This window comes from Lemur catta, chromosome 6, assembly GCF_020740605.2.
Source record: "Lemur catta isolate mLemCat1 chromosome 6, mLemCat1.pri, whole genome shotgun sequence".
Classification (NCBI taxonomy): Eukaryota; Metazoa; Chordata; class Mammalia; order Primates; family Lemuridae; genus Lemur; species Lemur catta.
The window spans coordinates 100118419-100259732 of NC_059133.1; the positions used below are offsets into that span (position 1 = coordinate 100118419).

General features: G+C 54.8%; 1 protein-coding gene and 1 pseudogene across 2 annotated transcripts; both read right to left on the reverse strand.

Moving 5' to 3' along the window:
* Positions 1–3211: 3211 nt before the first annotated feature.
* Positions 3212–121324, reverse strand: IQSEC3 (IQ motif and Sec7 domain ArfGEF 3). 2 transcript variants are annotated; one of them, XM_045554696.1, is made up of 15 exons: positions 120864–121324; positions 90325–90402; positions 70443–70716; positions 52652–53353; positions 52272–52618; positions 50598–50759; positions 36400–36522; positions 35797–35963; positions 17806–17945; positions 16461–16586; positions 14608–14707; positions 14283–14444; positions 11361–11450; positions 9503–9552; positions 3212–6530 (listed from the first exon to the last, which is right to left on the reverse strand). In XM_045554696.1, the coding sequence occupies exons 1-15, from the start codon at positions 121322–121324 to the stop codon at positions 6099–6101; spliced, it is 3414 nt and encodes a 1137-aa protein (XP_045410652.1). In that variant the 3' UTR covers positions 3212–6098. The 2 variants fall into 2 exon arrangements, with proteins under 2 accessions (XP_045410652.1, XP_045410653.1); XM_045554697.1 differs by lacking the exons at positions 3212–6530; positions 70443–70716; positions 90325–90402; positions 120864–121324 and adding an exon at positions 9175–9420 and having other exon boundaries at positions 52652–53347.
* A 15756-nt stretch (positions 121325–137080) lies between these two features.
* LOC123640720 lies at positions 137081–137336 on the reverse strand (annotated as a pseudogene).
* Positions 137337–141314: the final 3978 nt, after the last annotated feature.

The window sequence follows — 141314 nt, forward strand, 5'->3', positions numbered from 1 at the left end:
TTTTTGTAACTTCTTAAGTTAAATAGTCCCTTTATCCATAAGAGAATGACGAACCCGTGAGCCTGCCCGCAGGTCAGACGATGGCATTCTGCAGCTCCCTGTGAGGCAGGACGGGCCAGGCGGGCAGGATGGTGTCTAGCTGACGTCTGGGAGGGCAGCTGGGCTGGGGAAGGGAGGGCGGGGCAGGTCTGTCTGGGAAGTTGGCCTTCCCGGTAGTCAGTCCCCACAGTTTTCCCAGAGCCAGCCTTGCGGTCACAGTCCTTAGGGTTGTGGGGGCAGGAAACACTGAGGGGCTGCTAGGCCTGGCTGGTGGCTTAGGCTGCTGGGTTCTCCAGGGAGACAGCCCCCTAACCCGCAGGGGGGCGGAGGGAGGGCGGAGGTGAGGGAAGCATTCCCATCTCTCCTCCCTACCTTTTGGGCTCCGGCTCCCTCATCCTCCAGCCTCATCCAGAATGGAGTTTTCCCATGTGACCAGTTCTGGACCTGCCCCCGCCCCCGCCATTCCTGCTCCCCCACATAATCTCCCTGACTCCAGCTAGGGCCTGGGGTCTGTGTCCCGGCCTGGCTGGCTTCCTGGGGAGGGAAGGGGAGTGGATAAGGACTCGGCGGTTGGCGGGTGCTGGAGTCCTGGAGGAAGGCAGCCTTGAGCGTCCGCGGGGCAGAGCCCTGGGGAGCTAAGGAACAAGAGCCCCCAGAGCCGTGGGCACCAGAAGGGTTGGGTGGGCCACACCTCTCCAGCCGCCCCCTCCTGCTCCGAACTGCCTCCCCTCGAGCACCCACCATCCCGCAAGGCGGCTCGTGCCGGCCCCGCCGCAAGTTCATCTCGCCCTGGTGTCAGCAGACATCGATGTTTGGTCACGCGCGGAGAGAGGGGCCAGTGGCCAGGTAGGGTGGCGATGGGGGAGGCGTGCCAGGGCCCGCTGCCACGCGGGGCCAGCCTGCCCGGGGAGGGCCAGTCTCGCGGCGCCCCTGTGGCGCTCACGCTGAGTGTGGGGCTGTCGGCCATGGAGCCCGCTCCACCGTGATTTTACCGCGGCAAACCCGAGTCCGCGAGGTCTGGGCGGCAGCGGAGGCGGAGGCCTCCCGCCAGAGTCGGGTCACACCAGCACCTCCTGCTCTGGCAGTGGCGGCCTCGGGTCAGAGCAGCTCAGCCTCGCTGCCGCTGCTGCTGCTTTCTGGGCCCTGCTGCCGGCCTGGGCCCCTGGGGGGCTGCCACAGCCCCCCGTCTGCGTGGCGGCAGCCCCCGGCGGCCCCCCTTCCACACACTTCCCAGGGGCTGTGCCCACGGCGACCGTTTGTCCTGGATTTTCTCAATAAAGGTGGTTTTTACATCAATTTTTACACTTTATTAAGATTTGCTTTTCATGTAAGTAAATTCCTGTATCAGGAAACAGCCCTTTGGCAGGCCCTCCTGGCCCCTGCCTCAAGGTGTGGCCATCCCACACTGTAGTGGTGGCCTCCGAACTGTTCCCCTGCCCTCTGGCCTGACCTTGACCTTGCTGAGTTTTCCTCTTGGAGAGGCCTCCTTGAATGCTCCCGGCAGGACAGGCTTTCTCCACCGTGCCTGGTGTGTGCCCGCCTTCTGTGTGAGCACAGTCCGTTGCTTGCTCATTTCTGATGGCCCCTGTGAACCTGCAGGCAGGAGCTGGGCCCGCCCTGCACACGGCTCTGTGCCCGCAGCTGGAGGAGGGCCTGGTGCTCTTCATCCACCTGGTTTGTTGATTCACCTGGTTCCCAGCGCGGGCATTGCGCTCAGCCCGAGACCAGTAAACTCCGGACCCCCCCTGGAAGCATTCTATGTCAGTGACTGATGAGTCTGAGCCCCTCCATCTGCCAAGGGCCATTGCAAGGTGACACGCACTGTCCCTGCCTCTCCATCCCAATGGCAGATGGCACCAGAGGGGCCCGGGATACCTTCCTCTCTCGCTGGAGCGAGGGGCACTCCTCCCAGATGGCCGCGGGGCCCAGAAGACTTGGAGAATGGTGCCGCTGCCCCAGGTCCTGCCTGCTGGCCGCAGGCCCTCTCCCAGGCCTGGGCTGAGCCGGTCCCCTAGGATGCTCTCAAGGGGCCGAGCCTCAGCTGCCTGGGTCAGAGAATTCCCAGGATGGGACAGGTCATAGTTGGCCTGTGCCTCCTTCTGGAATTTCCCGTTTCCTGGGAAGAGGGTGAGGTCATGTTCGCTTTCAGTTTAGCAGGGGACAGAGGAGCCCAGCCAGGGAAGGAGCTGTCTGGATTTCTGGACATTGGAGTTCTGGTCACCAGGAGCGCCAGGGGTCCCGGGAGTCTTGGCCAGCTTGGTCCTGCCCCTGCTCCCAGGACGTGGTGCCTCTGAGGCCCCAGTGCTGCTGGAAGGCTCCCTGCTCCCTCCCCTGCCAGGCCCGCCCAGGAGCTGAGCTGAGTGTCACACCTGGCCGTGGACATTCGCCCAAGCCCTCCTGGCTTGTGCCCGTCCTCATCGCCACCCTCCCTCGGCTGCTGCACCTCCTTTGCAGGATCCTGGCTTCCCTCTCCGCTGCCGGCAGGGGCCCTGCCCACTGCAGGGCTCAGCAGTGCTGGCCACAGCGCTCTCTGCGGCTCTGGGCACTGTCCCAGCCCTTTCCCTGAGCCTGGGCCGCGCCCTTTCAGGGAGAGTACACCTGGCGACAGGCCCTGCCATTAGAAGGGAAAACCAGCGAGGCAAATGGTCACACTGGGCAGTGGGACGGCTCCCTGCCCCCAACTGCCCCTCGCTCCCCGCTGCAGAGAGCACTGGGCCAGAGGCGGCCGGGTCTCCGTCTCGCTCCCTGGACGCACAGTGGCTGTGGGGGCGTCTCCTCCCTCCAGAGCTGTGTGTGTGTGAGAGTGTGTGTGTGTGTGTGTGTGTGTGTGCACATGCGTGCGCGTGTGTGTTGGCGTGGGGGGTCAGGCCTGTGTGCGCACCATTTCCTGGCCCTGCTCCCCAGCCCTGCCCAGGGGCCCCCATCAGTCAGCTCCCCTTCCCACACCCAAGGCCCTTGTTGTCAGACGCCGAGTGCATGTCCCGGAGTGAAGGGGCGCTGCTGTGGCCAAGGGGAGCGGCCTGCACCCCCAGCTGCCCCAGGCCTTGCTCTGTAGCTTCGAGGGCGGGGGCCTCCGTGTGCCTCCTGCCTCAGGCCCTCCCCAATCAGAGGCTCTGACTCAGGGGGGCCCTCCCGCTGGGAGAACAAGAGAAATTGAACCAACACAGTTTGCTCAAGTGACATATTTCAATATAATCTCTAAAACTCTATGAATTGAACAGATAAAATACCTCTGGGCTATTTTGTTACAAAATATCTGCCATTTGGATTAGTTGCTGGGTGCAGCCACCCTGCCTTTCCCTGGAGAGGCTTCTCCCCAAGGGGGTGAAGGGTGGGGAGGGTGCAGCAGGAAGGCGTGTACAGCAGCGCACGGGGCTGGGGACACGGGCGGCACAGACCCCGGGAGGACAGCCGGGGCGGGGTGGGGGCCCAGGCCCCACGAACGTGTGTGGGTTCACGGTGCCCTTGGAGACAGGCCGGCAGGGGGCTTCCAGGACACGCTGCGGCAGGGCCTCGCTTCGGGTCTGGGGAAGCTAGTTTCATCCGCCACTCCTGAGTCTGGAGTTGCAGCCACATGGATAAGATTGGGAGAGGGCCCAGGTCCCTAAAGGCAGGCCCAGAAACTCGATGGTGTGGGCCATCTTGGGGTGGCAGGGTCAGGGGCTGAGTCAGCGCTCCACCGCCGCCTGGCCTTGGGAAAGCAGGGGGCCTCCCACCCACCCTCTGAGAGGCAGCAGGAGGCTCTCCCAGGTGTCTGAGGGCCGGGCTCTGGGAGGGGACAGAGCTGGGTCCCCACCTTGGCGGGCGGGCTGATCAGGGGCAGGGGTGTTGCGGAGGCTGGGTGCCCGCTTCCCCTGATGGCAAGGAGGGCCAGATGTGTCCTGTCCTGGCCCTCAGGGGTTAAGAGCCCCTCCCAGCCCAGGACTGGCTCCACAGTCTGCCCACCGGCTGTCTGCTTCCTGCAACAGGACCCCCCCGTGCTGCGAGTGAGTGAGCCACGGGCAGTCAGCGCCCCAGCCCGGCTGAGCCTCTGCCCTGGGGAGTGGGGGCTGAGGGCCCGCGGTCCAGGTGCCGGGCCTGGGGCCTCTGCTGGCCCCAGTGTGTAAAGCAGGGGCTGCCACGGAGGCGGGAGGGAAGGCCCAGGGCTGCTGTGCCCCCAGCCGCGGGGAGGACGGCACTTTGTAAGCTGGAAGTGCCACATGAGCAGGTGGCAGGGGTCCCGTCTGGTGGGACAGGGCTGGCTGGGACAGTCCCAGGCACCCCGGCCCACACCCCATAAATATAGTTAGCCACACTCACACTCACGTTCTCCCGTCCCTCACACTCCTGCCTCCTGTTCATAACCTTCTATTTTCAGCTCCCTCATTCAGGGTTCATCCCTTCCGTCCCCACGACCGCGCTTCCTCCCGAGGCCCTGGCGCCTCCTGCCTGGGCCTCCACTTTGGGGCCATCCCTGCCCTGGGCACGGGCGCCAGGGCGCCTGAGTCTGTGTGCCCGTCTGTCGGCCGCTGCACTCCCACAGGCTCTGGCTGGAGCTTCCCCGTTACAGAGAAGATGCGGAGGGGCCAGGGTGACAAGGACAGGCAGAGCAGACGGGCTGGGGAGCCACAGGGGTGACGGCAAACCGGCCGCAAGTTGCGGAAACCAGCTGACAAAGATGCCAGAGATAGACTCACTGGGTGGCATCACAGTGACATCCGGGTGACCACACACACACACGGGAAACTGGGCCACCTGCACCCTCCGAGAGCAGGGCGTGATCCACGCGTCCTCCTGGCCGGGTCCTGCAGGCTCCCCGGAGACCTGGCCAGGCCCCCCCCCCCCGCCGCCTCTCGGGAGGCTGTGACCGTGGGCTCCGGGGCGGGGGTCTGCAGGAAGGACAGCACAGCCCTCGCACAGGCCTGGGGGCTGGGCCCGAGCGCGGCTGCCTCTCTCCCGGCTGCGGAGGGACCCTTCCCCAGGCCTGGGCTCTGTGCGGCCAGCTGTCCCCGCCTGCTCGGTCCTGGGAGGTCAGGAGGCCTGCTTGGCTCTCCTTGGCAATTGTGAGGCTCCAGGGACTCTTTCAGTCACCCCTGCTGGAGGGGGCTCCGGCACCTTCCAGGAGGGGGAAGCATTAAAGGCTGAGGGGCGCAGGGGAAAGGCAAGCGCCCCTGGAGCCCCTTTTCTCTCAGCCCACTCTGCACCCAAGTCCCTCCTGCGGGGCACAGAGCGGGCGTCTTGCCAGAGCGAGCCCTGCCTCCAGCCAGAGCCCATCTCTGCCGGGCAAGTGGCTGCGTCTCCCTGTTTCTGCTGCCACAGTGGAGGAAGTTAACCCAGTCCTGCCCTGTTTACGTGCACGTGCCCATGCGCACCTGGCGTTGGCTGGGTGCTATTTGGGGCTGGGGAACTAAGAAATTCTTTAAAAAGGTACATTTTGCAGACGTAAGACCCCGTGTTTCCTCGGCCCTGTTGACCTGGCCCAGGGGGAGCTGAGCGTGCTCCCTCCCCTCCTCCCTTTCCCGACCTTTCCTGGGGTCCGGGCAGCTCTTGAGAAAGCAGGAGGCCCTGGGGGGAGGGGAAGGACAGCCCACGTCCTGGAGAGCAGGGAGCAGCCTCCGGACACCACTGGGCTTGGGCGTGCGGGGGCAGCAGAGAAAGCCCCCCAGGGAGCCCGAGCTAACCCTCCTCCACTCAGCGTGGCACAGACCACCACCCTGGGCTGTGAGCCCCCGCCTCTCGCTCCTGGCCTGGCCTGAGGCCTCTGGGCACCAACAGGCTCAAAGCCGCAGTTCAGCTCTGGTTCTTCAGGCCACGGCCCCACGGGGGACAGCGGGGGGGCAGAGGAAGAGGCGGCCGCCTGGTCTGGCTGTGCAGGGCCCAGGGGAGTGAGGTGGTGTCTCCAGATTGGGGAGCGGGTGCTCAACTGAGGTGGGGGACGGTGGGACAAAGCAAACCCAGGTGCCAGGGAGTGGGGTTCTCTTTCCAAAACTATGGCGATCAGTGACCAGGAATGTATTGTGCCAGCGGGTGGGAGCGGCAGGGGCGGCCAGGCCCCCGTGGCAGCCCGGTTGGGGCGGAGGCTACACCAGGCTCCTGGAGCCGCTGGAGCAGCGGCGCCGGTGCAGCAGGGACCCTGGGGGGCAGAACTGGTGAGGGTGGTTGTAGGGCGGCGGGGGCGGGGGCAGCGGAGGCTGGTGGACAACCTTGACCGGGGAGCCCAGGCCGCCCCGGGGGGTGGAGCCGCCGGGCTCGGAGGAGGACGAGGTGTAGCAGGACAGAGCCTGGCTCAGCAGGGGCTCCATGCGGGCCAAGCAGGGCTTGTCCAGGACAATGACCTTCACAATTTGCTGGCACTGCACCAGGGTGCCCGGGGGTGTGGGCGGCGGCGGCAGCGGTGGGGGCTGCTCTCTCGGGGGGCTAGGCTGCAGGTCTGGCGATGGTGCCGGCGCTCCGCTCTCGGCCCCCAGCCCGGGCTTGCGCTGGGACGTTTGAAGCCTGTTGTGAATTGACACCTAGTTTAGAAACAGCCAGAGAAGCATGAAATGTTACAAGACTAATTCCCAGCTGCCAGGAGGGCTACGCTGAGCCTCCCTTGGCCCCCCTCCTGCTCTCTGCCCCCACTCGGTCTCTCTCCCCAGAGGAACCGGGGATCTGAGCCTGGCTGTCCCCAGGAGGGAGCGTGAGCAGAGACACTGCCGTGTGCTGCCCCTGCCCACGAGCAGTGCCGTCCCCCAGCCTCAGTGTCCCCCTCTGTGAGGTGGGCTCCGCTGGGTGGCTCTGGGCCTCGCAGACTCCCCCCACCTCCTTCTGCACCAACCTCTGGGCCTGCAGTGCAGGGCCAGCCGTCTCGGCCCTCCCGCCTCCCTGGAGCGTGTGCAGCCCGGGAGGGCAAGGCACAGGGACAGAGTCCGGCACGTGCGGGCCATGCAAGCCTCACTTTGTTAAAGAAGAGCCTCCTCGTCACTACTGACATCACGAGGGTGCCCAAACCCCAGGATGCCAAGGACCCCTGCAGGGGTGATCTGCACCTGCCCCGTCCCCGGGACTCCCCGAGGCCACGGCCCTGCGGTGGGGAGCAGCCCAGACGGCCAAGGGCAGAGTCAGGGCCGGGCCCGGTCAGACTGGCCCGGGTGCTGGAGGCAGCCCTCTGAGAAGGGCTCTGATCCGTCCCCCCACACTCGAGAGCCTCCTCCCTCAGGCCATGGAGGTCACTGTCACCATGCCTGGCAGGGGAGGTGGAGGAGATGGGCAGAAGGAGGCCAGAGGATTCTGGAAGGAGAAGGACTTAATTCCACCCCAAGCTCCCCAGGCTGTAACTAGGGCACACCTGGGCCCAACACCTGGGCCCTTCGGGCGTGACTGGGACTCTGCTTCTCTCTGGGGATGCTTCCTACCGGGCCACCGTCCCTCCCTGGGCACCACCACCGAAGGCTGGCTGCTCAGAGCACACAGGGGAAACCGAGGCTGGAAGGGGGTGCCTTATCCCGGGCCTTGACCAGGCTGGCCCAGCCCAAAATGATCCTGGAGCCCTAATCCCGTTTGGCGGCTACAGGAACAGTTTCAGAGACCCCTTCCTGGATCTGTGCACACCCAGGGGGCCGCTTTCCTTCCAGGGCTCCCGGGCCCTTGCCTGCCCCTCAGTAGTCACAAGGCCCCGCCCCCACGCTCGGCATGTTGCAGGCTTTGGTTTCTAGGCCCGAGATCCCCCCGGACAGACGAAGGAGCCCCTGAGCCCCTCACTGTCCTGCCAAGACACAGGGCGGCCAGAGCGTGGCCGGGGCCGCCGCCCCTTGCGGAGCGCTCTGGTCCTCGCGGGCAGAAGGCCTCTCTGTTGCCACTGCTGCGGGAGGCGCGGGCTCCTTCCTCCCCAGGACTTGCTCCCCAGGAGGAAGGCGGCCTGAGATGGCCGGGGCGGGCTTGTGTCCCCTGCCTCCCTCCCCTGGGCTTCACAGCTGTCCTGTGCAGAGCCCTGAGCCTTCTTCCTCCTCCTCCCTGCGGCTCCCACCGCAGCCACAGCTCTGGGCGGCACCTGGCACCCGCTTCCCTGCCCGCTCTGGGCGGCCTGCACCCCTGCCCCACCCCAGAGGGGTCCTTGATCTTTAATGGTCGGTCAGTGAAAAGCAGGAAGTGACAGCAAAACGCCCTCTCATTCTGACCTCCTCACCTCCCTGCTCATGAAAGAGAGAAAGAAGGGGGCTGGGGCGGGTGGAGCGTGAGCGGCAGGTAAGGACGGCTCAGGGAGACGGAGAAGCGCCTGCCAGAGGGCTCGCCAGGCGATGGCAGAGGGCGGCAGAGAGGGCTCGGGTCCAGCTGCGAGGCCAGGGCGGCGAGGCTGCCCTCTGTGCAGGAGAGCGGAGCTAGCTGGGGTGGCGGCCGCGCCCACGGCCACACGCCCGGCGGGGCAGGAGGGAGCACAGTCCCGGCAGCTCAGGCTGAGGCAGGGCGGGCAGCGCAGGGCGTGCGGGGGGGATGGAATACCCACCCTGGGGGCTTCTCGGCTGCGGGGCAGGAAGCTCCTGGGAGTGAGGTGCCTCCTCCAGACACGGGCGTGTGGGGTGGGGCCGTGGGACGGGCAGAAGGAACTGAGCTCCCTGGGGTGTCCTGCCTTCCCAGAGCTCAGTGCCACGGGCTCCTCCCTCAGACACCTAAGTGGGGGCTCCTCCAGCTCGAAGTGGTTGCAGGGGGTTGGGGACGGAGGTGTCTGTGGGCGCAGCTGGTGGCCGCCCCGCTTGGGGGAAAGGTGTGGGGTGGGCTCGGTGGGGTGCGGGGGATGGGGCAGGGCTGGGGCCACTGCATGCTCCTCCCACAGGTGGCACTTTCTTTGGGAGCTTGGCAGGGGCCGGCCGCTGCTGCTCCCTGTGCCCTGGGCCCCCTCCCCGCAGCTGGAGGGTCTTCACATTGGTCAGCTCGTCCCGCGAGAACCCCTAAGGCAGCCCCCCTTCCCTGCCTTGCTGTGTCCTGCGCCGTCCCGGCCGTGGCCACCTTTCCAGACGGACCGGCCGTTCCCCTCCCACGCGCCCCCACCCTCCAATCTCCGGCCTCCGCTGTCCGAGAGGGCAGGGTCTGCCCCAAAGTGACCCCTTGGGGCCTGGACTTAGGGGCCACTCTCTGGAGGGAGCTCCGGCTCCCCATGGAGGGCGGGGAAGGATGCTGGCTTCTGGGGAGCAGGCGGCAGTTTGCCGGGAAGCGGACCTGGGGGTCCTGGGGGTCAGGGGCTCCAGCTCCACCTGTGAGGCTGGGAGCCGGCCGTGGAGGGGCGGTGGGCTGGGGAATGGGGAGAAGGTGCTCGTGGCTTAGCTAGGCGCTGGAACAGTGGCATTACCCATGCTAGCAGTGACTTTTAATTGTATCTCTTGCAATTGGTAAAATGGTGAGTCGGGCTGGGGAGGCATTGATTAACACCTGAGAAGAGAAACAACAGAGACGGTGAGAAGAGGGACAGTCGCAAGGAACCACTCACCTGGGCGACCAGGCCTCCACTCACCTCCACCGCGCTCTCCGCCGGCTGCTCCCCGAGCACAGCTCCGCCCTTGGCTTTGAACACAAAGAGCACAGGGCTGTTCCCCACCGGCGACACGGACCCTCCCCCAGCACCCCTGCAGTCAGAGGAGCAGGCACGAGACCCAGACAGGGCCCTGGGCCTGGAAGGCAGGGCCCAGTTTTGCCACTTGGGTGTGTGACCCTGGGCAAGATGCCGCGTCTCTCTGGGCCTCCACAGACCGGGAGGTCTCTGCCACTCTGTCTGCTGCTGCCACTGTCCGGGCTGAGTCACCCACAGTCCGAGCCTCCCCAGCGTGGGCCATGCAGGTGGCTGGCGTACGGGGCAGGCATGGTCTGCCGCACCAGGTCGGGCCCCTTGTTCCCACCCTGAGGCCCCGCTGCGGGGGGAGGACCCCGGGGGCCAGGCCTGCACAGCACTCCCCACAGTGCTGGCACCAGGGCGGCCATGGCCCTGTAATTACTGCTAGGCCTTCTGGCTGGCCTGGGACCCTGTGGCCCCCCAGGACAGCTTCAGGATGCTTTTTGGCTGAGTCGCCCCTGGCTTCCACCCCCGCCCCTGGCAGGGGTCCCTGTGATTTCCCAACCCGCTGGGGGTGCCAGTTCCCCTAGCTGGGCTCACTGCTTTCTGCGCAGGAGGGAGGTGCGCCGTTGTCCGGGAATGAGGCGCCTCCCTGCCTGGCCAGGGCTGCAGCTTCCACGAGAGAGGCGGGTGGGCACGTGGGTGCAGGGTGGGGTGGCAGGGAATAAGTGGCCCTGAGGACTGGCTCTAGGTCTGGACAGCTGTGAAAATGAGCGGTGGCCCTGCCTGCGGCTGTGCGGAAACCAAGGGCCGACTGAGAGCTGGTGCAGAGACGCGGGCGCACACGGCAGGCCAGACCCGCACGCAGAAGGTTCCGCGACAGCGAGAACCTCCTCCTAGCAGAAGGGCCCCATGTCCGGCTTGGAAAATGAATCGCATGTCTTCGCTGTCCCAAGTCAGGCGTGAGGGCCACCCACAGAGGGCTGTGGCCACACGGGGCCACGGGGGCTCCTCAGCCCAGACCGGGTGTTGCTGTGACCCGGCTGTGGGCGTGCGGGCAGCGGGCCCTCGGGAGCCCTGCGCGGGAGAGGAACCACCGGGTCAGCAGGCCGCGGGTCCGGGTGGTTTGCTGGGTCCCGCTGGGATGGGGTTTAACTCTCATGCCTGCTCTCCTCCTCTTTATCTGGGGCTGCTTCCTGTGACCCCTGCAGGGGAGTAAGGTCAGGCAGGACGTAGAAGGAGGGGTGTCGGGCAGGAGGAAGCAGGTCTAGCGCACGTGGCCGAAGGAGATACCAAGTTCGAAGCTGACTTGATTCGGCTGGAGTGAACAGTTCAACTTCGAGAAACTGAGTGTGGGGTTCTGTCTCGATTTTGGACTGAGCTGGCCTGGCCTGGGGTTAGAGAGTGCTGCCAGCTTGTCAGCAAAAGGACTGCATGGGGCAGAGCCGGAGTTCCAGACTCTTCTGGCCACCCTGCCTTCTCACCGGGCTCCCGGCTGGGGAGTTTTTCTCGTGGGGTTTCTCCTGACCACCCTTTGATCACCCCAGTGAACCAGCAGTGTCAGAGAGCTGGCTGCAGGGGAGGGGCCGGGACGGCAGGCCTCTGGCCCAACTCCCGCAGGGCAGACGGCGACACTTCACAGGGACTCGCAGCTCTGGTGCAGTTTGCAAAATGGACCCGTTTCTCTCCCACCTGCCGCCTCACGCCCACGCCCACAGCCCCTGAGGTCAGAGAGCACGGCTGGCACCCTCAGCGGAGACGGTGCCTCTCCCACCCACACGCCCCAGGATGCGCCCAGGCCTCAGGCCAGGCCGACGCTCACCTGTAGGCGATCCTTGCTTTGACTGCGGGTCCACCTGGGCTCCGGGCTTGAAGGACAGCGTCTTTGTCCCCTGCTGTTTCTCCAGCTCCCCTAAGGGGTGGAGAAACCCATGAAGGAGAGAAGCCCTAAGCCCGGCCAGGGGCAGGTGAGGGAAGAAACGAGGAGAGAGCAGGAAGGGGAGGAAGGGGAGGCGGGCAGGGCCTCCCCTACACACTAGGAAACAGGGACTAGGGACTGGCCACAACCGACAGCAGGTGAAACGCCCCAGAGCTGCAGTCTGTCCACCTGTGCGTGAGACGGTAAGACCCGCTCGCAGGTGAGAGAGGCGGCAGGAGAGGCGGGTACAGGGCAGGCTGACTGTCCGGGTTTGAATCCTGGCTCAACACTCTCTAGCTGTGTTGTTTTAGGTAACTCCCCTAACCTCTCTGGGCCTCACCTGATGGGACACGTGTGCCCACTTGGGGATGACACGAGGAGGTGCCCGTCCAGCACTTGGAGCCAGGCCTGGCTGTGGCAGTGCCCAGTATGTCTCAGCTCCCGTCACAAGGCTCTCAGCACCGCAGACCTCAGTGACAGCTGGTGACATCCTGCCCACCCACCCTGCACCTGGCAGGACTGAGCCTGCCTCCGCCGCTGGGCCTCTGCAGGGTGCTCAGAGGTCTCCCAAGGAGGAAATTCCACGTGCCCAAGGACCTGGCACCTGCGTGGCCAGGATGTCTGTCTCAGCACTGAGCTTTAACTCCTCTCTGCACTGGAAACCTGTTCCTTCTTGTTCTCCTCGGTGGCGCTTCAGAACTGCCAGCGCCATCCTCGGGGGTCCGACAGTCATTATTAAATCACTTCTCTGGCCTCTCTTCCCGGAGACACGATTCAAGTTCCTTTTATCAAAGCTACTCTCCCGGGTTCCACTGTCTGTCTTTCTGGCTGTCTGGAACCCAGGGCCCTTGAACTGCACACCTCCAAACCAGAACCGTTTGTCCTGCTCACCTGGGTCACACCAGCAGTCATGCCAAACATGTGTGCTGAACTGGGAGTTGTTTTTCTCCCCCAGGGGGGTCTCTTGGCTTTAGAGAAATTAGCGCCATGATTACAAGCATGGGTCTGGGGCACCTGGGTGCAAATCTTGTGTTATCACTGCCTGTGTGAACCTGGACCACTTCCTGAAGCTCTGCTACCCTCGGTTTCCTCATTTGTAAAATGAGGATAATAATGCCCACTCGTGGAAAGTTGTGAGAATCAACAGGCTCAGCACTAAGCCCAGTGCCTGCATGAAAAAGTGCTCAGTAAATGGAAGCTGGGACTATTTTTTGTTCTCTTTTTTTCTGACTTCTTTCCCTTCCTTCTTTCTGGCCAGCCCTCCATCTGTCCTCAGCTGTCCCCTCCTTTTCTCTGCATCTGAAGACTGGGAGCCGAGCGTGGGCCTTTTCTCTGCTCCCCTGCCACCCATCCACCCCTTGGCCTCACGGACTCTGCCGATGCCCAGTCCTGTGCTGCCCCGGGGCCGGGGGAGGAGCCTCTGCCCGCAGGGCTGCGCCAGGTAACCTGCTGTGGCTGCACAGTGCTGGGCAGGGCCACCTGGGACATTCTGACACCAAGAGAAGTGAAGCCATTTCAAGGTGCTTCCTTGAGAATGTTCCAGAACAATAGCCGAGGTGGCCTCTCTGGACATCCAGTCCAGCCCTTGAAAATAGTCTGTTTGTTAAACTGCTGAAGTGAAATGAGCCAACAGCCCGGGAAAGGGAGTCCACGTGCACCTCTCCCCACCGAGCGGCTGCTGGAGCCACACGCCTTGTCTGCGGAGCTCTGCTTAACCCTGATTCAGATTGTTTTCTTCGGAAATTATAGACAGACCCTCTGCTCTCACTCTCAGAAGTTCATGAACCTTGGAATCAGATTTAAATGCAAACGACAGCTCCTTCACTTCTGATATGCATGACCTGGACACACTACTTACCTTCTGAGCCTCATCTGCAGGCTGGGGACAAACACCTTCCTGGCAGCATCACTGTGGGGACTGGCGGAATATAAAAAAACTGCCTAGCACATAGTAGGTGCTTCAGAAATGATGATTAAAAACTATCACCCTGTCACATTGGTCCCCTGAGTAGACCTGAAGTCTGTTTTTGATTTTCTGTTTCAGTTTCTGAATCCATTCGTATTTAGTTTTCCCTTACAATCTACCTGAAGGCACTGCAGTGCTTCGCAGTAAAGGCTTGCAGAGGGGCGTGCTTGGAGGCCGTCGCTGCTCTTCTCTGACCCAGAGAGCAGCTGGGGAGCCAGCTGGACACATGGGGAGCCCCGCGCACTCTCCGACATTCCTGGATTGGAACAATCTAGAATCTAGGCATTCCTTAGAGGAACACATAGACAACTGCAAGATGAAGGAGAGTGAGCACACAAGCCTGGGCTCTGCCAAAAGCCAACGTTATAAAGAATAAAGTGGAGGGATGAGTCCAGGTTAGAGAGGATTAAAGAAGTGAGACTAACCAGATGCAACACGTGGACCTGGACTGGATCTGGGGAGGTGACGAGAGACAGTGTGGTGGGAAGAAAGGCCCGAGCGCGAGGCCCTCACGGGCTGCATGCCTGCCTGGCCAGCTCACCTGGCGTCCTGGGCAGACGCAGCAGAGTTCCCTGTTCCCAGGGGCCCACCTGCAGCCCCCGGTGCCCAGCGAGATGCGCACACGCGTCGCGAGAAGGTGAGAAGCAGTGCGCTCATACTGGCCCTTGTGACTGACAGCCCAGGACGGTGCGGAGGGGTCAAGAGATGGGAGGGGCCCGAGTCGGGCAAGGGCAGGACAGGGCGGCTCCCAGGTGTCAGGGGCGTGTCTGTCTGCAGGCTGCCCCTGCCCCTGGCAGACCAGAGCCTACCCACGCACCCCTGCCGACTGCCTGGGACAGCCTGGCACCCCGCGTCCTTACACTCTATCCGGATCTGCTCCAGCTCCGTCACCTCGGCGATGGACTCCTTCAGGTCCTCCACGAACTTCTGCATCTCGTCCGAGCCCAGGGCACAGAAATGCAGCACCTGCTTCCTCTCAGAGCCCGAGAGCGGGACTGCCAGCGTGACGCCGTGGGAGTAATCTGGAAGCCAGACCCCAGGCCCCGGTGGGCGTGAGCAGCAGCGGCTGAGGGCTGGGGCCAGCCAGCGGGGGGACGGGGTCTGTGCGGCGCTTGCCTCCACCCTGCAGCCAGCCCTTCTCCCCCCACCCCCACCCCGGGCGTCCACCCGCTCTCAGAGACTCACACTCGTTCTCAAAGAGGTGGAACTGCGCGCCCAGAAGGCCGACCGCCTTGCAGAAGGTGTACGTGGAGGAGCTCTTCTTCTTCGGGCAGAGTTTGAGAATCTGGCCAAGGAAGGGAGAGTGACATCCACCGATGGGTGTACACACAGGTAAACATGCGTGTGCACGAACATCCAGGGAGATGCATGAACACATGCGTGAACACACACAGATACACATGTACACACGTGCACTCTTAAGTGCATGCATACACACAGATCTACATGTAGATACGCACGCACACGTACGTACACACACTATGTCAAAATATCTTTCTTCACTGCACAGAACCCTCCAGTGGTTCTCTGCGCGTGGGGACGCCGACCCACACCCTGCCCTGCCCGGGGGGCCTTTCCCACCACTCTCCCTGCAGCTTTCTGCACGGTTGGGCTGGATCACTCTCACTGCTTGGGTCTTAACTCAAATGCTGCCTCCTTAGAGATGCCTTCCTGGGCCACTCTGCCTAAAAATAAACAAAATAAACCCCAAACCGCCCCCTCCACCCCAGTCACCCTCTACCACCCTGTTTACTGTCTTCACAGCAGCTTCTCGCTCTGTTAGGTTGTCTGTTTGTTTCCTTAATTATTTTCTCTCTCTCTCCACTGCCCAAATGGAAGCTCACTTTGATACAGTCAGCACCACCTGTGCGCCGGGCTCTGGGGGCACGGAGACCACAGAGCCCGCCCTGCGGGTGGGGCAGGAGTGGGGGTGGGAGTCAGGGATCAGCCAGCCGAGCCTGACACCAAAGCACAAAGTGCAGAAAGGGAAATGTAAGGGAATTTCGGAATCTCTGAGTGCTCTGGAGAAAAAGGAGGCGGGTAAGGAAGAGAAAGTGAGTGGCAGACCTCGTGGCCAGGTGGGCAGGAGGGCCTCCCCAGGAGGTGGCCCCCGCGGTGACACCTGGAGGCAGAGGCGGGGGCGGAGCGGCTCTGGAGGAGTTTTCCAAGCAGCGGCAGCGGCGAGGCCTGGCCTGGCCGGCAGGGGCGGCTGGCGGAGCCCGAGGAGGCTGCAGGGAGGCAGGTCGGGGACCTGGGCCTGGCGGGTCTGGACTGTGGCACTGCGCGGGAGCGGGGTAGGTTCTGGACAGGGAGGCCACGTGGCCTGCTGTGCCCTCTGGAAGGATTGCCACTGCCGCTGCTTGGTGGCGGGTGGGCCTCGGGAGCCGGCAGACCTGTGTGGGGCTGATGCGTGGGCCAGGCCTGTCCCTGGAGGCAGGACCAGAATGCAGTGGGGCGGTGGCCGTTAGGCTTGGGATCACTTTAGAGAGCGTGCCCGCGTGGCTCACGGATGGAGAGGAAAAGTCCGGGGAAGACGCATCTGCTCAAACCCTGCTCTGCACTGTCTCCCGGCACCGAGAACAATGCCTGGCACAGTCAACGTGATAAATATGTGTTGAATGGATTCCTGTTTTCAAAGAGCAGAGGACAAGCAGCCCACAGACGTGTGTTTGCACACACCCGCACTCGTGCACACCCACGCACCCCGGCCCTCCCAGGCCCAGGGACGGCGCCTGCCCCACCCAGCCCATCCCTGCCAGGATGGAGTGTCGCCGAGCCCTCCTGCCCTGGGTTTCCTGTGCGTGGAGAGGCAGACGGGCAGGGAGCGGGCTCCTTTCCACCTTGATTGCGTAGCTGTGAGCAGACCATTTGGCGTCTCTGCCTCTTGACGTGTAAAGTAGGAATTACCGTACCTGCCCGGGCTTCCCCATGCCCACGCTGTGAAGGCGCTAGGACAAGCTGCATCGTCCTACGCAGGCAGCCCCTGTGGGAAACCCCAGACGCCACCCTGCCCTGCCGGGTCCCGGGTGGGCGCTCACCACCAGCAGGTCGTTGAAGAGGAAGACCTCCCGCTGGTGCGCCGCCTGCTTCTGCGGCCTGTTCAGGTCTGTCACCTCGAAGAGCCGGCTGCAGCAGACCAGGCGGCGGTGGGGCACGGACAGCACCTGGACACAGGACGGCACGCGGCACCCAGCTGGAGGAACCCCAGGGACCACGGACCCCCACCCCACAGCGCCCGTTCTGCAGGGAGAAGGGAGGGGGCTCTGGTTCTACTGCAGGGCCTGAACTTGACCCTAAACCTCCTCTCTCCTCATCCGGGACTCTTTCCCTTCCTCGGGCCAGTTGAGGAGCACGGCCACAGGACAGGGGGTGCATGACGCTGGAGTCAGCGAGGAGTGGGTGGGTGCGGAGGGACACTGGCAAGAGCTCTCAGATCGTTCCGTCCAGCCACTGTCGACCTTCTGCCCTCTATGACCTCGAGGGTGTCCCCACGTCCTGAGCTGTGGCCTGCAGCTCTGACGCCTCCACCCTCTCCCTGCTGCACACCCAGATACAAGTGTGCAAGCGTGAGGGGCTCACAGGGACACCTTGCGTCTACCCCAGCGCGTAAGACAAGCCAGTCACTTGCAGGCCAGACGGGCACTCCGGCCTCAGCAGGGGGGGCTCTAGGGCAGGAAAGGCCAGCCCCGCACGGTCTGGGTGGAGGCGGCCCCGCGCAGAGCCTCAGAGGGGTCCCCAACTCTCCCCAACTGCGTCTTCCCTGAGCCAGCAGTGGCGGCAGGAGGAACTGGACGCTTCTCTGCGTCCTTTATGTTCACAGTACAAAGTGCCTCTGCTGACACAGCAGTGTGGTGACCTACAGAGAACGCTCGCTTTAAAAATCACTGCACGCGTGGGGTGCGTCGCCACCAACGGGCACCCCAGTGGTTTGAGGCAGCACAGCCCAGAGCCCACTGCAGTCCACTTCCTGCCTTCTGTCCATCAGGACCACCCAGGATGCCCGGTGTGCCCCCATCCTAGGAAGGGCATCCCCAGCCTCCCCGCTGGCCACCCAGATGCTTCGACCCTAGACAGCTGGGCGGTCCTTCTTGACATCTCACCTCAGTCTCTCCTGCTGCAGCATCTGGTGGCCAGAGGCAATGAGGAAATTAGGCAATGGACAAAAGAGGATGCCGCGCCTGACACACAGTAGGCACTCAGTAACCAGTCAGCCAAAGAACAGCAGGAAGAGTTCAAAGGCTTTCGAAAGGGAAGGAGGAGAAAGGGAGGAGCTACCAGGAGGAAAGGCAGCAGACGGGAGGGGACGGGGATGCGTGAGGCTCAGCAACCGGGGAGGCAGCCGGCCCCTTGTGTGGCAAGTGCTGCTCTGCGGTGGGCACTTACTGTCTTCATGCCCACGATGGACTTCTCCACCTTGGTGACGTACGTGACGTGGTCCTCGTTGGACTTGAGCTCCTTCTGCTGTACCCTCTCGTAGATGCCTACCACCAGCTCCCTGGGGATGTCGGCGCCATCGTCCACACCTACCAACGTGGGCCGGGCGGGGCAGGTGGGAGGGAGGCTGTCAGAGCCCTGGAGCCAGAGAGGAAGCCCCTACCACACTGGGGCCTCTAGAGGTGGCCTTGATTTTGCCACGTCCTTGTTCCAGACCCTTCAATGCTGACCCCATACACATTAAATCAAGGGCAAGCTCCTTAGCCAGGCACCCAGACTACCACAGTACGGCCCCAGCACACATCTGCAGCCTCGTCTCTTGATGTTCCCTAACCAGACCTCTTCTTTCTTCTCCCAGGACGCGTTCCTGATTGTCAAATACAGCCTGCATGTTCCTGCTAAGTATCAACAGCTTTGCTTCTGCGGTTCCACTGTCTTCCGTGTGTTTGTTCTAGCCCCTCCCCCACCCCCATCACGAGAGTCTCCATGACATTCTGTCCTGTTCTCTGCTGAACCTCCTCCTCCTGGGCCCTCTCTGCCCTCCGGTGGGGAGCCCGGTGCTAAGGGATTGGTCCTAGAAGGGGTGGCAGATCCCTCCCTAATGAGGACATGGGGACAGGCAGACCCCCGTGGTCATGTGGATGGTGAGACCCTCACCCTATCTCCTGCTGTGTGGTGATGATAAAGCTCTGGCGACAGACAAGTCCTGGGAGGAAATATAATAACATGCAAACAAATTTCTTTTGGAGGTAGAAACAGAGGTGATAAAAAATGTCTTCTTTCTACTTTGTCCAACTCTTTCTTTAATGACTATATGCTTCTTTTATAAGAGGGAAAAATGAAAAATAAAACAACTTTAGCAAATGTCCTCAAAGAGTGTTCCCAGCTCCTGGGAGGACATCATGTCTTCTAGGAGCAGCTCCCTGCCTCGCCCCGGCTTCTTCACATCTGCTCTTGGTTTTTAAAGTTGCACAAATGAGCCATGCAGCCCGGGGTGCTGAGGGGGCAAACAGGCGGCAGGCAAGGAAGGGCGGGAGAAAGACCAAATCCACGGCGGCCCCCAGTTCCAGGCAGTGGGCCGCACGCTTCTGCTGCATCTGCAGACTGGGGAGAAAGGAACAAACCCACAAAGACAAGCGGGGCGGGGCAATGAACGGGACCCGCGACCTGGAAAGTGGACGAATGAGTGGACGGACTAGCAAGGCTGAGAAAGCTGAAACCGGAGCCAGCAGGGAGGCGCGGAGCCACGGGCACCACAGAGCCACCAAGGGGCTTGGCACTGGTGGCAACAGCAACCCTGGAAGTGGAGGTGAAGGTGGGCTGGAGACAGGAAAGCAGGTCGAAAATCAGTTAAAAAATGGTTACACTTCTCTGTCCCTCTTCACTCCAGTAGAAGACTGGGGGCTCATCTTCTAGAACCCTGGGCTGGGGGACCCCAAGACCAGCCAAGGGTAGGAGTCTGTGCTGAAAACAGGGGGATGAAGTTGATGTCTCTGTATTAAGAGACTCCTCAACCCTGTTTCTCACAAAGATCTCAGGACTCTGGCAGCCAGAATCACGCCCCCTGGGCGGCCGACTGGACATTTATCTTCTGGGTGATCAACCAGCACAGGAGAAAATATCAGAAGATGCTGTAGTCGGGGTCTCCCAATAAAGCAGTGCAACTAAATCACCCTCCAGGAAAGCCCACCAGTCAGCAGCCCCCACCCATGCTCACAGTTTTTAAGCAGTTTTTTAGCAGCTCATCTTTTTTTCTTTTTGAGACAAGAGTCTTGCTCTGTCGCCCAGGCTAGAGTGTGGTGGCTTCATCACAGCTCACTGCAGCCTTGAACTCCTGGGCTCAAGCATCCTCCTGCCTCAGCCTCCTGATTAACTGGGGCTACAAGCGTGTACCACCAAGCCTGGGTAATTTTTCTTATTTTTAGTAGAGACGGGTCTTGCTCTTGCTCAGGCTGGTCATGAACTCCTGGCCTCAATTGATCCTCCTGCCTCGGCCTCCCAGAGTGTTAGGATTGCAGGCATGAGCCACTGCGCCTTGCCTCACTCTTAAGTATGAATTGACAACCAAATTTTATTAATTATACTTGGAAAGTGTATAACATAAAAGAGAAAGAAACATGGGTAAAAACAAGAACCCAGAAGAAATAGAGGCAAGCAGGGAGAAACCAGAGCAAACAAACAAAACATATTAATATCTTCAAAGAGATAGGAAAAGATATTGCATCTACAAAACAAGAATAAAATGGTATAAAAGAGAAATATTTAGAGGACAAAAGAGAGCTATTGAAATTGAAAAATATGAGAGCAAGAATGAAAAACTTGGTAGGAGGCTTGAAAGATAATGCCATGGACCCCTTCCAGAAAGCTGAGCAAGAAAGCAAAGCGGCATATGGAAAACTGCCAGAGTTAAGGAGAGCGGAAATGGCGGGGTGCAGGTGGCCTGGCTCTGTTCCCAGAGAGGGAGGGGAAGAACTCGGAAGCCACACGCCAGTAGACCACTGTCCCCAAGGGCAGCGCTGGGGAGCTGCAGAGAAACAGTGTGGGACACACAAAGCAGGAAAAAGAAAAAGGTGACTGGGAGATGGGGTCGCCAATCTGGAGCCGGCGAGAGGAACAAGAGCGCAGCGACCCGCAGGAGGACCCGGCTCCCGCCGACCCCCGCATGCATCGGCCAGGGACGTGCGTGAAGTCGGGGCAGAGTCGCGGCGCGACAGCGGGCGCCGTGGAGAGGGGACAATAGCGGGAAACATCTCGAACTCCCCGCGCTCTGTGCTGGGACTGCACGTCGCCTGCGGTCAGCGGGGCCGGAGCAGAGGCGAGCGCCGGGGGCTCTGGCCCTGGCAGCCGGACGGTCCGGCGGCTCGGGCGGGGCAGAAAGAGCACGACCTTTCGCGCGACAGGCGTGAGACTGCGGGACTGTGACACGCAGGAGACCGCGCTGTCCTGTCGATTCAGCCCTCGGAACTTGCCTGCCAAGCCCCAGCAGTCGCCCCCGAGCCGGCTCTCTGCGGGCGGGCGGCCGCCGACTTGGGGGTCCGCGGCTCGGACGCGGCGGCGCCCCTGCCCGGCCCCGGGGACCTCGGCGCCAGCGCGGTGGGCTTCGCCCCGGAGGCGCGGGCAGCGGGAAAAGCCGCTTGCTCCTCCGCGACCTGTCGTCCCTGCCAGCTGGGCCCGTGCGGGTGGGCGAACTCGAGTGCCCCCCACGGCTAGCTCCCCAGCGGAGGGAGACCCCATCAGAGGGGCCCAGAGGCTTGGGCGCTCGGTGGTCGGGCGACAATTCTCCCCTTGCCCGGCGACTTTCGCGCTGGGCACAGTGGGCTCCACCCTTGGAGGTGCGGAGAGGCGAGAGGCCGCTTGCTCTGTGCGCCTGGCACGAGGCTGCGGGACCTGGGTGCTGTACGTGACTGACAGCGCATTGACCCGCCCGCCCCAGCGGCTTAGGTCATCTAATAAGAACGTAGCTCTAGGGCTTGCTCTCCACAGCCGGATGGCTGCCGACAGTGGGGTCTGCAGACGGGAAGGAAAACCCTGGTCAGAGACCTTAGCAACTCCAGCAACTGACCCCTCCCAGCAGGGCAGCCTCCCAAGGTGGTGAAGGAGCCCCGAGTAACACATCAGCGGCTCCCCCGGCTGCAGCTCAAGACCACACAGGCACACACACACACACACACACACACACACACACACACACACACACGGGCCGCAGGCAGCAGCTGGGATCTGCTCTGCCCCTACCCCAACTTTAACGGGGAATAGGGTCCAAGGAACCCTCGGGAGTGGTGAGACCCTTCCTAAAGATCGGGGCATTTGTATTCCCCATCCAGGGGACCAGAGACCAACACAGAGGGATCACATTACCTCGATAGCTGGCTCCTCCACGCAATCTACAGCCAACGACAGACAGGGTAACACAGCTTAACACAGTGCCCTCCATCTGAAGCTATTAGTGGGCAGTGGAGTCATACACACAAGTGCAATTCCCCATCTGGGAGCTTAAGCTGGGGGACCAAACTCACTAATCTCCAATGGCAAGAGGTGAACACAACAGGTCAGAGGTAACCCAACTTGACAAAATACCCCTAAGGCAATACGAGACCAGCGGGCCTCCTCCCACCACTGTCAAGGAATGTCCCTTAGGGGCATGAAGTTAGGGGCAAAACCAGTCCAAGCACTCCCAGTTCTCAACCAAGTACCCTGATGAGAAAGAACCAGAGAAAGAACACAGGGAATGTGAAAGATCAGAGAGAAAAGTCACCCCCGAAAGAAACCATGAGGGAGAAGGAGGGGAGGAAAAAAAAGAAAAAAGAGAAAAGAAACCATGAGACCCTTAAATTCAGATACTAATTTAGATGAAATGATTAAAATGATGGAGGAAGAATTCCTAATACAGATTGTAAGGAAACTCAATGGAATTGAAGAGAAAATAGAAACCCAACACAAAGAAACAATGAGAATACAGGAAATGAATGAAAAATTCTCTAAAGAAATTGAAATATTATGGAAGAACCAAACAGAAATCCTGGAAATGAAAGAGGCATTCGAAGAACTTCAAAACACAGTGGAAAGCCATAGGAATAGGCTGGATCATGCAGAGGAAAGAATCTCAGAGCTTGAAGATAACACCTATGTGCTAAACAAATCGGATGAAGAAAAAGAACACAGAAGCAAGAGACAAGAATGAAACATACAAGAAATGTGGGATTATGTAAAGAAACCAAACATAAGAATTATAGGCATCCTGGAGAGAGAAGAAGAAAATACACAACGGCTGGAAAATCTATTTCTTGGAATACCGGAGGAAAATATGACTTGCCTGGCCAGAAACCTAGATATCCAGATACAAGCAGCACACAGAACTCCTGGGAGACTTAATGTGAAAAGGCAATCACCACATCACATAACTATCAGACTGGCCAAAGTAAACACAAAAGAAGCAATCCTTCAAGCATTAAGACGAAAACAACAGATAACCTACAAAGGAAAACGGATCAGATTAACTGCAGACTTCTCAACTAAAACCTTACAAGCCAGAAGGGACTGGAGACCCATCCTCAATCTTCTAAAACAGAATAATGGCCATCCTAGAATTTTTCACCTGGCAAAACTAAGCTTTATCTATGAGGGAGAAATAAAGACTGTCCCACACAAACAATCAGTGATGGAATTTGTGAAGACCAGACCTGCCCTGCAGGAAGTACTCAGACCTGCATTATACACTGAACAGTGCAACAGACACTCACCAAAGTAAAATCACTCAGGAGTTAAAGATCAGAACCTGGATTCCACAATGGCTCCAGAAGTAAAACAAAACAATAAGAATCTACCCAACGATATGAACAGAAATGTACCCCATATATCAATCCTCTCAATCAATGTGAAGGGCTTGAATTGTCCACTGAAGAGACATAGACTGGCTGAGTAGATAAAAAATTATAAGCCAAGTGTCTGCTATCTCCAGGAAACGCATCTAACCCACAAAGAAACTTTTAGATTCAAGGTCAAGGGTTGGAAAACAAACTTCCAGGCAAATGGAAACCAAAAGAGAAGCGGAGGTAGTGATCCTGCTTTCAGACAATATAAATTTTAAAATAGCAAAAGCAAAGAAAGACAAAGATGGTCACTATATAATGGTGAAAGGAAAAATCCAACAGAAGACTTAACAATTCTTAATATCTATGCATCCAACACAGGAGCACCCAGATACATAAAGAAAACTCTGTTGGATCTAAATAGCATGATAAACAGTAATGCCATAGGAGCTGGGGATTTCAACACCCCACTGACTGAATTGGACAGATCTTCCAAAAAAAAAAAAAAAAAAAAAAAAAAGCAAAGAAATAATGGATTTAAACAGAGCTCTAGACCAAATGGTTTTAACAGACATCTACAGAACATTCCACCCATATAAAGCCAAATATACATTCTTCTTATCAGCTCATGGAACTTTTTCCAAAATAGATCACATCCTAGGCCACAAATTAGACCTAAACAAATTTAAAGAAATAGAAATTGTACCATGTGTCTTCTCAGACTGTAGTGGTATAAAACTAGAGATCAATTCCAACAGAAACACTCATCACTTCACCAAGTCATGGAAATTAAACAATCTATTGCTGAATGACTACTGGGTTAAGGAGGAGAACCAGATGGAAATCAAAAGATTCTTTGAACTAAATGATAACAGGGATACAAGTTATCAGAATCTGTGGGATACAGCAAAAGCATTCCTGAGAGGAAAACTAATTGCATTAAATGCTCACATCCAAAAGACAGAAAGGTCACGAATCAACAAACTAATAAACCATCTAAAGGAACTGGAAAAGGAAGAGCAAATTAATTCTAAACCTAGCAGAAGAAAAGAAATAACTACGATCAGAGCAGAACTAGATGAAACTGAGAATAAAAGAACTATATAGAAGATCAATAAAACCAAAAGCTGATTTTTTGAAAAGATAAACAACATTGATAGCCCTCTTGCTAGATTGACAAGAACTAGAAAGGACTATAATAAACTCAATCAGAAATGAAAAAGGAGAGATCACTATAGACATCACGAAAATACAAAACACTATCTTTGAATACTATAAAAATCTATAAGCACAAAAATCTACAAAATGTGGAGGAAATAGACAAATTCTTGAAAACACACAACCTCCCTAAGCTCAATCAGGAGGAAACAGAATTTCTGAATAGACCAATATCAAGCACAGAAATTGGAGCATCAATAAAAAAATCTTCCAAAAAAAAAAAAAGCCTCAGACCAGATAGGTTCACACCTGAATTCTACCAAACCTACAAAGAAGAACTCATACCTATACTGCAGAAATTATTCCAAAACATTGAGAAGGATGGTGTCCTCCCCAACTCATTCTAGGAAGCCAATATCACCTTGATGCCAAAACCAGGAAAGGACACAAGAAAAGAAAACTACAGACCAATACCCGTCATGAATATAGATGCAAAAATTGTCAATAAAATCTTAGCAAATTGAATCCAATAGCACATCAAGAAAATAATTCATTGTGACCAGGTGGGCTTTATCCTAGAGATGCAAGGCTGGTTTGACATACACAAATCTATAAATGCAATTCACCACATAAATAAAAGCAAGAACAAGACCATATGATTCTCTCAATAGACAAAGAAAAAGCATTTGACAAAGTCCAGTACACTTTCATGATAAAATCCCTTAATAAAATAGGCAGAGATGGGACATTCCTTAAAATTATTAAGGCCACATATGATAAATCGATAGCCAGTATCATACTGAATGGGGAAAAACTGAAAGTATTCCTGCTTAGAACAGGAACTAGACAAGGTTGCCAGTATTTCCACTTCTATTCAATACAGTGCTGGAAGTCCTTGCCAGAGCAATCAGGCAAGGGAGGGGAATTAGGGGTATCCAAACGGGGGCAGAAGAGATCAAACCTCACTCTTTGCTGATGATATGATACTATATCTACAAAATCCCAAGGATTCAATCAAGAGACTCCTGGAATTAATAAATGAATTCAGTAAAGTCTCAGGATACAAACTCAATGCACACAAATCAGTGGCATTCATATACGCCAATAACAGTCAAGCCAAAAATCAAATCCAAGAGGTGACACCTTTCACAACAGCATCAAAGAAAATTAAATATTTAGGAATATATTTAATGAAGTAGGTGAGTGACATATATAGGGAGAACTACAAAACACTGAGAAAAGAAATTGTAGAAAATCCAAACAGATGGAAATCCCTACCATGCTCATGGATTGGTAGAATTAATATTGTTAAAATGTCCATACTACCTAAAGTGATCTACAGAATTAATGCAATCCCTATAAAAATACCACCATCATTCTTTACAGATTTAGAAAAAATATTCTACGCTTTGTCTGGAACAAGAGAAGACCTCATATAGCCAAAGCAATCTTAAGGAAAAAGACCACATTGGGAGGCATCAGTCTGCCAGACTTCAAAGTTTACTATGACTATAGTAACAAAAACAGCATGGTACTGGCACAAGAACAGAGATATAGACCTTTGGAAGAGGACGGAGATTCCAGATACAAAACCATCCTCATATTGTCATCTAATCTTTGACAAAGCAGACAAAAATATACACTGGGGAAAAGAATCTCTATTCAATAAGTGGTGCTGGGTAAACTGGATATCCACATGTAGAAGATTGAAATTGGATCCCCACATCTCACCTTTCACAAAAATCAACTCACAATGGATAAGAGATTTAAACCTAAGGTGTGAAACCTTAAGAATTCTGGAAGAAAATGTTGGGAAGGCTCTTTCAGACAGCAGCCTAGGTAAAGAATTTATGAAGAAGACCCCCAAAGCAATCACCACAGCAACAAAAATAAATAAATGGGACCTGATCAAATTAAAAAGCTTCTGCACAGCCAAGGAAACTGTCATTAGAGCAAATAGACAACCTACAGAATAGGAGCAAATATTTGCTTTCTACATATCCAATAAAGGACTGATAACAAGAATCTATATAGAACTTAAGAAAATCAACAAGAAAAAATCAAACAACCACAGCAATAAATGGGCAAAGGACATGAAATAGAAACTTTTCAAAAGAATACAGAATAATGGCCAGCAAACATAAAAAAGTGCTCAACATCTCTAATCATCAGGGAAATGCAAATCAAAACTATAACGAAATATCACCTAACTCCAGTGAGAATGGCCTTTATCAAAAAGTCCTGAAAGAACAAATGCTGGCGTGGATGTGGAGAGACTGGAACACTCTTATACTGCTGGTGGGACTGCAAATTAGTACAACCCCTGTGGAAAGTAATTTGGAGATATCTCAAAGAGATAAAAATAGAAATACCATTCGATCCAGGAATCCCACTACTAGGCATCTATCCAAAGGAAAAAAGACATTCTATAATAAAGATATCTGCACTTGAATGTTAATAGTAGCACAATTCACAGTTGCAAAGATGTGGAAACAACCCAAGTGCCCATCAACACGACTGGATTAATAAAATGTGGTATATGTACACCATGGAACACTACTCAACTACAAAAGGCATGGTGAACTAGCACCTCATATAGTATACTGGATAGAGATTGAGCCCATCCTTTGAAGTGAGGTATCACAAGCATGGAAAAACATGCACCACATGTACTTGCCATCAAATTGGTACTAACTGACCAACACTAAGGTGTTCACATGGTAGTAATACTCACTGGGTGCCAGTCAGGGGTGGGTGGAGTGGGGGTAAACCCACAACTAATGGAAGCAGAGTGCACTGTATGGGGGACGGATGGTTTGTAGCCCTGGCTTGGGCGGGGCAAATGCATTACATGGAACCAAAATGTTTGTACCCCCATAATATCCTGAATAAATAAAAAAACCCCAAAAAACCCACCACGACCAACAGAAAAAAAGAAAAGAAAAGAAAAGAAAACTATAAAAATTAGACGGTCAAAGTAGGAGAACCAACAACTGAATAATAGGAGTTCAAGACAGCAGTCACCTTTGTGCCTGGAGGTACTTACTGCCACAGAAGACTAGATAAATAAACAGGATTTTGGGTGAGAAGAAAAAATAAAGAGGCAAGACTTAGAGTATCTTGTGAAATAGAGCAGTTTGGCCTCTGGCTCATGCACCCGTGGGAGATGGTCTAACTGCTTTATAAAGGGGTGGGGGCCCAGATGGTGGACTAGAAGCAGCCCATATATGCCGCTCTCAAGGAGAGAACTGAACGTTGCAAGTAGATGCCCACATACAGAGGGACCTCCTGGACTGAGCGTTGTAAATCACCAGAGAAGCGACAGGAGACACTCGTAGTGAAGGAGAGGGGACGAGAGAGAGGGAGACCCACTTGGCAAGATCGGAAGGTACCTGGGGGAGGTGTCTACACGTGGGCAAGGACAGAAGGAGGGAACCCCAGATCTCCACGCTCTCCCCACAGACACTGTGACTTGAGGTCACATCAGGGAGATCATGGAGGTCCTTGGAGACTGTGCAGGAATATTGCACTGGAGAGTGGGCGCAATGGGGACCTTCTGTCTTCTGTTCCCAGGTAATTGCAACTAATACCATTCTGAGCTCTCTGGTCTAGAGTGCCTGGTCTAGGCTTTGCTACAACTGCCTCCACATCCCCCTGCTGGGCCTGGGAGGGAGCAGGAAGAGCAGATGCTCCCCTCTGACAAGCCCCATGACTGGGAGCGAAGTGTGCCTCCCACAACAACGGGGGATTCAAACAGAGTAGGAACTGCTGATGCCACCTGAGGTGCCCTGTGGCAACTACCTCAGAAAGACATGTGCAAACATAGAACCCAAGCTGCCTGTGGCCTGGGCCCATGACCCTGCCCTGTGGCTCCTGTGCTGCTGCCTGGCCCTGTGGCCCTGGCCCTATAGCTCCCATGCTGTCACCTGGCCCTGTGGCCCTGCCCCATTTGCTGCCTGGTGGAACTCACCTCTGTGGTCCAATGCTCTGCCACAGACCTGCTAGCTGCATATCACCAAGGCACCTGAACCCAAGTGGAGTAAACACCTGCAGCCTTGACACCTGCAGCCACTGCCTAGACAGCCACACCCACCTGCCACTGCCACTGCACATGGGGAGACCCAGGCAAAACAATCTCCCACAATGCCCACCTATGTAGAGAGGGACTCACCCAGCCCCCTGCCCAAGCTTCCAACAGTGGCCTGGCCACTCTGCATGGAGACCCTCCAGCACCGGCTTGGACTGTGACAACCACAGGGGAACAGGACAATGCAGAATAGCTATATTACAGGCTCTCAGTGTATCTTCCCCTTCCCTGCCATGTCAATTTTCTGGAGTAGGACACAAAAGCACCATCTAGGGACCTCTCCTTCTTCTCACTAAGTATGAGAGTTTCTGGCAAAGGAGAACAGGTGCACCACAAAGCTATCTGCCCTGAGCTGAGAGAAGAGGTTTTAAATGAGAAGAAACCAGCAAAAGAACTGTGGTCACATAAAAAAACAAGCTAGGTTGACACTCCCAAAGGATCACAATAGATCTACAACAATGGACCCAAACCAAAAGGAAATTGCCAAAATGTCAGCAATGGAATCCAGAACATGTATGTCAAATAAGATTAATGGAATTGATGGAAAAGTTGAAAAGCAATACAAGGAAGCCAAAAAAAAAAAAAAAAAAAAAAATTCAGGAGATGAATGAAAAAAAAAAAAAAAGAAAAAGAAAAAGTCACTAAAGAGATAGACAACATAAGAAAAGATATAACAGAACTTAAAGAAATGAAAGAGTCATTTAGGGAATTTCAAAATACAGCATAAAGCTTAAACAACTAGTTAGACCAAGCCGAAGAAAATTTCAGAGCTTGAAGACAAGGCTTTCGAACTAATCCAGTCAGTAAAAGATGCAGAAAAAACAATAAAGAAGAATGAACAATCACTCAGAGAAATATGGGACTATGTAAAATGGGCTAATATAAGAAATATAGTTATCCCTGAGCGAGAAGAAGAAAAAGCAAAAAGCATGGAAAACCTACTCAAGGGAATTATTGATGAAAATTTTCCTGGTATCACCAGAGATTCATATATCCAGATACAATGTGGTCATCAAACACCAGGAAGATTCATAGCAAATGGGACATCTCCAAGACATATAGTTATCAAATTTGGCCAAAGTCAAAATGAAGGAGAAACTTCTACAAGCTGCAAGATGAAAGTAACAACTAACCTACAAAGGAAAACCCACCAGGCTAACATCAGAGTTCTCAGCAGAGACCTTACAAGCCAGAAGGGATTGGGGCCCCATTTTTAGTCTTCTTAAACAGAACAACTGCCAGCCAATAATTTTGTATCCTGCAAAACTAAGTTTCATAAATGAGGGAGAAATAAAGATGTTCCCAGATAAGCAAACACTAAGAGAGTGTCACTACTAGACCTGCCCTATAGGAAATACTCAAAAGTGCATTATACATGAACAGCACAATAGATACCTAACAATGTAAAAACACCCAAGAGTTATAGCTCACAGGTCTTGTGAAACAATGACACAAGAGGGAAAGCAAAACAACAAGGTATCAATCAACATAATGATCAGAACAGTACCACACATATCAATACTAATATTGAATGTGAACGATCTTAATGCCCCACTTAAAAGGCCCAGACTAGCTGAATGGATGAAAAAATAGAACCCAAGTATACATTGTCTCTAAGAAACCCATCTAACTTGCAAGGACTAGCATAGACTCAAGGTAAAGAGATGGAAAAAACATTCCATGCAAATGGAAACCAAAAGTGAGCAAGTGTAGCCATTCCCATATCAGATAAAATAGACTTTAAATCAACAATGGTGAAAAAAGACAAAGACGGTCATTATATAACGGTAAAGGGAGCAATTCAATAAGAGGACATGAAAATCATAAGCATAAGTATATGTGCACCTAACACAGGAGCTCCCAGATTCATAAAACAAATTCTACTAGATGTAAGCAAAGAAATAAATAGTAGTATCATAATTGCTGGGCACTTCAACACCTCGATAACAGAACTGGACAGATCACTGAAGCAGAAAATCAACAAAGAAACACTGGACTTAAGTGGGACTCTAGAATAAATGGACCTAACAGACATTTACAGAAAATTCTACCCCAAAACTACAGAATATACATTCTTCTCAGCAGTACATGGGACATTTCCCAAGACTGATCATCTGTTAGGCCACAAAAAAGTCTCAGCAAATTCAGAAAAATGGAAATCATTCCATGAATCTTCTCAGACCACAGTGGAATAAAACCAGAAATCAATTCTAAGAGAAACTCTCAAATCTACGCAAAGTCATGGAAATTAAACAACCTGCTACTGAACAATCCTTGGGTCAATATGAAATTAAGAGAGAAATCAAATTGAATGACAAAGGGGACACAAACTTTCAAAATCTGTGGGATGCAGAAAAAGCAGTGCTAAGGGGAAAGTTCATAACCTTAAATGCTTACATCAAAAAGACAGAATGATCACAAATTAACAACCTAAGGTCACATCTGAAGGAACTACAAAAAGAATAAACCAAACCCAAAGCCCACAGAAGTAAAGAAATAACAAAGCTCAGAGTAGAACTAAATGTAATGGAAACTAAAAACAAATGAACAAACAAAAAAGGATCAATGAAACAAAAAGTTGATTCTTTGAAAAGATAAACAAAATTGATAGACCACTAGCCAGATTAACCAGAAATAAAAGAGAAAGGACTCAAATAAGCTCAATCAGAAATGAAAAAGGAGACATTACAACTGATACCATAGAAATACAAAATGTCATCTGTGAATACTACAAAAACCTTTCTGCACACAAACTAGAAAACCTAGAGGAAGTGGATAAATTCCTGGAAACACACAACCTCCCAAGGCTGAATCAGGAAGAAATAAAAATTCTGAACAATGCATAATGATCAGCAAGATTGAGCCAGTAGTAAAAAAATCTCCCCAAAACAATAAAAAAAGCCTGGACCAGACAGATTCACTGACAAATTATACTATACCTGCAAAGAAGAACTGGTACCTATCCTACAGAAAATATTCCATAACATTTCAAAGGAGGGAACCCTCCCTATCTCATTCTACGAAGCTAGTATCACCTTGATACCAAAGCCAGGAAAGGACATGACAAACAAAACAAAACAAACAAAAAACTACAGACCAATATGCCTTATGAATATAAATGCAAAAATCTTCAACAAAATACTAGCAAACTGAATTGAACAGTACATCAAAAAGATAATTCATCATAATCAAGTGGGTTTTATCCCAGGGATGTAAGGATGGTTCAACATATGGAAATCAATAAACATGATTCACCACATAAACAGAAGCAAAAAAAAAAAAAAGATGACGTGATCATATCAATAGATACAGAAAAAGCACTCGCTAAACCCCAGCACCCTTTCATGACAAAACCGCTTAACAAACCAGGCATAGAGGGAACACACCTCAAAATTCTAAAAGCCATATATAACAAACTCACAGCCAACATCATGCTGAATGGGGAAAAATTGAAAGCATTACCCCTAAGAACTGGAACAAGACAAGGGTTCCCACTATCAGCACTTCAATTCAACGCAGTACTGGAAGTCCAAGCCAGAACAATCAGGTAAGAGAAAGAGACAAAGGACATCCAAATTGGGAAAGAGGAGGTCAGACTATCCCTGTTTGCTGACAATATGATCTCATATCTAGAAAATCCTAAAGACTCCACCAAAAGAATCCTAGAATTGATAAATAAATTCAGCAAAGTCTCAGGTTATAAGTTCAATGTATACAAACCAGTAGCATTTCTATATACCAATAACAGTCAAGCTAAGAGTCAAATCAAGGACTCAATACCTTTAACAATAGCTACAAAGAAAAAAAAATACCTAGGGATATACTTACCCAACGGAGTGAAAGATCTCTACAAGGAGAACTATAAAATACTGATGAAAGAAATTATAGGTGACACAAACAAATGGAAAAATATCCCATGCTTATGGATTGGTATAATCAACATCATGAAAATGTCTATACTTCCTAAAGTGATTTTCAGAGTCAATGCAATCCCCATCAAAATACAAATGTCATATTTCACAGATCTAGAAAAAATAATTCTAAGCTTCATTTGGAACTCAAAAAGAGCCTGAATAGCAAAGCAATCTTAAGCAAAAAGAAAAAATCTGGAGGCATCACATTACCTGACTTCAGATTATACTACAAGGCTACAGTAAACAAAACAGCATGGTACTGGTATAAAAGTGGAGACATAGACCAATGGAACAGAATAGAGACCCCAGAAATATAACCATAAAGCTACGACCAAGCAATTTTTGACACAGCAGACAATAATATACACTGGGGAAAGGAAGCTCTATTCAATAAATGGTGCTGGGAACATTGGATAGACACATGCAAAAGCATGAAACAGGACCTCTATCTCTCATCATATACAACAACTAATTTAAGACGGATGAAAGACTTAAATGTAAGGCATGAAACTAAAGATTCCAGAAGAAAACATAGGAAAAACTCTTCTAGACATTGGCCTAGGCAAATAGTTTATGAGTAAAACTCCAAAGGCAAATATGGCAACAACAAAAATAAATAAGTGGGACTTAATTAAATTAAAAATTTTCTTCGCAGCAAAGGAAATAATCAACAGAGTAAATAGACAACCTACAGAATGGGAAAAATTATTTGCAAACTATACATCTAACAAAGGGCTAATATCCAGAATCTACAAAGAACTCACACAAATCAGCAAGAAAAAACAACCTCATCAAAGAGTGGGCAAAGGCGTGATCGGAAGTTTTCCAAAAGAAGATGGACAAATGGCCAATGAACATATGAAAAAATGTGCAACATCAGTAATCATCAGGGAAATGCAAATTAAAACCATGATGAGATATCACCTCACCCCTATCTGAATGGCAATATTAAAAAGTCAAAAAGCAATAGATGCTGGCATGGATGTGGTAAAAAAGGAACATTTATATACTGTTGGTGGAACTGCAAATTAGTACAACCTCTATGGAAAATAGTACAGAGATTCCTCAAAGATATAAAAGTAGACTTACTATTAGATCCAGCAATCCCACTACTGGGTCTCTACCCAAACGAAAAGAAGTCATTTTATTAAAAAGACACCTACACTTAAATGTTTATTGCGGCAAAATTCACAATTGCAAAGATGTGGAATCAAACTAATTGCCCATCAGTTAATGAGCGGATAAAGAAAATGTGCTATATGTATATCATGGAGCACTACTCAGCCATAAAAAGGAATGAAACAATGTCATTTGCAGCAGCTAGGATGGAACTGGAGGCTATCATCCTAAGGGAAGTATCTTATGAATGGAAAAAAGATACCACATGAACTCTCTAATGACTGGGACCTAATTCGTGGGCACACAGGGACACAAAGAGATACAAAGGACATTGGAAACCAAGAAGCAGGAGGCTGTGGGGGTGAGGGATAAAAAGTTACCTGTTGGATACAATGAACCCTATGCTGGTGAGGGGCACAGGGAAAGCCCTGACTTCAGCATTATGCAACGTGTCCATGTAGCAAACATTTGTACCCCCTTAATATTTTGATAAAAAATAAAGAAAATGATAAATTAGAAAAAGGAGTATAGAGAAAATGGAGGGCAGAAATGATCAAATACGGTACTTAAGAAAACTTCCCATGTGTGGATGACATGTTTCTACACTGAGGAAACAACGCAGCGCGGAGCACAGTGGAGGAAAAAGAACCCTAACGAGGCACATCATCTGGAAAATTCTGAACACAAAGGGCAAACAGGGGAAGCAACGAGTTTTCAGAGGGAGAGAAAGAGGAACACACAGAAGGGGCGAGGCTGGAGCGGCAGGGCAGCTGGCAGCTAAAGGACGATGCAGCAGCGTCTCCCAAACCCTGGCTGACGTGTTTCCAGACTGGAGTTCTACTCCCAGCCAGACTCCCCATCAAGCATGAAAAAGAAATGCCAGGCCTCAAAAAGCTTGTGTCCAGTGTGCCTTTTCTCTGGAGGTAAAATAAAGATGAAGAAGCTGTGAACCCGCAGGAGCCCGGAACCCGACCCCGGGGCGGGAGGAGGGAGGGCCCAGCAGGGCAGCTGTGTGCTGGCCGAGCAGGCGAGCAGAGAGCAGGCCCGGGGCCCTGGGAGGTGGCACTCCCGGATGCCCCCACGTCTAAATGTGGCGAGAGGAGCCTGACATCGAGGGAGGAAAGCTGGGGCGGATTCGGGCAGGTCTGCAGACAGCTGAGCACGTGGGAGAAGGTGGATCAACTCCAAGGGGCAGAGAAACAGAAAGGAGCTGTGGCCGCACGTTCAAGACTCAGCTCTGGGCTGCGCCCGCACGGCCTTGATGTTGGCGCCGTGAAGACTGATTCTACAGACAGCGAGCTGGGGAGTGGATGAGAGAGAGCTAAATCCTCATGCTCTTTAATGGGAAATTAATAGATAATGCTTAAAATCAAAGCTAATCATTAACAGCAAGCAACAGTATATAAAAGAAGCCAGATGCCGAAGTGCACACACTGCGTGACCTCGTTTAGAGGAAGCACGAGGACTGGCCAGACTAATCGGTAGTGACAGCTCAGACAGGCTGTCACTGCTGGGCGAGGGTATTGAATGAGATGGGACCTGAGAGAACGTTCTGGGGAGATGGAAATGACGCAGGCCTAGATCTGGGTGTCATTGCACAGGCGCAAATGAGCACAGACGCGCCTCGAGCTCTCACACCACGCGCCTCCCATGCACGTGCATTTTACGCCAACGCGAAAAGGAACAGGAGAAACGGAGGCAGGCACGGCACCTGTCCACACAGGACGCAGGAACGCACAGAACGCACAGCCGAGAAAACTGAAAGTGTCTCTGGAGAAGCAAAGTGGAAAGAGAGAAAAATTTTTCTGTGCTGAGCCTTGTAGGATTACTTGACTCCGTGAAATCATGTGCATGTATAATTCGGTTTTGTGAAGGCTGAAGTGGGAATCAGCGGAGCACATGAACGCCCTGCCACTTTTGGTTTGCCTCCTGCCAGGCGAGGAGCACACCGGACCTTTTCTTTCGATTAGAAAGGCCTGGGCAGGAGATGCCATGGGGTCATCCGCCAGCTGACCTGAACGGCCCTGTCCCTGAGGCCCTGCCCGGCTCTCCCCTCGCATGTGGGTGGTACCAGCTCTGGGCCAGGGCCTAGAGGTCAACTGACTAGGGTGTCCTGCGGAGGGCAAGAGGCGCTGCCCACAGGCCCCCGTGGCTTTGACAGGGCAGTGGCAGTGGCTCCTGGGAACTCCCCAGACGCCTGGCTCACAAGCAACATTTGCATCCTGCTGCATGTGACCAGGCCCAGAGAGCAGGTGGCAACACGTGGCTGGGCTCAGACTCACAGAGCTGACACTGCATGCACAGGACGGGGCCTGAGCAACGGCCTCGCTTCTTACCCCCCCCACCTGCTCACCTCGCAGGTTTCGGATAAAGTCCTCCAGCATCATCTTCCGGTCAGGCTTGATGTTGGGGCTGTACATGTCGGTGTTGAGGAGGATGATGGCGAAGGCGAGGATGAAGATGGTGTCAGGGTTGTGGAACTGCTGCACCACCTCGGGGTTGCACATGCAGTAGCGCTGGCTGTGGCGGGAGACAAGAGTGACGCCGAGCCCGCCCCACCTGGGGGTGTCCCTGCTCCCGGGGGGCTGTAGGCCCAGGGAGATCACTGCCTGCCCTGGAGCCCGGTCCTCCTCCCCACTGAGGGGACAGGCTGATGTCACCGGCCCCGAATGCCCCGCTGTACCAGCCTGGCACAGAGCCTCAGCGAAGGCCAGCCGGTGGGTGGGACGCTGCGCGGCAACCCCCCACCAAAGGCGGCGCCGCTGCCAGCCTGGGAGCTGCAGGGGGCCTGCCCCTTTGCTCGCCCTCCCGCCCTTCCCCCCCGCCCACCCTCCTGCCGCACCAGAGGGGGCTCTCCAGCCCCCCACCGATTCCCGGCACCTCCCGTCCCCAGGCACGCAGCGGCCCTGCTTCCCCACCGGGGCATCCGGAGGGGTCTGGCGGGGGGGGGACCCACCTGAAGGCCTCAATGAGCCGCTCCACCTTCTGGGCCTCCCCCTGCACGCGGATGTGCGCCTGGAACTTGCGCAGGGCCTCGTCCAGCTCCATGGTGGAGAAGTCCATCTCGTCCACCACGCAGCTGCGGGCAGGAGCGGGCGTGAGGAGAAGCGGGCCCCCGGACTCCCCTGCACCCTCCCCCGCTGGCCCCTGCCACCAGCCAGGAGGGACAGTGCAGGGGCTCCTTAGTGACCCCAGGGCCCCGCCTTGCCCCGCCTCTCTCACCCCCAGGCGGCCGCTGCCCTCCCCAACCCAGCCCAGGCACAGCGAGGCCGGGGGCAGCGAGGCCGGGGACAGCGAGGCCGGGGGCAGCGAGGCCAGGGCAGAGAGGCCGGGGGCAGAGAGGCCAGGGCAGAGAGGCCGGGGCCAGAGAGGCCGGGGCAGAGAGGCCGGGGCAGAGAGGCCGGGGGCAGAGAGGCCAGGGCAGAGAGGCCGGGGCAGAGAGGCCGGGGACAGAGAGGCCGGGGCAGAGAGGCCGGGGCAGAGAGGCCGGGGCAGAGAGGCCGGGGACAGAGAGGCTGGGGCAGAGAGGCCGGGGACAGAGAGGCCGGGGGCAGAGAGGCCAGGGCAGAGAGGCCGGGGCAGAGAGGCCAGGGCAGAGAGGCCGGGGCAGAGAGGCCGGGGACAGAGAGGCCGGGGGCAGAGAGGCCGGGGCAGAGAGGCCGGGGGCAGAGAGGCCGGGGGCAGAGAGGCCGGGGACAGAGAGGCCGGGGGCAGAGAGGCCGGGGCAGAGAGGCCGGGGACAGAGAGGCCGGGGGCAGCGAGGCCGGGGGCAGAGAGGCCGGGGGCAGCGAGGCCGGGGACAGAGAGGCCGGGGGCAGAGAGGCCGGGGGCAGCGAGGCCGGGGGCAGAGAGGCCGGGGGCAGAGAGGCCGGGGGCAGCGAGGCCAGGGCAGAGAGGCCGGGGACAGAGAGGCCGGGGGGCAGAGAGGCCAGGGGGCAGAGAGGCTGGGGGGCAGCGAGGCCGGGGGGCAGAGAGGCCGGGGGCAGAGAGGCCGGGGGCAGCGAGGCCGAGGGCAGTGAGGCCAGGGGGCAGCAAGGCTGGGGGGCAGAGAGGCCGGGGGGCAGCGAGGCCGAGGGCAGTGAGGCCGGGGGCAGCGAGGCCGGGGGCAGAGAGGCCGGGGGGCAGCGAGGCTGGGGGACAGAGAGGCCGGGGCAGCAAGGCCGGGGCAGCGAGGCCACAGAGCCATCTGAACGCAGAGCTTCCGCCCCAGATCCCACGTTCTCTCCTCTCAACCTCAGAGCACGTCAGAGTCAGACACGCCTTTGACAATAAATAAGACAAGAAATGCATCCGGGCGAACTTCCCCTGTCCCCTCTGGGCCTCCGGCCGACTGAACTGTGCCCGTGGCCCCCAGGCCTCCCTCCAGCTGCCCCCAGCCCACAGGGGAGACCGTGGCGGGAAGCCCGTGTCCTCTGACGGGCAAGTCCCAAACTCGGCCTAACCTGAGGGGACAGCGTGACAGGCAGGGCCAGGTCCCAGCCCTCCCCGGGACTCAGTGTGACTCCGGCTCACCGCCTCACTCTCGCAGCCCCAGTTAGTTCTTCTGAGAAGGGAGGAGGCTGGAGTCCCTGTTCCCGAAGGCCTTTCTATCTCTGAAATGCCACCTCTACCCTGGCGGTGTCTCCGAATGTCCCACTTGGGTGCCTGGGAGGAGGAGGGGTCACGTGCCAGCCCCCCAGCCAGGCAGGCTCCTTCCTCTGGCCAGGCCCCCCCACCACAGGGTCTGGGGCCAGGGCCACCCAGCACCCCTCCTGCCTCACGTGCCCCGAGCCAGGCTTCCCTCCCGCCGCTCGGCCCCGGAGCACAGGGGCCAGCAGCTCCACCTCCCCTTCTGCCCCCCGCTGCGCCCCAGTCTCCTCTCGGCTGGCTACTGCCCAGCCCCATGTCACCCCCACGCTGCCCACCCCAGGTCAGCAGCCCCTGTCTGCTGCCATCGTCCCCTGGCAGACTCCACGGCATGTCACATCCCTGGGCACGGAGGGCAAGACGGGCCACGGCTGGGAGCCCAGCGCACGGAGGGCTCAGGAAACACCTGCCTGGTGGCAGCGTGGGTGTTGGGCGAGCTCTGAGCGGGACCTGTTTCCTCCATGACCCCAGCCCCATCTGGGCCCACTGCCTAGAAGGCTCAGGGACCCCAGCTCTGCTGCCCACCTGCAGGAGAAAGCAAGGGGAGGCACCACGGTGGTCGCAGTCGGGGGCCCTAGGGTCTGTGGAGCTCCCCATGCCTTTCCTGGGGAACGAGGAGAGAGCACCGCCGGGGGCTCCAGAGAGGGAGGGCCGGGAGGGGGCTGGCGCTGCCTCTCCCCCTCCTCCTGCCAGGGGCAGGGCCCACGGCCACCTTCAGGCCCGGAGCCCACCCGTGGCCTGGTCAGACCCTGCTCCTTGCAGGCTCGGGCCTGGAGGGTGAGGGGGTGACAGGGTGGGCTGGGGGGGCAACGCCAGTGTCTGTGCATTTGAGGTGGGCAGCTGGGTCGCAGAGGCTGCTAGGCCAGCGCGGTGAGAGGCCGCTCTGGTTTCTTGGTGGCCCCTGTCACCTCTCCTCTGCGCTGACAGAGAGGAAGGGCGAGTCAGTGCAGACTGGGTGGTGTCGGCCTGGAGCACCTCTCACCCTCGTGCGGCCCGGGGGGCAGCGGGCCCAGGCTGGAGAGGCCTGGATCCCTGCAGGGCCCCAGCGTGACTCCGTGTGCCTGGGTCTGACACTGGCGGCTCTCCGGGACTTGCCCCCGTCTGTTCTGCCCCATCCCTGCCCCCCACTGCCCTCCCTGAACCCCGAGGGCCTGCACCCGGCTTCCTGAGTCTGTGTCCCTCCCAGAGTCCCACTCTGTGCACCTTGTGCCCCAGAGCTTGGGCCAGGCTCACCCTGCAGGGATGAGGGCAGGTGCTGGGTGGCCCAGGGCGCTGTGGGGTCAGGTGTCTGGAGGAGGCAGCAGGAGCAGCTGGCGAGGGTAGGATCTGCTCGGCCAAGCGCAGTGGCCTAGTTTCCAGCCCTTCACGCGGGTGACAGGCAGCCGCTCACTATCACACTCGGGGCTGCTGTTAAAAGCCCCAGTGATGAGCTAGGAGCCCAGGAGCCAAGGATGGGAAGGGAAGCCGGGTGGGAAGCCCACGGGAAGCGAGCTGAACACAGGCAGGACCCACGGGCCACGGGGCTACAGGGGAGGACCCCTGGGGGCTGGGGGGGCTGCTGCTCCAACATCTCCCAGTGTGCCCTGAGGACCCCATGTTAGAGCCAGAAGGTGGTTGTTAAAATGCAGGTCCCCGGACCCCAGCCCAGATCCAGGGGATTAGAACACTGGGGGCAGGACCTGGGGGTCAACATTCTTCACACCATCTCCAGGTGATGCTTAAAACCAGGTGATGCTTAAAATGCAAAAACCAGTGGCTGAGCTGAGGGCAAGGGCAGGAGGGGGCTCGGCCCATTGGAGGCTTTTAAAATGTGAGCCCAAGAACTCACAGGCCACCAGTCAGCAGCCCTCGGGGCATGTGTGTCCCCACGGGCTATTGGCAGGGCGGGTGGTGAGCGAGGGATGGATGGAGGCATGGAAAAGCAGTCCCACCGTGTCCCAGTTTCCTGCCTTGTTCCCTGCAGTTGTCACCGTGGGCAGCCGTGCTTGGTGAGCAGGTACTGGCCTGGTCCTCAGACCCTGGGGGAACCCACAGCCCGAGCCGGAAGGGAGGAGGCTGTGCTGAGTGGTGCAAAGGCATGACCCTCCTCCTCCAGGCAGGCCACCTCCTCGCTGTAGAGCTCAGGGTGGGACCAGGTGTCCTCTCAGGCCCCCCCACCTGACATTCTCTGACGATGACTCAGAGGCAGAGAGAGCCAGCCGGTCTCTCCAGGCCCTGCAGGTGCTCCCACGGGGCAGAGGGCAGGTGACTGCCGGGCCCCTCTGGCTGGCTTTGGTACACCTTGCCGTGACTGGCGGCTTCTTCCCCTCGCTCCTCCCAGGGGGTCACCGTTTGCTTTCCTGGTGGGGCCTGTGTCCTCCCGGGGAGGGGGGCTGGGAGCGGGACTCCCCAGAAGCACCCGGTCTGTGCCCCTCCCAGCACCAGCTGTTCTTCGCCCCTGCAAGTGGAAGCTCCAGCCCTCGCCTCGCCCCCCAACCCCGCTCCCTCCCACCTCTGCCCTGGCGCTTCTTGCATTTGGCATCACACACCCCCACCTGCTTCCCATCTCCCCTTCCTTCCTCCCTCGCCACCCTGGAACCCTTGTGGGGAGCAGAGTGTGGACAGCTGGCTGGATCCATCCTGCTGCCCTGACCCTGGCCAACAACCGTCTCTCCTCGTTGATCCTCTTTAGGTGGAAGCATCACACATTCCCAGGTGGTGTTTGCTGGTGTACAGTCTCCCCACTTTACTGAAAGCAAAACTAAGACCATGTAGGGGCTTGCCCCACGCCCCCATTACTAGGAAGAGCAGGCTTTTGGCTTCCTGGTCCATGAGCTGCACCCCTACCCACAGGGGTGGGGCTGTCTGCCCCTCCCCCCTGCATGTGTGCTCATGGGGTGGCAGGGCAGCAGGTCCTGACCTCTGAGTTCCCATTACTGAGCATGTCCTTAGCGCTTCACTACGTGTGCAATGACTTTGTCTCCTCAAAGGCCTGTGCAAAATTAACCATTATCCCATAATTTCTATTCTATATGAGGTGACTGAAGCTCCCAAGATAGCCGGCCCTGCAGGGGGACTGCACACATCCCGTTCCTTGCTGCACCTCTGGGGCCAGGCAGGCCCGCCGTCCCTACCCTGGCGGGCTCTCTGCCACTGGGCGCCTCTCCCCTGGGGCTGTGGTCTCCCCCCGACGGCTGGTGGGGCCTGTTAGGCACGGGGAGGGGGGCGGGGGGCACTTGCACCGTCCCAGAGAACGTGTGATTGGCAGTCACCCTGCAGGCTCAGAGCTGGCCTGGGCACACGGAGCCCAAAACTGGGGGGGTGGGGAGGAGAGGAGTGTCCCTGGCCCCTGCCTGCCCCTCCCAGGGCTTTTTCTGACCCCGTGGTGCCCAGCTGGCTTTCCTTCTTCCAGCAGACGTGCCCCGAGTGGCTCCCGTGTGCGAGGCTGCACAGGGACCTGGGCTGGGTGGCAAGTAGTGCACACTCAGTCTGTCCTGTGGGAGACACAGGCAGGAATCAGTCAAAAACAACTCTTTATAACTGATGAGTTCTACAGCGGGAAAGGACAGGGTTCCGCAGAGGACAAAGCCGAGACATATTTCACACTGCTGTGTCTGGGAAGGCCTCTTTGGGGACAGGACGTTCGAGCTAAGACCTGAAGATGAGTAGGAGTTGGCCAAGGGGAGGGTGGGGAGAGCTCTCAGCAGGGCAAGGGGAGGGTCTACGCAAAGGCACTGTGGCGGGAGAAACTTTCAAGGACCCAGAAGGGCCCGTGAGGCTGCAGTGCAGAGTAGCGGGCAGAACGGCCACTGCAGGGTGGGGCAGGTGGCAGGGGCTCGATCCGTCAGCTTTGCGGGTCAGGAGAAGGATTTTGGAGTTTATCCTGAATGTAGTGGGAAACGACAGAAGGGTATGATCAGAGGTGTGACACGATCCTGTTTGCTTTAAGGAGAAGATCTCTCTGGCTGTTGGGGGGAGGATGAAGGGCAGGGAGGGGCAGGGAAGGAGAGTGAAGCGGGGGCCTGGCTGTGGTGCTACTGCACAGGTCCCAGCTAGAGGTGACCAGGGGCTTGGGCTGAGGCAGGAGCCGCGGAGAAGAGCTGAATGCGTGATGTGAGGTACATCTTAGGAGAAGAGCTGATGGGACCAGGTGACAGCCAGGATGTGCGCAGTGAGGAAGAGGAGGAGTCTGAGCCCACAGGGACGCTTCTCTGAGATGTGTGTGTGACGCGTGTGCGGGGGGGAGAGGCGCAGCCTGCAGTTTTGGACACAGGAGTCTGAGATGTCCTTTCAGATAGTCACAGTGTCTCCCTCTCTGCTGTGTCATTCTCCTTGGCACCCGGACGCCTGCCTTTTTCATCTTGCAAAGTGAAGCCCTGCTTTGACCCTTCGGTGCTCTCTAGTCACCGCCCCTTTTCTCTCCTCCTCTGTGGAGCCAAACTTCTAGAAGACGTCCCTGCTCATGCTGTCCCCACTTCCTCACTTCCAGCCACTTTTCAACCTGCTCCACTCACGCGCCCCCCACCAGGACCCCACTGAAACGTCCCTTGTCAAGGCCACTGCTGGCCACATGCTGCCAAATCCAGTGGACTCTCTTCCGGCCTCTTCCCAGCCCCCTGGCAGCAGCATGGTTAAATCGCTCGCTCTGGAACCCCTCTCCGGCTCCCATCGCCCCGTCCTCCCCAGGCTGGCTCCTCCTCCCTGGAGGTCCCGCTTGTCCCCTGCAGCCCCCTCGCCTGACCTGACTCAGGGCTGCCCCCAGAGCCCGGCTCCCTCCTAACAGCCCCTGTGCAGGGGCCCTCCCCATTCCGATGGCTCCAGACGTCGCCCCGTGTGACAGCTTGTCAGGGTTTGTCTCCCACAGTGCCGCCACCCCACGCCTTCACTGCTCACTGACCGGCTGACTTTCCCCTGGGCCCATCCCTGCTGTCTGTAAGAGACCACGTTAAGCGACGGCGCTGAGTGTGGCCGGCTTGTGTGAGCGACCGACCCTGCGTTTGGTTCAGCTGGGCCAGCCTTCTGTGCCGTGCCGGGCTGGGCGCGTCGGGGTGCTGCGGTCCCAGCATCACGGCAGTCGCAGGAACCCGCGTGCGCAGCGGCTCTGGCAGGGAAGTCGGGTCGTGCAGATGATGTTTTTCCTGATGTTTAACAGTTTCACTTATTGAGTAAATGTGACAATGTCTAGGTTGATAGATTCTTCAGACGACATGTCCCCAACCCCAGCATCTCCCTCCCCTGAAACTGACCGTATCTGCCTGCTTATCATTTGGGGGAAGGAGTGCCAGCGCGGTGGGCCTGCGGCACGGCTCGGCTCGTCCTCGTGCACACAGGGGTGTTCCGCGTTCTCAGGGCTCCGGAGGCTGCTGGCTGAGAGCCGGCACCTCTGCTCCCTCCCGTGCCGGTCACAGCCCTGCTGCTTCTCCAGGGCTCTGCCTCCTTGTCCCCTCCGCGTGGCCACTGTCATGGTTTAGGGCCTCATCCTTTCTCGCCACGACTGCTACAGCGATCGCCTCCAAACCCTCTTCCAGAGCCATCCTCCCAGGCCGCTCCCTGGCTCACGCCCCGCTTACGACTCTCGAAGGGCTTCCCGCATCCCTCGCGTGAAACCCACGCCTCACAGCAGCACAAGCGCGGCCTTGCGAGCTCCCGGCTGCTCTCGCCCCTCCCGGCCTGGCTCCCCTTCCGTGCACGGGGTTCTTCCTTCCTGCCGCCCGCCTGGCCCAGCCTCGCAGCTCTGTGCCGGCTCTCAGCCTCTCCAGGAGTCTCCTCAGACCTCCACGGCACCCTGACGTGCCTCCCGCCACTGCGCAGGTCTCCCTGCGTCACACTGTTCACTCGCCCGTCTCCCCGGTGGGCTAAGAGCTCCCTCAGGAGCTTGCCTAGTGCACGGGGAGCTCAGTCAATGCTCTGCAGGATGAACGAAGGAGAGATCAGTGGAAAAGTGAATGAACGGGAGCTTGTGCGTGTTGGCAGCTGGGGAAGCAGCTTCAGTGGCTTCGGAAGTTCTACCCAGGGGCCAGGGTTGCCCAGCCTGCTTCCCGAGGTCACCTGGAACTGGCCCCAGGCCTGGACACGGCTGTGGGCAGCGGGCACTGTGGAGGGCACGGCTTTGCTCTTCCTTCAGCCACGGCTGTGAGTGAGTGAGCAGGGAGAGCCGGCAGAGTGGCCTTGGCCGGAGGCTGCCCGCCCAGCGGGGTGGCCCCTGTCTCGGGGAGGCTGCTGACTGGGGAGCGCCCAGAGGGTGGTGCAGGTTCCCTCCCTTTTCTGCGGGTTTCTGCAGGGGCCACACAAGGGCCAGGGAAACATAAGCACAGACGTTCCCTGCAGCTGTAGAAACAGGTACAATCTTGCATAAAATTGCCTGTTAACACTGATCTATGTGCGGAATCAGTTTGTGGTGCAGGGAAATGAAGTGTCCTACACACCTTTGATCAAAATGAATTTTGTCATCTCAACTTTTTTTCCTTTCTTATGACAGCAAGACAGTGTCTGGCAGAGGAACTGGCTGTCAAGTGCAAGCAGGTAACTGTAACAGCAAGGCTTTCTAACTGGCTGGAAGAGACACCAAAGATCTGGAAGGCCAAGGCCAAGCTGAGGCCTGGGACGAAGCGTGTGAGCATGTGCTCCGGGGGAAACTGAGCCCAGGCTGGGGGATTAGGAGGGAAAACTAACCCGCCTGTGGCCACGGGAGGTAGGAGCCCTGCCTTGATCCTGCAGCTCTTGGCTTATACAATTTGATTAGGAATATCCCCCTCCACCAGAGAGTTACTTTTGTTAGTTGGAACTTATAACATGCTCAACAAAGGTCAAGGCTTTTTGGAAAAGTGCAGTGTGGCTAAGAAAATAGAGGAGGAGGAAGCTGACCCAGGACCTGCCAGCATTCCTGATGACGGCATGGGGACAAAGATCTCATTTGAGGGGCATCTGCTGGGCTGGCTGCCAGCCACACACTGAGGACTCAGGGCTAAAGAACTGAGTGCCAACTACCCACATAAAATGGGAGGTGATGGGGACGCCCGGCCTCCCTGGGTGCTGGGGAAGCACGCATGGGGATCGCCCGGCCGACGTGGGGACTGTGGGCGCCGGCCCCAGCCCCGGAGCCCCTGGTGCGGCGGCTGGAGGGGCTGAGAGTTTGCATCGTGAACCAGCGTCCCGGTGCCCCTGGTGCTGCTGGCCGGGGACCGCTTTGAGGAGCACTGCTCTGTGCCAACTCCAGCGGGCAGGGTGGGCAGAGGCCACGCCTCTGTGTCACACAGCCTGGGGTTTGTGCCTTGGCAGGACTTGTTAGTTCAAGTCACGTGGCCCCTTGGTGCCTCCCTCTCCTCACCTGTAACATCCACTGGGCAGGGCTGTTAGCAGTTTTAAAAGAGATAACGAATGTGAAGTTCCTGGTACACAACAGGGCAGAACAAATGATCGTTTTCATTATGTTCCTGGAGACCAAGTCTGGGCTGACATGCCTGGTGAGCTAGTGCATGCGAAGTCCCCTCGAGCTGAGGTTTTCAGAGGACCTGCCTGTCACCACCACCAGCTGCCTGCAGTTGCCTCACTAGTCGGCCGGCCAGTGGCCCTGTCGCTACACGCATGCCGGGGAGAGGAACCGAGCCTAGCTCAGGCCTCTTCACAGATAAACCGGGTTCTCAGCTCCTCCTTCCCGAGGGAGAGGCTCAGAGCACAGCACATGAAGCGGAGTCAAGGGCTGGGTGGTCCCTGACTCCATTCAAGTCCTCTGCCAGTGGCCAAGAGACGAGTCCTGTCTTCTCTCTGGGCCTCCGTTTCTGCCGGGGCAACGTGAGAGGGTCCTCCCGCACCGTGACTCACGACTGGGCCCGGACAAGCACCATAAACGCACTCAGACCCCGCTTGTCTTGGGACGCAGTGCAGAGGCCGATGGTGCAGGGTTGAGGGTGCAGGGGACGGAGCCATCCTGCCGAGCTTCAGACCTCTGCAGGGATCAGCTCTGTGGCTGTGGGCAGGCCACCCAACCTCTGCTCCTCGGTGCCTTTGCTGGTACAGATTAGCAGCCCTCCCCACAGCGCTGCTGCACAGATGGAACGAGGTTGCACAGGTAAGGTTCTTGGGACAGAGCCGGCTGGCACACAGCAAATGCTGGATGTGTGTGAGCTGTCATCACTATGTCTCACGGCCCGCTCCGTCACTCATGGCCCTCCTCAAAGCGTCAGGAGACGACAACTCCCTGGGAGCCCCTCCGAGTGAGAAGTCCCCCTTCTAAGAGAGGCCAGGTGCAGGCACAACTGCGTGTCTCACAGGGATGGAGAGGGACCCGTCCTGCGCTGGGCGAGTGCCGGGCGGGGTGGGTGTTATGTTCAGGGGCACGACAGCCCGATGTCTATGCTGCAGTGACGCCACAGGGACGCTCCGCCCTGGACGGGCACCGCCACGCCTGGGGGCTCGAGGTCTCCAGACACAGGAGTAAATGGTCTCACACTTGCATGACCCTTCACCGCTCAGGGAGTCCCTTGTCTGTCTGTGTGTGTGCTGGGGGGCACGGGAGAGGGCAAGGGTCCAGGGCCCCCAGGGCACCATTTTCCAGGCGGCGGCCGTGTAAAGCACTCGAAGCAGTGGAAGTGACCCTGGTCCTCTCTCCCTGCCTGCCAGGCCTGTCCGGGCCACCTGGGCCCAGCCCGCCCCTCCTCCTGGACTTCCTCCGGGGAAAGGAACCTGTTCTGAGATGACACGGGGCACCACGGGCGGGACGTTCCCAAATCATTTCTTCCTAGCGATGAAAGGCCAGAGCCTTCCAGGCTGCTGAGTCTGACAATCTGTTTTCACTTCTAAATGCCACCTAAGAAGAGCAAATCTATTACACTCTGGCCAACACATCTCCATGGCAATGAAATAACGAAATCTGACCCAAGCGCCAAACTCTGACATGCCTCAGAATTCAACAAAGGATGGAGCAGACACAGTGGAGGGAAGGGACGCCCAGGAAACTGTCTTCTGGCAGCCCGGCCCCAAGCAGCCCTCCACGCATGTGCCGGCCACGGCAGGCGCCGATGCCCTCCCTGTGCCTGTGAGTCACGTCGGGAAGAGTCGTCCAGGCCAGAAAAGAGACTGCCCACAGCCAGGAGCGTCCCCACCCGCCGGCCTTCAAACGCGCTGCAGCAAGCGCCTCGGGAAGGGGAGAGCAGAGCCAAGTTCCCGCCACGCGGAAGCCAAGAGGGAGAAGCCTCCAGCCTCAAGGATGCCAGGCTTGGCTGTGCCTGGGTCCCCCAGCCGGGTCTGCCACCGCCCGGCCCTTCTCGGCATCGGGAGAGGCCTCCTCAGACCACAGGAGGGCCCAGAGCTGCCCCCTGCCCCGCAAGTCCCAGCAAGTGAGTTCTTGCTGTCTGCCGAGGAGGCCTGACCTCAAACCGGACCACGATGCTCCGGCGTCCCGTATTGGGGGAGGGGACGGGGCTCTAAAGCCCGTGCTGTCAGGGGGGAGAGACAATCACGCAAATAGCCGATGTCTGTAGAGAGCGTCCTGCGCAGGCCCTGAGCGGAGCACTTCAGGCTCATCCTAGACATTTAACCCGCGGGGGCAGCGCTATCGTCACCGTTTCACCAACGAGGAAGCAGGCTGGGTTCTCCCTTACAGCACGGACCAACACGCGAGCCTTCACAGGTGGACACGGGCCGGGCATGGCCCTGTGAGCTCAGACGCCTTCTAGTGCGTGCGGCCTGTGGACGTAGGACACGCAAGGGCGGAGATGGGAGCTTCCGGGGGCACTGAGGGCCCGACTCTGGGAGCAAAGGTCACCGCCAGGACGCTGCTCCTGTCCCGCCCTCCTCCCGCCCCCCAGGGCTTTCCGCCGCGCCCTGCCTCCCCGGGCTGCCTCAGTCTCCCAGGGGATGGCTGGTTTACGTCATTTTCTTCGGCAAGCAGCTTTGTACAGAACGGTGCCACTCGCTGAATGTCACCAGGCAGGGCAGGGGGCCGTGTGGAATCCCTGTGAAGCCTTCTGGGCCCGGGCAAAGCGGGAGAGGGCGACGCAGTTAGTGTGTGTGTCTTCCCTGGGGGCAGTAAGGAAGAGGCGGCGATTCTGGAAGGCTCCAGGCTGGCTGGAGTGTCCCGGCTCCCCTGCCAGGGCCTGCCTCTTCCTGCCCCTGGCTCTTTGCAGGGGAAGGAAGGCCCTCCCCAGCCCGGAGACAGGCAACCCACAGACTTGGGGCGGGACAGGGTCCTGCCTCGGAGCCCAGGGTCTGTGTGGCTGCAGAATGGAGCACGAGGGGCCAAGGCTCAGCTCTGCACTCAGCCCTGCCCCGCCCACGGTGCCAGGGCCTTCAGCGCTCTCCCCTGGCTCCTCCTCCTCTTGCCCCCATTGACACTGCTCTAAGCTCCTGAGACCCTGAGCCGGGCCTCCCCCACATTCGCACACGGGAGGCCCGACACAGCCCCAATCTCAACACACAGTAGGCACTCGATGTTTGCTGAATGAACAAGGAACAGCCAGCCGGTTCCCCCACGAACCCTGGCACCCCGGCACTGCCCTGGAGCCTGAGGGCTGCTCTGGCAGGATGACAAAGCAAGGCTCCAGTGCCTAGGGCAGGTGCTGCAAACACCCTAGAAATGAGAATGCCGAGAAATCCATAGGGCTTGGAGGGGCCTCCGCGATCCCACTGCCCAACCCTCTCAGACAGGGACAGGGACACTGAGGCTTAGAAAGAAGGGACTTGCCAACGCTACACAGCACACAGCAGCAGAGCCAGGCTTGCCATCTGGGCCCCTGTCCCAGGTCCAGCGTTTGCCCTGCCCCACCACACAGCCTTGCCGGCCACAATGACTCCCCATGGTGGCGGCAGGAGTCCAGCCCTGCCCACCGGGCAGACCCCGCCTGGTCCAGCTCCCTCCCCAGCAGGGCTGCGGCCATAGGCTCAGGCTCCCAGGGAGGATGGCAGTTACTTTTCATTGTGCCGCTCAGCCCGAGCTGGGGAAAAACTGTGCTCCCAGCACTGCAGGTCAGTGTGGGCCTGGCAGGTTGCACTCCAGCGCTGGCCCCACGGGCACTGGGGACGGCAGAAGAAAGGGACGGCAGTCAGGGCCTGGGAGGCAGAGTCACTCCTGCCCTGATCAGAGACACAGCAGGGCCCGGGGTGGGGCAGCGGGAGAGGAGGAAGCCACAGGGCCCAGCACCTCCTCTCTCCCTGGAAGGTGTAGAAAGGGGACCAAGGCAGGGAGGAGGCAGAGAGGCACCAGTGGGGGAAGGTGAGGGAAGGAAGGAAAGGAGGGAAATGTGGTCTTTGCCTTTCTGTGTCCTGGACACAGTTCCTGGGGCAGCCCCACAGGGTCCCCGCACAGCGGGGCTGGTGGGAAAGGGAAGAGGCGCCCAGGGAGGGGGGGAAGGAACGGGTGAGAGGAGACGCAGCCCACTGCTCAGTTCTCTTTCCTCCTCACAGCCCTCGACAGACCAGTTCCAGGAGGGACGACAGAGGTCCGAAGCCACCAAGAGTCAATGGCAGGAACCGGCTTCTGCCCAGCTCAGGGCCATCCAGGGATTTCAAAGTCCCTGAGCTGGGTCCAAGCCCTCGCTCTTCTAACTGTACCCAGACAGCCACCACGTCAGTGGCTTTAGGGATGTGACAGGGATTTCAGAGAGCGACTGGTCCCCCACGCACAATCCACACCACTCACAGGCCTGGAAACGCAGGCCCAGAGGGCAGGGACCTCTCCACGCGGCGACACAGCACCAAGGCTGCTCCAGAGGCAGAAGCCAAACCTCCGCCCCCACGCCAGGGACGTGGCCACAGCAGGCCACCGGGTGACGTTGGAGCTCCCAAACCCTCTCAGACTGGCTGCTCCAGGGGCGAGTATAAAAGGGAAAGGTCCTCCCAGGGCTCCTGGGCAAACTCTTCTGCCCTCTGTCCCCCAGAGAAATGGGGCAGGGTCTCTACAGAACGGTGGCCTTCAAGAAGGAAGTGAGCTTGGGGGAGCATGGGCGGGTGGCAGGGGCCAGAGGGGACCTCCTGGGGCCGCAGCCCTTTCCCAGCGAGAAGGCTCCAAGGCCCTGCTCCCCAGCCCCAGGGGACCCCCCTCTGCCCTGCTGCTCTGGGGAGACTCTGCCGCCCACACGTGCAGGGCTGAGCCCTGGCAAGGGCAGCCCCGTCCGCCCCCATCCCGCTACTGCACTTTAGACTCTTTTCTTTGGTAGTTGTGATTTTGTGGTTAATCTGTCTTCACGGATCACAGTGTTTTCCTGCCCTAAAGCCCTCAGTCTAGGCTCCAAGGACATGAGAAGGAGCCCAGCGGACACAGCCCTCGCCTTTTCCCGGAGAGTGCCCTGAGTGGCAGGGAGAGAGGGCTTTTGTCTCCCGGAGCATTTCTGGACCCCCGCGCACTCTGTCAGCCAGTGTGCAGGACAGTGGTGCAGTCCCACTGGGGTGATGGGCCAAAGACCGGGATTCTGGCCCCTGTGGCCAACCAGGAAGCTGTGAGGAATGGAGGGAGCATGTCACTAAGGAGATTGCCAAGGTTTCAGAGGTCCTGCTGGGATCCCAGGAGAGCCGGCAGGTGGGGTGGGGGTGGGGCAGCCGGGGCTGGGCACTCACTCCAGCACGTCCCGGTTGAACTGCTTCTTGCTGCTGCCCAGGAACTCTCCGATCATCTGGCGGCTGAGGCCCTTCCGCTGGAGGAGGAAGTGTGCCACGCCAATGGGGGTGTCCGGGATGAAGCCACGAGAGATCAGGAACTGGATGCCCTTGTCCGGGTTTCTGAGGGTGGGGAGAAGCGCCAGAGTGAGCCAGGGCCGCCATGACTTCTTTCCTCCGTGTCTTCCAGCCCAGGAAACCCATAAACGTGCCCGGAGGCCCCTAGAAACTGACTTCCCAGGAAATGCCAGGATCCCTCCAGATGGGAGGGTTCCCCCACGGGAAGCATCTCTCACCAGAGCCTCCAAGTCCTGAACTTCCTCACGCAGAGGACAGTGCAGGGCCAGAAGCAGGCAGGGGCATCTGGTGCGAGCAAGGTGCACCCCATAGCAGGTGGGAGGGAGGGGCCCTTCTCTGTCCCTGCCTCCTGGGTCTTACCCCAGGCCTGCCAAGGAGGCCCTCCCCCTGCCTGTGTCCTGTTGTCAACACCCAGGTCCCCACCCTGGAATCCCCCACCCTGGAGAGAGGGAAAGGGAAACAGAGACGCCCCCCTTCCCTCCCGCCCCCTGGGCTCTGATCCCAGGCCTGAGTCTCTGCCTGCAGGTGTGGTGCCCTGTCTTAAGGCCACCTCACCCCAGGGTGCTCTGCAAATCCTTGCTGCTCCCTGAGCTGTTTCTTACTGGCCCTCGGGGAGAGAAGTACAGAAACAGAGGGCAGCATTTAGAACCCTTTATAGTGCTTTGACATTTCCAGGGCAACCAGGCATGCGATTGTTTTTCTAGCAACTCCTTTCTATTGCATTTTACAAAAGTATCAGCTCGCACCATATTGGGGGGCGAAAACTAAACTAGTCCTTCATTATAGTAACGGTTCCCCTGGAATACGAACTTCTTGAACCCAGGAACGTGTCCCACTGTCTCCGTGGTCATGGTGCCTGGCGCCCAGTGAAGAGCAGCTGAGCAGCGAATGAACACAGGTGCCCGCGGCAGAGAGGCTTTAGGGCGGGGGCTGGAAGGGGGTGGCGCGGGGAGTGCAGGTGCAGAGGCGCCTGCGGGATGCGCCTGCCCCAGGCCGGCCTGGCACTTCCCTGCGGGGCTGGTCCCGTCGGGGTCTCAGAGCTGTGGCCGTTGGTTGTCTCTCTTCTTCCCTTCCGCTGTTCCTGTCTATGGCACCTCTGGCTGCTGCACTCTCCTCCCGCCTCCCTCTCCGTCTCGCACCCCTGCCCTCTCCTGCCTTCTCCCGTTTTCCCTACGCCACCCTGGCCCTCGTTTCTCCAAACCCCACGAGATACGGCAGTTTCCCTAACTTCATGCTCAACCCTAATGATTTCTGCAGTCCTTGCACCGCCTGTACTATTATTTACTTAATAGTGTCTTGTCTTTTAAATTCTCTTCTCAAACCCTAGCTTCATCTTAAACAGTAACAGTTGTGAAAACAAGTGTTTGATGTGTTATTTTTTTTCCCTTAATCCTTCTTAAAATAAACTCAGAACCATCAAAAATAAAACGTGTACTCCCTAAGCACTCTCTCGGGGCTCAGGCGTGGCACGGACGCTGCCCGGGAGAACCGGGGCCGCGTGGCAAGCCCGGCAGTCGGCTAGGCGGAGGAGGGCCCTGCCCGGCCAGGCTCACTCACATGTTGAAGAGGTTGAGGCCGATGCGGTAGAGCCGCTTGCGCAGGGTGTCGGTGGAGAGCGTGGGCGACCTGCAGCTGGCCGGGTTCTCACAGTGGTAGCGCGGCAGGCTCAGGATCATGGCCTGCAGGGCCTCCTTGGACGCGGAGGCCGACTCTTCCGAGCCCGACTTGGCCGACTTGGTGGCCGTGCAGCTGCTGCTCAGCTGCTCTGGGTCGTTGCCCGCCTTGGCCTCGGCCCCTTTCCCTGCCTCCTCCTCTTCCTCGTCTGCCTGGGCGGCTGAGGCCTCCTCCACCGCCTCTGCGGCCCCCAGCGCGGTGGCCCGGCTGGCCTCTGCCTCGGCCTCGGCCTCGGCCTCTGCGCGCGCGTCCCCGGCGGGCACGTCCCCGCGGCCCGCGGCCGGGGCTTGCAGAGCCTCCTGCCCCGGCACCTCGGCCCGCTCCGCGGAGGCCGGCGCCGTCGTCGCGCCCAGGCAGTTGGCCAGCGACAGAGCCGCGGAGGAGGAGACGGAGATGTTCTGGCTGGCGATCTGCACCGTGACGTCGCGGAAGGCCATCATGAGGGTGCCGCTGTGGCCCTGGGGCAGGCCGGCGGCCCCAGCCACTTCTCCCGCGCGCTCGGGCTCCGGCGTCGCGGCCTCCAGGTCGGGCGGCCCCGCCGCCGCCTGCAGGGCCTGGCGCAGCTGGTAGGCGCCGCTCCCCTGCAGGGAGCACACGGTCTTGAGGCTCCAGGTGCTGAGGGCGTCGTCGATGGACTTGGCCAGGGACTGCACCTGCTCGGCGAAGGAGTCCTCCAGCTCGGTGAGCGCGCCCGCGAGGCCGGGCGGCAGGGCGGGCGCGCGCACCAGCGGCAGCCCCGCGAGGCCGCAGCCCTCCGGCGGCGCCTGCTCGGCCGCCGAGCCCTCGGCCGGGGGCGCCCGCGCCTTTCGCAGGGAGATCCGCCGGGGCAGGCGGCTCTCCAGAAGCGAGTTGCGGATCTTCTCGAAGTTCTTGCTGAGCTGGTACTGGCGGAAAGCGGTTTGGATGGTGCACGCGGCGCGCCGGGACACCAGGTGGCCCCCGTACTTGTGCTCTAGCATTTCAATCTGCAACAAGGACAGAGAGGGGAAGCGCTCAGCCGGGCGGCGCGGCGCCGGGAGCGCTCGGCCAGGAATGCGCAGCTGGGGCCGCTGGCGGGCTCCAGTCTGAAAACTCCCGGCCAGCCACAGCCCAAGACAGCGGGTCCTTGGCGACACCCCTGGAGGTGGAGGGCGGAGGGGTCCATTCTGGCGGTAATGTCCCAGGGGGCGGGAGAGCGAGGAAGGGCCCGGGCGCTGCGGCTGGGAGTCGTGGTGAAGACTAAGAAACGCTCGTGTCAGAGATGCGTGCGGAAGAATCTACGGGTGAAATGCGCGATATCTGGCATTTGTGTTAAAATACTGTCAAAGAATGTGAAAGGGTTAGATGTCACAATATTAGCATTAATAAAAATATTTATAAAAGTGATTAGAGCTTGGCGATGGCAAGAGGGGATTTTATTACACTATTGTTCCTACTTTTGTGCACATTTAAAAATAATGAACAATGAAAAATTAAACAAATGCTAAAAAAAAAGTGCTGCCTCTCCTGCTCACCCGCTCCCCTCTCAGCATTCCCTACACTGCACTGGGGGGTTTCTCTTTCCTTGGGAGCATCCCCGGGGTTTGACCATCTCTGTGTTCCCGGTGCCCAGCCTGGGGGCCGGCACAGGGTAGGTGCTCAGAACCGTGAATTTGGTAAAAAGACGGATACATGTGTCAAGAGTGGGCGTCCTTCCAGGCCACCATGACCAAGAGTCCCACAATTGGGACTGCCACAGCGGGAGCTGCCCCACCCAAGCAGGGCTTGGTGGGGTGGGCTGATGGGGGGTGGGACATCACCTGGGCAGATGTGACCCCAGGAACCTTCTGACAGGTGACCAGCATGTGTGCTGGCTGCTCACCTGCTCTCAGCTCTCTCCTGTCCCTGGACTTTCTCCTCTCTGGTTGCTGTACTCTCACTTTTTCTCAGCATCGAAACCTCTGAAGAAAGGACTAGGAAGGTGTGAATGACCAATCACGCTTAACTCTGCCCCCTGGAGGTTTCTGCATTTAAATAAGGGACAAGGCCTATGTTAAGGGGATGGGCTTAATTGGTGGCACTGCAGACTCTGATGAGCTCTCAGAGAAGTCTGGGGAGTGAGAAAGTGTCCCTGGCCCTGAAGCTATGTCCGTTCCCAACCATATGCTCCACTTGCACACTGTGTCCCTCCCGAACTAGAGCCAGAGAGGCGGCTGAGATGAACAATGAAGGCAAGAATGGCACCCTCACTCCCGTGTTCTCCAGGGATCATGGTGCGGAGGGGGACAGGTAGACAGGCCACATTTCACCCCTCGATTCAGCACTTCAACTTGCTTTCTGCTCCACTTGATCCCGCAGAGGCTGCTGCTGGAATGACTCCCCCTTGACCCTGGCAATGTCCTCTCCTCCCTCCCTGCTGGGTACGAGGGGTGACCCCCACCCAACAAGCAGCAGCACCCCCTTAGCCCAAGAGACCTTGTGGATACAGCTCCAATCCCCAAGGACAATCCCAGGAAAAATGGGGCATTCTCAGTGCTTGTCTTCAGCTCTCCCGGCCGTACCATTCAGTGCCCTTCCCTACCCAGGCCCAGGACATCGAGCAGTCTCTCCCCATCTAACCTTGCTCTGCAGGGGTAGCAGGAAACATGCGGAGTAGAGTGTGGGTGGCCAGGAAGACTTCCCACACGAGTTCTCCCAGATGAATTTGCATTTGCATTTTACACGGTACAAGGCCCTAAGCAGGAGAAGAAAGCTCCACCAGTACCGTCACAATTCTCCCATGTAGGGCATTCTAGGTGCTCTTAAAAATCATTACCACGTGTATTCATGACGCTGCCTAATGAACTACCACACACTTGGCAGCGTAAAACCCCAGTTTATTTTCTGCTAGTTCTGCGAATCAGGGTGGGCACAGCTCACCTGGGTCCTTGGTCGGGCTCTCACCAGGCTGAGATCGAGGCATCAGCTGGGGCTGTGACCTCCGCTGATGCTCAGGGTCCTCTTTCAAGCTCGCTTTGGCAGAATTGGGTTCCTGGTGGTTGTCGGACTGAGGCCCTCAGTTACTAGAGGCGGCCTGCAGTTCCCTGCCACGTGGTCCTCCCTCAGCATGGAACTGTGCTCCCTCACGGCCAACAGGAGAGTGCCTCTCTGGGCTTCACCTTCTTTTAAAGGGCTCACCTGGTTAGGCCAGACCCACCCAGGATGCCCTTCCCTTTGATTAACTCAAAGTCAGCTGATCGGCAACCTAATCATGGGAGTGCCATCCCATCATATTCACTAGTCCCACTCATGCTCGAGGGAAGGAGCTCATACAGGACGCGTGTACTGGGGGTAGGAGTCGTGGGGGCCACCTTAGAATCCTGCCTCCCATGGCAAGTGCACACTGCCCACCCGGTCCAGGTGTGACCTCACATCCCCATCAGGAGTGCAGGTATCTGCCTCGGGCGCATCTGCTCCTGCAGAAGTCATGCCAGAAGGAAGACACGGCGGTAGCTTGGCTCATTCTCCCTGCTGGATTCTGGCATGTTCCCTGAGGTCTAAAATGAAGATTTGGCCTGGGTGTAGGTGCAGTGTCCCTCCCCAAGGGCAGCACAGAGAGGGAGGAGCCAGTCACTTCACTGCCTCCTTCTCTCAACGTGTCCGCCCTTCGGCTCCCTCGAGCGTGCGAGAAGCTGCCGGGAGGCACGGGCTGCACCTCTCTCTCCCGCCTGGCCTGCTGGCACTTCCGGGGAACCCCAGGCCAAGAATATTCTTTCAGGTTGTGAGGTGCTGTCTGCAGCAGAGGGAGGGTGTGACATCCATTGTCTGAGATGCTTCCAAAACGGTAAAGGCCCATCCCCCTGGCATGGGTCGTTCCACTTAGAGGCAGAAGACTGGCTGAAATGACCCTTGGGAGGCCCCTCCTCCTGCTGGCTCACCGGAGGGTCTCAGGGAGGCCAGTGATGCCCGGCTCTCCACTCGGTCCCACGCCCGTCCCCACCCTCCCCCTCCCTCCTTTCTGCCCCTCTCAACCACCTTGCAACTCTGCCCAGCACTCAGGACCCACCTACCTTGCTTTTCCTGTCTCCCTAGAGCTCCTTAATCCTATGTTCTGGCCACAAAATCCCTGTGCTTGCTAGTCACCAGTCACACACATGTCACCTTCCAGTCTCCATACACATTGTAATTTTCCCCGTGACTTCTCTGTTGGAAGTCACTGGAGCGGCCCCTGATGGGTGATAATTGGCGACTAGGTACGAGGGAGCCGTGCCGGGCGGAGCTTCGTGCCACTGCTCATGCCCTCAGGCTGATGCCTGCTCAGCCCTGCCTGCCTCCCCGTGGGGACCCGCCACCGTGGCGGCCTGAGGAGCAAGCACTGTCCAGGGCAGATGCAGACCCAGACCCGCCCCTTCCCTGCCGGCTGGCCTCGGACAAGGAACATCTCTGGCTCTCAGTTTCCCTGTCTGTCAGGTGAGGCTCACCTTGCTGACTCTGCCTTGCTGCGAGGACTGGAGTATTTCACGTAGCACCTGGCACAGAGCAGGTGCTCGCCAAGTGGTAAGCTGCTCGGTGATGACAGTGACGATTATGTGAGTGGCCCTACAAGCACCGTTCCCAGCCTTGACCCTACAGCTGCATTCCCAGCAGCCCCTGGACCCGTCTGCCTCTGCAAAGCCAGTTTCTCCCACTTTGCACAAAGCGCCCTCCATGACTTCCTTATTGGCCTAACAACACCTTGGCGCACACACCACCCAGACTGGCCACCTTGCCTCTGTCCCTGGGTCCTCGTTGTCCTGTCCTCTGCATTTCCCAGCCTCCTGTAGTCCCTGTGGCTCCCCACCCCCAGTACCGTTTGCAGTCACCCTTGAACTTCCTACCAGAATGTCCCACATGGGGCTCGCTTGGTCTACCCATTTGGGCCACCCCGGCAGCCCCCTCACCACCTCCTGCGTCCTCGCTCCAGAGCGGATGTGACACAGGCCTTCCTTTGCTTGAGAACCACTGCCCCAAAGAAGCACAAACACTTCCTCCTGGCTTTCCGACCCTCACAAACCTGGGCCTGCCTCGCAGCCTCCCCTGACAAAGCCCACAGCCCACACCGGTGGCCCCACTCTGCCCGATGCACCAGGGGGCCCTGCTCCAGTGGTCGCTCAACTTCTCCTCTGCCTGCAGCACTCTCTCCACCCTCATGCCCCTTCCTCCAGGTAGAAATGTCCCCTCCTGCAAGGGACATCTCAAATATGCCTTCTCCAGGAAGACTTCTCCATCCCCAACCAGACAGGCGTTCCTGCTGCGGGCGCCAGTGGAGAACGTGGCTTTAGACTTCTCTTTGATTTGACAGTTTCCTCCCAAATCTTTGTGGTGTTTACCTACTCCCTCCTCCGCCTGCCCCTCCCCCAGGGTCCAACAGAGCCTAAGTCATTTGCAGCCTCAAGTAGGTCTTAGTTGTCGTCTACCCCGTAGAGCCCCCTGCCCAGTGCGGTCGTGAGAGTTGCTCCCCAGAAGTGGTTGAATCAGTCCTGGGCTCGCTGCTGCTCCATCCAGTGGTCCAGCGGGACCATCTCCTGCTGACCCAGCCCGTGCGGCCCCTCACTGTGCCTGCTGCTTCCTTCCTGCCCCTGCAGCCCGGCGGCCTCCACGCTCACCGCACCCCTGCTCAGCGCTCTCTTCGCCCCAGACTGCCCCTCGCAGGCAAGATGTCATTCTGTGTCTCCACGTCCCTCGTGCCACGGCGGGGCCTTAACAAACGTTTGTGGACATGAACTGAGCTGAACTGTCCTGTGCCCCAGAGAAACGAAACATCCAGACACTTTTCTGGATCTGGGCTTGGCGCCAAATGCTCCATCATTCCCCCCACTCTCACAGGACCTGGGAACTGACCGGTGGCCTAGGCCAGCTCTGTCGTCCCCCCAGGCCAGCTCTGTCCCCCCAGGTCAGCTCTGTCCCCCCAGGCCAGCGCCCTCCGGGCAGGTGTGTGTGTGGGGACAGTCAGGGAGGGATGAGTCTGGGCCAACCCGCCAAGCAGCAGCTCTGCTCCCTTCTCTCCACACCTCAGGAGTCACGGGGGGTCTGGCCTCGCCTCTCCCGAGACACCCATCCCTCAGGTCCTCAGCCAGCAGCAGCAGAGGAGGGGACAGGGCCTCTGCTCTCTGGTGAGCCCTCAGTGTTGACTAGAACACGCTCTCTCTTCTCAGGTTGCTGTGGGAGCTGAGGGGCTGGGGCGCTGAGTGCTGGTGGCCGAGCCCGGGCCCGGGAGGCAGAGCTGCCGGCTGGGTGCTGAGGAGCGCGGGCCTGGGTGTGGGGGCCGTCAGACGTGGGCCAGGATCTCCTCCGACCGAGATTTCTCAGGTGAGACCACGAAGGCTTTGCATGTTTGGAGACTCCGGGACTCAGCGGGGCAAGCCCTGGCGTGAGGCGGAGGAGCAGACAGCCTGGGCGGTGGGCGCTTTGGGGGGCCTAGGGTGGCCCCCAGGAGAGGCAGGCCTGTGCCGGGCGGGGCTGTGGCCTCCCGGAGGGCAGGGGCCAGCCTGCTCTGTGTGCCACCTCCCAGCCTGCTGTCTGCAGTGCAGCCAGGGCTCAACACGCGCAGCACTGTGGCCTGCCCGGAACCTCTCCTGACAGTGGCTGGGCACGGCCGGGACCTACTGTGGCTCAGCCGGCACTGAGGGCCTGAGACCCCCCCCGGGGGGAGCCCCCCGATCCGGCTCTGAACCCCAGGCCAGGCTGCCTGCCCTGCCCGGCCCAGCCCCCGCAGCGTCACAGGGCCCGCCCCCTGCTGTGATGCCAGAGGGGGCAGGAGGAGCTGGGACAAAGTCACCACTGCGGAGGCCCGGTCTTAGCTGTGCGAATTCCCAGTACTTAGTGTCACTAAGCCTCAGTCTTCTAGTTCCGGACATGGGCATAGGAATGGTGCCCACCTCGCGGGGGTGCCGTGCAGACCTGGGGAGACCACGTGCAGGTGCTCACACCCGGCCCGGCACAGGCCCGGCGCTCAGGCAGGACGGCCGTCACTGTGCACGGCAGTGCCCACTGCCGGAATGTGGGCGCCTTGAGGACCGGGACTGTGGGATGTGCACTGTGGGTCCCCAGGCCTGAGGGGGCAGCTGTGCAATTCGTTCTCCGAGCTGAACACAGATGCCCGGACAGACGAGCCCCGCGGTACGCGGCCTTCACCACCGTGCTCTGCAGGCTGTCTCCCCGGTGCCCTCCTGCCCGCGGGGGGATCTCGCCTTTGGGGTGGGAACCCCGGTGCCCTCCTGCCCGCGGTGGGATCTCACCTTTGCGGTAGGAACCCCGGTGCCCTCCTGCCCGCGGGGGGATCTCGCCTTTGGAGTGGGAACCCCGGTGCCCTCCTGCCCGCGGGGGGATCTCGCCTTTGGGGTGGGAACCCCGGTGCCCTCCTGCCCGCAGTGGGATCTCACCTTTGCGGTAGGAACCCCGGTGCCCTCCTGCCCGCGGGGGGAGCTCGCCTTTGCGGTGGGAAGGGCCTAGAGACGCTCTGGTGCAACCCCTTGGTTCACCAAGCAGGAAACTGAGGCCCAGAGAGGGGAAGTGACTTGGAAATGTAGGTCCCACTTCTTGGGGAGGGGCCCCGTGCTGAGGCTGGACCCTGAGGCGTGGGGCTGGGGGGGTCCCTTGGGAGGGGCTGCTCTCCAGGAGGACGAGGCTTCTGCCCAGACGCTGACGTGGGGAGCAGGGCCTGCCTGGGACCTGTAAGGCTGGTGGCAGGTACCCCTCCCTTCCCTAATGAAAAAAGAAGCCCCTCCTATCCCTCAATACCCGCCCCAAAGCTGAAACAAAGAAATTCCTCACTCCTGGCACCGACATCTCCTGGCCGAAGAAGCTTCCATCCCCCAGGCCTAAGAAGCTATATAAACCCACTCGGACTTCTGGGTGGGGCGGCTTCCCTGGTCCCACTCTGTGGTCCCGTGAGGCTCGCCCGGGCCCCTCTCTCGGGGACTCGTTACCCCCACCCGAGAGCGCCCCAATAAAGCCTCTACTTATTCCTTTCTACTCTGCTCGTCTTTCTTTCTCTGGCGCCGGCTACTTCAAAGAAACCTCACATTTGGTGCCGAAACGCGGGAGGGGCGTTTGGCTGCGCCATCCCCTTCCGAGAACTCTCACTTTCCGGACTGGGACCTCCGCTGACTGCCTTCGAGTCCCTGATTGACGACCCTGGCCTCGGTGAGTCACCCCGTGTTCTCCCAACCCGGATCCCCCAGGAGCCTCCGTCCCTTCTGGGAAGCTGTTCCCTGTCCGTTAAACCGTGGGCCCACGTCGGAGGCTCCCCCGTTCCAGGGGCTGAGGGTATTCGGGGACGCCTGAATTCCTCTCACCCCTTTCCGTGCCGGCACTCTAGTCTCGGGCGGAGACGTCCCCCCAGACTTTTGCTGCCTCTGTAGCCAGGAAGCTGTTCCTGGCTGTTTCCCCATCCGGGTTGTGGTGACATGGGTGACCAAAATTTCCCGCGAGACACCCCTGGGGTGTCTGCTGGCCAAGCTGAAGGCCCTGGATTTAGGCATCTGGGCCAAGCGCCTCATTCTTTACTGCAACACTGCCTGGCCAATGTATAAATTGGACAATGGCTCCCAATGGCCTGAAATGGGACTTTCGAGTTCAATATTCTGCAAGACCTTAATAACTTTTGTCGCAGGAATGACAAATGGTCGGAGATCCCATATGTCCAAGCCTTTTTCTGTTTGCGCTCCCGTCCTTCTCTCCGTGTGGCCTGCCACCCCGCACAGGTCCTCCCTGCGCAGGGTCCCCCACCCCCTCCGCCTCTTCTCCCTCTAACTCTCCACCGGACGTCTCTTCAGACGCCCCTTCTGCTTTCTCCGATCCACCCGACTCCCTCTGCCCTCCCCCACCCGACCCCCACCACAGCCACAGGCGCCCGCCCATCCTCCCACACAGCCCAGCCGCCTGCCGTCACAGTCTCCCGTCAGCCAGCACACTGGCTCCCACGCAGGCCCCTCGGACCAGCCCCTCCTCTGTCCGTTATGGGGGGTGGCAGGCGCTGAGGGGCTTGTGCACGTACATGCTCCCTTCTCCCTTTCTGACCTTTCCCAGATTGAAAAGCGCCTACGTTCATTCTCTAATGACCCTACAGCCCACACCAAAGAGTTCCACTACTTAACACAGGAAAGGCAGGAAACGGCGGGACCGCGAGTTGCAGTGTGTCCTTGCCGGCCTCCAGGCCGCCGCCCACCGTGCTGTAAATTATGACAAACTCAGGGAAATCACTCAAAGGGCAGACGAAACCCCCCGGCCTTTCTCAGCCGCCTTACAGACGCCCTTATCCAATATACTCGCCTAGATCCTACCTCCCTCGTGGGGAGTACTGTCCTTGCAACTCACTTTATTACTCAGCCCTCCCCTGACATCAGAAAGAAACTCAAAAAGGCAGAGGAGGGCCCTCAGACCCCTATCCGAGACCTGGTGAACATGGCATTTAAAGTCTTCAATTCCCGAGATGAACAGGCAGAGGCCCAAAGGGAGGCCCGTGTCCGCCAAAGGCACACCTGCAGGCCCGAGCCTTGGTTGCAGCCCTGAGGCCGGTGGGACCCGCAAAACCATCGACCTCGTCTAAGGCGACCAGCCACGCTCCACCGGGCACCTGTTTCAAGTGCGGTAAGGAAGGCCACTGGGCCAAGCAGTGCCCACAGCCACGTCCACCCACCACGCCTTGCCCGGCTGTGGTCAAGAGGGACACTGGAAAAGTGACTGCCCCTTGGGACAGAAGTCTGGAGGGCCAGTCCTTCCATCCCTAGACCTGCCGATGGCAGCTTTGGGTCTGGCTGCTGAAGACTGAAGAGGCCTCGACTCGGTGACCCCGATAACCCTCGCCGAGCCCAGGGTAACAATCAAGGTAGAGGGTAAGGCAGTGTCCTTTCTGGTTGACACGGGGGCTACCTACTCTGTCCTGCCTTCCTTTTCAGGCCCTACTTATCCTTCCCAAGTGTCAGTCGTGGGTATTGACGGCAATCCCTCTCGACCCCCTACCACTGGTCCCCTAACCTGCCTGATAGATGACTGTCCCATCACCCATTCCTTCCTTATCATGCCCTCCTGTCCTGCTCTGCTATTGGGCAGGGACTTATTAACCAAGCTGGATACCACCCTCCACTGTTCCTCCGGGGCCTCCGCCCTTCTTTCTCTCTCTCTCTCTCTTCAGATTCCTCAGCTCCGCCCACGGCCTCTCCCGCCTTACCAAGCCCTACATACCCTCTCCTGTCTGAACTGGCAGACTCCTGAGTTTACACTAAAGAAATCATGTGTATAATTTTGTCTAATTCAGAGGTTGTTTAGAAATTGATTCAAAGCATGGATTTGGAGGGAAAAATAAAACGAAAATAAAAGGTAACTAGTAAGGTGAAAAAAGATGTAGAAAGGCTATGAGCATGGAAATGTGTTTTTATTAAGAAAAATCAGTGAGGGAATAATTTGTGTGGAGAAGGATTTTGTGTAGTGACTTTTTGTCCTGGAACAGAATGGCTGGTTATCTGAGAAAGAGGAAATTTAGGACAAAAAAGAAAGCTCAAGTATGTCGTAGATGGTCTGTATAGGTTGTGATGGAGTTCGTAGAAGGAATTTACGAAAGAATTTTGTGTATGGTTGAGTCAGCTATAATTAAAGAAAGAAAGGTTTGGTTAAAATCACAAGGTATTCTTAAAATACTGGTTTGTTCTTAATGAAACCACAAAAGTGCTTTGATTCTAAATCTACTGACAGCCGAAAAAGGAGGAACCTACATCTTCCTTCAGGAGAAATGCTGCTACTATGTCAATGACAGGCCCCCTCCGAAGTTCAGCTGTCCAAGCCTACTGTCACATACCTTGGACTTAGTCTCACCCCCACGTCCCGACATCTCACTGTTGATCGCCAGCAGGCTCTTTGCGAGCTCCAGCCTCCCACCACTGCTGAACAAATTCTATGCTTCCTTGAGTTTGTTGGTTTCTTCCGATACTGGATCCCCAACTTTTCTCTCCTTGCCAAACCCCTCTATGGGGCAGCACGTGATGCCTCCGCTGGCCCTCTGTTAAACCCTCAGGGTGTCTGCCGCGCATTCCTAAAACTTCGCGTCTCTCTCCTACAAGCAGCCCCCTCTAAGACTCCCTCATCCTAAAAACCCTTTAACCTCTACACGGATGAGCGCCAGGGTCTGGCCCTCGGCGTCCTCACCCAACCTCTGGGACCTACTCCCATTTCCACCCCAGTGGCCAACTTATCCAAACATCTGGACACCATGGTCCGTGGCTGGCCACCCTGTCTCCGCGCCTCAGCAGTGGCCACTACTCTCACCAGGGAGGCCCTTAAACTCTCCCTGGGACAGGACTTACATGTCTTCTCCACCCACCGTTTACAGGACCTTCTAACTCACCGCTCTTTAGCCCTCCTCACTCCGTCTAGACTACAGGAATTCCATCTTTTGTTTACAGAAAATCCCACCATTACTTTATCTCAATCCCCAACTCTAAACCCTGCCACTCTGCTCCCCATTCCCTGCCTAACCCTGTTCTCACACTCCTGCTCAGAAACGGTTGAAGCCTCCACTACCCCTAGAGCCGATCTGTCAGACAAGCCACTTCCTACAGCAGACTTAACTTTCTTTGTTGCTGGCAGCTCTATCACAGGCAAGGATGGCAAACGCCGGGCAGCCTATGCCATTGTCTCTGCCTCTCAGGTAACAGAAGCCTCCCGACTTCCGGAGGGCACCACCTCCCAAAAGGCAGAACTCACTGCTCTCACCCGAGCCTTACACCTAGCCCAAGGCAGGAGTGTAAATATTTACACAGACTCCAAATATGTGTTTATGATAGCTCACTGCCATGCTGCCATATGGAGAGAACGGGGCTTTCTCTCCACCAAGGGCTCCCCTGTTATTAGCCACCCTTATCTCCAGTCTCCTCCAGGCCCTTCAATTATCCACCCAATTAGCTATCATACACTGCAAGGGACAGGAGTCAGACTGGTCCCCTGTCACTACGGGAAACAACTATGCTAACACTATCGCCCAAACACCCTAGTCTGACTCCTCTTCTTTTCCTTTCCATTCCTTCCCTCTAACCTCGCTACACTCCAGAGGAGCGCGACAGCCTTCTCACCCAAGGGGGATCAACCACCACTGAAGGGTGGGTCCTTCTTAAGGACGGCAAGCTGGCTCTCCCTAAGGCACGGGCCCTAAAACTCATCGGCCAGGTCCACTCCTCACTTCATATAGGCACTAAGGGCCTCTCCCACTTCTTACAGCCTCTATTTTCACGCCCTTCCCTGTATTCTCTCATCAAAACTGTTTGCCTGGACTGTGACATTTGTGCCTCTGTTAACCCTCAAGGGGGCCTGAAACCCCCTGTGTCCACCCACCAAATGCCTGGTCACCTTGCCGGACAAGACTGGCAGGTCAATTTCACTCACATGCTGCCTCACAAACACTTTAAATATCTTTTAACACTGGTAGATACCTTCACGGGTTGGGTTGAAACTTTCCCCACTGCCAACAAAACTGCTAGAGTTGTGGCCTCTACTCTCATCAAAAAAATTATTTCTCACTTTGGCCTTCCTTCCTCCATTCAGTCTGATAATGGCCCTACTTTCATTTCTAAAGTTATTCACCATGTCTGTGAGGTACGCAATATAGAGTAAAAACTTCATATTCCCTACAGGCCCCAGTCCTCAGGAAAAGTTAAAAAGACTAACAGATTAATCAAAGACCACCTCACCAAACTCATTATTAAGACCCACCAATCGTGGCTTGACCTTTTGCCCTTAGCTCTCACCCGGATCAGGGCAGCCCCTCGACATCCTACCTACCTTAGCCCTTTTGAACTCATGTACGGCCGGCCTTTTCTCGTTAACCACCATCTTCCAGCCCAGCCCCCACCTGTGGCCTCCTATCTCCCATCTCTCTCCTTTGCCAGGCAACTTCTCCGGGCCCACACAGACAGATACCTGCCTCAGCCTCCAGAGACGGACTCAGATATCTCTCACACGTATACCCTCGACCCTTGAGATCAGCGTGGAAAATTAAAGTCACAGGCAAAGTATACTGAAAAATACACGACTATTACCCTTCAGCGACTATTTATGTCAGCCATGAATACGTCCTGGCCCACCAGACACAGGTTCAAATACCTGTCAATATTCTGGAAGCAAAACAAACTCTAGCAGGACAACTTTCCTCCTGCCCTAAACATCCTCCTCTTACCTCCTGGCCAAATATTATTCAACATACCCTTGCCTTCCTAAACTGCTCTAAAATAATCTCTAATGTCTCCCACTGTTTCCTCTGTGCCTCCCTTCAGCGACCGCATACTGGCCGCTGTTCCCCTAAGCTTTTCTAACCCCTAAAAGACTCCCTCATTGGGTCCCTCCTGCTCCACTCCGCTCACTCGAGGTCCCCTATGGGAACCTGAGCCCACAGGCCAACCTTATGCAGATCACGTGTGCTTTCTCACCACCCTCACTGACCCCAACCTGCAATTTCATGGATGCTGTCTCACTAACCATACTGTGACCACGACCACCTCTTCTGCTCCGGGACAGTTCTCCTGGTGCAACGGGACAGTTCTCCTGGTGCAACGGGACAGTTCTCCTGGTGCAATGGAACACTTACCTGCTGCGTCAATACATCCACCCCGGGTCCCTGTTTCCCTGTCATGGTCGTCCCTCAATTAACTCTACATGCCTCAGGACTTGCAGGAGGCGCCCTGGGCCACAGTGTCATTTCTGCCCAAGACTTTGCAGATCACCTACAGCTATCCATGGAAACCACGTCCAAGTCACTAACTTTCCTACAGAGACAACTGACTTCTCTGGCTCAGTTTCTCCAATGCCGCCTGCAGGAATTATCCAGAGTGACAGTAAATCAGATGCTTCTTCATCCCTACTCTCCCCTTCCAGTCACCCCTCCACAGGCCGACTCCGGCCCACAGCCCCCACTGCACCCCTCAAAAGCAGGAAGTAGCCAGAAAGACCGCGGTGCCCTATTATCACTAAAAGGCCGGAATGTAAGGCTGGTGGCAGGCACCCCTCCCGTCCCTAATGGAAAAAGAAGAAGCCCCTCCTACTCCTCCATACCTGCCCTAAAGCTGAAACAAAGAAATTCCTCACTCTTCCTGCGGAAACCTTCCCTCCAGACAAACTCCCATCCCCCACCCCTAAAAAGGTATATAAGCCCACCCAGACTTCTGGGCGGGGCGGCTTCTCTGGTTCCACTCGTTGGACCATGAGGCTCGCCCGGGCCCCTCTCTTGGGACCCGTTACCCCCACCCGGGAGCACCCCAATAAAGCCTCTTTACTTATCCCTTTCAACTCTGCTCATCTTTCTTTCTCTGGCGCTGGCCACTCCGTTCTTAAAACCTTACACTGCCAACTCCGCCATAGCCCTGAGGATGACAGTCTTGCTCTCAGGCGGGCGCAGGCGACGGGCGCTCAGTAAACGCACATGCCCAGGCCCCGGTCTGAGCTGAGCCCTGAAGTGTGAGCAGGAGTCACCCAGGACTGGGGACAGGTGGGAGCATTCCCGGCGGAGGAAGGGCCAGAGGAAAGGTGGGCTCCAGGGACTGGTGAGCAGGAGTGGCTGGAACCCTGATGGGGGCTGGGTCTGAGGCAGGGGGCCTGGAGAAGCCTTTGTCCTGCACACTCGGGCACCATCCGAGGTTTTCACGCAGGGACAGCACGGTCAGAAGTGCACTTCATGAAGATGACTCGGCTGCAATGTGCAGGTGAGACTGGATGGAAGAGGCTCAAAGCAGGGGAACCAGCCGGAGGTCTCCCTGGGTACAGGCAAGCGGGGGGTGGGGGTGGCCTGGCCTCGGTGGGGACAGTGGGGACGGCAAGAGAGGGTCGGATTCGGAAGCCAGTTAGCCAGTTACGAGGTGGCATGTGGGGTTGGGGTGAGAGCGGAGGTGGAGAGACAAGCTGAGGAGACAGTCCTGGGCTCTGGATGGGCCGGGGAGGAGGCCTGGCAGGCGGGTGGGCCGGGAGGCAATGGCCGCACGAGACTCCTTCAGTCCAAGGGCTGCAGGGTGCTGTGCGGCCGGCGTGACCGTGGGGCCAAGCAGGCCTGAAGTCAGAGTCCGGTCCTGGCCCCTGGCTGTGTGTCCGTCCCACCCCCTGCATGTCACTGAGTTATCGTTTCCCCTGTGCCTCCTTGGAGCGTCTTTGTCATGTCAGGCGCCGCGCTACGCAGGGCTGCAGCGATGAGCGAGTCATGCGCCGGCCTCCAAGGAGGAGCCGGGCAAACAGGGAGAGCGAAGGCAGGCTGCAGGGCTGCCACAGGGACGCCTGGGGCTATGGAGAAGGGGCCCTCCCGATGCAGCCTCAGGAGGGCAGGGAGAGCGGCCAGAGAGGAGGAAGGAGCACCCAAAGTGAGTCCTAAAGCCAGAGAAGGCCAAGGGCAGGAGTGATGAGGGGAGTAGGGCCTGCAGAGATAGAGGCAGAGGGGACAGTGTGGAAGCCCCAAAGGGATACATGAGGCAGCTGAGGCCCAGAGAAGGTAAGCAACTTGCCCAGGGTCACACAGCTCATTGGCAGAAGAGAGAGGAGAGGAGCTGAATCTTTTGTAAATGTGAGCCATGTTTTCAAATCATTTTTGCCCTCTTCCTCCCACCCCCAGCCTGTGCTTGGCCTAGAGAGATGCATGAGCCAGGGTGGCCCAGCTGTTCCCCAAGGCTGGACTCACTGGGCAAGAGGCCCCTGTTACACCCTCTACCAGTCCTCACCTTGCCAACTGCATCCCACCGGCCTGAGTGCAAACCCCTCTCTTAGACTCACGCCAGGGTGGGGACAGCCCACAGAGCCCTCTCAGCTCCGCACGCCCCACCCAGCCAGGCACCATCAGACTCGCTCTCCCGCCCGAGCCAACGCACATGGTGGGTGTCTTTGGTGTCACTGACTGGACCCTCCTTGAACGGAACCGTAGTCTCTTTGGGGAGCAGGTGGGGAGCAGGGTTTTTTCCTCTTGGTCCCCCACTCCCTTTTGCTTGGCACATCATAATTATTAAAAAATACACATTCAATGAACTCTTACTATGCCCAGGACACTCTGCTAGATGCTGGGGGAGAGACAGGGAGATGAATAGGGGATGTTCTCTGTCCTCAAGGAGCAGAGAGTCCTGTGGAGTTGAGAGGACTGGTCACCTGGGCCAACTGTCCCCGGATCCCACAGCAGTGCCCAGACGGACGCCATCCAGCCCTCCTGGGCACCCACTGCCTCACACGCAGGACGTCTGTATTGGTAACAGGTCTAACCGTAATTAAGCTAAAGTCTTCCCCTCCTATAGCTGTCATACACTGGTGCCGCTGTTTTGTCTGGAATGATAGAAAATACATCTAATCCCTTTTTCACATGCCAGCCCTTCCAGATTTAAAAGTTATTTTCCTGTCTACAATTTCTTCATCTGACCCCAGCCCATCTTGTTCTTCAGGAACCTCAGAATTCTCATTTTTCCTCTTAAAAGAAGCCCCCAGACCCAAGCCCAGGATCCAGACAGTCCCTGACTGGTCACCAGCGTGGGGCCGCTGGCGGCTGCTGCCTGCCCTGGGCCGTGCCACCCTGTGCCGGCTGCCGCGGGCCGTGCTCATTCGTCCTGAGCCGACAGTCAGCTGAAGCCCCCTCCTCTTATACAAGTTGTTTGGGCTTCTGAAAGCTAAGAGCAGAACTTCAGATTTCTCTCTATTTCATCTGACTTTTTTTTTCATTTAAACCGTGTTTCTGTCCTGATGAGATTTAAAAAAAATCTTGGATTCCATCACTGAGGTATTAGCTGTTCTCTTTCAGCTTTATGTCAACAGAAAGTCTGGTAAATGTAACTTTTATGCCTTTATTCTGTGCCTGGTCCAGCTGCTTGACCTGGACAGGACCAAGGACAGCGCCCCACCCACCTCCCCAGGAATTGGCACTTATCAAAGTTTATTTTTTTGACAATTCTGTTTGAGAAGAACCCACCTGACTCTACTGTCATCCAATCCACATACTCCTGTCTTGTCTACATAGTTATCTTTGGAGATCGGTCGAACACTTTGCTGAGAGCCACAGGCACTGCCGACAGCCGGCCCCGACCCAGGGTAACCGCCTGGCGTCAGTGCCCAAAGAGGAAAATGAGGTTAGTTCGGCTTGACTCAGTCTTAGTGCCCTCTGACCAGCTTCCTTTCCTGAGACGCACCTCGTCTGCTGGCTGAAGAGAGGTTCCTCAGAACCTGCACGCTTTGGAGCCAGGAGGAACCCTGGAGGTGATTCAAGGTCTAATTCTCATTTTTGCTGATGAGAAAACCAATGCCCAGAGTGCGCCACTGGTACCCTCAAAGCCACAGGGTTAATTAGAAGAAGAACAAGGCCTGGATCTCATGTCTACGTCTCCGAGTTCCAAGCTCTCTCTGGACAGTGTCATGTCATCAAGTCTTTCTCTAAGCACATACGTGCACACAGACATACACACTCACAGGCCTTCACAGGGCTCTTGACTGTCCACCTAGACAGACTGAGGCTGCCTCTCTGGGGGCTCGGCGGGCCCCATGACTGTGCCCTGTCTCCCTGTGCTTCATAGAAGGGAAGGCGGAGGCCTAGAGCCTCCCAAAGGTTTGTTCCCTAACGGGAGCTTCACACTCCCCATCCGACTGATCTCGGGACTCCTCAGGTTACCTCCAGGAGACCACTGTCCTTGCCCCTCATCTCAGGCTGTGCGTGCCTGGGGCTCGGGCTCCCCCGTGGGTGAGCATGTGGCTGGGCCCTGTCGTCTGAGCAGCGAGTGGAGGTGGGACTTCCCCGGGGAGCAATGGGCGGCCTGCCCAGTGGCCTGGGGGGCAGCTTAGGCTTCCTGTGCATTGCAGAGGAGCAGGGCCCCTGCACACGCGGCCGGAGGGCCTGGCACTGCAAGGGCGTGTGCCCTGTCACGTGAAGGCCACGGGTGGGTGTCAGGCAGTGGCCTGTGGCTGGTTCCTGAAGGAACTGGATTACAGGGGAGGGCAGATTAGGGCCTCAATTTGAGAGAACCGTGGCAAAGGAGGTGTGCCTGCAGCAGCAGGGGCCCAGATCGGGAGGTACTTGGCACCCTGGTCAGCTCCCAAAGGCAGGGCCTCTTCGCCACCCGCGCCACCCCCCTTGGAGGCCCTGGGTACCTGTTTATTCTTTAGGTCAAGGGAGAGTTCGTAATCGGAGGCAGCAGGGGTGTGGGAGCAGAGCGCGGTCGCCAGGGCAGGCTGCTGCCGGCCAGGGGAGGCCACACGGGGGGGGCCGGCCCTCGGGGGGGCACCCCCCGCTCCCGGCTGCTCCTCCTCCTCCTGCAGCTCCGGGTCTTGTGCCTTCAGGGCATGGATACTGGGTCTGCTGGCTGCCACCACCGCCGTTGCCACCATGGAGTCCTCCACGCCCCCACCGGCGCAGGAGCCAGCACTGTGAACAAAAGGCAACGGTGCTCGGTTGGGGGAGGGGATGCTTGCATGTGGGCGTGGGGGGGGCAGAGCGGCCAGGGCCCTCTGGGCCAGCCTTTCCGCTGGGTGGCGGCCCTTCTAGTGACGGGGACTGGCGGGGGTGTCTAGGGAGGGCTGTCATGGCAGGGCAGAGCCCAGGCGAGGAGGAGGGGCAAGGCCGAGACCCTGGGCTTGGGGAGGTGTCCGCGACAGAGGCGGGCGGCTACGGCAGGAGCTCAGGACCCTGCTTGGAGGCGGCAGAGCAGAGTGGGAAGAGCAGACTGTCTGCATCCACCCTGGCCTCTGCCTCTCATCAGCTGTGTCATGGGACCCCTAGCAGGTCACTTAGCCTCACTACACCTCTGTTTCTCCAAGTATAAAACGGGGATAGTGACAGCACCTACCTCACGGGGATGTTGGAAGGCTGAAGTTAAAACTCGTAAGACTGGGCCTGGCTCACGGTCCCTGCTATCCACGCGGTAACCGTGGTACTCATCCGTGGGTTCGCCCGGGAAGCCGCCTCTCCCTGCGCCCGCTGCGTCTTCTGACAGCCCAGATGGGTCTGGGGGGGCCGCTACAGACCTGGCCCGGGCATACGCCCCTCGGGGTGGGTGGACTCCAGTTCGGGGGCTGGGTCAGCGAAGAGGAGGGTTCCTGCCCTGCTGGGTGCTGCCCAGGGAGTGAGTTCCCTGCGGCTGCGCCCTCCCCACCGGCCTCCACGTTCTGCCTGCCCCGGAGGCCCCAGGCCCAGCCACCTCCTCCATGAAGCCTTCCTGAGTGATGGCTGCTTTCCCGGCTCGTCTCCGAGAGCACAGGAGCTGTCCTTGGAGGGTCCCTGTCTGTTTCACAGAGGAGGAGCGGCGGCCTGGTGAACAGCAGGGGCGCGGGCCCGAGCCCCGCCACTGCCTGGGGTGTGGGGTCACGGCGAGGAGGACAGGTGTTTGGCACAGAGTGGGCGCCCAGGGAGTGAACTCTCCGTCTGGCCCTTGCAGAGCGCAGGGCCTGTGTGTTATTTTGTTTCTGCCTCCCCAGGTGGCTCTGGGCAGGCGCTGAGTGCTCAGTCAGTGCTTGTGGATGGCGCATCGAGGAGAACCCAGGGCTACAGGGATGGCCTCTACAGCAGACAGTGGCGGAAGGTCGGGCCTGGAAGGGACCTAAAGGGCATCTAGGGCAGCCTCCAAGCCCCCCGTTTTTGCAGACGAGGAGCAGCGGCCCAGGGAGCCGGGGTGTGCCTGGGGCAGGAGGGCCAGGCAGCCTGAGTGCTGAGTCCCTCCAGGACGTGGCCGCACACGGGGGATGCCGCGAACGCAGCAGAGGAAGGGCCTTCCTGCTGCTCCACCCCCTCCGGCTGCACAGCGGTGCTTCTCCTGCCCCGGGAACAACTGAGGCGGGCCGCACAGCCCTCCTCACCCGCTCTGCACCTGCCCTCCCATCTGTCCCCGGCACTCCCTGCGCCCCACAGACAAGGAGAGCTCGCTGGCTGGCCCCGGCTGCAGGGACTCCTCATTGCTGCTGCACATTTCTCTGCTGCAGCACTTCTTGTGTGGCTGCCAATCAAGCTGCATGGCTGGAAGCAGCTCTAGATGTCTTTGACATGTTTTTTTCACTGGTGTCACCAGGAAGTTCTTTCTAAGATCTAACCTCAACCCCTCTTGCTATAGTACATGCCCTCCCTTCCTTCAGAGCACATGGAAATACTCTTCCCCACCACTAGCACGTCTGTGTCCTGGGCCTGGGGGCAGTGTTCAGTCTCCCCCATCTCTCCCCCGGACTGTCCTTGGCACCGGATGCCCGGGCCTCTCTACCCCAAAGGGTTTTCGAGGCTCTTTAGGGACCTGGTGGCTACTCAGGGGTAGTCGTTTTCTCTCTTTGATTGCTGGAGTGTGCATGGCAAGGGGTACTGGGGAGTTGATGCCCTTGTCACAGTGCTCAGCCAGTGACAATGGGGGCTGCTGGGTGCGTTCCCCAGCTCCCCTGTCCCCCAAGTGGAACAACTCTGAGGCAGATTCTACACCAGCTCCCAAAAGTCCCCCGTGGGATTGAGCCCCAGTCGCCCAAAGCAGTGGCTTGGTCATGAATGAACCCTGCTTTGGCTCCTCTCCTGTGTCTCCTTTTCCCACTCCCCACAGGCCCTCCCTGGAGTCACCTTGTCCCAAATAAACTACTTGTGTTAACAAAAAACAAATTTTAAAAATAGCCTTTTGTGTGGGCCTGTTTGTGGGCCACCCCTCTGGATACAGATAGAAGCTTCGAAGCCTTCTCACCTGGATTCATGCATAGGACCTGGGAGTCAGGCCTCCCACTGCCAAGTCCAGCAAGCACGTATACACGCACACACACACACGCACACACATGCACACACATTCATGCACACACTCCCACACGCATATACACACACTCATGCACACTCTCTCACACTCATTCACACACATGTACATACACTCTCTCACACCCATGCACACACACTCATGCACACACTATTGCACTCATGCATACACACTCTCACACTTGCACACACACTCATGCACACATATACACTCCTGCACACACCCATGCACACACACTCATGCACACACACACTCTCTCTCATGCACACACAATGCTTCTAACCAGCTCTGTGGCTTTGGGCAATCCGAGTTCTCCTCCTGGGTCAGTTCCCTCACCTGTCACACGAAGGGAGCTTGCTCATCTCTAAGGACCCTTGAACATTCTAGGAGCTTGGACCCCAGTGCAGAGACCGGTCCACCAAGGCCCACCAGCCCCTAGTTCCAGGCTCTCTGGCTGGTGGAACCAACTCCTCCTTTGTCACCCTATGTGCTCAGGGGCCTGAGAGACCAGGGTCCCCAGGTATATGGTGAAGAAGTGTTGGAAAGGGGACCCCCATACTTGCCTTTCTTCCCTGGACTGTCCCGTATGTCTTGTGTGGTGTGAGGTGGGCATGGAGTCCCTGGACTGTCTCATCAATATGGCGACATTAAAGATTACATGGTGGAGGGCAGGGAATCTGGGCTTTGGGGTGAGGAGACCTGGGTTAGGATCCTGGCTCTGCCACTTTCCATGTGACCTCGGGCAAGTTCCCACTTTTCTGTGGCTCTTTCCTCACCTGCAGAATGGACCTTCTAGTAACAACCTTGCAAGGCAGCTGTCAGGGAAAAGGCGAAGCATGCGTAGCCCGGCACACAGTGGTCCTGAATACATGCAGTGGTGGTGGTTGTTCTCTGAGCTGGAGCCCTGCGGCGTGGAGGGCCGAAGGACCCCTCAGAAAAATCACACGGGGAATTCTGAGGTGGGTGGGGGGTTCTCAGCATTTAGTCTTGGCAACCTTCACAGAACAGAAACACTGTTCCCATCACTGCCCCTGGCTGTCCCCAGCCCTCCAGATGGACCTGCTTCCTGGAGGTTTCCTCCAAGCCCTGCCCCAGCTACTGGAGCAGCAAACAGCGAAGGGGCCTTGGTGTTGGGTGTCACCAACACAAGGCTTCTGAGGAACCTGTGTGTAGTCGCCGCCTGCAGGCAGGCCACCCGGCTGTGCCCACCACGATGTGGGGCATTCCCAGGTGGCCATTCGTCCAGTGCCCATCGTGTGGCCTTGGGCTGGGGCGCTGTGCCAGGGAGCAGTGGTGGCCTGAGTGCTCTGAACCCCTCTGTGGTGGCTGAGCGTGAGTAGCATGTTCTCAGCCTCTGTTTCCGTCTCTGTGCTCACCTGGAAAGACGGTCTGAGGAAAGAGGATAGAATCTTCTTCCTCGGCTGCCATAGCTGGAAGGACCACCTCTTTCACCCTGAAGACCGTTCACATAACTGGAGGCCACAGTTCTGGCTCCCAGAACATTACTCTTTGCACGACAGACACAGGCTACGTCTTCAGCTCCCAGAGTTTGCTGGGTGGCCTCACGTCACATGCACCTGCCAGCCCTAGGGGGTCAGATCTCAGGCAGCCCGGCCCTTGGACAGGAATTATGTGGCTGGGACTCTCTCTGGGGCCTGAACAGCTTCTTATAAGCCCCTCCCCGAGCTCCCGGCGGGGGATCCTAGGGATCTGAGCTCTCGTGGGCTCCTCGTCCAGCTGCAGAAACACGTGCCTTAAGTGACAGTCCACTGGCCTGAAGACACTTGGGGCCCCTGCTGGCAAATGAGTGATGCTGGTCTCAGGATATTCCTGAGGTTGGGCACCCATTTGAGAAGCCAAAAAGTAGAATGTGGGTGGCACCAAAACAAGGGGGCTCTTAGAAAGCTTTGACTGTGTCCACATGACATTAGGCTAATACACATACAGAGGCCAAAGGCCTCAGCAGAAGTCCTGCACGGGAACACAGGACTTGAGGATGGGAAGTGAATATCTTTGAGGAATCAGGGGAACAAGCAGTTGCTCAGAGGAATATCCCACGTGCCCAGGAGCAGACCTGTGTTGGAACTGAGCCTCGCACCAGAGGGGGGGCACTCAGGCAGGAAGGGTGCTAGACACCTGCTGTGCATGCCTGGTCCTGGCACGCAGAGGTTCCCCAGGGTTCCAGCCTGTCTATCGTCTGCACCCTCAGAGCTGACTTCCAAAAATGCAGACGGGTTAATGACAGTCCTCTACCCAAACCCATCACTGACTCCCCAGTACTTGGGGGACAGAATCCATTAACAATCTCATGCCTATCTTCCTGTCGAGCCTCACCCCCATCCCCGGAGTGACCTGTCCACACTGAAACTCTCCCCAGACCTGCCCAGCCCACTTGGGCCACCGTTCCTCTCCATGGTCTCCTTCTCCTGAAATCCCCTCCCCTCCCTGTGCCCTGCCCTTTCACACACTCCTTTCTCTGCCGCGTCAACTCTTCCAAGGGTCACTCATTGTCCCCAGGAGGAGTCAATCCCACCCTCCTATGTGCTCTAACAATTCTTGGCACTTGCCTCTATCTCAGCACCAACCACTTTGTGCTCTAATTATTCACTGATGTGCCTCTGTCTTCCACAGACTGTGCTATGCACATGTTTTGTTTTTATCACAGGTACTTATCATAGTGGGTTGGCTCAAAAGGTGTGTTTAATAAAGGTTAAATAAATGGATGGATGGGTTGGTGGGTGGATGGACGGATAGGCAGATGGATAGATGGGTGGCTGGGTGGATGGATGGATGAATGGATGGGTGGATAGATGGTTTGGGTGCATGGGTGGATGAGTGGGTGGATAAATGGATGGATGGGTGAACGGGTGGATGAATGGATGGGTGGATGGATGGTTGATGGGTGGATGGATGGTTGTTGGATGGATGGGTACGTGAGTAGAGGGATAAATGGATGGGTGAATGGATGGACTGATGGATGAATGGATGGGTGGGTGGGTGGGGGGTTGGATGGATGGGTGGGTGAGTGTAGGTTGAGTGGATGGATAGGTGGGTGGATGGAAAAATGGATGTGTGGATGGGTGGATGGGTGGGTGGATGGATGTGTGGGTGGGTGGATGGGTGGGAGAATAGTTGGATGGGTGAGTGTAGGTTGAGTGGATGGATAGGTGGGTGGATGGGTGGATGTATGGATAGGTGGGTGGATGGGTGGGTGGATGGGTGGGTGGGTGGATGGGTGGATGGGTAGGTGGGTGGATGGGTGGATGGGTGGGTGGGTGGATGGATGTGTGGATGGGTAGGTAGGTGGGTGGATGGGTGGGAGAATGGTTGGATGGGTGGGTGAGTGTAGGTTGAGTGGATGGATAGGTGGGTGGATGGGTGGATGTATGAATAGGTGGGTGGATGGGTGGATGGGTGGGTGGATGGATGTGTGGATGGGTGGGTGGATGGGTGGACGGGTGGGTGGGAGAATGGTTGGATGGGGGGGTGGATGGGTATGTGGATGGGTGGGTGGATGGGTGGATGGGTGGGTGGGAGAATGGTTGGATGAGTGGGTGGATGGGTGGGTGGGAGAATGAGTGGGTGGATGGGTGGGTAGGAGAATGGTTGGATGGATGGGTGGATGGGTGGGTGGGAGAATGGTTGGATGGATGGGTGGATGGGTATGTGGATGGGTGGGTGGCTGGGTGGGTGGCTGGGTGCTGGGTGAGTGGGTGGCTGGGTGGGTAGATGGATAGGTTGGTAGGTAAATATCATTTAATCTCCACTACTTTCCCAAGGGCAGAGATACTGGGGTGGCCTTGGCGATGTGCCACCCAGACCCTCCTTCAAGAAGGGACTTCTTGCCCACCTGCTGGCAGTGCTGTTGGAGACTGCCTTCAGCTGGCAGCCCCATTGTTAGGGCTTGGCTCAGCTCTAGAGGGCCACCTGGCCCCAAGTCACATACTTCCCAGGGCTGTCCACATCCAGTGAGTGATTGCGGGGGGCGGGGGGTGTACAGACTCCGCATCCTGACAACACATGGGCAAGCTGATAGGCCATTCTTGGTCCAGAGCTCAGTGGGATTGGCAGAGGCTGAGGTTGACTTTTTGCAGTTTGACTTTGCCCCAGGCTGTGTCCCTCCCCTTCCTTCCACAGGTATTGACCCCAAGGGCTTTCCCTGGTAAAAAGCTGACTCACTGAACCCAGGTTTGCTTCCTGGAGAACCCAGTGCCCCACGGCTACTCAGCCTCTCTTTTTCCTCCCCATTTCTTGATGGCCAGGATCAATCCAGTCTCCTGGAACTTTTCCGGGTTCCAGATACCTCTGCTAAGGATTCACACAAGCCAGATTTTATCTTTACGTCACAGACTCCATAGACCCCAGGCTAAGGACACTATTACAGAGAGAAAATCATGGGATATTTTCCATATGCTGGGAACGGTGCCGAGGGCTGGAGGCAGCTCTGATCAAGCAGAGAAAATATCTGGGCACCCAACACCACAGAGCTTTTCGGAGCCTGGTCATCTTTATCCTTGACGCTGACGGAGCCTGGCTCCCAGGGAAGGAGCTGCGTGGAGCAAGGCCCTCTGCTCTGCAACTCGCTGGCGGGGAGAGCTGAGTCCCACCCAACTCTTCTGCGCCTCGGTTTTCTCCTCTGCAAAACGAGGGTGCAAACAGCTCCTTTCCAGGAAAGTGATGAAGATGAAACGACCCCCGGGTCAGTACTCCCCGAACGGCGGCAAACACAGCCTTCTGCCGAAGGACCCGGTGTGACAGGGCACCTGGGACAGCCACCAGCACTTGTGCTCACGCAGCCCCCAGCAGGCGTCCTCTCTGGGCTCCCAGGCAGGCCCTGGCAGCCACGCTGCCCCTGCCAGGAGCTGAGGGGACAGGAGCGACTGGGGCAGGGCAGGCGGGAGGAGGGTGCAGAGCAGGCCGCCCCTGTCCTACAGCGGCTGCCGGCGCCCTGGGCACAAAGCTGGAGGCCAGGGGTGAGGTGGCAGCTGCAGGCCCCGTGGGAGCTCCTGGTGGCCGCGGTGGGGGCCTGCGGTGCGGGAGGGTGGGGCGAGGCTGAGTGGCCCGAGGGTCCTGACTGGGACCTGGCTGAGGCGCTCCTCAGCTGACAGACGCCCCCAGGGGCCCGGCCAATCTGCCGTTCCCAAAGCCCTAAAGCCCTTCGGAGGCAAAGCTGTGAAGCGTTTTCCAGACAAAAGCTAACAATAGGCCTCACATCCCCTCAAGACCTTTCAGCCTTTCCCAGAACCCTTCTTTCCTCCCTTCTCTGACTCGGTGCCTCGATTTTGGACAGCCAGGATGCAGGCGCCAAGCGTGGGAAGCCGAGTGTCTCCAGGCCCCAGGCTGAGGTGACGTCAGTGACAAGGCAGGAACCAAGGCTGCTCGTGCGGATTCAAAGAGCAGGCCAGAAAGTCCTGCCCAGGGGGCAGAGGGTCAGGGCCAAATCCCACCTGGGCCTGCAGCCCTCGCTGTGACCTTGGGCAAGTCACTTCGTCTCTGAACCTCCGCTTCCTCCTTGCAGGATGGCAGCTGGGCAGGTGCTTTGACAGGGAAGGAAGGCGAGGCCCGTGTCTGTGCACGGCCCTGCCACTGCCCCCGCTCAGCTCCCTGGCGGCCCCCGCTGGGCTCTGGCTCCTGTCCCCAAGCCCCCGCCACAGAGCAGAATGCCCTTAAGCCATCTGACGCCACCATGGCGCTCAGGCCGGTCTCAGAGCAGAGGCCCCGGGGCAGGGCGGCCGGGCTCTCCCTGCCGCTCACCCACTTCCAAGGCTGCCCGGGCTGCACGGCTGCCACAGCGGCTTCTCCCGCCCCACTCCGAGGGCCCCGTGAGGATAAGTTATTCTCTCTCCTTGTCACCTCCCTGGAGACTCCAGGCTGTGGTCTCACAGCTGTTCCAAAAGCTGCTGGTGGGTTTGGTTTGTCTCTAGGGGTTTCCTGTCAAAGGCATCACAGCCACTCCTCTGAGCCCTGCCCACTCCCAGGCCGGGACTACGGGCCACTCTGTCCAGGTGGGCCCAGGGCGGCCGCACGCCGTGGGAAGGGCCGCGTGACGCCTGCCCTGCTCAGCCCACCCAGCGGGGAGGCCCGTCTGGAAGCTGCCCCCGGCCTCCCTGCCGCCTCTCGGGCTGGGCTCCGCTGACTGACGCCGTCGCATCGCATCCTGCGGCCCCACGAATGGGCGTGGACGCGGTGGCGAAATCGAGCTGTGGGGACATCCTGCCCACCCCGCCCCAACACGGCAGCACAATTCCACACGCGCACGTATCTGCCTGGCCTGGCAGACAGAGCTCTCCGTGCACCTGAACGCACCTTGGGCTTTCTCCGCTGCCAGGTGTGCTTAGGTTCCGCCCCGGGGCAGCGGGGCGCCCGCAGTCTGCCCCCCCAGCCTGGCCGCGAGGCTGCAGGGCACAACACCCCTCTCAGCGCTGCAGGCAGCAGCTAGATTTGCAGCCGGGGGAATTCTGGGTCTTACTTATTTTTTGCTTTTATTATGAACTATTTCCATATGCAAATATATATCACACATATGTGAGGTATGAAGGAAAATATTCCCATGCACCCAGCTCGAAAAATAGCACATTAAAAACCTTTACTACCCCGCATATTCCCCGTCCCTCCTGAAAAAAGCCCCTGTCCTGAATGTGTGTTCATCACTCCTTGGCTTTTCCTTTCGGGCAAATCCCTTCCTTGTTTTTACGGAACCAGTGGTGGCTGCCTCTTCTGAGCACCGCATGTTTACAGTGTGTCTGCCGGGAGGCTCAGGAACGGTCAGGGTCTTGCACATCCAAAGGGGTCAGGGAAGTGCCTCCAAGAGGGTGACCCTGTGCCCCCCTGCTGGCCGGACTGGCATGCTGGAGGGTGCCCCGCAGCCGGGCTGTGGCTCACGGTCTGGGACGCAGTGCTACAGCGAGGAAGGCCTCAGAAAAGAAAGTGGAGCTGTTCGTTCAGCACCTCCCTTCCCCTGGCTCTTTGTGGCCAAACGGACCCTGCAACCGTCAGGAGCCACGTGACAACAGCTCCCAGAAATGGCAGGTGACGCTGCGGGAGAGGTCAGCTCAGTGGGAGAAGCAGCGGGGAGCTGGAGGGCGAGCGCCTTTAGGGTCCCTGAGAGGAGCAGGCACGTGAGGGCAGGGGCGGCCGGGCGCCAGCCTGCCTGGGAGTGAACCTGGCTCTGCCATTTGCCTGGCTTGGGCAGGTCACTCAGCCCCCTTAGCCGCGCTGTCCTCTCTGACAGCGTCCTCGTGAGCAGGCAGGGAGGGAACACGTGAGCTGCCACCAGGCCCCATAGAAGGAGCCACTCTCTTTTTCTTTTTCACGATTTCCCACATTTCATTTTGTCAAATAAGAAAATAAAAAGCAAAAGCACCGCTCATTTCCCCGTAAGGTTATAAAAGAATATGGAAAGTAGGAAGGATGTAATTTCAGAATCAAGAACAGTGCTTTCACCTGAACTATCAACCTTTTTATGTTCTTGGTGTCTTGTGCTGGAGTTCCTCTGTCTGGTACAATTTCTGAAGCTCTGCGTTACAGATGATGCCAAGGGAAGCTGCCCAGAAAGCAATCAGGGCCGGGAGGCAGCAGAGCGTAACAAGCACGAGATTCAGAACTAGACAGATCGACCGTGGTTAAAATCCCATCACTCACTAGCTGTGTGGCATTGGGCTGGTTCCTTAACCTCTCTGAGCCTGTTCGCTCACGTGTAAAGCAGGCATACATACTAAATGGTTTTGCTGGGAGAGTTAATGAAATAATGTACGTAAAGCCTCTGGAACCCATTTGGTGCTTGGCAAGTGTGTGTTTCCTCCCTGAATCTGGGCCTCTCGAGCTTCCTCAGCCTCTGGCTCATGAGCTGTTTGCTCCCTGGGGAGCCCTGTTATGGTGACTCCCGAAGCCACATGTGCACACGGCCCAGCCCCAGGCCGACTGAGACACACCCTGGGCTTTGTGTTCTCTGGCTATAAAGTCCCTTCGTGCCATCCTCCTCCTGTCCCAGCCCAGGGGAGCCTGACCTCACCCAGCACAGCGATGTTTCTTTGGTCCTGAGCTATTTCCAGGGAAGGACATCTGCTCGCAGGCCAACATCACCACATGCCAGGGGAAGGTGTCTGATGGCCTGCAGGTGCCTGTGGAGGCCAGGTGCACACTTGCTGAAATTAGGAATCTTGTGACCTCAGAGATGGAAATGGCAGAGCAGGGTACCATTGCTCTGGACATTCGTCTAGTTACTATGGAGCAAGATTCCCTACAGTTCATTTCCTTAAGCTTGCCTACTGGAAGTCCTGCCTGATGTCTAGCTTCAATCTTTCTTGCTGCACTTATCAGATTGGCCATACTATCTCCCACATGCCTTGTGGGTTTCATGAGTTATCTCTGAAAGTGCTTGGGAGGAAGGGACGATGCTAGGCTGCTACAGTATACATGGCAAAGGAACATCTGCTCACTGGCTTTGTGAAGAAGCCTCAGAGACAGCAGCCTGGGAAGCACAGGGCAGGCCAGGGGGCAGCGCCAGGCCACAAACCTCTCCCTGCTCGGGCTCCACAGCCTTCTTTCAGGAGAGTAGGTGGGCAAACTGTCTCTGGCAAGAAGACTGCCCTGATGAAACGCCTCTGCTCTTAATCCCAGCCCGGCCTTCCCTGTGGCGGCCGTGAAGCACAGCTGAATCCTTCCCTCCCCTGCCTGGATGTGCGGGAACTGCTCGCTGTGCCGGTGGCCCCGCGTGACCGACATTCGTCTGGGCCTTAACTTCTTTGGTCTCCTCCCCACACTGGCTCCTAGCTCTCGGAGTCTCTCTTTTCCTCTCTCTCCTCTGAACACCGGGCTCTTCCCAGGCACCACTCTGTGTGTCACAGGCTGGGCTTGAACAGAAGCATCTGGAAGACTGCCTCCTCCTCCCCCCAGCGCCTCCGTCCCAAGGGAGGGACCGTCCCTCTGAAGGGCACATGACCCTGAGCAGCATGGAAGGTGGAGAGTCCCTCCTGCCGGCCATACCAGGGGCTCTGCCCTGGGGCCGCCCCCTGAGCAGGCAGCCTGTCCTAAACATCGCCCCGGCAGACCTGAGTTCCTAGCCCTGGGTCCTGCCTGTGTTCTCCCTCTCTGCTGTCAACAGCCCAGCTGTCACACGGCGAGCGCTTACTGAGTCCTCACTGGACAGCAGACACCTGTCCACTCGTCATGGCATTGAATCCTCCTGAACACCCTAAGAGGCAAGTGTTGTTTTTATTCCCATTTCAAGGACGAGTAAACTGAGGATTAGAAAACTTGAGTGACTCAACCAAGGTCACGGAGTTTGTCAGTGGCCCAGCCAGGACTTGAACCTGGACTTGAATTACCCTAGCTTATGCTTCCAACTGTTCCACATGCTAGTGCCTCCTTGAAGTCTTCTTGAATTCATCTCCTGGTCCAGGGCATTCTTTCCCCACCTCCTCACCTCTCTCTCCCCTTCCAACACAGAAGGATCCACAGACACCAGCCGCTGCTCGCTCCTCGGCCCCGGAGAGGGAAGAAGACTCTCCTATTTTTAAGTCCTTTAGTGATCGGGAAACATGAGTGTCTTGTTCACAAGGATAATTTCTCATTGTGAATCAGTAAATTCATACTGATACATCAGTCTCTTCTGAATTTGTTTCTGGTGAGTCAGTTCCGCTGCTTCCTGAGGCATCAGGGGACCTCAGGGCAGCCTCACTGTCTCTCCAAGCCATTAAAGCTTCAGTGTAGACACGGAACATGGCGACCACACCAAGACCCCACCAGTCTGTGTGGGTAGTGGCACCTGGGGAGTGACCGAGAGGACACATTCAAACAGGAACCGGGGAGAAGCAGGTCTAATGTCATTGCTCAGTTGCCTCCCACTCTGCATGGGCTCTGGTCTTGTCCTCTGCCAGCTCTGCCTTCGTGACTTAAACGCATCGTTCCCCTTCTCTGAGCATTTCCGCAGCTGTGAAACGACACAGTGGTTCTTGCCTCTCTGCCTGTTCCCCAGGCCGGAAGCTGAGGATCCCTGTGGCGAGGACCACGAGCAGGAAAGCACGGAAGGAGCTCTGTCCCCTGGAAGAGGCTGTGCAGATGCCAGGTGTGAAGCCACCTTCATTTCCGTCATTCCTGTCCTCGGAGCGGAAGAAACTACATCCAAGTCCAGGACAGATGCCGGGAGCTGCCAGCACGGAGTGGGGGACAGGGGGGCAGGCAGGGATGCTGGGAGGGTCCTTGTGAGAGGGCTGCAGGGCTATCCTTGTGTCATAAAAATCATGTTGTGACCACAAGTGTTGTGGACAGGAGAACCCAGTGTGCTGCCCTGCCCAAGGCTTCCCTCCCTCCACGGTGACTGCACACCTGGCCCGGTGACTGCACACCCGTCTGGTGACTGCACACCGTCCCGGTGACTGTACACCCGGCCCGGTGACTGCACCCCCATCTGGTGACTGCACCCCCGTCTGGTGACTGTACACCTGGCCCGGTGACTGCACCCCCCTCCCGGTGACTGCACCCCCGTCCTGGTGACTGCACCCCGATCTGGTGACTGCACACCCATCCCGGTGACTGAACACCCGTCCCGGTGACTGCACACCCAACCCAGTAACTGCACCCCCATCCCGGTGACTGCACACCCATCCCGGTGACTGCACCCCCGTCCCGGTGACTGCACCCCCATCTGGTGACTGCACCCCCGTCTGGTGACTGCACCCCCATCCCGGTGACTGCACACCCATCCGGTGACTGCACACCCGGCCCCATGACTGCACACCCGGCCCGGTGACTGAACACCCGTCCCGGTGACTGCACCCCCATCTGGTGACTGCACCCCCATCTGGTGACTGCACCCCCATCCCGGTGACTGCACCCCCGTCTGGTGACTGCACCCCCATCCCAGTGACTGCACCCCCATCTGGTGACTGCACCCCCGTCCCGGTGACTGCACCCCCGTCCCGGTGACTGCACCCCCATCTGGTGACTGCACCCCCATCTGGTGATTGCACACCCATCCCGGTGACTGCACCCCCATCTGGTGACTGCACCCCCATCTGGTGACTGCACCCCCATCTGGTGATTGCACACCCGTCCCGGTGACTGCACCCCAGTCCCGGTGACTGCACCCCCATCTGGTGACTGCACCCCCGTCCCGGTGACTGTACCCCCATCTGGTGACTGCACCCCCATCTGGTGACTGCACCCCCATCCCGGTGACTGCACCCCCATCTGGTGACTGCACCCCCGTCCCGGTGACTGCACCCCGCAGCCTCTGGGCTCCGCTGTTGGCGTCACACCACCTGCCCTTTATTTGCTCTGTGGAGGCTCCTGGTCTCTGCACGCGGATGTCCCCTCCCGGGCCAAGGCACAGTGCCTTTTCCTAGACCCAGGGCCAGAGGGGCCTTGAGGTCAGTGCAGCCCCGAGTGACAGTTGAGACGCCTTCTCTAAGGCCGGTGGTGAGCGGCACCAGCCTGGTCGGGGCCGAGTTCCCCCTCCCCGGGTGGAGACCTGGGCCGAGAGCTCTGAGCCGGCAGAGCCTCCCCGCACTCCGCTCCTCCTCCGCCTGCGGACGGCAACAAGCCCCCCCGCGGCCTGCACAGACGGCAGTCCTTCTAGTTTTGTTTTTTGTCATCACAAAAGAAATCTCTAAAAACCTCCTTTCCTGAGCCATTCCAAGACCTCTTAAAGGCAGTAAAGTCTTTAAGAATGCCAGGTCTGATCACATCACTCTTGCTATAGATTATTTCCTCTCTTTTGGTTTGATGAAACCAATTTAAAACCTTTTTGCCATACATCAGATACACATCTTGAAATTATAAATTATTTTTTGTGGTCATGTTATTGCTTAAAAGATAAATGACTGAGTGAAGATGACCTTTCAGAAGAGAAAACAAAGCAAAAGCATGGGAAACAGCGGGGTTAGAAACCCTCCCGGCCTACAGAGAGCGGTTATTCTTCCTGCGAATGAGAAAAGAATTTCCAAAAGATTCGGCAGGAAGTTCTCAGTAAATGAAACCAGAACGTATGTTTCAGAAAACTGGGCAAACTGCGTTAATGAATGCCGGCGGGATACAGAAAACCAGGTGTTCCTGGTGGCATCTTTAATTTTGTTGTTCTGGAAGCATTATCTTTAGTTATGTTTGTTTCCTTAACTATAAAGCTGAGAGCTGTTGTTTTCCTTCCTTCCCTAAAAATATTCTCTTGGTCATTTTTCTCTTTAGTTTGGTTGCTCGGATGCATTTGGCTGTGGCTGCCGGGGTGTGCGGACAGCCTGGGGCAGGGGCAGGAAGCAAAGCCCCGGCCGCCTCGGTCCCCAGCGACCCGGGGTGTCTGTGGGGAGCTAACCCTAAGCAACTGCTCCCTGCGGTCAGGGAAGTGGGGAGCAGCTGGCTCCTCTGCTTCTGCTCACCGCACAGGCTGGACAACACCCTCCGGCTGTGCTCACCTGACCCTGAGCGCTACGGCCCTGGGACAAGGCACTCATTGTTTTCGATCCTTGGTTTCCTCACCTGTAAAATGGGAATAATAATATTCCATGAGCTTCTCCTGAGGATTAAGTAAGATAGCCCTGGCACAGCACGGAGCAAGCGCTCAGCGCCTGACCGCTGGCGCTCTCTTTGCCCCCTTCACGGGCAGGAGACACAAAACAGAAATGCGGAGTTAGGGGGATTCTCCTCTAATCCTGTCCAAACGTGCTGCGGACGAAAGTAGTCTGTGTCAACTAGCAGCTCTTCGAGGGCGGGTTTGCTAAGGACCCTGTGCTGACAACCCAGGTCACAGGCAGGGCTGGTCGGAGAGGATGGCTCAGGGCTGGCCGGGGAGCGCACACAAGGACATGGGCCTGGGCAAATAGGTGGCTCCAAACATGCATTTCACATCTCAGCTGAGGACAGCCCCTTGAGCAGAAAGCCGAGAGTCTTGACAAGACTTTCCCATTACTCTCTGGAATATTTTAACACCCACTCACCCACCCATCCCGTAAAGTGTCCCAGTACTCTGACATCTACTGTGGTTTTTGTGCCTCCTCAGTCTGGCAAGGAAGACACAGTCGGGGCAAAAAGCACGGAGAGGTAAGCGACGGGTCACGCAGGTCCGGGCGCAGATTATTTTGGCTCCAGGACCAATTTTCCTGCCATCTTCCGGGTGGGCGCCCTCAGACACGGAGCCCAGCCCAGCTGGAGTCTGCTGTGTACACAGAGACCCTCAGACCCCTGCACACCTGCTTGCAAAGCCCCCACCAGAGGAGCAGGCCCCCCTGCTGTCCTGTGCAGGGGACCCCAGGAGTCTTCAGACCCCAACCTCACCCTGGCCGCCGGCAGGAAAGATGCGCCCACCACTGCTGCCCTGCAGGGCTCCCGAGCCGGGGCCAGGCAGGCTGGGTGGGGCGAGCCTGGGAGGGAAGCCCGGGGCCTTCCTGTGCTTCTCTAGGGAAGAGAGGCTGCAGCTGTACGCCCGGATGGGCACACGCAGCCGCCCTGAGCCACGCGTGGGAGGAGAGGCTTCCCAGCAGCCTCGGATGTGACTAATGGAGCAGGCACGTGACATAGGCGTCCCAGCCCAGCTGTTTGAAGAATAAACTGTATCGATTGAGAATTTAATTGCTCCATAATCGCTGAGTAAACACTGGCTGGTCCATTGATCGTGCTTCGGGCCCATCTCAGCCGGTGGGGGGAGGCGAGCAGAGGCGGACAGGCTCTGGCCTGCGGGAGCAGGGCTCTCCCTGACAGCCTTCCTGGCAGGGCACCCCTTCCTGGGGGCAGGCGGATGAGCGCCAAGCTGCAGACATCCCCCTCCGGCTGCTTAGGGTGAAGAACGGGAGCCGCAGGGCCCACCCACCCACTCTGGGAGGGACTGGTTCGGGCAGGAGGCTCTCGAAAGGGGCATAGCACCCTTAGCAGAAATGCAGGCTGCAAAATCTTTTTTTTTTTATTTCTGTGGGGGAGGAATGTAAAACCCAATGCATAGAAAAACAAAACACTAGGAGGCTACACACTAAAACATTAACAGCAGTTAATTCTATATCATGGGATTCAATTTTTATTTTCTTCTTTATATTCTGTATTTTCCACATTTCCAACAACCAGCATGTTTAACATATAATCAGAGTAAATAGATGCTATTTAAGATCAAATGAAACGGCTGGAAAGACTTCTCTTGAGCTCTTAAAAGACCCCAGAAAATCCTGGCTGCAGCCCCGGGGAGAGGCTGCGTTCTGGAGTCCGGCCGCGACCCTTCCAGCTCCAGAACCCACTAGCAGCGGCCCCTGCAAGACGCCTAACTACTCGCCGTCCCAGTTGCCTGTCGGTAAATGAGAGCAACACCTATCTCAGCGAATTAAGTGAGATAAAATACTGAGCGTGCTCAGCACAGCGTCCCTGGCATGTTCAATAACTATTCGCGTCTCTTCCGTCCTGGAGTGAGGGTGGGGAGCGTGAGCAGGAAGAGCAAGGACCGGAGTGACACAGTTCAGCCGGCTGAGCCAGAGGCCAAGACCCCCCACTTCCCAGGCCTCAGCCCCGCCTCTGCGCCCCGCCCCCCCGCCGCCCCCTCCCATGACTCTAACAGAAGGCAGTCTTCCTCCTCTTCCTCCTCTCTGCCCCATTACCACCCACGGAGACAAATGGGCTGCAATTCTGCTTGATGCTGGGAGGAGGCCGGCCAGCCCCGTCATTGTTCAGAATGTCACCGAGAGCCCGAAGGGGTGGGGAGCTGTGGGGCGGGAAGCAGGGCTGCAATTACTGCCTATTCAGTCCTCCAGAACGCAGCCCTGGCATTGCTACAGCAGGGAGGAGGAGGGGAAGGGCCAGGACCAGCTCCCCGGCCCCTGGGGAGACAGAGCCTGGCTCCCTGTTGCCAGGCTGGCCGGCTGGGGGAGGGGCACCAGCCCAGCTTCCCCCGTCCCCAGGCCATCTCCTGGCAGGCTCAGGTTTTCTGCCTAGGGGAGAGCGGGAACCAGGGCCCAGCGGAGCCCACAGCTCTACCTGCCTCCAGCCTCGCAGAGCTTCGCCTGCCCCGGCTGGGCCACTGCACCCGGGTCAGACACCGCCCTCCTCCTCCCCCGCACGACACCCAGGCTTCCAGACTCAGTTTCCCGTCTTCCCACTGGGGGAGCAGCACGGCCCGGCAGGCTCGAGGCCCAAGACAGTTTCTCCTGACGCCAACCCCAACTACCCCACAGGGGGCCGTGGGCTGCGGCTGGCCCGGGCCGGCCCCGGGAGGGAAGGGAGCAGAGGATCCTCCCGGCTGAGGGTGGCCTCAGGCCGAGCAGCGTCTCTGCGGCCCTGAGGAGCCTCCCAGCCCGGGCTTGCAGCTGGGCGGGAGGGGACAGAGGAGGCGCCGACCTTGGCCTCAGCCAGGTTGCGGAGGAGGTGGAGGGAGCTCTGGGGCTGGCGGAGTCCACAGGCCAGAGGCCCCGGGAGCTGGTGGGCTGTGGATTCCTGTCGGGGTCTCCTGCAGGGAGGAGCGGCTGGGCTGCTGGGAATCCGCACGGGCCAGCAGCCCCTCTCCAGCCCCTTCCCACGGGGAGCCGCGGGCGTGCGGTGTGAGGGCCACCCCGAGGGGCAGCCTCTGCTGAGAGCCCTGCCCGGCCTGGGCTTCTCCATCCTCGCTGAAGCCGGGCGCTTGTGCAGGAGCAAAAGTCCCTTGGATTGAGTTGGAGGGATGGGTGGGGGCGGGGACGTTTCCAGGAAGGAGGTGGGTGGTGGTGGCTCACGGCACGGACACAGGGCCCTCAGGGTCACCGCCGCGTCACCCCCCTTCCAGATCTCCTCTCTGCTTTTCTCTCCCACTGCTTCACTCTCCCATTTCTCTTCCTCCTCCTCACCTCCCTGTGAGCCATTTTCCCTTTGAGCGTATCCTAACACCCCACGAGATGGGGAGCTTCTCCAGGGTCCCAGTGGGCCTGCTCTGTCGTTACGTCCACAGACTCGGCACGGAGAACGCCCAGGGTGTCAGCTCAGCACTCGGTCCTTCCCTTTTGCCTCCTGCCTTCAACCTGGTCGGCCGGGGGAGCTCCCACCACCCCAGCCTGGACTGAGGGGCCCCTAAGGTGTGTGGCCGCTCCTGGGCCCACCTCCCAGCCCCTCCTCAGGGTCCTGCCTCATTCTCTGACCTCCGCTGCCTTCCCTTGGAGGAAAATGAGCAGTGACACTATTCGGGGGTGGCTTTCTGTACCCCAAGATCAGTAGCCACCACCTCTGGTTACTGTCTCGTTATCTTCCAGGGACTAAGGGCGAAAGGTCATGGAATCATTGAGTCTTGAACCTGAAGCTGGTGCACACAGGAGTCACGTGCCCCGAGCTCGCGTGCAGGTGCTGGTGCCACTGTGCGACGGTGGCCCGGTCCCCGAGCCTTGACCCTCACTCTGCCCTCACACACGCCAGGGAAAGGAAAACCCGCCTGGTCTGGCCTCACTGCGCAGCTGAGGCTCAGCGAGATGGTCTGCAGGGCCGCTGTGTGGCGAGACCAGGCCCTTCACTACGCAGGCAGGGAAACTGAGGCCGGGGGAGTGACATAACTTGCTCGACGCCATTCCTACAGCAGGACATGAAGATGGGGCAGACTTCAGGCCAGAGTCCAAGCAAAGTAAAGAACCCATCAAGAAGAGAGAAACGCTCAGAGCAGGGACAGCAAACGCGGTGGAAAGGAGAAGCGAACGGAGTGCGAGAGTGACAACACCCAGACATCACCGCGGGGCGGGCGTGGCAGGGCGAGGGCACGTGGGACACACGGGCAGAGATGGGGGGAGTGCGGAGGGACCCCAGGACCGGAGGCAGCAGGAAGAGGGAGGATGGAGACTGGGAAAGACAGGGACAGGCTCAGCATGGGACCCCCAGGGCTGGGAGGGCCTCATGGCGAGTGGGTCACCTTGTCCCCTTCATGGGGGCAGAGACAGTGACAGGAAGATGTCAGTCCTGGGGGTACTGGAAGGCACTCCTCCACTGGGGATAGAGGAAGGCCGGGCACCCACCGAGTGCCAGCAGCCCCTGTGAGAGAGACGTACACGTTACGGCTACAAGCAAACGAACTTCCCATGCTGCTTTCAAAACCTGCACTTTGCGTGGGCCGCGCAGAAGGAAGGAGCACAGGTTTGGGATCTGACCCACAGGGCGTAAGGACCTTAAAAGCTGGGAAAGGCTCATCTGGGGTCCAGAGGCAGGAAAGGGGACGGAGGTCTGAGGAAGGAGGTAGAAACACGCAAAAGCACAGGAGCTGCCAGAGCGGGCGGCCGCCCAGCGCCGCGGGGTGCTCTGCTCTCAGAGAGGGAGGGTGGGGGGCGGAAGGGAGAGGGGCAAGTTCCCACCTTGGGGAGGCCAGGTCGGAGCACTTCTGCTCGGCGTCCGCGGCGGGGCAGCAGAACTGGTGCAGCACGGTCTCATTCCTGCGGGCACAGCACAGGCAGAAGGTCAGAGCCGGCAGGGCCCCGCCCCCCAGAGACAAGAGCAGCTCTGCCCTGAACCCCGCTGCCCCTCCCCTGCCTCCGGAGCCCCTGCAACAGGGAGGCAGGGAACGAGCCAGCGCTGACTCTCCGCCCACGGCCTTTTTCAGTCACCTCCCCCATTCACAGGCCCCTCCTGCGAGGGCCTCGCCCTCCCTGGCCAGCTCAGTCTCCCCACTTCTGCAACTCCATCCCCAGCCAGCTCGGTCTCCCACTTCTGCAGCTCCGTCCCCAGCCAGCTCGGTCTCCCCACTTCTGCAGCTCCATCCCCAGCCAGCTCGGTCTCCCCACTTCTGCAACTCCATCCCCAGCCAGCTCGGTCTCCCCACTTCTGCAACTCCATCCCCAGCCAGCTCGGTCTCCCCACTTCTGCAGCTCCATCCCCAGCCAGCTCGGTCTCCCCACTTCTGCAACTCCATCCCCAGCCAGCTCGGTCTCCCCACTTCTGCAACTCCATCCCCAGCCAGCTCAGTCTCCCCACTTCTGCAGCTCCATCCCCAGCCAGCTCGGTCTCCCCACTTTTGCAGCTCCGTCCCTGCAGGGGACTCTGGCATGTGGATTTGCCATTTGTCCCGCTCAGTCTTTTCTCACAGTTGGTTCTGTGTGACCCTGTGCCCCTCTAAGGCCCTACAGGGCAGAACCGGGTCCCTTCACCCAGGATGCATGGGAATGCACGCGGTGACCACTTGTAAGCTGAACATAGGAAGACACAGGCATCGGTACAGGGACCTCAGTGTGCCCAGCTGGAAACCCCAGGTGTGGCGCTCCATGGAGCTTGTTTGGTGGAGACGAAAAGGCCCGGGAGGCCGAGAGATCTGGGCTCCAGTCCCAACCCCACAGCTAGTCAGTCAGCTGTGCCACATGCAGTTCACGTCTTCTGGGGCTCAGGTTATTTACTAATGAAATATTTGTGGAAAGGAGAAAATTTTGTGGAAAGGAGAAGGGAGTTGAAGAAATAAGGGAGTGGAACTACAGAAGCGGTTCTCAACCCTAGCTGCATATTAGAATCACCAGGAGATTTTTAAGAATCTGGCGGCCTGGGCTTTCATCCCCCCACCCCCTCTGATGCCCGTGGTCTGGCGTGAGTCCAGGGTGCCAGGACTTTTAAAAGAAACTCCCAGGTGATTCTCAAGGCAGCTAGGATTGAGAGACACGAGACTAGTGGATTCCCAAGGTCCCTTCCGCCTCTACAATGCTGTGACTCTAATGTCCACTTGGCGCCAGCCTGGGCTTTAATACTGAGATTACTTTTGGATAAAGTTCTGCCAACCCACTGCCTTCTCTCCCATAAGGAGCAGCCGCCGTCCTGCCCCGTGCATTGCAAACCTGGCAGGGCCCCTGAGATCTTCTGAAAGGAATTTTCGACATTCCTTTAGCTTCAGGACACTTTGTCCAAACCAAATCTTTCCTGGAAGCCTATTTTGTAAAACAACAGGAGCAGAACAGCTCGCTGGTTGGGGGTGGGGGGTCTGTACCATTCTCCAGCCCCTGGGCCACCTCCCAGGGCCCACAGGGACTGAGACCAGAAACGCTGGCCTTGGCTATCGCCATGAAAGAAAATAACACTGGAATCTATTTTAATTTAACAAAAATTAGTTCCAGAGCAATTATATGTTTAAATAAAATAAAGCAAGGAAAAATTCAGAAGGAAACTTAGGAATACAGCTTATGTGTTGGGGAGATTTTTAAAACAAAACAGGAAACTGAAAAGCCATTAGAAAGATAAACATGTCTGGCTACATAAAATGAAAACATCTTGTATGGAAAAAGATACCCTCGTAAGTCAAAAGACAAAGGAGAGGCTGGGAAAATACATTTGCAACACAAGTGCCAGAAGGCAAGTGGATACCCTACACAGAGCAAACTCACAGTGCACAGGCCCAGCAGCAAAAACGGGCTACAGATTCGAACAGCAGTTGACAGAAGAGAAAACCCAGAGAGCCAATAAATACAGGGGAAGATGCTCTGTCTTACTAGTAGGCAGGAAAACGCAAATGAAAGAAACGCTGAGATGCCCGTGTCATCCACCAGCTGGTAAACGTGAAAAAGACACTAACTACAAGTGCCGGTGAGGATGTGGGGAGAGGGTGCCCCCCTCTGCCACCTGTGGAGATGCGAATTTCTACAGCTGGTTGGGGAATTGAAAAGAACACATGTCTTTTGATCCAGCAATCCCACCTGTGGGATTTTATGCTTGCAGAAATGCAGGTGCCTACTCACAGAGTAATGAGAGGGACAAGTGGAGGCAGCCTGAGTCCCCGTCACTCAGGGACTGGTTGAATCAGTTGTGAGACCTTCAGCCACACCATGGAGTTGTGCACCTGTTACACAGAGTCAGCTAGCGCCCTTGCTCCCAACCGGGATGGTTACAGTTTTATAAAACAAACAACGACCGTTCTCCACCCGCCCCACCCCCGTACGAGTTCCAGCTGGCAGTGGCTGCCTCGGCAGGACACGAGTGGGAAAAAGAGGGTGGAGGCAGGAGAAGGAAAAGGAAAAACAAAGCTTGGTGTCATGTTAACTGAAAATGTGGAGTATAAATTCCTATTTATGATATGACTTTAAAAACAATACATCTTGGACAAGAAGTAAAAAGTGTCAGAAACTAACACAAATATTGATATCATTTCAGGATAGATCATGGGAGATTTATATCTTGGCTTTTCATTAATTTAATAGATTATTGATCATAGATTATGTATAATCTATAAACCATAGATAATTAATTAATGCAATGAATGTAAAATTTGGAAAAAGCAATAAAGAAAATAATTGAATCTGACCCCCCCATTTTACAAATGAGAAAACTGAGGCTGAGTGGAGAAGTGATTTGTCTATAATTGTTCCCTGGCGGAAATCCCTGGGCCAATCTTCGAGCCCTGGATTCCTGGGGCAAATCAAAGTCTTTAGAGAACTGTCTGGAAGCTAAACATCTGGTAGCACTCAGGGCTTCTCGGGGAAGATGGAAAGAGGAGACAGATGCAGGAACAGAGGGCTCAGGGCCGACAGTGGCAGGAAGAGCCAGGCGCGCAGCTGACGTGGATGGTCCGCAGTCTGTGCCCCAGCCCCAGGCAGGTTTGCAATTCCTGACAAAAGCCATCAAGGGCTCAGGCAAAGAGGCACAGCTTGTCACCACCCACAGCACTGGCGTTTCAGGAAGGAGAGCCCACAGAGCAGTCACAGGCCGGCTCTGTTCTGCTTCTGCCTCTGTGTCCCAGCGCTGGGAGCCGCTCCTCCGTCCAGGCGCTGTGGGCAGCTCCTGAAGGTCCTCCCAGGTCCCCAGACTCGGCTGCACTGGCACACGCGACAGGCAGTGTAAGCCTGGATGTTCCCAAGTGCTCCTGCATCTCGGGCTGAGGCTGGTGGTGCTGTGGGGGTTGCAGCCTCTCTTGGGGCTTCTGCCAGTGGGGTGCCCGGGGACAGCCCAGCCCAGGCCCTGAGCCCCTCCATCCAGCCCCTGCCCCATGTGCCCCCCGTGCCCGGGCCAGGGGCTCCCGCAGAACCCTTCTTGCCTTCTGTCGGGTTAGCTAGCGCCAAATTGTAAGTCCTGCTGTGCCTGCCGCCAACCAGCCTGGCCACCTCCCCTGCCCAAGGCCATGGTCCCAGTCCGCTGGCCAGGGCAGGTCTCAGCTACAGTTGGCTCAGTGCTGCTTTCAGCACCCCAGACTGCCCTTCCCTGCACCCCAAAGGAGAATCCAAACAAATGGACCCAAAGAACTCATTCCCTTTGAAAACAGCACCGAGCTGTGATGAGGGCACGTCCCCCACGGTGTCCCCTCCTGAACCCACCCCCCCCGTCTAACCGTGGGAAGACCACCAGACAGACCTCCAGTGGGGTACCCCACAAAACACCTGACCAGTGCTCCTCAAAACTGTCAGGGTCACGAACACCAAAATGTGGCTGAAATTGTCACAGACCAGAGGAGCCTCAGGAGACGTGACAGCTGTCATGCGGGATCCTGGGGCAGAGGGATGGCATGAGCAGAGACACTGGTGACATGTGGATGAGGTCTGGAGTTCAGCGGAGACAGACGGATGGCTGACACGTTTGGGGAAGGGAAATGCCAATAATGGGACCTCAGCACTTTACAGTGTGGACTGTGGGGCATGTCCGGTAATAAGCACTTTCCACATGTTAACTGGTTAATTCTCACAAACCCCAGCAGCCAGCAAAACTTCCTCATCACGCTACAGATGGGAAAACTGAGGCTCACTCTTCCTGGTGTGTGATTGACCCCTGTTTGACAAATGAACAAGCTAAGGCTCAGAGAAGGTGAGTGACTTGCCCAAAGTCGCACAGCTAGTTAGCAGCGGAGCCTAAGCCCCAGGCAGGCTGGTTGTCAGGGTCGTGTCCGTCACTCCTCCTCAAAAGGTCTTTGGGCAGCCGGCATCCACGTGCCCTGTGCCTAGCTCGGCGCCTGGTGGAGTCCCGGCGCTCAGCGTGTGCGTGTGCAAAGCAGCGTCACTGCGTCCCTGCCCGAGGGAGCCCACGGCTAAGAGCACATCCTCCTCACAAAGGCCCGGGTCCTGCTTGGTGGCAGCTGGGAGGAAGCCACAAGGAGAACGTAGGCAGAGGGTCGCTGCCTGGTCCTCCTCCCCTGCAGCTGCCCGCGAGCCTCTCCTGGCTCCCTGCCGTCCAGCCTCGCTGTCGTCCTGCCCCCCCTGCCCCCAGCACGGCCAGCACAGCACAAGACCAGTGCATGCCAGGGGCTGGGAAGTCGAGCAGGGGACAGTGTCCTTGGGGTGGCACCAACCAAGGCTGCTGCCAGGACGGCCCACCTCAGTCTGCCCACGTGTGAGGCAGGGCCGTGGCTCAACCTGCGCGGTCCACGGGTCCGGAACGAGGCGTTCCCCCCCGCCCAGGGCCGCCTGCGGTCCTGCTGCGCCCACCCCCGCCACGCTTCCGGGGCCCCTGCCAGGGGCACGGCTCTCCACACTCAAGTCCCCCACTCTCAGAGGCTCTGCTTCCTCAGCAGCAGAAGGCACGGCCTTCAGGGAGCAGACAGCCGGCCATGGGAGAGCGCCCGCTTCCGGAGCCTGCCTTCCACTCCATCAGCCCCACGGGAGGAGAGGGAGAACTTCCCTCCCAGGGCAGGGCCTGTGCCCCTGGAGCGCGGAGGCAGAGAACGTCCCTCGTTCTAGCAGGTTCTAGCAGGAGCCGCGGCTCCCAGAACCTGCTCCCTGGGGCCTCCACAGTGACACCGCAGCTCTCTGTCCCGATTCGTCACACCAGGCAGACGGTGACAGGCAGCACTCTGCATCCCCATTTCACTGTGGGGGGAGCTGCAGCCTGGTGCAGAGTAAGACAGGGTCCCAGGAGGTTGAGCGACTTCCTAAGACGCCGGGCCTTTAGGCAGGGTGCCTAGGGGCCGGCCGGCTGCGCCACGTGGCTTCTGCAGTAAAGAGATGAGAAAGGCCCCCGTGTCCTGAGTGCAGTCACTGCATTTTGGGTCAGGGTCAGGGCACCCTTTAAGGTGCGTCGGGAACATGAGCGGGACTTAGAGTCACACAGCCCCAGCCCACCCTGCAGCACGGGCCGGGCAGGGGCCTTCTCAGAGCCTCCTTGTCACCACACAGGTCCAGAAGCGTCATCACACGGTAGTCTGCGGGGCTCACGGCCCAAAGCTGTGGCCCTAGGAGCTCTGGGCTGGAGGGGACCCAAGGAGATTGGCAATGGAAGGGGAACATGACCCATTCTCAGTCCTCAGCTCCTGGATTTGCAGATGAAGGAAGCTTGCGGTGTCCAGGCCCAAAACTTCTTCCTTGGACTCTTAATTCCAGGGCCAATGGCTTGAAGCAGAATTCAGTCCCCCCCCACCGGCTTCAGCGACCCCAAGTCCTCAGACTGATGGAACTGAGCTGGGCGGGAGGCGCTGTGTGGCCAGCAGGAGGAGGGTTCCGTGTCGGCTGTCCCTGGCCGTCCTGCCAGGCCGGGCTGGGCAGGAGCAGGCAGGGGGCTGTGTTGCGCAGCCAACGAGTTCAGGGCATCGCCCAAGCAAGATGCGGGTGGAGGGCTGCAAAGAAGGCAGTGTGGACCTGGAGGAAGAGGGGAGGCCAGGGCTCAGCCAGAAGAGAACCCATTTCTCACAGAGCCTGGACGCTGAGCCGCAGAGCGGCTGGGGCAGAACAGAGCTGAGGGCCGGCTGGCTGGAAGGCGGGGACGTCAAGCGCAGCCAGGGGCTCCCGAGACGGGCCAGGGCCGGGTGCGCAGAATCACGGAGGCTGTGCCTTCTCCCTTCCCGCATCCACGCTGGGTTTGGGACTCAGGATTCCACGGCGTGGCCGTCATCTCCTAACCCAGCTGGGCGGGAGAGAAGTGACGCGTCTGCAGCACCACAGAGGGCAGAGCGGGAGAGGCCTGCAGCAGGGCCCCGCGGAGAACGGAGGAGGACAAGCCGGGGCCCAGGGGGCAGCTTTGCCCTCTGAAGACAGCAGATTGGCCCCCAGCCTTTGAAGGAAACGGCCAGGAAACCTCTCCAAGGGGCCGCCTTGAGCTCCAGGAAAGGCAGAAATCATGAAATTGCTGCCAGGCCCCTGCCCCGCCCCCAGCCCCGCCCATGAGGTCGCTAGGGGCCAGTGCCGGTGGAACCTAAAGGCTAGGTTTCTTTTTTTCCACTTTCTCTTAATTCTCTTACCTCCTTCAGGAAGCCCATTCTACCTAAACATGGTTAACAGCAAAGAAGGACGCCCTTTTTTCCTCGGAAGTCTCTCCTACACCTGTGGGAGTGGGGGCGGGTGAACGGCCAACGCAACTTTGAAAAACAAGGACGCGTTTAGGACTTATTCTGCACGCTTTCGAGACTTAAAGCTACTGTGATTGAGCCAGTGGTGTTGGTGTAAGAACAGACAAACAGATTGAACAAAAAGAGAGGCTAGAAATGGAGCCATGTATATCATCAGCTGATTCTTGGTAACAGTAGCAAGGTCATTCAAAAGGGAATGATAATCTGTTGAACGGATAGTGCTGGAGCAGTTGCATATCCACATGCAAGAAAACGACTTCAATTCATGCCTTATACCACACAAAAAGTTAACACAGAATAGATCATAGACCTAAAATAACAGATAAAACTATAATGCTTATCAAAGAAAACATAAGAGATAATCTGTGACCTTAGGGTGTGCAAATATTTCTTAGATAGGACCAAAAAGCACAAACCATAAAAGAAAAAAACTGCTAAGTTGGACTTCATCAAAATAAAAAGAAAACACCAACTTTTCTCTGTGAAAGACCCTATTAAGAAAACTGAAGAACTCTTACAACTCAGAAAGAAAAAGACTTGATGGGAAAATGTACAAAAGATTGGAACAGACTTCACCAAAGAAAATATACTCATGACAAATAAACATGTGAGAAGATGCTCAACGTTATTAGTCATCAGGGAAATTCACATTAAAACCTCAGTGAGATACCATCACACACCCACTAGGATAACTAAAATTTGCTGCTGGGAATACCAAGTGTTGACAATGGCGTGGAGCACCTGGAGCCCTCACACATTTGTGATAGCAATGTGAAATGGTGCCATGCTTTGGAAAACAACCTGGCACTTTCTTATCGAGTTAAACATACATTTACCATATGCCCCTGCTATGGCATTCCTAGGTATTTCCCAAGACAAATAAAAACATACTGACACGAAACTAATCATATCAGAAAAAAAACCCACCTGGCAACAATGTAAACGTCCATTAATTGGCAAATGGATAAACAGATTGTCATACATCCACACAATGGAATACTATGCAGCAGTGAAAAGGAACGAGCTTATTGATACATGAACCAACAAGGATGGATTTCAAAACATTATATTAAATGAAGGAAGCTAGACACAAAAGACTCCACACTGTAATTCTACTTACATGACATTCTAGAAAAGGCAAAACCACAGAGACAGAAAGAGGATATGTTTCAGCAATGTGGGAAGGGAGGGGTTAACTGCAAGGTGAACAGGGGTCATTGGGTGATGGAAATGTTCTACATCTTGGTTGGGATGGTGGCCACACAATGCAAAAATTTTTCAAAGCTCATCAAACTGGCTGCATTTTATTGTATGTAATTGTTCCTTAATCCAACTGATTTTAAAGAAGAAAAAGACCAAAGTCTTTTTCTCTCCCTTCTCAGGGGGAGACTTCATCAAGAGGCCTTAGAATAATTTCTTTTCTAACTTCCCTCCACCCATTCCCCCAGATCATCTAATTATTAACCCCCTTCCAAGCGGCAGAAAAAATTGTATTTTCCCCTCCTTTCAATGGCTAGATTGTATTTCCAGAGACCAGATGGCTCAGTAAAGAGACAAAGGAGGCCAGGGGGCCAGAGACGTGAACAATGAGGAAATGGAGGTGGGGACGGTCGACTGGGGGGCGGCAGCACCGCTCTGAGCTCAGACGGAGACCGGCCTGCTTGCGGCCTGCCCAGGGTGGTCAGGTCGCCCTGGGTGAGGGCCCGGAACCTGCCCTGCTGCTCTCGCTGGGCTGTCGGGATTCCACGAGACTTTGAACATGAAGCTACCTCAGGAGAAACATAATAAGCCCCGCACGGACACAAACATGTCTATTACTGGTATTATTAGTCGCTGCCACTGAGAAACTCGGCAACCGCAGCTCCGTTGCAAGCAAGGCCCCGGCAGGTGCCTTCGGGACCCCGCCTCCCTGGCCGCGCGCCCCGCTCCAGGCCTGGGGCTGCGGGGGCGGGTAGGTCTCCTTGCCGCTTGGTGCGACCTGCCGCGCGCGGCCGTCCACGGGGGCTCCGGGAGGAGCTGGGTGGGGCACGATCGCGGCTGCTCCGGCGGCGGCCGCCGGCATCCAGGCGGGGCGGCCTCCGGCATCCAGGCGGGGCGGGCGCCGGCATCCAGGCGGGGCGGGCGCCGGCATCCAGGCGGGGCGGGAGCCGGCATCCAGGCGGGGCGGCCTCCGGCATCCAGGCGGGGCGGCCTCCGGCATCCAGGCGGGGCGGGCCTCCGGCATCCAGGCGGGGCGGCCTCCGGCATCCAGGCGGGGCGGCCGCCGGCATCCAGGCGGGGCGGCCGCCGGCATCCAGGCGGGGCGGGCCTCCGGCATCCAGGCGGGGCGGGCGCCGGCATCCAGGCGGGGTGGCCTCCGCGCCCTGCCCGCGCCCTGGCTGAGCCCCGCGCGGACCCCGCTCTCCAGGACCTGCTGTCCCAGCCTGCTCACCTCCCTTCAGCCGAGCTTCGGAGTCTTCTAGTCCTCACCTCCGCCGTCCAGGAAAAGAAGGGCAAGTCCGGGGAAAGGGCGTCTGCCCTTTTCTTTCAGAGAGATTTTTCCTGAAAACGCCCCGCAGGTTCTTCTGGTGTTCACGCAAAGACTGTGCGTTTGGCCTCGCCGCGGCGCCAGGCACACTCGGGTCTGGGGGGCAGAGGCGCAGGCAGAACACGGGACCTTCCCCTGCAGCTGATGGGGCTCTGGGTCGGTCAGTTTCACGTGCTGCTGATGCCCAGTGGGTTTAAATTTGAAAAAACAGGTTTCCTTTTTTTTTTTTTTTAACAAAAAAACAGTTGAGAAAGCATCCTTCTGACCCAAAGCCCCCCCAACGCACGCGAGGGGCTCCGGGCTGAGCTGTCCTCCCGCCAGGGCGCCCTGGCCCCACGGGGCGGCGGCAGGACGCCTCCCAACTCGTCTGTACAGACTCTGCCTCAGTTTCCTCATCAGTAAAGTGAGGTTAATAGCACAGCTTCTTTAAAGGATTGTATGAGGATGAAATGAGCTAAAACACGTAGAGCAGTTACAGCAGAACCCGGCTTGGTGAGCAGCAGCTGTTGTGATACGTCCCACCTCCCACACGCGCTCCCGGGCAGGAGGGTCACCTCCTCTCCAAGCCCCGCCCGTCTTCCCTTCTCCTCCCCTGCCAGTCTTCAATGTCATTGACAGAGGCCCTTTCTCTTCAGCATGTAAATACGCTCAAACCTCTTATCCTAAAAACATGATTCCTCCCTACAACACTTCCCCGGGTTACGAGCTTTCCTTCCACAGCCAGCCTTCCAGAAAACTTGTCTGCTTGCCTGAGCTTCTTTTTACTTCACTCTCCTGCCAACTTGCTGTTGTCTGAGTTCTTCTCCCAGAGCCTGAACAGAACTTTCCCCAGGGATGACCCCAATGATCCCTTAGTTGCCAAATCCAAGGGAATCTCTGTTCCTAATTGACTTGACTTTTCTGTAGTATTCGCTGACCAAAATCTCCTTCTTGAAACACCCTCCTCCCTTGACTTCCAGAAAAGTGATCTGCCCTGGTTTTCCTTTTCCTCCTTTTCTGCATGGTAATAAGAGGAAATCAGCCACCATGCTGGGAGGAAGCCCAGATGACTCCACGGAGAGGCCACATGGAAAGGAACCAACGTGCCGGCCATTGGATGCTCATCCTACAGATGAACACTCCAGCCTTGGCCGGGCCTCTCTAGGTGACGTGGCGCAGAGCAGACAGGAGCTGTCCCTAGCAGGCCTTGCCCAGACTGCACACGGCTCAGCAAAACACGTGCTTACTGATTTTGCATTTTGGGGTAGTTTGAAGATACTAAGTTTTGGGAAGGTTTGTTATGAGCTCTCATGGCACACGGTGGGTGTTTGCGCCTGGTCCGAGGGGCCACCTGCACGGAGCTGTGAGGGACCCACAAGTTCTCTGGGGAAGGCATCCCACTGGGGCCCCTTCTCCGACTGCAGGGAGAGCCAGCAGGCTTCAGACTGGGGAAGACCTGCGTTCAGGCCTCGCCTTCCCATTGGGATGGCTGTGGAATCACAGGCAGATTATCCGACCTTCTTAGCCTCTGTCTCCTCAACTGCAAAGGGGAGGCCATAAAAGAAACGGCCTCATCTGGCTGCTGGGAAAGTCAACACCCTTGCCGTGATCCGTGCCGTGCTCAGCACAGGGCCCAGCCTGGAGCAGGTGCAGAAGGAAATGTCTGCCCTGGCCACGTGCTGACACGGGGCACGCACAGCCCAGAGTTCAGAGTCCCTCTTCGCCACTTTCTAGCTAACAGCTTGGCCTGGCTGAGCCTCAGTTTCCTTTCCTGTAAAATGGGATACTAACAGCACCTCCCTTCAAGGCCTATGGTGACAAGTGAATGAGCCAACGTATCTACGGTGCTTGGACCCGTGGCCAGCCCCGTTAGCATGCCCTCCCCGGCCCCCACCCACGGCCTCTCCCTCAGCCTGGGGCTGCCATGATGCTGTGGGGACCGCAGAGCCTGCGTCCACGCCGCCACTTCACAGCTGGGGAACAGACTACAGGTGAGGGAAGCCTCAGCCGGAGACCCCAGGCTTCTCCACGGCCGTATCCAGATTCCGCCCAGCCTTCGGGGCCAGTGCCGAAGGCATCGCTCTCAAGGTCTCCCTGGTTTGTTCTTGTGCCTGCCCACCCCCCACCCCACCCTGCTAGCCCTGCTGGCTGCTGCCCCGCCTGGGCCGGAAGTGCTCACCCCTGAGCCTCTCAGCAGCTGCCCTGAGACACCGGGGGCTGCAACATCAGTCTCTCCCACACTGTGCCGCGGATGTCGTATCTCCCTAGCCCAGAAGGAGTTTTCCGGAGCCACGCCTGGGACCAATTCATCTCTACATCCAGTGCGGGACACAGCCTGGCATGTGTCTTACACATGTGCGTGTGTCCTGATCCCTGAGAGTGCTGGGGAGAAACGGGGAGTGAAGCGTGCACATACGTGAAACACGCACACACATGGGAGCAGCAGCACGAGCACGCGCCACAGAGGTGCAGGCTCCTCCTCGCCATCACATGCTCCAGGCCGTGCACTGGCACCGTCCACACTCCACCTCCGTTTAATCCTCCTTTTACAGATGAGGAGGCTCAGAGAGACTCACATCCTGCTCAGTACGGCAGTCTCCGCACCAGCCTGGCAGTCTCAGGGGGCTCAGCTCCGGACGGGGAGCTCGGCCAGGAGGCCCCAGCCCCTCCTCCTTCTGCACCCCCCACCCAGCCAGCCCCGGAATGGGCGGGGCTTCCCCCCTCCCGGCTCTGCGCTGCCCTCTCGCCCTCATGCCCAGCCAGGTGGCACTGCCGGCGACCCCAGGGCCATCCTGGCGCCCAGCTCGAGGCCCAGTGGTTTGAACCGCAGCTGACACTGTAGGAGCCGAGAGGGCTCCCGGCGCCAGGCTGGGCGGCGCAGCATGGACTGCAGGGCCGGCCCTGGCTGTGTCCAGCCAGCGTCCCTCACTGGGGTCTCTTTATTACCTCCAGATGGGTGCCTGGCTGTTGGGCAAGCCAGCTTGGGAGGATGCATCTAGGCCACCAGGCCCCTGCCAGCCTCAGACGCTGCTTCACCCAAGGCCTGCCTCACGACACCAGAGCAGCCCCCTACGCTGCCTTCCTGACCCTGGCATCAACTGTGGCCCACTGTCTCTCCAGGGGTGGCGAAGGCAAGTCCCCACCAATGAGGACTGCATTTCCGCAGCGTTTCTGATTTATAGAGCACTTTTGAATGATAATTATTGTTGCTAGTATTGATGTTATTAGTATTATTAATGGCATTTGACTGGTGAGGAAGCTAAGGCTAGGAGAGGTCTGATGACCTCCCGAGGACCCGCAGCTGCCACATTCCCTGCTGCACACGGCCTCTGGCACCCACCCTTGCCAGTCCCCCTCACCCCAGGCATCCGCAGGGGAGGAGGCCACTGGGCTATGGATGGCAGAGCCTTGACCTTGCTCTCCACGGCACAGACGCTTGAAGTTAGAAGCATAAAACCTCTCCCAGCTAAGCCCCAATCCCGTAACTTCAACTGACCTCCTAGCACCAACTCTGCTCAGGTACCCAACCCAGATGCCCACAGAAGCACCTGTTTGCTTCTGGTGAATCAGCTAAACTCTAGCACTCAACATACTTATGTACACCTGCTTGGGTGTGCAAAGATTGATGCACACATATACCTGTGCTCCCTGCTGCACACACATACATGCATACATTCGTTCATGTGCATTTAACATGCATACCTCACTTCAGGCACACATTCAGAGCTCTCAATAAAATGCACATAAGTCCTAAATAAACTCCCAGTCTCTCACTCAATATAAACTCTCCAAGCCTATGCACACTCCTGGATGTGGAAATACATATATACACATGTACACATGTGTTTTCACATATAACCTTGCATGTGCATGCATGCACAGCACACAGAGGTGAGACCAAGGATGTTTTGTCCCCTGTGTGAGCCCTTCTAATCATGTGGGCCTTGGAGGGATGCAGTGTCCTATGCGGGACCCGCAAACCATTCATCTTGCAACACATGTGGGTGGTACTTGCCCAGTGCGTGAGCTCAGTCCTGCTGGGCATGACAGAGAGGAGGGGCCGCGGGCCAAGTTCAGAGCTGCAGCAACACGGACAGCTGTCATATGGGCATGGTGCCCCTGGCCTTTTTGTCCCTAAACATTGGTCAATGTCCCAGATTAGGCTTTTCCTGTGGGAAGCGCTTCCCACACCACAGGGGACTCCTCCTAGAGTGGGGAGGTGTACGAGGCTAAAGCTTGCGTATGAATCCCGAGACACCTCTTTAGCCGTGTGCCTTTGGATGGGCCGCCTTAACCTCCTGGATGGTAATACCTTCCCGTAAATGGCTCGCATGCAGCAGAAATTAAGTGCATGGATGTTGAAAGAAAGGCTGAAAAGAATGAGTGACTCTCAAGTGGCTGTGAGTTGCACTCCGGGGCTCTCTCTGTGGAACTGCCCTCCCCGGTCTGCCCTTTGAACCTGCAGTCTGCTTTCTAGTGTGGATCCGTCCCCACCCCCTTGACTTCCCCTCAACCTCCCTCCCCTCCGGCCCCTGCAGAAGGCCCAGCCCAGCCCCATCCCCTCCCTGTCTTCCTCCCTCCCTCCATGGCTCCCTCAGGCCCCCCTTCCCTTCCTCTGTTCTGGGACAGGAGCCTCCCTTCCGTCCAGGGGCTCTGCGTGAATGTCTTCCCCTCCGTCTCCACGCGGCTGTTTTGTTTCATCTCTGCTCCAGTGGCTCCTCTTCGGCGAGGTCTTCCCTGTGAGAACCGCCCTCCTCCCAGCCACCCCTTAGTTCCTTTCAGTCATTATGGATTCACAGGGCACAGGAGTGAATTGGCTCATTTAATATCTGTCTTCTCCTCTTGAGCGTGAGCCCCGCGGAGGCAGCAGGGTCTTGGTCTGACCCGTTCACCGTGAACCCCCAGCGCCTGCAGCAGAGCTGAGGTGCAGAGCTCAACACATCCTTGTAGCCTGAACGTATACCTATGACTCCTGCCCTTGAGCAACCTAAGCACAATTCCCCATCCTTCAGTGACAATGACACACTCAGCTCCCTCTGTCTCCACTTTCCTTTCTCCTGGGCAGCGCCGCCCACCGTACTTTCCCTTCTTCCCCAGCCCGGCTAGCGGAACACGCACAGCACTGGCAGGATCACGTGTGCAGGTGCTGGGGACTGAGTGTGCCCAGGCTGGTCTGCTCTCACGGCTGTCACCCAGGGAGCTGTGCCAGAAGCCCCCGACAGCTTCATTTAAAGCACACTTGGCTGCCTTCCTTCTCCTAATCCTTCCTGAACGACAGTCTCCAGGGCTGGGCTGGGGCAAGTGCATTTTGAAAACACTTCTCTTGGAAACTGGGACGCGTTACTGCAGCCGCCTGCAGGAAGGCAGTGGGGAGGGCAGGCTGGGAGCTCCGACTGCCGGAATCGCACTGGCCTGACTCTGGACAGGCATCCTCACGCTGCTTGGGATGCGGACTGGGCCCAGCTCAGGAAGCTGTCAGTAGGACACACTGAGGGAAAGTTTGTCAAGTACCTAACACAGAGTATTTTAAAGCAAACCCCAGAAATCCTATTATTTCACTCAAAAGGTATCTCTAACAGGTGAGACCTTTTAAAAGCTATAATACCGGGATCATTATTGCAGCTAACGACATTAACAATAATTCTCTAATGTCAGCTAGTACCTTACCTGTGTTCAGGTTTCCCTGATTGCCTTAAAAATGTCTTGTTCAGCTGCTTCCTTTGAATCAGGACCTAATCAAGGCCCACATGTCACATCTGGTGGATTTGTCTCTTGCGTCTCTTCTCCCTGCTCTCTGGAACCCTTGTTCGAGCCCTGTCTGTCTATCAAAGATACGCTTTTCCAGGTCAGCAATAACCTCAGTGTTGCTAAAGCTGACGGTCGGTTCTCAGTCCTCGTCCTCCTCCTCCCCCGCCTGTCCGCCCCTTTGGCTCCAGGGGCCGCACCCTCCTGAGGGAAGCTGCTGGAACTCTGGGCGTCTCCTGGCTGCTCCCCAGCCCCACCCCCACCTCTGTGCTCGCACCAGGGTGCTGCCTGTCCTCTGTCTTGTTTATATTTCCGTTCTCACTCCTTGGTGGAGTCCTCCAGGCTCAAGGCTTTAAAAGCATCAAAAGTTGGTATCTCTGGCCCCTTCCAAGTGCCCACTGAACATCTCCACGTGAGGGTCTAATACTTGTCCTAAACTTAATCTGCCAAAGCTCCACCCCCATCTCCCCCCCAGATTCTCCCATCCATCCCTCTAATAGCTTTGGCCCCACCGTGGTCCTCCTCCTCCACTCCTCTTTCTCTCACCCACACTGGCCCTCAGGGAGTGCTGTCAGCCTGACTGCTGATTGCCACTGTCACTGCCACCCCCCTGGTCCAAGCTACCAGCCCCCTACCTGAACTCCCTGCTTCTGTCTTTCTTCCCTCTTCAACCCAGCATCCAAAGTTCCTTTTAAGCATCTGCTGCTCAAAATCATCCAGTGGTTCTCTGTTTTTCTCAAGGTAAAGGCCAAATACTTCACAATGGACTCCAATGCCCTCAACAAGAGACACTCGCATTTTTGGCAGGAACACTCTTCATTGTGTGGTCTGGGCTCTTGTCTTAATTGAGCAAGCAGGCAGGCTGCTGCTCTGGCCTTTGTGCTGCTGTTCCTTCTGCCAGGAGCTGCCCCCCCTGCCAGGGCTGCTCCCCCTGCCAGGAGCTGCCCCTCCTGCCAGGAGCTGCTCCCCCTGCCAGGGCTGCTCCCCAGATGGTCACAGAGCTCCCCATCGCCCCCTCTGGGCCTTTGCTCAGGTGTGATCTTCCCAGGGCACCTGTTTGAAATTGCAAATTCCTTTTCTCCCAGGCCCCTGCTCTGCTTTCTTTTCCAGAGCACTGATCCTGTTCCATGTATCAATACTACACATTTTCACTGTGGGTCTGTTGCTGTCTGTCTGTAAGCTTCACGAAGGGATTTGGAAGTGTTTTGTTCACCACTGGCACACAGTACACATGCAATAAGTATTTGAGAGGCAGATGAAAGAATACATATGCCATGAAAATACATACTTATGTAGAGAAGGAAACAAGCTTTTCTAAGCTGTAAGAATACAGACTTAGTTTCATCCCTAGCGAGGCCTGGGGTATGCTCAGCCTGGGGTGGAAAGCAGGGGAGGGGCTATAAGAAGGTCAGTTTATTTCTCAGATCAGGTCAGGAAGGCTTCCTGGAGTTGGTGGGGTTTTAGGACTCACCTTCAGCTCGTTTTGAACCAGATTATAGCCCCTTGGCAGCTACCCCAACCTTGATGACTGCTAACAACAATGGGCACCCCAGGGAACAATAGTCCAGAGAGACTCCGGATGGAGAAGCACACTCGCTGAATCTTATTTCTCCTGCAATTTACCAGCGTCTGTGGGAGGCTGCAGTGGCATGCCAGTAGCTGCAGGGCAAGTTCAAATGGAGCTCCTCAATAACGTCTGCCTCCCACCCACCCCTTGGCCCTCAGAAAAGCCCACCCCAAATGATTGCACAATGGCAGGCTACCCGGAACTTGCTGTGCAAAACTCAGCGGACAGGAAGAGGGACCTAGACTCACAGCTGTATGTACAGTGGAATACTCTGCACCTATTAAAGAGAATGAGGCAGCTCTTCTTATACTGAATATGGACAGATCACTAAGATACATTATTAGGGGGAAAATCAAGGTGCAGGACAGCACATAGTATACTGGTACTCATGAAAAAAGAAACATACACACATATTTTTGCTTGAGTGTACACAGGATATCCCTGGAAAGACACTGGGAAATTGCTAACAGTGCCTGCTGGAAGGTGTGTGTGGGTGTGGGGGGTGGTTAGCAAACAGGGATAGGGGAGACACTTTTGTTGTAAACTCTTGTATCTTTAAATCTTGTACTATGTCAATGTATTATCTACTCAAAAAGAGTAAATTAAGTTTTAAAAAAGAACACAACCAGATTGACAAAAATGAAAACCAACAGGGCCGTGTGAAAAGTCCCAGCATTTTAGGTGTGAAAAGCCACTTGCACAAGAAATATAGGTGGGCAGATGCCAGAGTCCTTCAAGTACAAGAGCCCCGGGGCTTTAGCTGACCTCATTTGTGATGATTCCTACCTGTGGCCCAGGCTGAGGAAGCCAGAGGGTTCCCAGGCGCCATCCAAAACTAGGCAGGGCCCAGAGCCTGCCCGCCGCTGGGGGAGGGGTGAGGGAGGGCCTCCCTGTGCCCAAGCTGGTCACACCCCAGGGCTGCAGGGGTCACTTCTGGCTCCTGTGTCCCAGGAGAGCAGTGACTGAGGTCAGGCGGAGCCACCCACAAAGCCATGTGGAGCAGGAAGTGCTAGGATTAGGGGTGTCAGTCTGAAAAGATGGGCGTGAGTAGATTGGAAGGCAAAGGAAGGGCAGGGTGGCTGCCTTCAACCATTCAAGGGGCTGTAAAATCAAAGTGGGGAGGAGGAGTCCTATTCGGAGTCCTCTAGAACTGCGGTCCCCAACGCCTGGGCTGCTGACTGGTACCGGCCCATGGCCTGTTAGGAATCTGGCCGCACAGCGGGAGGTGAGCAGTAGGCTAGCAGGTGAAGCTTCATCATAAGAGCCGCTCCGCACCCCTGGCATCACCGCCTGAGCTCCGCCTCCTGTCAGATCAGAGGAGGCATTAGAGTCTCCCAGGAGCGCGGACCCTATTGTAAACTGTGCATGCGAGGGATCTAGGTTGCAGGCTCCATATGAGACTCTAACGCCTGACGATCCGAGGTGGAGCTGAGGCGGTGATGCGAGCGCTGGGAGCGGCTGCAAATGCAGAAGTTTGACTGCACAATGAATGTCATGAGCTTGACTCATCCCCAAACCATCCCTGTCCCCCGTCAGTGGAAAAACTGTCTTCCATGAAACCGGTCCCTGGTGCCAAAAAGGCTGGGACTGCTGCTCTAGAAGACGCAGGTGGCGTGGTAAGAGCTCTCTCCCTTCACACCCTTTCTGGCCCAGGTCTTGCCACCGGAAGGGTCCCCAGAATAGCAGCAGCTTCCGTCCTGTGAGTGCTCGCTGCTGCCAGGCACCGGCTTGCTCGCACGTTCTTGGCCCCGCCTACGGATTTGCACAGCCAGCCGGTGCGCCTGGGACTGCCCATCTCCCCGTTTCAGGGATGAGGAAACCGAGGCTGTCACCGCTCATGACACAGTCAGGAGATGCGGAGTCAGGCTTCAAACCCAGTGCAACGCCCTGAACTGCAGCACAGGCTGGGCCGTGACACCTGCAGCCTCTGGAACTCCAGGCCTGTGCCCACGACATGCCACCGGTACAGACGTGGCAGGCTAAGATACGGTGGGGCATTTTTTGCCGGGGAGTCTTGGGCACAAGGACGACTGGGAGGTAGACACTGAGTCCCCGCTGGACCTCCCTGACCCTCCCAGTAGCCCTCGCCTTAATGTCCCCTTTTCTCCGAAGGGCATCCACTCACACCAGCCCGGGCCAGGGGCACGGAGGGTGGCGGCGGGGGTGGCGAACGCATCCAGCATCCAGCCACAGGGAGCCCCAGGGCCTGGGCGGGCGGTGACGTGGCCTGGAAGCCCCGCTCCCCCTCGGTCCGGGAAGGCGCGCCCGGCGCTCCCCAGGCGGCGTGGGCTGGCAGGGGTGCCCAGGCTGCGTTGGGGGCGCGGGCCGGTGGCGTCGCAGTGTGCAGCGCCGACTGCGCGGCCAGGGCCGGAAGGGCTTTTCGGGGCTTGCGGGCTCAGCGGGCAGGAGGGGGGACCTGGGGGTGCTCAGGCCGGGTAGGGCAAGAGCAGCGTGGTCCTGGATCCTCCCCTCCTGCCTCTCTGGGTTTTACGCATTCCTGGCCAGAGGGAGCCCAGTGGCAATTTCTGAGGCACTGAGAGCTCCAAACCCCTGCAGAATTCACCTTGTCCCGCCCCAGGGCCCACAGGGATCTGCCGCCTTCTGTTCTTGAAAGGGAGGTCAATTCAGTCTCATCCGTGCCCCATCCGGAGCTTCCTCCTACGGCTGTGGCATTTAGAAGTCTTTTTTCACATCTAAGCTCTGTCCTTCCTAGTGCAGCAGACCCTGCTCTGCTTTCCCAGACTTGGTGACCTGGGGCAGAGGGGGCAGGAAGGAGGGCGAAGAACGACTGTCCCCACTGAGCAGGAGGGGAAACTGAGGCAGAAGGGGAAAGTGTGAGGGAGGCTGCTGCATCAGGACTCAGGAGTCCTCCTTCTGGGTCACAGTCCAGCTGCCAGAAGAGAGAGTCCCCTCCCTAGTCTGCCTAGGGCAGCGCCCCACTTGCCCCTGGAAGTCCCTTCCCTGACGGGCTCTGCCGTGTGGTAAGTAGCGTGGAGACTGCCAGCGACGGCCGGCGAGCCAGTCTGGAAGCATCGGGGGTGCCTGTTCCCAAAGACCAGGCTATGCACAGCAGACACAGAAGCCGGACCCAAGCAAAAAATTCCCAACTGCTTCACAGAGTTTTTTTACTGCTGTTATTTTTAAATAATCATTGTGTTGAATCAATGCGTTGAATGAAAATCGTGGCTGAGTGGAATCATTCATCAGGGAAGAAACTGGAATCCCCTCGCCTCTCTGCCTGGGATGAGGAGTGCATTCCTGATGGGAGGCAGGCGGACGCTGGTCTGAGCAGAGGTCACTGGTGCCAGGCCCTGGCCACAGCTCAAGACAGGCTGCAGGCAAAATCATGCTGCAGCCTTCTGTGTCAGGCTGCCCTGAACCTGGGCTCCAAACACTAAACTTCAGCAGAAAGTCCCAGAAAGTACCTGCCCCCACTCCCGCAGCCTTCTCCCCAGCAGCTTGCTCCCCAGGGGCCTGGGCTCCTGCACGCCCGTGGTGGGGAGTGTCAGAGGATGGGCGTGGAGGCATTGCACCCCATTTTGCAGAGGGTGAGACTAAGGAGGAGCAGGCTAGAGACGTGATGCAGAGACAGAAGGAATCCCTAATGACGGTGTGACAGCACCAGGGTGTCTCTGGGGGACAGTAAGATAAATCTGTGCTGGGCTCTGCCATGAGGCTTGCACACTGTGCTGTGGTGTGGGTTGTCCTTCAGCTACCCCGCGCCCCAGTCAGTAACACACAGTCACCTTGGAGGAGCTGTGCCCACTCAGCGCCCCCCCCACATCATGCACACGCCCACTTGCCCTCCCAGTGGGATCCTGGCGCTCACCCCGACACAGCTGATACTGCCTGGCTGAGAAAGTGGGATAAGAGGCCCGGAATGTGAGTGCTGGTTCCTGTTTTGTCTCCCAGGCCAAACTGTGACCCCAGAATCCAGCTCTCTCTCCTCTCTTCCCCTTGAGACATGGCCACACTTCAGGCCTCCTTTCCCTCCTCTCCTCGCTGGCCCACTGCCTGTTTCTCATTCTGCCTGCTGACAAGGCTTGTATGTGTGTGTGCCGCTGAGCTCTGAGGTGAAACCCTCACTCCAAGGCCTTGCTCATGCTTTGTTCTCAATGCAGATTTCCAGGCTGACTGGTCAGAGGCTGGGGTGGAGGGGAAGAGGCTGCTCACACATGTGGCTAGGATTGGGGTGGGCTCTGTTAGCTGGGAGGGGCAGAAGCCCAGTCCAGCTTTCCTCGCGTGCTCAGCTGCAGGACAGTGTGTGTTGCGTCCAGCACAGCCTCCTCCCTGGGGGGACTTCCTCCTGCAGAGCTGTCCTCAGCCCTGACACCACACTGTCCCCTCCACCCGGCAATCTGCGAGCCTGCCTGGGCCCTGCAGACAAAGCATTTGTTTACTCCACCGGTGTTCACCGAGCACCTCCGAGGTGCTGAGTTTGGCTCTCATCCCTGTCCTCTTCTGGCTCCTGCCAAACCAGCGTCTACTGCCTGCCAGCCCCTCCTGTCCATAGCATCCCGCCCCATAGCACACCCAACAGAGTCATGGGCATTTTGCCATCCAAAAATATTATTTTAAGATCCTAGAAAGGAGCAAATGAACTTAGCATGGACCATTATGCTCCTTAACTTCTTGCCTTGTGACTTTCACACAGGAAGTTCATGGGAAAGTGTCCTTCTATAGCCTCAGTCATTACTGTGCCACCACAAGTCCATGTGGGAGTGCCCTGTGTCCCTCCTCTTTCCTGCCCAGGGCTGCGCAAGGCAATTCCAATTCCCCCAGAATTTAGTGGAGGTGAAGATACGTCTGGACTGTCACATTCTCCCTCCGGAGCCTCCTGCCCCGGCCTTCAGCTGGGCAGTGCTACCATGGTACCCTCCTCTCTCACCAAACCCTGCTCTCAGAAATCACACAAATAAACTCCCTCATGCGGAAGTGTAAAAGACTGATAAAGCTAAATGTATTGGTTTTCTCCTGTCCTAGAATTTTCATTTTAACAAGGGGGATAACCTTGAATTACCCAAAGTAACCTCCGATTGTGGGGTTGTTGCCATAGGTGAGATATTCTGGAAGGCAGAGGGACCTCCTTAGGTCCCCTGAACCCCAGTAACTAGCTATAGGTTTGGCCCTGCACACCTATGGAGCAGTCGTGACAAGCTCTTTTGGTCCACCACCATGTAATGTCAAGAGCACTGGATGAAGAGTTAAGAGAATCTGAGCTCTAAACCTAGTTCTGCCACTAACTAGTTTGGATGCACCAGTCACTTCACTCTTGTGCCTTAGCTTTCTCATTTGCCAAACAGGAAGTTTGGACCAAGTGACCTTAAAGGATCCTTCCAGCTCTGACATTTGCTTAACTTCCTGGAGGGGCTGAAGGACCCTGGTTCAGCTCCTAACACCCTCCAGCCTCTGCACGTGTGGCTTAGAGGGAATGGAGCACGTGGTCCTTCTTTGGCTAGGGACTTGGACAGGCCGCCTGCATGCCCTCTGTCCGTAGCAGGAGGAAAGGCACCACTCACATACACCTGTCTCACAGAGTTACATAACCCTTCCAGACCAGCTATTCCCAACAAAGCAATAGCAAAACAGCCTGTTCCCTGCCCCACCCCACACTGTGCCCCAACACACACACACACACACACACACACACACACACACACACACACACACACACCGTCAATCTTTGCCTATGGTGGCCTTGTAGCCACAATCAACCTGGGAGAGAATTTTGGAAGCCCACCATATTTTCTTTTTCATTTCTTTTGTTTTTCCTGGAAGGCATCTCATCTAAGAAAAGTCTTTAAGAGAAGAAACTCATTTACCTTCCTTTTTTTTTTTTTTTTTGAGACAGTGTCTCGTTCTGTTGCCCAGGTTAGAGTGCCGTGGCCTCAGCCTAGCTCACAGCAACCTCAAACTCCTGGGCTCAAGCGATCCTCCTGCCTCAGGCTCCTGAGTAGCTGGGACTACAGGAGTGTGTGACCACACCTGGCTAAGTTTTCTATTTTTAATAGAGACGGGGTCACTCTTGCTCAGGCTGGTCTCAAACTCCTGAGCTCAAGCAATTCTCCGGCCTCGGCTTCCCAGAGTGCTAGGATTACAGGTGTGAGCCACTGTGCCCGGCCTCATTTACCTTTTAGTCCTGACCAGAGAAAGCAGAGTCCTCCCCCCCAAACCCCTCCTCACACCATCCAAAGGATCCACAACAGCACGTCAGGCCTCGTCTTTCCTCACGGCGCCCCCCCCCCCCCCACCCCGCTGTTCTTCCCAGCTTCCTGCCCTCAGAACCACCCTCCACTCTGCCCTTGACAGGTCAGTAGACCTTTCCCTAGATGAGACTGTAGTTTCCCTATTCAGGAAATGGGGGTGCTCATTTTTCTCTGCCTGGGGTATGCGGTGATATCTCAGATCTCCTTGATTAATGTCCTTAAGAGAAGTGCAAGTAATCTTAAAATGCTGCAGAAGAGATTTGAGCTGGACTTCAAGAAGCACTTCCCAGCTGTGAAGTGTGAGCTCACATTACAGATCAGTAAGGGCTGGTGGATTTGTCCTGCCCGGCTGCTTTTCAAGGTAAGCTTGACATCCGTGTACCTGGAATGTCTTGGGTGCATGTTGTCCAGAGGGAGAAGGCAAATGAGAAAAGGGCACAGGTAGAAAGGTGGCCTGGCAGAGTAGAAGGAATCCTGAACCTGGATTCTAGTCTGTCAGTGTTGTCTGATGTGGGATGAGCCTCTTATCTTTCCTGCACCCTGGAATCTTTACCTGTAGAAATACTACAATGTGTGGTGCACTTACTAGGTGCCCAAAACAGTACTAAACAGATGCCATTATCTAATGTTTAAACTGCATGGCAACCCTTTAAGGTAGATATTACTGCTTGTTTTACAAGTGAAAAAACAGAGACTGAAAGAAAGTAAATGACTCTGCCAGGCCTCCCAACCAGCAGGTGGTAAAGCAGGGTCACACCCAGTGTGCCCGCCCCAGACCCACGTTCCCGACCACCGGGATCCTGAACACTGTGTGATCCTGCGGATTCCTGAAGTTCCTTTCAGCCTGGAAAATCTAACTTCTCCCTTTCCTAACTCTGACTCCCTTTCTTTTTGGTAATGCCCTCATTTCCTGAAATGAGGATGGACACCCCTTTCCTCTGTGGAAACAAGAAACCCTTTGCAGCTTCTGTGGGGACCTCCCTTCATACCTTTCCAGAAGCGGAGGAGGAAGGTGCTGCAGTGGCCCAAGCCTCAGGAGCCCTGCCAGGTGGCCTGAGGTTTGGGAACCTGCCAGGTGCAGTGAGTGTCCCCGGGACTTCTTCCTAAGAAACTCCTTGTTAGGATATTGCAGCCCTGTGTCCAGGGCAATTGCCAGCATGTTTGGGCTCCAGTGAAAAAAATATTTAGGGCTCCCAACAAGGGCAATTTGCCCAAAAATCTTTACCTGGGATGTAAATTCCAAAGTTGGGTCTCTTTCCAGACCCTGGGCCCAGATGTTTGTCCCAGCTGCCCTTCCTTTTCAAGTCACCTTCCCTCACATTCCTGACTCCATCTGCCTTTGTTCCTAAGTGACCTTTGCAACTCTGGCTGCACAGATACTGGCTGAATCGGTGGGACCAACTGCTGCTCCTGCTGCTTGCCTTTGGGCCGGCGGGAAAATGTGCTAGGAGGACTTTGTGAGGCCCGCGCCCTGTGTGGGTCTGCGGAGGGGCAGGGAGTGAGATGGGGGGGTGGGGGGAGCACCGCACAGGGGCTGGTGAGGAGGAGGGAGGCAGTCAGGATTTCCCAGGGACCAGAGGATGACGGTTTCTCTTCAGTTTTGCTCCTTGTTGGATGAAAGGGAGGAAGGGGCAGTGGTCTAGGCACTTGGGAAGGCAGGGGACAGGGTCTTTGCAAGTGCCCACTGCGTGCCAGCTTCCAGGTATGCACACAAAGATACATACTCCCTGCTCTCAGTGAGCCTTCATTCTGGCCCCACTGTCCATCTTGCTAGCTGGAGGTTCTCTCTGTGCCAGGGCAGGGGAATGAAAAGAGGACAGGCGGATTGGTGAGCATTGGCCATGTGGTGCTTCCTCAGCAGCCAGGCCTTCTGGGCACAAGGTAGGCAAGGGCCTGTGTGCCGGGGCTCTCCCTGCCCTGCTGGCAGCATTGAGCATCGGAAGGGTTAGAGTCGGGGATGCATCACCCGAGGATGGACGAGATGCACAGGCAATACAGATATCTCCGTGGATTGACTCTTCTGGGCTCTGTTCCCTTTCCAGCTGTCCTTGGCTTTTACTATTCTGACATAACCCTTGACTTCAACCAAGTCAGCCTTCTTCTCTCTGGCTCTGAACATGGTTTGTACGCTCACCCTTTTTACCTCTCCTGATCTGCTAGATGGTAGCTCTAGGCAGCCACGACATGCTTACACTCGTTCAGATGTTCTAGGCACGGTCTCATGTAAGTTGAGCAAGAACCATTTGCTCCTTTCCAATCTTTGCACACACACAGTACAGGGTTTTGAATGGACTGGACACTTACTGCATATAGTTGACTGACTAATAGACTTTCCCACTCTCTTAATAGCTTCAAGGATGGGCCAGTCATGAGCTGCCACCTTCAAGCAGACAACCCTGACCCAGTAGTAGCTGAGACACCTGTTCCACTCAGCATCTTAGACAGCTCACGCTAAACCCATGTCCACAGCCTCCAGGCATATGAGACCACGGAGCTCAAAAGGTGACTCAAGATTTATTTCATGCTTAAAGGATGAGGGTAGACAGCAAAGAGACTTCCCTGTGTAGGCTAAGTGGAGGAAGGATAGAGGGAAAAAGGATGAGAGAGACGAAGTGTTTGAGGGAGACAAAAGAAGGGAGGCAGGGGAAGGAAGGAAAGTAGTGAGGAAGAGGAAGGATGTAAAAGGAAGACCAGGGAGGAAGAAAGAGAGAAGAGGATTCATAGATGATATTGTGTATCTCTGTGGCATCGGTTGTGATTTCTCCTTTCATGTTCCTGATGGAAGTTATTAGAGATTTTTCTTTTCTGCTCTTGGTTAGTCTAGTCAGTGGTGTGTCTATTTTGTTTATCTTTTCAAAGAACCAACTTTTTGTTTTATTAATTTCCCTTATGGTATTTTTGTTGTCCTTTTCATTTAATTCTGATTTGATCTTAATAATTTCTCACCTTCTGCTGGGTTTGGGGTCAGTCTGTTCTTCTTTCTCCAGCTCTTTGAGTCTATTCATTAGGTTGTCAGTTTGTAAGTTTTCTGTCTTTTTGATATAGGCATGTATGGAAATGAATTTTCCTCTCAGGACTGCTTTAGCTGTGTCCCACAGATTTTGATAAGTTGTGTCTCCCTTGTCGTTTAATTCAAAGAATCTTTTAATTTCTGACTTGATTTCTTCCTTTATAAAATAATCGTTCAGGAGAAGGTTGTTTAGCTTCCCTGACTTTGAGTAGGAATGAGAGTTTCTGTTAGGGTTCATTATTACTTTTATTCCACTGTGATCTGAGAAGATGCATGGTATGATTTCTATTTTTCTAATTTTTTTAAGACATGCTTTATGTCCTAGGATATGGTCAATCTTAGAGAATGTCCTGTGAGCTGATGAGAAGAATGTATATTCAGTGGATTTCGGGTAGAATGTCTTGGAGATGTTGGTCAGGCCCATTTGTTCTAGCATTGTATTTAAGTCCATTATTTATTTGCTTATTTTCTGGAGGATCTGTCCTGTACTGTCAGTGGGGTGTTAAAGTCTCCAGCTATTATAGTATTGTTGTCTATCATTTAGTTCAGATCAAGTAGGGTTTGCTTTATGAATCTGGGTGCACCTAGGTTGGGTGCATATATATTAAGTATAGTTATGTCTTCTTGTTGAATTGTGCCTTTCACCAGTAGGTAGTAACCATCTTTGTCTTTTATTACTTTTGTTGATTTAAAAAGTAAGTTATTGGAAATTAAAACTGCCATACCAGCTTTCTTTTGGCTACCGTTTGCTTGAAATATCTATTTCCATCCTTTTATTTTCAGTCTAAATGCATCTTTGCAGGTTAGGTGAGTTTCCTGAAGACAGCAGATACTTGGTTTGTGTTTTTTTATCCTTTGGGCCAGTCTATGTCTCTTTCATGATGAGTGCGTTGCGCACCGTCTGGGGAATGGTCATGCTTGAAGGTGCTGACTCGGGGAGGTGGGGGGTGGGGGAGGGGATGGAGGTATGACTACATGGTGAGTGCCAGGCGCACTGTCTGGAGAATGGACACGCTTGAGGCTCTGACTCAGGGGGTTGGGCGGGACATGGACAATGTATGTAACCTGAGCTTTTGTACCCCCATGATGAGCTGAAATAAAAAAAAAAAGAAAAGAAAAAAAGAAAGAGAGAAGAGGACAGGAGCTTCTGAGCCATTCAGACTTCACAGCTATGCTGAGGTAGGGAGCTTGGAGTAGGAGCTGAATTTGAATTGTAATGCAAGAACTTAGCCACTAGCAGCCATCTGCCGGTGGACTTGGAGACATGAGCAAGCCCTGTCATCCACAGACTCGTGGCTGGACGGGTGGGCAGATGTGCTCAGAGAAACTGTGATCACACTGAAGCCAGCAGCTTCAGGTAGGGTCATGTGCTTCCACGGCAAGGGGACTTTGCCAGGTCAAGTTGAGGTTCTGGCTCCAGCCAGGAGAGGAATAATAATCAATTCTGTAGATGCTGTGGGCCTTGATTGAAAAAGTAAAGAAGAGGGAGCTATGCTTTCTGCTTCCGTTACGAGGCAAAAGCAGTGGGAGGCAGAGCTTAGCAAGAGTCAGGAAGCACGGAGGGAAAGAATTTTAACCCCTTGGGTGTTTTTCTTCCATAATATCTCTGCACTCCCCCACCCCCATATCGTTGCTTCTGTGACCTGACCTCCAAGGCCACCACCTTTATGTCTCCCTCCTTCCGCTGAAAGGCCAGACTGCATATTAATGTAGAGCAGATGGCAATGAAATGATTCATTATTTCCCAGTCCCAAGTTCCCCAGGGCTTCTGCCTCTACTGGAATTGGGCAGGAAAAGGAGTTCTAGGGGTAAGAGGCAAACTGTGTGGTGAAAGACTGCATCTGACCCAGTGCCTGGCCCTGGAAACCCTCACCACCCTTCGGCCACCTCCCTGAGGCTGCATTCTCACTACAATGAGGCCAGAGGAGGAACGAGAAAAGATTCACAGCAGAAATACGATCAGGGGACCCTCTGTGCCATCTCTCCCTCCTACTTCAGCAGGCCCAGTGGAAACCTGACACCGCAGGGAGTGCCCGGGAGAAATTCCAGGGAGAGGGCTACTGGCCCCGCGCTGCTCCTCCTCACCTCACCCTGTCCGTGGAGGTCTCGCCCTGCCTGCTGGCTCCATCTGGCCTTGCACCGTGGAGAGGTGTGGGCAGCGGAGAAGACACATGGGCAGAGAGCAGGCTGGGGCCAAACATGGCGTCAGCAACGATGATTCCTTCCTGAGGTTCTTTAACTGGTGTTAAAGTTGGGCAAAACCATGGGGAAAGAAATGGGTGACCCAGAAGGTTATTCAGCCAGCCAAGATGGCCATGGTGTGACAACCAAGGGAAGAGAGCTGTAGGGAGAAGGTGAGGCAGGCATGTCGGTGGTCTCTGAGTCTCTGCATCCACAGGCTTGGGGAGCAGGGCAATAGCAGGACAGAGGAAGGAGATGGTCTTAGTGCCAGGCACAACTTCCTAAATGAAAGATTTCCAACAACTTCCACTCTCCACCATGCTAATTATTTCTTATTTTTGTTCTGCTCCCTTGGGAAGCAGAAGCAGGACAGGTGAGAAGGAAAGACAAGGACGTCATGTCCAGGATTCCTCTCTAGTGCTGACATGTGAGGCTGGATTAGGAATCCAGGCGATCCCTAAACCCCTGCATCCCCAGCAGGAGTGTCTGGGTGGAAAGGGTTGGGCTCTCTAGGTTGCTTTGGTGGCCACAGAAAGGTCTTTGCCCAGGAAAAATGATCTTTCCTCAACTCTTCATGCCTGCACGGTCCCCTGAAGAGACACAAAGGAAGTGGGGGTGCAGTGGGAGAAAAGGGAGACACCAGAAGCTGGGAGCAGAGGAAGCAGGTGAAGGATCGTAATTATCAGAAGCTGTGGCCCCCCTCAGGGAATGGACTGGAGTGGCTCTTTACCCCTGTCTGGGAAAAGATCACATGCTGTCTTGTATGTGGCCTTTTGCCCACCCATGGGCACTGAGGGAAAATGGACTTTCTGCTTTTTATGTGAGATGAGGGAAGAAAACTGTGAAACCGAGGGAAGGGAACATGGGCCATGGAGTAAGTTGGGGTGGAAAACTGCATCTTCTTGGGTTTAAATCAAATGCTTTAGGTCTGCCAAGCCAGATCATCCGCCTAGGTCTTCACCCCTAAGATCTCATGGTTCCAGTCAAACCTGCCCTGTGAGCTAATGCGCCCCAACCCAACTTCTCTAACTACAGCAGATGGGAGAACAAAGTGAGTTTTTAAGGAATACGGCAAATCTGCACAAGTGTCCCCTAGATTTAAAGCGCACTTGAGTCTGAGTGAAGATGAGATTCCTGGCTCTCCTGTCCCCTCTTACTCCCTGGTCTCCTTTAGCAGCACCGTTGTCAGGGGCAGGTGCCGCCCAGGCACTGATTTCCTTTCTCTCGAGCTGTTCTTCCATTCAGGTCTCCCATCGCCTGTCTAATCAAAGAAAGGAAGCTGACATGGCCACAGCCTTCCCAATACAGAGGATGGAATATTCCAGCCCACTTTCATCCCTTCTTCTCATATTCCTAGTTCATGGGCCTCTCGAGTGAAGAAAGAGCCTGAGGCCCTAGGTCCTGGGGGCTAACATTTCTCCCAAGCCCCAACACACGATTCCTGTCATCACCCAGTCGCCAAGGGGAAATAAGGCTTGGAGTCAGTAGCCACAGCAGAGAGCCACAGCAGGCATTATACCCAAATACCAACTCCCTTTGCCAACTGTCCCCTCATCATTGTTCACTTTCCACCACGGCCAACCACCCTGCACAGAAATCCTCCTTGAGTCCGAGGAAAAAGCTCTAACCAGACTGAGTCTTCGAGCTGTAACTGAGTCCTCCATCGGTTTGATGGGTGGGTTCCCTGCAGCCCTTTGGCTCTGTGGGGAGTCGGAAGAAAGGTGCCCACTCAGGTCTGAGCAGAGTAGGCTTCCCCAGTGAGCCACTCCTGGCTTTGACTCCCACTGCACCAGTTACAGAGCCAGCTCATTCCTCTGGGAAATTCTTTCTCCCACCCTTTATCTTCTTCTATTTGCAGCTCCTCTGCCCTCTCACATCTCTCCTGCTTCTCAGCTGTATCCTCTGCCTCCTGAATTCCCCTTTACCCCAATCCTACTCTTCCAGGACTCCAGCCCTTTCAAAGCTCTTAACGTGCCTCTTTGCCAAGCCTCCGCCTTTTTCATATCTCGTTCTCCATTCAAATAATTATACTATCCAAACTCTCTTCCAATTTTTTTCTAGCTTAAAAAATCCTTCAATGTTTCTTTTTTTTTCAGTTTGATCTTCACCCCAGCTTCCTCCCAATCTAGTCTCCTTTAAACCCCGCCAGTTCCCAATATCCCCAGTCATTTAAGACCCATTTCTTCCTCCTCTGCCCCCAGTGACGGCCTGGGTATTCCTTTCTGCTCCAGCGTCCGCCACACCTTCTCAGACGCTGATACCGCTCCCTGCTTTCCTCCAGATCCCCTCGACATAGTCGTGCCCCGAGCATCTTCTCAGCCCTTCACCTTCGCGGCACCCCAGCCCTGCAGACCCTCACGTGCCTCCATTTCCACCACGGCCCCTCCTCACGCCCGCTTGCCTCCCCTCCTTCCTCCGCAACCTTCCCCTCCTCTTCCCCACTCACTCCGGTCTCCTGCTCAGGACGCCCTTGCCGAGGGCGGCGGGGGATTTGTGCTGCAGGAGGGCTCCGGCGGCAGCGCAGCAACTCGGGGGACGCTCCTTCTCCTCGTCGGCGACGGCCCCGAGCGTGCCCGGGTGCTGGTGGGGCGCCTGGGGCGCCCGAGCCCTGCCGCCGGGGCCCGGCTGGGGCCGCGCCGGGGGCTGGCCGTGGTGCTGCGGCGGCGGCGCGGGCGCGGGCTGCGGGGCCGAGGACGGGCGCGCGAGTCCGGGCGGAGGCTGGGCTTGCGGCAGCCGCTGACGCTCCCACAGGCTGCGGTTCTCGGCGCTGAGCTCGTCCAGCCGCCGCTCCAGCTCGTCGATGCGCTGGCGCTGGGTGTGGATGAGGCTCTGCTGGTTCTGCACGATGGCGGTGAGCTCCTTGAGGTAGAGCACGGCGCGCACCGGGTTCTCCAGCAGGCTCTCCATGCCGCCCGCCGCCGCCTGCGCCCCGCCTGCGCCTGGGCGGGCGGCGGGGAGCGCGGGGCGCGGGAGCCCAGCAGCCCGGCGGCGGCGCCCCCCTCCCGGCCTGCTCCCGCCGCCGCCGCCGCCGCCGCGTCACCGCCGCACGACTCGCACCCGCGCCGGGCGGGACCGCGCCGGCCGCCCGCCCCTCCTCCCGGCCGCGCGAGGACGCCGCGCTCCCGCCGCAGGGCACGGGGCCGCGGGAGCGGGGGGACCGCGGCGGCTCGGGATGAAGGCGGAGAATCCGACCGGGGCGCAGGAAAGGGGGCCGGCGGGGAGCAGCGGCCCTGGGAAAGCGCGGCGAGACCACAGGACGGGAGAAGCGGGCGAGAAAGAGGCCGAGAGGCGGGAGAGGCCGGCAGCAGACAAAGGGAAAGCAGGAGCGCGGAGAGCCCTGTGGGAGGAGAAGGCACGCGGCTCCAGCGGGTCGCAGAGCCTTCCTCGCGCGGCCCCATCTCGGAGGACAGGCCACACTTGCCTCCCCTGCACGCGGCAGTCGGCCCTGCTGGGGCGTCCCCTGCACGCAGCACCCGGGGCCCCTGCGAGACCCCAGAGAACCCCTGGTCCTGGTCTTTCCTTCGGCCTCGAGAAAACTTAAGGTAGGAAGCCTGTTCATGCTGGGTTTTCTCCGGGAATGAAACTCGGGAATGAGACCTCGGGTTCTCCAATAGGAACACGAACTAACTAAACCAGGCCCTCTGTGGCATGGGCTTATGCTTCCAGAAACTTCTGAATAGACCATTCTATTTGACAAACATTTATGAAATGCATGCTATTACCAAGCACTGGGCTAGATGGTGGTAAGATAAGGTTGATTAGGAAGGAGTTTTTGGCTTCTCGAAGCATATGAATAAGAGGGTGAAATGGATAATAAATAATTCATTTTGATATGTGGTGGTGGTGGCAAGTGATATGCCCAGAGTGCCATAGGAGCCAAGAGCCAGGAAGGCTTCTTGGAGGAAGTGACCCCTGAGGTGGGAAGGGTTTCCCAGGAAAGAAGGGCAGCATGAGAAGCAGCTCAGAGATAGGAATCAGCATGGACCGAATTGTTCATTTATTTCTACAATGATTGTATGTAAAATACCCACTAAGTGCAAAGTAACGTACTGGGATATATGCAGGCTACACCTAGGCTACATTATATATACAATGTATATGATGTAATACAATATATTATATATATAAACTAAATTATAGTTTTTATAATTAAGTTGATTCCATTCTAGTGAAGTATTAATAGATATGACATGTGTATGAATAAGTAAAATACAAGTCAGGATTTCTGTAAAAGCTCTTCAAACCAAGTGCCATAGGAATTCAGGGGAGGGAGAGGTTTGGTGATCTGATAAGGCCCGATGGATATGTTATCCAAGTTGGGCCATGAAGCTTGGGAAGGATTTCAACAGGTAGAACAGGAGGCCAGAGATGGGGAAGATATGTCAGGCAGCAGGAAAAGACTAAGGAATGGAAACAGAGCACTATGGTTTCATCTAATTTGGCAGGAAAATGATCCTTTCTTTCAAAAACGCAGTGGGACAGGAAGGAGGCAGGGCCGTGGGTGCTCTGAGCACATTTGTTGCTGTGCTGTTCCATTCTTCACGCAGGCAGTCCACCAGGCTCCCCGTCTACCTCCTGTTCCTTTAGAGGAGGCTTATTTGTGGATATCATGTGCCCAGTGAACGGGGCCACCCACAGCATTTGGTGCCAGACTTGAAATGACCTCATGGGGAGGAATTTGTGCTCAGCAAATAAACTGGTTTCTCTGCACTTGAGTGCAGTGCTTTAATTTTGCTTTCCCCCCAATTAATCTTCCCAGAAAATTTTTTTTTTTGTAAAGAATGAATGAAGGGAACTTATTCACAGCTGAGCCAACAGTTGGGGGAACAGAGCACCCAGAAGGATAGTTGCATAGTGACCAGTGTTCCAGCTAAAGAATGGAGGTTGGGGATGGAATAGGTCACAGAAAAACTCAAACACTGTTCCTCTGAATTGTCTTTGCTTGCCTAGTTGATTTGTTGTCCAAGATTTGGGTGCTCATAGAGACCAATACCACAAGTGCAGCATAATTATCCATGGGGCTTGTTCGCCGTGCAGATTTCTAGGCCCTGTATCAATCCTGCTGTATGGGAATCACTAGGAATGTGGCCCAAGTGTCTTCATTCTTTAAATGTTTTTTTCTTTTATTGAAATAATAAACTTATTGACATAATTTACATGCAATAATATAACCTATTTTGAGAGCACAGTTCAATGAATTTTGACAAATATGTACACTTGTGTAGTCACCACTACAATCAAAATTTCCATCTTTGCAAAAAGTAACCTCGTGCCCCTTCGCTGTCAATTCCTCTCACCCTCAGCCCTAGCTAACCACTGACCAGCATTCTGTCAATGTGTGTTAATTGTGCCTGTTATAGAATTTCATGTAAATGGAAATCATACAGTATTTACTCTTTTGTGTCTTTCTTTTTTGCTAAGCAACATGCTTTTGAGGTTCGTCCATTCTGCTATAGGGATCACTAGTTCTTTTTATTTCTAAGGAGTAGTCACAATATATAGATACACCATCACTTATCTATCTGTTCACCTGTTGATGGATATTGTGGTTGTTTCCAGGTTCTGTTTATTTATTTTTATTTTTTAATTTTTATTTTTTTGAGACAGAGTCTCACTCTGTTGCCTGGGCTAGAGTGCCGTGGCTTCAGCCTAGCTCACAGCAACCTCAAACTCCTGGGCTCAAGCAATCCTACTGCCTCAGCCTCCCAAATAGCTGGGACTACAGGCATGCGCCACCATGCCCAGCTAATTTTTTCTATATATTTTTAGTTGTTTGGCTAATTTCTTTCTATTTTTTTAGTAGAGACAGGGTCTCACTCTTGCTCAGGCTGGTCTCGAACTCCTGAGCTCAAATGATCCACCTGCCTTGGCCTCCCAGAGCGCTAGGATTACAGGCGTGAGCCACCGTGCCCGGCCAGGTTCTGTTTATTTTGAATAAAGCTTCTATGGTCTTTAATGGACAAGTTTTTATGTGGACATATGTTTTCATATGTTACAGATATTTTATCAAGAGTAAAAATCTAGAATTGAAATTGCTGGATTGTATGAAAGTATGTGTTTAATTTAATAAGAAACTGCCAAAATGTTTTCCAAAGAAGTTGTATGATTTTTTACTCTCACCAACAATCTGTGAGAGACTCACGTGTTTCACATCCTTGCTGACACTTGGTATTTCCACCCCTTTTATATTTAATCTATTTGAGTGGGTGAGTAGTAATATAGCAATATGGTTTTAGTAAGGGTTTTCCTGATGACTAGTGCTGTTAAACACCTTCTCATGTGCTTATTGGCTGTTTATACATCTTCTTTGCCTACTGTTTCTATTGGATTGTATTCTTACATTGAGTTGTAAGAATTCTTTATATATTCTGGAAAGCAGTCTTTGTCAGATGTATGTATTGCAAATATTTTCTCAGTCAGTGGCTTGCCTTTTCATTTGTTAACATTATCTGCTGAAGAGTAAAGGATTTATTTTGATGAAAAGCTTATCATCAATTTTTCTTCTACAGCTGACGCTTTTCATGTCCTGTAAAAAATTATTTCCCTGTTCCAGGGTTATAAACATGTTCTCTTATGTTTTCTTCTGGAAGTTTTATAGTTTTTCCTTTTTTGATTGCGATTCATTTCAGGTTAATTTGTGTGTTTGGTATGAAGAATGAAGATAAAGTTTCTTTGGAGGAAGGTTTTTAACTAAAAATTCAAATTCTTTAATAAACATAGGGCTATTCTATTTGTTTATCCATTTTGGCATTTGCATCTCTGATAGGCAAAATGACCTTCCAAAGGTGCTCATGTCTTCATTCAAAACCTGTAAATATGCTACTTTATGTGGCAAAATGGACTTTATTTTTCATTGTTATTCTTTTCAAAAATTTATTTTTTTAATTTAAAAGTATTAGGGTACAAACGTTTTTGATTACATATATTGATTTTGTTATGCCTGAGTCAGGGTTATAAGTGTGCCCATCACCCAGCTAGTGTTCATTTGTACCTGTTAGGTAGGTTTTTGCCCACCCCTTTCTCTCCCCTCCCCACTGCTTGATTTCTGCTGAGTTTTACTTTCTTCTGTCCATATGTGTGTTCACTTGTTAATTCCACTTTAATAGTGAGTATGTGTGGTGTTTGTTTTTCCATTCTAAAGAATACTTCACTTAGGATAATGGTCTTCAGTTCCATCCAAATGGTTGCACAAGGCCTTAATTCATCATTCTTCATGGCTGAGTAGTATTCCATAGTATACATATACCACATTTTGTTAATCCACTCATGAATTGATGGGCACTTGCGTTGATGTCACATCTTTGCAATTGTGAGTTGTGCTGCAATAAACATTCATGTGCAGGTGTCTTTTTGATAAAATGACTTCTTTTCCTTCAGGAAAATACCCAGCATTAGTGGGGCTGCTGGATCAACAGCAGGTCTACTTTAGTTCTTTGATGAATCTCCATGCTGTTTTCCATAGGGGTCATACTAATTTGCAGTCCCACCAACAGTGTATAAGCATTCCTTTCTCTCTGCATCAATGCCTGCAGTTATTGTTTTTGGACCTTTTAATAAAAGACATTCTAACTGTGGTAAGGTGATATCTCATTGTGGTTTTAATTTGCATTTCCATGATGATTAGTGATGTTGAGCATTTTTTTCATATGTTTCTTGGCCATTTGTCTATCTTCTTTTCAAAAGATCTGTTCATGTCATTGCCCACTTTTTAATGGGATTGTTTGTATTTTTCTTGTTGATTTGCTTAAGTTCTATGTAGATTCTTGTTATTAGCTCTTTATCAGAGGTATAGCTTGTGAATATTTTCTCCCATTGTGTAGATTGTCTATTTTCTCTGTTAATTATTTACTTAGCTGTGCAGAAACTTTTTAATCAAGTCCCATTTATTTATTTTTATTGTTGCTGTGATTGCCATTAAAGTCTTCTTCATAAATTCTTTGCCTAGGCAGATATTTAGAAGAGTTTTTCAGACATTTTCTTCTGGACTTCTTATGGTTTCATGCCTTACATTTAAATCTTTTATCCATCTTGAATTAATTTTTGTGAGTGGTGAGAGATCCATATCTCTGTTTCATTCTTCTGCCTGTGGCTATCCAATCTTCCCAGTATCATTTATTGAATAGGGCTTCTTTTTTTTCCCAGTGTATATTCTATTTTGTCAAGTATCTGTTGGTTGTATGTGGATGGTTTTGCATCTGGTTCTCCGTTCTGTTCCATTGATCTATGTCTCTATTTTTGTGCTAATGTCATGCTGCTTTGGTTATTATAGCCTTGTAGTATAGTTTCGAGTCTGTTAATGTGATGCCTCCAGATATGTTCTTTTTGCTTAAGATTGTTTTGGCTATTAAGGCTTTTTTCTGGTTCCACATGAAGCATAGAATTATTTTCTTCTAGGTCTGTGAAATATGATGTTGGTGTTTTGATGGAGATTGCATTAAATCTGTAAATCACTTTGGGTAGTATGGACATTTTAACAATGTTGATTCTACCTATCCCTGAGCATGATATGTTTTTCCATTTGTTTGTGTTGTCTGTGATTTCTTCCTCAATGTTTCATAGTTCTCTTTGTAGAGATCTTTTATCTCCTGGGTTAGGTATATTCCTATATATTTTATTTTCTTTATAGCTATTGTGAATAGTATTGAGTCTTCAGATTGACTGTTATTGGTGTATAGGAATGCTACTAATTCGTGTACATTGATTTTGTAACCTGAAACTTTGCTGCATTTATTTATCAATTACAGGAGTCTCTTGGTGGAATCTTTGGGGTTCTCTAGATATAAGATCATATCATTAGCAAAAAGTGATAATTTGACCTCCTCTTTCCTTATTTGGATACCTTTTACTACTTTCTCTTGCCTCATTGCTCTAGGTAGGACTTCCAGCACTATGTTGAAGAGAAGTGGTGACATTGGGTGCCCTTGTCTTTTTCCAGTTCTTAGTGAAAATGCTTTCAACTTTTCCCCATTCAGCACAATGTTGGCTGTGGGTTGGTCATATATGGCTTTTATAATCTTGAGTTATGTTTTGTCCTATGCCTATTTTGTTGAGATTTTTATCATGAAATGGTGCTGAATTTTGTCCAATGCTTTTTCTGCATCTTTTGATATGATCATATGGTCTTTGTTTTTGCTTCTGTTTATGTGGTGAATCACGTTTATTGATTTCCATAGGTTGAACCATCCATGCATCCCTGGGATGAAGCCTACTTGGTCATGGTGGATTATTTTTTTGATGTGCTGTTGCATTCAGTTTACTAGTATTTTATTGAGGACTTTTGCATGTATATTCACAAGGGATATTGGTCTGTAGTTTTCTTTCTTTGTTGTGTCCTTTCCTGGCTTTGGTATCAAGGTGATACTGACTTCATAGAATGACCTGGGGAGAACTCCCTCCTTCTCAATGTTATAGAATAATTTCTGGTGTATAGGTACCAGCTCTTCTTTGTAGGTCTGGTAAAATTCAGCTGTGAATCCATCTGGTCTTGGGATGTTTTTTGTTGGAAGATTTTTTTTGTTATTGTTTCAATTTTCTTGCTCATTATTGGTCTGTTCAGGAATTCTATTTCTTCTTGATTGAGTCTTGGCAGATTTTGTGTTTCCAGGAATTTGTCCATTCCCTCTATGTTTTCAAATTTATGTGCGTAGAGATTTTCATAGTATTCACAGATGATATTTTGTATTTCTGTGATATCAGTTCTAATATCTCCTTTTCATTTCTGATTGAGCTTATTTGGGTCCTTTCTCTTCTATTTCTTGTTAATCTAGCAAGAGATTTATCAATCTTGTTATCTTTTCAAAGAGCCAACTTTTTGTTTCATTGATCCTTTGTATTGGTTTTTTGTTTTTCATTTCCTTTAGTTCTGCTCCGAGCTTTGCTATTTCTTTTCTTCTGCTGGCTTTGGGTTTGGTTTGCTCTTACTTTTCTAGTTTCTTGAGATAGGTCATTAGATTGTTAATTTGTGATCTTTATGTCCTTTTGATGTAGGCATTTAAGGTTATGAATTTTCCCCTTAGGACTGCTTTTGCTGAATCCCGTAGATTTTGGTAGCTTGTGTCTCCTTTGTCATTCATTTCAAGGAATCTTTTGATTTTTATTTTAATTTCATTATTGACCCAATAATCGTTCCTCAGAAGGTTGTTTAATTTCCATGACTTTGTGTAGAATTGAATGTTTTTCTTGGAGTTGATTTCTAGTTTTATTCCACTGTGGTCTGAGAAGATACATGGCATGATTTCTATTTTTAAAAAATTTTTTAAAATTTATTTTTATTTCAGGATATTATGAGGGTACAAACATTTTAGTTACATTTTGTGTCTTTGCCTCACCCAAGCGAGGATTAGAGGCATGCCCTTCCCCTCTACAATGCTCACCACATCCATTAGTTGTGAGTTCACCCCCCTAACCCCCTAATCCCCGGAGAATATTACTATCCTGTGAGTACCATAGTGTTGATCAGTTAGTGCCAATTTGATGGAGACTACATGTGGAGCCTATTTGTCCAATGTTGTGATACCTCACTTTGAATAATGGGCTCAAGCTCAATCCAGGAAAATAAAAGAGATGCTAGATCACTGTCATTTCTTATAATTGAGCAATATTCCATTGTATACATATACCAAATTTTAATAATCCACTCATAAATTGATGGGCACTTGGGTTGTTTCCACATCCTTGTAATAGTGAGTTGTGCTGCCATAAGCATTCGGGTGCAGATGTCTTTATTATAGAATGTCTTTTGCTCTTTTGGGTAGATGCCTAATAGTGCTATTGCTGGATTGCATGGTATTTCTATTTTTAGCTCTTTGAGGTATCTTCAAATTCTTTTCCACAGAGATTGCACCAATGTTCAGTCCCACTAGCAGTGTAAGAGTGTTCCCATCTCTCCACATCCTCGCCAGCATTTGTTGTTTTGGAATTTTTTGATAGAGACCAATCTCACTGGGGTTAGGTGATATCTCATTGTGGTTTTGATTTGCATTTCTCTAAAGATTAGAGATGTTGAACATTTTTTTTATGTTTGCTGGCCATTATTCTGTCTTCTTTTGGAAAGTTTTTGTTTATTTCCTTTGCCCATTTATTGATGGGGTGGTTTGATTTTTTTCTTGTTGATTTTTTAAAGTTCTAGGTAGATTCTTATTATCAGCCCTTTATTGGATGTATAGAGAGCAAATATTGTCTCCCATTCTGTAGGCTATCTATTTTCTCTAATGATAGTTTCCTTGGCTGTGCAAAAGCTTTTTAATTTGATCATATCCCATTTATTTATTTTTGTTGCTGTGATGATTGCTTTGGGTGTCTTCTTCAAAAATTCTTTGCTTAGGCTGATGTCTGAAAGTGTCTTCCGAACATCTTCTTCTAGAATTCTTAAGGTTTAATGCCTAAGATTTAAGTCTGTTATCCATCTTGAATTGATTTTTGTGAGAGGTGAGAGGTGGGAATCCAGTTTCATTCTTCTGCACGTAGCTATCCAGTTTTCCCAGCACCATTTATTGAAAGAGATTCTTTTCCCCAGTGTATATTTTTGTCTGCTTTGTCAAAGATTAGATTATCATATGCAGATGGTTTCATCTCTGGATTCTCAGTCCTGTTCCAAAGGTCTATGTCTCTGTTCTTGTGCCAGTACCATGCTGTTTTAGTTACTGTAGCCTTGTAGGACAGCTTGAAGTCTGGTAGACTGATACCTCCCAGTTTGTTCTTTTTATTAAGATTGCTTTGGCTATACGAGGTCTTCTCTGGTTCTGTACAAAATGTAGAATTATTTTTTCTAGATTCTGTAAAGAATGATGATGGTACTTTGATAGGGATTGCATTAATTCTGTAGATCACTTTAGGTAGTATGGACATTTTAACGATATTGATTCTACCAATCAATGAGCAAGGTAGATTTTTCCATCTGTTTACATCTTCTACAATTTCTTTTCTTAATGTTTTGTAGTTCTCCCTATACATGTCTCTACATATTTCATTAAATATATTCCTAGATATTTAATTTTCTTTGAGGCTATTGTAAAAGGCATTACATTTTTTATTTGAATTTCAGTTTGACTGTTATTGGTGTATATGAATGCCTCTGATTCGTGTGTTTTGATTTTGTATCCTGAGACTTTACTGAATTCATTTATCAATTCTAGGAGTCTCTTGGCTGAATCTTTGGGGTTTTCTAGATATAATATCATGTCATCGGCAAAGAGTGAGAGTTTGATCTCATCTGCCCCCATTTGGATGCCCTTAATACCCCTCTCTTGTCTAATTGCTCTAGCAAGGGCTTCCAGCACTATCTTGACTAGAAGTGGAGATAGGGGGCAACCTTGTCTGGTTCCGGTTCTACGTGGGAATGGTTTCAATTTTTCCCCATTCAGTATGATATTGGCTTTGAGTTTGTCATAAATGGACTTGATAATTTTAAGGTATGACCCGTCTATGCCTATTTTGTTAAGAGTTTTTATCATAAAGGTGTGCTGGACTTTGTCAAATGCTTTTTTTGCATCTATTGAGAGAATCATATGGTCTTTGTTCTTGGTTTCACTTATGAGGTGAATTGCATTTATAGATTTGCATATGTTGAACCAGCCTTGCATCCCTGGAATAAAGCCCAGCTGGTCATGGTGAATAATTTTTTTGATGTGCTGCTGAATTCGATTTACTAAAATTTTGTTGAAGATTTTTGCATCTATATTCATGAGGGATATTGGTCTGTAGTTTTCTTTTTTGGTTGTGTCTTTTCCTGGCTGTGGCATCAAGGTGATATCAGCTTTGTGGAATGAGTTAGGAAGGATACCATCTTTCTCAATGTTGTGGAATAATCTCTGTAGTATAGGTATATGAGTTCTTTGTATGTTTGGTAAAATTCTGAGGTGTAGCCATCTGGTCTGGGACTTTTCCGTTTTGGGAGGTTTTTAATTGCTGCTGCAATTTCTGAGCTTGATATTGGTCTCTTCAGAAATTCTGTTACCTCCTGGCTGAACACAGGGAGGTTGTATGTTTCTGGAATTTGTCCATTTCCTCCTCATTATGTAGGTTTTGGTCATATAGATTTTTATAGTAATAAAAAAATAATGTTTTGTATTTCCTTGGTGTCTGTTGTGAACTCTCCTTTTTCATTTCTAATTGAGTTTATTAGAGTCGTTTCCCTTTGAATTCTTGTCAGTCTAGCAAGAGGGCTGTCAATTTTGTTTATCTTTTCGAAAAACAAGCTTTTGGTTTTGTTGATCTTCCGTAAAATTCTCTTATTCTCAATTTCATTTAGTTCTGCTTTGATCTTAGTTATTTCTTTTCTTCTACTAGGATATTTTTTTAAATTTGTTGAGACGTGCTCTGTGGCCTAGGATATGATCGATCTTGGAGAATGTTCCATGTGCTGATGAGAAGAATGTACATTTAGTAGTTTTTGGATAAAATGTTCTGTAGATGCTTGTTAGATCCATTTGTTCCAGAGTCCCATTTAAGTCCAGTGTTTCTTAATTTTCCTGCTTGGATGATTTGTTTAGTTCTGTCAGTGGGGTGTTGAAGTCCTCAGCAATTAGAATGCTGCTGTTTATCTCTTTGCTTAGCTCTAGTAAGGTTTGCTTTATGAATCTGGGTGCTCTTGTGTTAGGTGCATAAATATTTATGTTATGTCTTCTAGTTGAATTGCTCCTTTTGCCATTATATAATGACCATCTTTGTCTTTCTTTGCTATTATTTATTTAAAGTCAATGTTATCTGATGTGAGAATGGTTACACCTGCTTTCTTTTGGTTTCCATTTGCATGGAATTTTTTTTCCCATCCCTTTAACTTGAGTTTGTGTTAGTCCTTGTGGGTTAGATGTGTTCCCTGGAGATAGCAGATCCTTGGGTTGTATTTTTTCATAGATTTAGCCAGCCAATGTCTCTTGAATAGGGCATTCAGACCATTCATGTTGATTGATAGAATTTATATGTGGAATGCTATTCTGTTCATCCTGTTGGGTGAACATGTTTCATCTTATTGCTTTGTTTTACCTCTTCTGTTATTGTTTTACATGAGCTCTGAGCTTTAGCTTTTGGGTGGTTTTACATGGGTGGATGTCTATTAGGCTTATCCCTGTATAATGCAGTTATGAGTATTTCCTGCAGGACAGGTCTGGTCTTGACAAATTCCATCAGTGTTTGCTTATCTGGAAAAGTCTTCATTTCTCCTTCATATATGAAACTTTTGCAGGATACAAAATTCTAGGCTGGAAGCTATTCTGTTTAAGAAGACTGATGATGGAGCCCCTGTCCCTTCTGGCTTGTGTGGTATCAGTTCAGAAGTCTAAAGTTAGCTGCATGGGTTTTCCTTTGTAAGTTACTTGATGTTTTCTCCTCATGCTCACAGGAATTCCTCCTTCATGTTGACTTCAGCCAGTCTGATGACTCTATGTCTTGGTGATTGCCTCTTTGCAATGAATCTCCCATGTGTTCATTGAGCTTCTTGTACCTGGATGTCTAAATCTCTAGCAAGACCAGGGAAGTTTTCCTCAATTATTCCCTCAAATAGGTTTTCCAGCCCTTTTGTGTTTTCTTCTTCACCCTCAAGTATGTCTATGATTTTTATATTTGGCCATTTTACATAATCCCATATTTCTTGTAGGTTTTGTTCATTCCTTTTAATTCTCTGTTCTTTATTTTTGACTAAGTTAATTAAAGAGTTGTCTTCAAGCTCTGAGATTCTTTCTTCTGCCTGGTCTAGTCTATTCTTAAAACTTTCCATTGTATTTTGTATTTCCTTAAATTAATTTTTCATTTCCAAAAGTTCTATTTTTTTAATATGTTGATCTCTTTAGTGAATTTTCACTCACTTCTTGAATTGTTTTTCTGTTTTTTTTTGAGTTGGTTTTCCATTTTCTCTTGGATATTATTTAGCTTCCTTATAATCCATATTTGAAATTCTTTATTTGTCATTTCAATATTTTCACTTTGGTTGGTATCCATTGCTAGGGGGCTGGTGTTCCCTTTTAGGAGTGTCCTTTCGCTCTGATTTTTCATACTTCTGGAGTTCTTTTGCTGATTCCTTCTCATCTGGAGCAGCTGTCACTTCTTATTTTATTATTTCTTCTTATTATTTATTATTTCTTCTTATATTATTATTTCTTTTGTTTAGATGGGGCTTATTTTTATGCCCCCTCATTCATAAGGCTGTGACTGTAGCACATGTTGGGAAAGAACCTTTGGCTTTGCTTTTGGGTTCTTTGATGGTGATCTAGGTTCTGGATGGATGCCTTGGTCATAGATATCCTTAGTGTGGTGGTTTTCTCAGTTGCTAGTTTTTTGTAGGCTGTAGCATTGGTGAGTTACGTGTGTGGGCAGATTCCCTGTCTCTCTTTGATAAGGGAGTATAGAGGTCTTTTAAATCTTTTCTCTTTCCCCACACTGTCTTCTTAACAGTGTGAATTTTATTGGCATAGCCAGTTTAGTCTCTGAGACCGTAGGTGTTGCCTGTAGGTGAGCATCAACCTCACCCTGTATGACTGAGTCAGCAAATGCTATAAAGGGCTGTGCAAATTGACTTCCCCACCACTAGATGATGCTTGCTCGAAGGAACAAGCTGCAGTGTTGTTTTTGGAACCTATGATTGGCTCCAGTCCCTCGGGAAAAGCATTTGAATGCCCCAGGTGGTGGGCGGGGCCCTGGGACTTCCAGGTGAGTCCTGGTTCTCCACCACAGCAGAGGCACTTGGGGAGTGAGGCTGGGCCCGGGTTGGGTGAGCCTGTCCTCAGCTGGTAAGTAGCTGTTTTGGCAGGGGTCAAGGTCCACTCCCAGGCTTCTGGGGAAAGCCCCCAGGGAGGGGCTGCGGTGGCCTCACCCAGCCAGAAAGTCTGCTTGTGGGGGAGCGGCCATCTGACATTCACAGTCTCGCTGTCAGGAGCGGATTTCACTCTTCCCCCCTGTCCCCCTGCTCCGTGTCTCCCTCAGACGTCTGTCAGTGAGCCAGAGCTCAAACCAGCTGAGCGGCCCCATGGCGGTGCTGCGGGCTGGGAGCTGCCCTGTCCAGGACCTGCCCTGGGCGGAGAGCACGGCCTTCGTGTGGTGGGAAGGTTGCTCCACAAGTGTGCTGCGGCTGGGACCCACGCTGCCCTCCCCCCTCGGTTCTGCCCACGGGGGCTCCCTCGCCCCCTGAGGTTAGTTCTGGAGTCTCCTCTCCATGCCCCTGAGCAACATGGTTGAGTCCTGGGGGTATAGGATCTGGCTTGCGGGCCTGACCCTGGGTCCCCAAAGATCAGTTCTTGACTGTGCCAGGGAGAAGCGTGCTGGTCCCGAGTTGTCTCTGGGGTGCTCAAACAGGTTTGATGTCCCTCTGCTTCGGGGTGTGCCCTGCTCTGATGGGGCAGCTGGGCAAGCAGCACCAGGGAGGGCTGGTGAGCGGGGAGCTCACAGTCTGAGCACCCCTTAGTCCTCTGCAGGTCTTTAGGAGGAAAGGACAAAGCCCCACTCTCTGTGGAAGCCGGTGTTATGGGTGCACCAACAGGGGAAGCAGCCACTTCTGAGAAGCAGCTCAGTCTTCTCTTTTGGCATCCATGGGTCGGGGAGGAGAAGGGGAGGAAAAGAGTCTGGATGCAGGAAAGTTGGCACTCTGGTAGTCTCTGTCACTTCCTCTGGAAGGCAGACCAGCCAGAATGTTCAGGCTCTGGGCTCATGCAGACCCCTTGAGACGCATGGGCCCCTGCGGCCCCTGCAGTCTTGGCCAGAGTTGGAAAATGTTTGTGTGGGAAAAAGTGAGACAAAAACTGAGGAGCTGAAGCCCCCTTGGGAGGACAAAGGCCCATAGTGGGTGGAGAAGCACTGCGGTGCCTGGCATCTTGGTCAGGTCTGCTGTGACAGGAAGCACCCTAAAGGGGCTGGCAGCTTGGTGCTTTGTCCTCAAGTGGCTCCCAGTTCACTGGTGGCAGCTGCATTTGGGCTCATGAGGGTAGCAAGGCTCTCCAGCAGCTCGGGAGCCTGCTGACTGCCAGAGATGTGAGGGAGAAACAAACCATCCACCTACCCTTTTTGCTGGACTCCAAGCTTCTCGGCGGTTGACCTCTGCCGATATCTTGTTCCTTCTTGTTCTGCTCCCAACTTCTTCCTGTGGAGGCTCTTGTAGGTTCTTGTACTTTTCTCTCAGAATTACACCCAATCTGTTTGTTTGTTTGTTTGTTTCTTTTTCATCTTAAACTTTTCCTTCTTTCTGAGACAATCTGGCAACTGCTGTCTCTGGGCCACCATCTTCCCAGAAATCTCTCCAAAAGGGACTTGAAATATGTAATTAAATTAAAGATCTTAAAATAGGAAGTGTATCCTGGATTATTTGGGTAGACCCAATGTAATCACAAGAGTCTGCATAAGAGGGACGCAGGAGTGTTGGAGTTGGAGAGGAGAGGTGATGGCAGAAGCCGAGGTCAGAGTGCCAGCTCCAGACTGCCCAGGGGGCCACAAGCCATGGGGCCTGCGGAAGCTGGAAAAGGGAGGGAAATATTGTCCCCTAGAGCCTCCAGGAGGAGCACAGTCCACCAATACCTTTATTTTAGTCAGATAAAACCCGTTGTAGACTTCTGACTTCTAGAACTGTAAGATAATAAAATTGTATTGTTTGAAGTCACTATGTTTGGTAATTTATCACATAGCAATTAGAAGCTAATACAGTGTCTTTCAATAACTGTATCCATTTCATCTGTGTTGTCAAACTTGTTGGCATGAAGTTGTGCATATTTCCCAATTTACCTGTTAATGTCTGTAGGCTGTGTAGTGATGTCCCCTGTTTCATTCTTCATATTGGTAATTTGAGTATTTAAAAAAAATCAATCTGGCTATAGATTTATCATTTTTATAGTATTTTCAAAGAACCAGTTTTTTGGTGTTTTTAAATTTTCTCTATTGCTTGTTTACTTTCTATTGCATTGGTTTCTCTTACCTTCATTGTTTCCTATCTTCTGCCTACTTTTATTTCCATTTGCTCTTTCACTAGCTTCTTAGGGTGGAAGCTTAGATTATTGATTTTAGACCTTTCTTCTTTTTCATGGAAGCACTGAAATCTCTGAAGTTCCCACCAAACACTGTGTTAGCTGCAGCCCACAAATATTGTTTTCATTTTCATTCAGTGCAAAATGTTTTGTAATTTCCCTTGTTATTTAAAAGTGTGTTGCTTCCAAGTCTTTCTATTACTGATTTCTAACTTAATTCGTTTATGGTCAGAAAACATACTCCAGATGATTTCGATCTTTTTTTTTTGTAAGTACATGAAATTTCCATTTTATTGTATGGTTTTATATCACACTAGTGCAAATGAATTTCTATACAACCATCTCAACACAGCTCCTTTGGAATTGTTTCAGTCACCTGTAATGTGTGACTTCACCAAATACCTTGAAGCCATACAAGCAAACAAAATTTCAAATGACCAACTTTTAGATGAAAGGTAAGAAACAGTCATCAGATGATGACTGGGGAGTGTTAATCTCCAACAAGACACTGTGTCGAAATGTTTCTTCTGATGCAGCAGTTATAAGTCAGAACCTTCAAAAAACAAGGGCAGAACAAGAGTATGATAAAGGAAGCCTGTGCAGCGTGAGCCCCCCAGAGTCCTAAGCCTGACACAAGCCAGGCGAAGCATCTTCCTGCAAACTAAATGGGTCTCCAGTATTTCCACCCAGCTGAGCTTTCAGAGATGGATGCCCACGACACATCATGAATATATATATATATATGCCATCTTGGCTCTGGTCGCATTAATTATGCCTGAAGAGTTTAATACCCATCCAAGTCCAAAGGTGGAAGAACACATACGCTGGTATGGTCACCGGCAAGAGCAGACTGTAAAAACAAAGGCTGTTGTGCTAGTGCAGCCCTGGGGGAAGTTTTCTTCCACAGAGGCTGAGTAAAACAGTCCTGCTAAAGAGACCAGTGGAATAAGAACAGTGATCATAGGAAGAGAGAGCAACATTCTTCTCCTCCACTTATTACCCGCCACCCTGCTTTAAAAGGTATATGGTATTAAGAAAATTTAGTTGTTGTGTTTTTTTTTAAGTTAGGGTCTATTGCTGCTCCACTTCTTCTTGCTTCTTACTTTGATCTGTCATCCTAGCTGCCCGTGGTATCGCATTAGGAAGCCCATCAGTGATTGGATAGGCTATTCCCAGCTCTCCATTAACCAATTCGTTTGTTGAGGCTTCGTATGGGGGCGGCCCCTCCGCGGTCTCGCCGGGCCTGCGGGTCTGCGGGGCGCCGGGGCGCGTGTCCCCGCAGCGCCAAGGCCAGTCGCCGCCGCACCTCCGCTCGGCGCGCCCCACCGTCCCCTCCGCCGGCGGGGACCAGCTTCCCGCTCCCGGGCGCCCGCGCGTGCAGCCCCGCCGGCCAGGCCTCCGTCTGCTGAAACGGAAACTTCTGACACCTGTGCGCGGTCCAGTTTGCGTTCTGCTTTGGTGACCGCTGCGCGCGCGGTTCGCTGCTAACCACCCCGGTTCTCTCGTTAGTGTTCGCACGCGTGACAGACAGAATAACGGCTTCCTCGAAATGTCCTCATCCTAATCCCAGGAGCCTGCGAATATGTTACCCTATGTGCCCAAAGGAACTTTGCAGATGGCGTTAAAATGAAGGAACTTGAGACGGAAAGATTGTCCGGGATTACCCAGGGGCGCCGGCAGTCGCGTGGCTCCGAGGGCAGAGAGCCTCTCCTGGCTGTGGGCGTGGGGAGGCGGGCAGGGCAGTGGGGCGACAGCTGGACCCACTGTCGCCTGCGCCGGGGACGGAGGAGACGGCCGCGAGTCCAGAGATGCGGGTGGGGAGAGGCAGGTAACTGTTTCTCCCCGGAAGCTTCCAGAAAGGCACGCAGCCCTGCCAACGCCGTAAGGAGGCGAGTGAGCCCCGCTGGACTGGCACCCACACGGCTGTGAGGCGGCGGGTGGCTCAGGGCACGGTCTGCGGCGCTTGTCACGCAGCCAGGGACAGCAGCCCAGCCGGAGACATCCTTCCCCGTTCCCTCACTCTTAGCCTGTCCGCGTCTTGAAAGTGCTTTTCTTGTAGGTAACATTGAGTTAGATCTGGCGTTTTAAAAATCCAGCCTGACAATCCGTCTTTTAACGGACCTCCTTAGATCACTTACATCGAGTCTGGTTGTCGGGGTGGCTGGGTTTCAACCTGCCGTCTTGCTGTTTTGTCGTTTGTCTCGTCTGTCTTGTCCTTTGCCCCCTTTTCCTGACTTCTTGGAGAGCGAGTATTGCCTGGCTTTGCGTTTTCTCCCCACTGCTGGCCTGTTGGCACTGTCTGTTTATTTATTTAGTGGTGCTGCAGGGTTGACAATATTTGTTGTTATCTTCTCACTTTCCACTTTCGAATAACATCATGAGGCTCCACACAGAGTGGAGAGACCTCACCACGGCTCATCCCACCCGCCGCCTCCGAGCTGTTACTGCCAGATTTACTTTCACGTATGAGCCCAAATGCATTGTTATCATTTTTTGCCTTAAAGAGTCAGTTATCTTTTTTAGAAGAAATTTAAAAGTTGAAAAAAGATTTTTCATCTTTATGCACATATATCCCATTTCTGTCACTTTTTTTTTTTTTGGTAGATCCAAATTTCCATTTGATATCACTTTTTTTCCCACCTGAAGAACTATGACATTTCTCATAGTCAGGTCTGTTGGTGACAAATTCTGTCAGTTTTTGTTTGTCTGAAAAAAAGTACTTATTTCTCCTTAATTGTTGAAGTTTCTTTTTTCTGGATATTGAATTCTAGGTTGACTTTTACTTCCTTTCAGCCCTTAAAAATAGTGTTCCAGTGCCGCCTGGCTTGCGCTTTCTGGCAAGAAGTCTGATCTTTCCTATCCATGTTGTGACTCGAAACAAGCAGAAAAATAATTAACAGAAACACAATGTGAAATGACAGAGAGGTAGGATTAGCAGATGAGATTTTAAAATAGCTGTCCTAAATATGTTAAGGATTTAAAGACATATATGAACACAATGAGAAGAAAATAAAAGATACGAAAAAGAACTAAATGGAACTTCTAGAGGTGACAATACAATATCTGAAATGTTTTTTTTTTTTTTGAGACAGAGTCTCACTTTGTTGCCCCAGGCTAGAGTGCTGTGGTGTCAGCCTAGCTCACAACCTCAAAATCCTGGGCTCGAGCAATCCTGCTGCCTCAGCCTCCCGAGTAGCTTGGACTACAGGTATGTGCCAACATGCCCGGCTAATTTTTCTGTTTTTAGTAGAGACAGGTCTTGCTCAAGCTGGTCTTGAACTCCTGAGCTCAAGTGATCCTCCTGCCTTGGCCCCGCAGAGTGTTATGAAATGAAATTTTCACTGGATGGAATTAATATCAGATATACACTGATGAATAAAAAAAAATCAGTAAACTTAAAGATATAGCAAAAGAAACTATCTAAATTTGTTAATGTTGCTTCACAGGTCATTGAGTCTCTATTCTTTTTCTTTTTTCTTTTCTGTCTTTGTTTCTCCGTTTGCTTTAGTTTGGTTAGTTTCACTTCTACGAGTTCCATTTAGTTGTTTTTTAAATATCTTCCAATTCTCTCCTCATTATGTTTATGTTCTCTCCTCCTTTGGGGTCTCATTTTCTTGCTTCACCTGTCTAGTCATGATTTTACTCTGTGCTGGACATTTGTAACTTTGTCCAGTGTTAAATTTTGTTGTTATCCTTTAAAGAGTATCACAGGCAGTTAAGTTACTTGTGGATCAGCTTCATCCTTTCAAGACTTATTTTTAAACTTTTGCAGGGTAATTGCTAGAGTAATTCTAGAGTAATTGCTACTCTAGGGCTACTTTGTCCCTGCTTCTAAGGTGTGCTTCTCTGTCATCTGATTGAGTGCTGTCAAGGCCCCTTCACTCCGGCTGGTCGGAACTCTAACCTCTTCTGGACTTGTGTGAACCTGGACGATGGCTCAGCTACAGTCCCCATTATTATTTAATCAGCATGTGGAATTTCAGCAACAGATTCAAGGAGGGCTCTCTGCAGGTTTTTGGAGCCTTTTCTTTGCATAACTCTCTCTTCTCTGGTGCTCTGCCCTCTAAATTCCAGCCCTGTTAGTCTCCCCAAACTCGACGCTGTGTCCTCAACTCTGAGACTATCCTGCCCCCTGGTTCCCTGTCCCTGCACTGCAATCCTCCAGGGCGAACGCCAAGGTGATCAGAGGCCTCACCTGGTTTGTTTGCCTTTTCCCCAGAGTCATAGTCCTGTGCAGCTCATCTGAAAATTGGTTTTAAATTACGTGTGTATATTGGGATATAGCCATCTTCTTGTTATTGATAGGAGAAGGGCAAGTGCAGTCCCAACTTTTGGCTCCTGGCTAATTTTTCACAGAATAAAATCATAACTAGACATGTGAAGCCATAAAGTCCATTTTCACCAAGCGCCCAGGTGGTGCTGGGGGCCCTACCTGTGGAGGCTCCTGGGCTGGGCTATAGAAATAGCGCTGTCCACGTGCACAGCACTCTCGAGTTCACGGGCGTCTTCGGATCCATGATCGTTCAGTCCTCGTGTCCGTCCTCCGAGGAGGCGGGAGAGGGATGATGATTGCTCTCTTAGAGCAGGGAGTTGAGGCCCAAGGACGCTGTGGCCTTCCTGCGGCAGGACAGTTGCTGGGTGGCATTGTGGGTGCTGCGGCTCCAGCGGTCAGAGCCCAGGGCCAGACTCCGCTCGCAGCGTGAGAAGGGGGAGCCGTGGAGTGAGCGGGGACCCCTTCCCTGAGCCGCGCCTTGTGCGCGGGGCCCTCAGGGCCCCGTCACCGCCCCCCACTCTCCTAATGAGTCTCAGGTTCCAGCCAGATTGGACCATTTACGCCTCCCGCATCCAACCACACTCGCTGTCTTTCTAGTGTTTTCCACTCTAAGTGCTCTTCCTCATCCTGAGTCCCTGCATGGCCGAAGTCCTGTCCCCTCAAGGCAGAGTTTAAATGCCACGTA

Excerpts from the sequence above, each read along its gene's own strand:
- IQSEC3 (XM_045554696.1), bottom strand. The coding sequence starts at position 121,324 with ATGGAGAGCCTGCTGGAGAACCCGGTGCGCGCCGTGCTCTACCTCAAG. Across the intron at positions 53,354-70,442 it reads TTGACCTAAAGAATAAACAG|ATTGAAATGCTAGAGCACAA; the intron begins GTACCCAGGGCC and ends TCCTTGTTGCAG. Across the intron at positions 11,451-14,282 it reads GGAGCAGATCCGGATAGAGT|GGGAGCTGGAGAAACAGCAG; the intron begins GTAAGGACGCGG and ends TCCACCCCTTAG.